This window comes from Rissa tridactyla, chromosome 5 (genome assembly GCF_028500815.1).
Source record: "Rissa tridactyla isolate bRisTri1 chromosome 5, bRisTri1.patW.cur.20221130, whole genome shotgun sequence".
Taxonomy (NCBI): Eukaryota; Metazoa; Chordata; class Aves; order Charadriiformes; family Laridae; genus Rissa; species Rissa tridactyla.
In genome coordinates this window covers 35,191,485-35,324,324 of record NC_071470.1, presented here as the reverse complement: position 1 = coordinate 35,324,324, position 132,840 = coordinate 35,191,485, and the positions used below count along the sequence as shown (strand labels likewise).

At 45.3% G+C, this 132,840-nt stretch overlaps 4 protein-coding genes across 7 annotated transcripts; 3 read left to right on the top strand and 1 right to left on the bottom strand.

Annotated features, from left to right (window-relative positions):
- Positions 1-24,883: 24,883 nt before the first annotated feature.
- Positions 24,884-31,720, top strand: CD8B (CD8 subunit beta). The gene is made up of 5 exons (XM_054203124.1): positions 24,884-25,503; positions 28,295-28,645; positions 30,486-30,581; positions 31,148-31,237; positions 31,355-31,720. Exons 1-5 carry the CDS (start codon positions 25,458-25,460, stop codon positions 31,393-31,395), a joined length of 624 nt encoding a protein of 207 aa, XP_054059099.1. The 5' UTR covers positions 24,884-25,457; the 3' UTR covers positions 31,396-31,720.
- Positions 31,721-46,260: 14,540 nt separating this feature from the next.
- Positions 46,261-53,482, top strand: CD8A (CD8 subunit alpha). The gene is made up of 6 exons (XM_054202208.1): positions 46,261-46,389; positions 46,946-47,314; positions 47,863-47,952; positions 48,508-48,624; positions 50,232-50,262; positions 52,592-53,482. The coding sequence occupies exons 1-6, from the start codon at positions 46,344-46,346 to the stop codon at positions 52,644-52,646; spliced, it is 708 nt and encodes a 235-aa protein (XP_054058183.1). The 5' UTR covers positions 46,261-46,343; the 3' UTR covers positions 52,647-53,482.
- A 7,430-nt stretch (positions 53,483-60,912) lies between these two features.
- On the bottom strand, positions 60,913-89,258 carry RMND5A (required for meiotic nuclear division 5 homolog A). Its single transcript, XM_054202207.1, has 9 exons — positions 89,052-89,258; positions 84,352-84,494; positions 77,100-77,234; positions 76,827-76,927; positions 71,464-71,630; positions 69,426-69,591; positions 66,632-66,734; positions 63,996-64,150; positions 60,913-62,624 (listed from the first exon to the last, which is right to left on the bottom strand). Exons 1-9 carry the CDS (start codon positions 89,191-89,193, stop codon positions 62,561-62,563), a joined length of 1,176 nt encoding a protein of 391 aa, XP_054058182.1. The 5' UTR covers positions 89,194-89,258; the 3' UTR covers positions 60,913-62,560.
- Positions 89,259-94,943: 5,685 nt separating this feature from the next.
- LOC128910711 (charged multivesicular body protein 3) lies at positions 94,944-132,130 on the top strand. 4 transcript variants are annotated; one of them, XM_054204295.1, is made up of 7 exons: positions 95,047-95,309; positions 97,520-97,659; positions 122,445-122,505; positions 126,819-126,998; positions 129,454-129,575; positions 130,504-130,618; positions 131,558-132,130. In XM_054204295.1, the coding sequence occupies exons 1-7, from the start codon at positions 95,084-95,086 to the stop codon at positions 131,689-131,691; spliced, it is 978 nt and encodes a 325-aa protein (XP_054060270.1). In that variant the 5' UTR covers positions 95,047-95,083; the 3' UTR covers positions 131,692-132,130. The 4 variants fall into 4 exon arrangements, with proteins under 4 accessions (XP_054060267.1, XP_054060270.1, XP_054060268.1 ...); XM_054204294.1 differs by lacking the exons at positions 95,047-95,309; positions 97,520-97,659 and adding exons at positions 116,860-116,977; positions 121,120-121,205; XM_054204293.1 differs by lacking the exons at positions 95,047-95,309; positions 97,520-97,659 and adding an exon at positions 116,846-116,977.
- The last annotated feature ends 710 nt before the right edge of the window (positions 132,131-132,840 follow it).

Genomic DNA, 132,840 nt, shown 5'->3' with positions numbered 1-132,840 from the left:
TACGTAGGGTTCTTTTTCTGGTCCCCTTTTCTAATCTCCCCTGGTCTTTGTCTCAGGTTGATAATGCCTCTGCTTTCTTCAGTGGCTCTTTTTCCTTGCTCAGGAGTTACATGCCTTTCTGTGTCTTTCCAAGGACTCTTTCACTTGCTTTCCTTAGCCCCTGCTCATCTTATGAGGGAATCTCAAGTCGCATTTTCTCGTTATTGTTGCTTTTCTCATTATTTACTTGGGAAGAGAGAGGATTCAATCATAACTTACTTACGCTAACTGTTGATGACAGTGGTGAGCTGTTATAAGCTGCTAACTGCAGCCTGCTTGTACTGTCCTGCAATGTAACTGGGGAGGTTTTCAAGTGCCCTTTCCTATATACATATATATATATGTATATACTCTTTGCTGTGAGAATAACGGCAATGTTGCAGCTTGTCTCCCATGTAAGACAAATAATGACTTTCTCTTCTCCCAGGACATTAGTTTAGCGAATCTTGGGGCATTGATATTTCTGCCACTCTGGCAAATAGGGCTCTACAAATATGGCCAGTGTCTCACAATTATTAGTAAGGAACCCTTTCTCCAATATGGTCACATACGCCTCCTCTCCTTCAGAAGTCAGTCTAAGAAAACTGGTCTAATAGACCTCCACCAGACAGAAAGGCCATGGTGCAGTACTCTGCTTGTACGCAGGGAACAGACTAATTGAAGGGAAATAAGCACGAGGTTACTTGCTTTTGAAATAAGAGTTGCTCTTTTGGAGGTCAGGAGAAGGAGAGTAACAGCTCCGAAAATATGGTAAAAGCATGACTTGGCAGAACAGGGAGATGTTTTTGGTATTTTCAGTGATAATTCCCAAATCTATACTTGAACTCCATACTCTCCTCGCCCAGCACTGGAAAGTGGTTGCACAAACTATGTAGAAAAACTCTAAACCAAGTTTCTTGGTATGAAACATGAAAGATAAGATTCCAAAAGCAGTGTTCTTGCCACATTTTGATTAAACAATGATAAATCTATGATGTAAATGCTGCAAATGAGACATAGCAGATTCTCATCTAGAAGAAGTGACTTATAGCTCTAATTTAGATGTGATATCCAATTTTCTGAGGTCATAAATAATTATTATTGTTCGTGTGTTTTGATTGCCTTGTTCCTACCCTTTCACTTTTGTACCAATAGTTACCTACATGCTAGACATTTTAAAATCCTAGGCACAGAGATTGATGACTTCACCCTTCTGTATATACGTCTTTTTTCACTTCTTAGTAACAAAGGAATCCACACTGTCTGTAATGAAAGCTAATTCTGCTCATCTGTTCCTCCCATTAAAACTCCCAAAGCATTACAATTCTGATTTGAGAACAAATTAAATCACAGATCTTTCTGTCACATCTGAGGAGATAGACTTGCAGATCTGACTGGAGACCCCTTGGAGTCAATGGTGTTTTATGCAGGTACAAGGGTTTCTCTCTGAAAGCCCAACAGCACTAAATTTGATCTGTCTCCTCTTTCAGTAAACCTATGTGCTGCTTGGCTTTGTGAAAGGGCTGCCCTATATGAAAAAGGCAAGTTAAAACTGTGTACACATAGCTGAGCACAAAAACAAGGTTAAAACTGTTGTTTAAAGCTGGACTTAAGTGAAGACTCCTGTATCTGGATCAAGTACTGAATTCTTCCGAGGCCTCTTTTTTCATCTACAGGTGGTGCAGAAGCGGGGACTCCGCCAGATTTATCCTGCCCATGATGTATCCCTGAAGCAGGCTGCTGCTGCCAGTTTCCCCTCCTTTCTCCTGAAGGTTACCATACCTGGGGCATCCTTGTGTCCCTGCATCTGCTGTTCTCATTCACAGGCAAATGGATCAGCTTAAACAACTCTCTGTAAGGGTCGCTGACTTTAGAGGGAGGCAAGGCCACCCTCCTGCTGTTGCAGGAATAACAAGAAATGCCTGAAAGCATCAGAGTTGCGTGTTCAATGAACACGTAATAGAGCCTAGATGCTCGCCTCTGAATGCAGCTGTGATGTTCAGTGTGCTGTGAAGAGTGGCATGAATGTGCTGTTCTGCAAAATACTGACAGTTTTTTATAGTTTTTTTCCTTTGTATGACTTTTTATACTTTGGTTTCACGACTGTCTGCAGTACGTGAAAAATCTGTAGTGAGATCCTAGTGCGAGATCTGTCTGAAAAAGGCCACAACCGAAACAGGACATATCTTTCTGCCTCCTGTGCAGTGAGCAAAAAGTTGTTTTCACGGTGGAAGGTTCTCATTTGAAATCTTGCCACAAAAGGGAGAACTGCTGAAGTCGCCTTGCATGCCCTGAACTCGGGCTGTGGTTTTAGCAAGGCGCACTGGGAACGCTAACACCTGGCAAGTTAACCCTGCAGTTGGCCTGTGACACATAGCCTCGTCATATCTAACCTGCTAACTTGCCCGAGCATATTTCTGTAAAGATTGAGAGGCATTCAGCTGAAATCAGTGTAAGTCACCTGAATGCAATGCCTTGAGCTGCATCTCAAATTTACTGTGTATCTCTGGAATCATATTACAGCATAAAGCTGTTGTTTGAGCTAGTTAGAGGACTATTACAGTTTAATTAAATTAAGGGGTTTTTTTCAGCATAGAGCTCTTGGCCAGCGCTGCCATCCAGCAACACGGAAGCTGAGTCTTAATGGCTGTGTTTATCAGCCAGAACACCAAGATGAAAGCGCCAGGGTGAGGACTGGGAGATTTGGATTCTCTTTGCAGCCTTTCCACAAGCGTCTTCTGTGATTTACAACCTGCCAGGAACGTGGTACCAGATGAGTTTTTCCAGTTGCGGCGTTTTTAACATTAACATGTTACAGTTTCTGGCTCTTCTTCACATCCACTGGTGGAAATGGCCCAAGGGAGGAGGTTACAGCCCTGTCAGATCTGCTCGTGTCGTTCCAGCTCTACCCATTTCCTATCCTGCTTGTATTTTCAGAGTGAGGTGGTGAGCAGGTAGGCACAGTATCTTTGTAACCCAGACCAGCTGAAGCTGTTCTTGACTATACCCTTAAACTGGTGACAAATGTACGTATCACAGAAATGGGTCACAAAAAAATGAATAACTAGGAAACCATAAATAGGTACAGTACCATAAATCTTTCTGTGGGAAAGCTTTGGGAAAAGAGCAGCAGTGTTCCTCATCTCCAAATAAGCTACTGTCGTTTGTTTCAAAGAGCTTGATTTACAGTTAAAAGCAACGAAGTGCTATTTCAGCCAGTTATTTCTAGCAGAACTTCAAGAAAATTCTGGTTTGATTTCAGAGAGCTACAGCAAACTGCTTGCCCAGCTTTGCTCCTGGATGCAGGGCAATCACTCCTGCTCCAGGGTGTAAGACTGGGGCATGGATATAAATCTCCATTTCTATAAACGCCTGACATTTCCACAAGTCCTGAACACCCTCAGGAGCCCACCTTGCACAATGGGCCGAGTACCACTTGTTTGACAATTGGGCTTTGTTGTAGGACTGGTATTCAACAACACCAGGCAAAAACACAGACCCGCAGGTCACAGACCTTTTCTTCTTGCATTGACAGACTCAGGTCCTCGCTATTCCACAGAATCACAGAATGACACGGGTTGGAAGGGACCTCTAGAGATCATCTAGCCCAACCCCCCTGCCAGAGCAGGGTCACCTAGAGCAGGTTGCACAGGAACGCATCCAGGTGGGTTTTGAATGTCTCCAGAGTTGGAGACTCCACCACCTCTCTGGGCAGCCTGTGCCAGTGCTCTGCCACCCTCAAAGTAAAGAAGTTCCTCCTCCTGTTTAGGTGGAACTTCCTATGCTCAAGTTTGTGCCCATTACCTCCTGTCCTGTCGCTGGGCACCACTGAAAAGATCCTGGCCCCATCCTCCTGACACCCACCCTTTAAGTATTTATAAGTGTTGATAAGGTCCCCCCTCAGCTGTCTTTTTTTCCAGACTGAAGAGACCCAAATCCCTCAGCCTTTCCGTGAGGTGGTTAATTTTTGCGTGCTATGATGGATGTCTTTTTTCCAGACTGAAGAGACGCAAATTCCTCAGTCTTTCTTCATGAGAGAGGTGTTCCAGTCCCCTAATCATCTTTGTAGCCCTTCGCTGCACCCTCTCCAGCAGTTAAGTCTTCTCTACTTAAGACGTGAAAGTTTGCAATAAAATCAGAATCTTAGTGGGGGGAATGTGAAAGAAGTGGTACATTGTTGTTTTTTTTTCTCTGAGAGCTGTGGGGAAAACTGAAAATCTCTGTGTGTGGGAGGGAGGGGAGATTTGAAAGAAACCTTTAAAATGAAGTAGGATTTCTTAGAATTAACAATGAAACTGTTCACGCCAATGTTCTGAGCACCAACCTAACAAACAGTTGAAATAAAGTTTTTTTTCCCAAAGCTAAGTGTTAGGCGTTTCCAATCCATCTGCAATATAATAAAATATAAATTTTGAATTCAAGCTCCATGGGCTGAACCACAGCTATCAATAATATCGTGCTGTATGAGAAATATCTTGCTCAGAGCTAAGCTTTTTTCCCTCAAAATGTTTCTTTTGGAACTGCATTGTATCAGTCTCTATTGATGCTATTTCTGAGCCAGAGTGGTGAAACCTTCCCTTTTGTAGTCAGCAGAAATTATGATTTCTAGTTCTTTTTACTCCTCCGTGTCAAGTACCGTGGTGTATAGACAGGTTCTCCTCGGAGCATTAATCAAAACTCTGGTCTGTATCCTTACATGAATTTGACGTCATGTGCAAATGAAGTCTGTGCCTTGAGAGCACGATGGGAGAAGCTGGAGGGGCTTTCTGCATCAGCTCAGTTCTTTCCTACCCTGCCTTCAGCCTTTCTCGAGTCCATCTCTTGTGCTTAAAAAAAAAATAATAAAAAAGTCACTCTGCCTTGCTCAGCTTCACCCTAGTAATGCTCCCTCTCTTGCTCTGCACTCCCCATAGCGCCGCAACACCAGGACACCGGTTGCAGCGCTGTGTGGTCAAATGAGTCACCCGGGCAAGGTAGTGTGTGACCACTGAAACGCGAGACTTCTCAGCAGCTTGCAAGATCTGGCTCTTTTGCCAGCTACTTAGGAGTCAATAGAAGTTTTGGCGCTGTAGGTTCATGCGAGTCCAGATCAAGACACTGTGCAGGGTGCGCTCAGCTCACACTAGTTTCTCTCAGACAGCCCCCGGGCTTGCCTTCGCCAGCAACACCTGCACCTGCCGCGAGGTTCCGGGGCCGAATAGCTCATGTCAGCGGTGCCCATAATGCAGAGGCCTCAGGGCACCTTGGTGAGGCACCTTCTGCACCTGTATGGCCGGCAGCCTGCGAATTTGAATGTGCATCAGCAGTTCTTCCACCTGTGGGCTCCTTCCCTGCCCCACGCTTTGGTACTCAAGGTGGAGGGGGATACCCAGGAAGCCATCGTGATGTCAAGACCGTGATAGCAGAGTTGCGTCCTACAAAGCAACATCAGACGTAAAGCCTACGCCTTTACGTTGAGATAAAGCGTGGGGTTTGGGACCCTCTGTCAATGGTCAGCACTTAGCGTTCCTGCCATTTGTGTCGGTTTAAGCGCTTACAGATCTGTGATATTTTTTCAAAACTCTCAGGATGAGCATCTCTTCCCTGCTAAGTTATTTCATGTCACTGTGCGGGGGATGTCTTGCTCTCACAGCCTAAAGCAAGCAGGTGCTGCGTACTCATTTCCTTAGAATTGCCCTCAAAACGAGAGGATTGCATGGAAAGGGCTTTGTTTTAAGAAAAACCCCTCTCAAACCTGAAGGAGAAGGTGATGCCGGCTGCTTCGCGGCCTGCCTTCTGGTTTGTTGACGTCTCTTTTTATTCTTCTTTTTTCTAGCTCAGCAAATGGAGAGGTCAGACCGCAGGCACCAGCCGTGCTGGTTGGGGGGTGCTGGGGTGCCGACCCCGGTGCTGCGCCTGCGGTGAAGGTGTTGTGCCGCCCAGCCCCAGCAGAGCCTGCAGGCTGCTGCTGAGCAGCTGCAAACCTGGGGGCAGGGGGGGGCTCGCCAGGGGCGTACAGGGGTACATGTGCCGCCGCACAGCTTGCCTTTCATCTTCCACACTCAGAAGAGCAAGAATCATAGAAGTATAGAATGGTTTGGGTTGGAAGGGACCTTAAAGATCATCTGGTTCCAACCCCCCCTGCCATGGGCAGGGACACCTCCCACTAGACCAGGTTGCTCAAAGCCCCATCCAGCCTGGCCTTGAACACTTCCAGGGATGGGGCATCCACAACCTCCCTGGGCAACCTGTTCCAGTGCCTCACCACCCTCACAGTAAAGAATTTCTTCCTAATAGCTAATCTAAATCTCACCTTTTTCAGTTTAAAACCATTGCTCCTCGTCCTATTGCTCCACTCCCTGGTAAAGAGCCCCTCCCCATCTTTCCTGTAGGTACTGGAAGGCTGCTGTAAGAAGCACCAGTTGGTGAAGAAAAGGAGGTTGAGACAACACCCACAAGATGGTGTCCGTCTCGATCTCCACTGCGCAGCCTTATCCGTTCTCCAGCGCTCATCTCATAGCTACGTCGTCTTCCGTTATGATTTTACTGCCCTGGCAACTAGCTGGGTTAAGATTATTGGTCAGGTTTATGAGCAAGCGTGAAGGAAGTGCGGACAGACATACCACTGCTGACGTGACGGTACTTTTGTCTTCGTTGGTGGGTGTGCTGTTGAGGCAAATAAGGCTGGGGTTTTTTTTTCTTTTTTTTAGCAATGTTTTATAGGGTGCTCTGATGCCATTTGCTTAGGTGAACATAAGCAGTTTTTGTAGCATTTGATTTGTAGCATTACCGCAACATTCACTAACAGAGCAAAGATAGTGGAATGGGACCCCCCCCCCCGAAAGGTGGATTTGTTGTGTTTATGCTTTAGAATGTGCTCATGTGGCATTTGACAAATACGAGAGACTTCAGAGGAGATCAGCAAATGGAAGCCTAAGCCAATGTTGTCCAAGCAGTCTTGAAATATGTTAACAAATAAGCACCTATATCCCCTTGTAGGCTCCTCAAAAAGTGGTTTGAGCACCAAAAAGTGGTTTATTTTTCAGAACAGCTGACTACCTGCCGCTTAGTAGGGCTAAAAATCAAAGATGGCCCAACAAACTGTCCAAAAAGAGATTTGGGTGCCTTGCGTTAACCCTCCAGGGTTGAGACTTCTGATGTTTAATCAATTTAAGGGTGGCTGTGGAAATGCTGCAGTCATTAAACTACCTGATGGCACTTAACTGTTTACTTCCTCAGGGAATCTGCAAAGGTCGGTGTCTACCCTCTCTCCCTCGGCAGCGCTTGCTGTGTAAGCTGTGGGGCCTCGTCTCTCCCCGCACTGAACGACACTTGGCTCTCCCAGGGAGGGGAGTCTCTCTCTGCTGCTTCCCTCTGTCCCCAGGAATGCCTCATCCTGCCTGGGTTTCTGAAAATATTTGTGTCGGTCCTGCACACACGGACAAAACACGCTTGTCTTGCAGAAAATACACTAAGTGCAGAGAATACTGCCATGCAAGCCTGTCGGTGTCCTTTGAATGCGTTTGGGGGGATAATACTGGAATAGTTTGCTGGAACTGCATGAAAAAACTAAACAAAGGGCTATATTAAAATACTAATTGCATATTGCCCACAACAGGAAGCTTTTACTGCTTATTTTCCTTTCTTACTGTGCTGGTATCAACCAGGTCCTTTGTCGCTAGACAAGCCTTTATCTGTTTGGGGGGTGGAAAGGGGGACATAGGTACGGTGCAGGTGGCTCCAGCCGTGACTGGTATCCCTGCGCTGTTGGTGACCGTGCGTGGACCACTGCAGCATCCACAGGCGTGCAGGGGACAGAGCCCATCTAGGCAGATGAGTTGGGAGGGCCAGGGCCCGTAAATCTGTGTCCAGCTGCACAAACAAGTTATCAGGAGACAAACTAGGGCAGGGGTGTGCTGCCCAAAGATGTACTCTTGTCCCAGGACCAGTATGAGTAGCCGTACATCAGTCTGATGGAGGGAGAAGTCACTCTGTGCACCCCCTGCGGTACAAGCCTTGGGAGAGCAGTTTCCATGAGCAGCCGACGTGCTGTGAATTCACACCATCGCTCACCTCGTGGAGCTGTGCTCTACAGCTGCGTCCTGCTCTCAGATCAGGTCGAATGGCATATCCACCATCACACGTGCAGGTATCACCGACTTCCCATTCCTCTCCGTGGAGTAAAGCCTTGCATTACTTCTGGGGATGCTGGGAAGAAAGGGAAATGTAGTTCAAAGTTTAAGGGGGATGTTTTTCCCCCATACCTTCTAGCCTGCACTATTCCAAGTAACCTGGTGTCTTTCTGTTCTCCTTCCAGGTGCTTGTGACTCTCGTCCACTGGTGAAACTGCTGCAAGCAGCTGGGGAACAAGGGCATTTGATTGCCCTGTGCTGTAGAAGGCCTAATTCTTGATTACATTGACTTGGGTTAGCTTTGCCAAACTCAACAGTCATGCTAATGATAGATCTCTCTCAAAATTGTTTCTATTGTGTTTTATTTTTGAAGAAAAAGAGTGAACCCATAAGAATTCCCTGCATTTCCCTCTGCGGGATGTAATTTCAGTCATTTCACCACTCCTCAGAGTAAACTAACTCCCTACTGAGTTATTCATGACCCCTTCTCAGCCAGGCTGATGTACATCTGATCGCTTCCTGAGGCTGCTGTGAGGAATAAATCAAGCATCTCCCTTCACGCTGAGTGCTGGCACAATGCAGAATTTCTCTGGGACTCTACAAAGCAGAAAAAAATCAACACAAGCCAGAATCTGTTCCGCGTCCCAGATGAGCTACCCAGCTTTTTAGCTCTCCTACTAGCTCTCCTCACTGTGCCTCTGAGCCCTGATGCTCTTCTTTATTCTGCCTCCTAAAACTCATTTCTTCCATCCTGCCCGTAGGTAATAAATCGTGATGAGCCAGGATATAGCGCGCTGCGCTACATCGTCCTCTGATTGTATTACTCTGTCCCTGGGGCTTTTTCGCTCTTCCCTTCTTACTGCTCTGCTATACCGGGTTGGGTCTACAGTCTATTTACAGATTGTAAATAGTTGGGGCTCGTATCCAGCTTCTCTGTGAATCGCCCGGTGTGCTCTGGGGTGGAGTAAAACGCTTGGGAGGGAAAGGAACTGGGGGGTGGGGGTAGCTTGCCCAGCCACTGAGCAGGACTGGTGATAGGAATAAAAGGTTTGTTCTCAACCGTAAAGGTGTCTTATGGAGGGGTCACAACCGGAGCACTGCAGCAGACAGTCCATCTGGTGCTGCACCGAGATTGAACCCTCCAGGGTATCAATCCACCTGCTACTACTTCTGCTTTCATGGGATTCCTTTGATACGCAGTGGCTTACAAAATGCACGAGGTTTGAAGGACATGGGCACCGAGAGGATCTAAGCCAGATGAATCCCTCCCTGTGAATGCGGAGGCACCTTGCAGGTGCTGGGTGAAGGAAGAGAGCTTTGCAAGGTCCTGCTCAAAGCAGGGAGCCCTGAAGGACGATCCTGAGTGACATTCGTGCTTAAGAAGCAAGAAAACTGGTGTTAAGGAAGGTGGAAAGCAGCTGGTGGAGGAAGGGGATAAAAGTTAGAGGTGGGAAAGAGGGAAGACAGAGGGAGAGAAAGAGTAGGAAAAGGGGAGCCATGGCCAAGCCTTGAGCCGGAAAGACAAAGGTCATGCAGGAAGAGTGACATTGGTCAAAATGCTGATGATGGGTTTGGGGAGGCAGCTCCGACAGAGAGCTCTGACAGACGGACAGAAATCTGCCAGCATCTGCCCGGCCCTGCCCGAGGAGGCGTGACATTAACTTCATCAACCCTGGCAGTCTTCAGGGCTTCAGAGGGAGAATAAAACAAAACAAACACACAAACAAAAAATATTCCAAGCTCTTTTGAATGTTGTCGTGAAAATACAATGGTGTCAACTTGTTTGGGGCTGGGAAATCAAAGTCTGAGCTTTTTGTGAGCAACTCACTCAAGTACAAGCCCAGCCAGGGGAAAGCTGAGGCTCAAATTCCTTCTCAATTTGATTGGAGCCAGTGTGGGATGTTCAGGGATGTTCAGGGTAGGTGTTAGGTCACTAGCCCAGGACTGGCTCTGCAGGTGACCCCATGCAGCTGCCATCCAAATCTCTCCATGTAGCACCTTTATTTCAGAGGACATGGAGACTCTCCGTGCCCTCCTGGAGCGAGGACCTGTTGTGTCCCCTGCACGTGGCTGCAAGACGTGTCCCAAAACTGGCAGGATCCCCTGCAGCATCAGGAAAGGCCCATCTCAGAAGCAAGCCAGGTACCCAAAAGAAATAATAGCGTATCCCTGCAGTCCCATGAGACATATCCAGAGATAAGCAGGTGGTCTGCATGGAGAGCAGGCTCCTTGGCTTAAATTTTGTGTTTGATACCTTCCTGTCCCTTGGAGGCTCTTTTTAGACTCTCCAGAGGACCCCAGCATTTCTGCTGTCACCACCAAGGCTTATTTTTACATCAGTTGTTCCACTTGAATCAAAATTCCACATCTTAGCCCCTAGTTTTTCAAAAATTAATGTGAATTACTGCCACCAGGACTAGACCAGCGGGGCCAGTGACCTGCCTGCGTGGATCTTTGCAGCCCAAAGCAGAGGCAGCCAGGCTGGGCTAGCTCTGAAAACCGCCTCTTCCACCTTCCCTCTGGGAACGGAGGAAAGCTGGAGCATTGCGGGTGGGTTGGGGGTCTCCACGGGCCACAGCTTGCGTGCTCTGCACAGGCAGACTTCCCTCCGCTCCGGAGCGCAGAGGACAGGGGTAAAACCACCAGGGAATACATACGATTGTGTTACCCTTTTGGCTCAAAAAAAGCGGGCAAGTTTGTGTAATATCTTTTATGGGATCTACCGAAATCACTGGAAAAGGAGAAAAAGCCTCTGGCTCAAGGTCCTGCCCTGAAGCTGCACCTGAAGTCTGTCGCAGCCGCAGCGATACTGCTGCCACCATGAAAACAGCCCTCCCTGGTTTGTGGTGATAAACAAATGACACTAAAAGCCGGGGGGGGGGGGAACTTCATAGTTTTGCAAACCTTCCAGACCTACGTGCAGGCGTGTGCTGGCTCCGCAAAGGGCAGCAGCTCATTCCAGCTCCGGAGGATGCTGCCGCCGCCTCATCCAGCAGCCACGCAGGGGTCTGCATTCAGCTAAAACCTGCCTGGAGATGTAGGAACCCCTTTCCCTGTGACTATTCCGTCATCCTGGGGCTAACCCCTGCTGTGCCACACTGTCCCGGTGCAAGTTTGGGACTGAAAAGGGGATAACGTGAATTTTCTGTGGTTCCCCTACAGGCTCCCAAAACAGGTTAGAGGGGTAAAGGCTTTGTATAAAAGCGTAATTATTCACAGGGAGATTAATTCTCATGAAACATGTAAGGTGTTAGGAAGTAAGAAACGTGCTTTAACCAAAATAACCGGGTGTTTTCTGTGAGTCTCTGTTATGGGTAAAATGAAGGGAGCAGCAGAGCGTAGAGGGGACGAGGCGCCAGCCCTTTCCCGGGCAGGTGGGAGGGCTGGGGGGACAGTCCAGCCTCCCCTGCCAAGGGTGAAGGGGGTGTTTTTGTGGTGCTTGGAGGGGGAAAACAGGGTTTCTGTGTTTTTAGACAGCAGTTTATTTATTGACATTTTCACGAGCTCAGTTATAACGTGTGCTCCTCAAAGAGAAGTGTCTTTATCAAACCCCATATATTGAAGTTTCACTTTTCTTTTAAAAAAGTATGCTATGGACATACGGTGGCTTTTCGTGCTTCCCAGCCCAGTGTTTGTGAAAAGCGGGGTTTTTAACTCCTTTCTCAAGCTAGCCCAGAGCTGCTTGTTAGGTGAAAGGCCAGTCCTTTAACCTTTTGATTTCAGCTTGGATTGCAAAAGGCTTTTTCTCTGCTTCTCCCCACCGCCCCCTTCACCCCCCTTCTCAGAGAGACCAGCACCTCCCAGATGAGATCAGACACGTGGACCGGAAACGAGGTGGTTAATCTAGTTTTTGAAATTGCCAACATTTTTAAGTTGTTTGAGACCCCCTATGTATATTTTAAGGCTCCTTCTGGATTGAGAGGCAGGGGGGTGGTGCGGGTTGGGAGAGGCAGAATGGAAGACGAGGAGCAGGTTTGTGCACCAGAGCAGAGCCCCGCTCTCCAGCCCAAGGCAGAAATCTTTGCGTTTCAGTGAATATGCTGCAGGTAAAAAGCAAGTGAGGGATTTTGGCCCATAAAAGGCAGGGGGCGGGGGGGGCAACACACGTCTTTGCTTTTTACCAGTGTAGCCAGAGTTACAAGCCTGGGTAGTGAGCAGCTGAGCAGGCGGCGATTGACTAGACAGTCCGTACTCTAACAGGCAAATTTTATTGAGTACACGCACAACTACGCAAAGCAAAGCGGTGACGTCCAGGCTCCGAAAACAAGATCTCACCAATCCGTTGGCCAGACATCCTGGGAGCCTTGGGAACCTGGAGATAGTTGCTGCAAAGTTCTATGTGGATTCAGCTCCTTTAAGTCCAAGGTGATTACCGGGTCTTTCATCCTGCTCATCTTTTATCATCTTTCCAAGTCTTTGAGGCTGGTAACACCTCTGCCATCTTCAGTGGGTGCTTTTCCATGCTCAGGCATTACATTTCCTTCTCTTTCCTTCCAAAGATACTGTCCTTGGCGTTCCTTATCACCTTCTCCTCTGCTTAAGGAGTCGTAAATCACACAAGAGCAGCTTCTGCTCATTAGCATTTGGGGACAGGAGGTTAAAAGACAGGTTACTTATGCTAAGTCTTGATTTTTTACTGTGAGGGTGATCAGATACTGGAACAGGTTTGCCCAGAGAGGTTGTGGAGTCTCCATCTGTGGAGATAGTCAAAACCCACTGGACACAGTCCTGGGCAATCTGCTCTAGGTGACCCTGCTTGAACAGGGGGGGATGGACTGGACCATCTCAGGAGGTCCCTTCCAACCTCAACCATTCTGTGATTCATGCCAACTGCAGGCTACTTGGCCTGCGCTCCCCTCCTGGATGGCCCTCCTATGGCAGAGGAGGCCATCCCTCACATCAAGGTCTGGTATGGCATGTGTCCCCACCGCTCAACGCCTACTGGGTTGCAGCCAACAGCGGAGCTAAAAGTTCTTCTTGGTGGCAAACACAGAGGCCAACCCAGTCTTGCCCTTGACTATGGTAGGAGGCTCTTGGCCAGCCCCAGTCCTTTCACCTGGTTGTCAATGCAGAGTTTCACCTGCCTCATCCAGTAACAAGTTGCTACCATGGCAAAGCACAAGCAGATTTGCATTAGCAGTATAACTACAACAGGGTGCAGGAGCGCGTTGAAGATGCCGGTGGCTGTGGGGGACCATCCAAAGAAAAGTTCCCACCAGCGGTGTTCTCCCGCCCTCTTAATTCGTTCCATTACTTGTTTTATAACATTGCCATCGTGATGTACAGTTATTAGGATCTTTCTGGCTTCTGCCTTAGCATTTTCTAACAGCTGCTGCAAATTTGCATGCTCTAACATTTCTTTCACAAGCGACAAATCCATACCGATGGGAGTCGGGGTTATACTACGATACAAGGTATAGTTTCTGATTAGCAACTGGCTAGTAAACACAGGAGGTTTATACACAAAATCACAGCCTCTAATAATAGCTACGTTGCAAGCACACATATTTGAGTCATTAAACACAGTCTGATTATAAACTTCATTAATTTGCACGTATTCACACATCGTTCTAAAGCACACGCACCCTTTCCCTACGTACACTAACACAGTTTTATTGCTGCTCTGGGGATTGATCTCAAAATGACACACCCCTTCTCTGGTGTCAAAGCAAACATCACTCGCCTTAAGGGCATCATCTTCGCATATGAATCCCAGCCCCCTTTCCAAAATGCAGGCTTCCAAATCTACCGATTGCCATTTCCCACGAGACACCCTCGCCCACATGCGGTGGTCCAGGGGGTAGACCACGGACCCGTTTGTGTTAACCCCCAGGGCCATGATGGGGTAGACCTTTTCGATGTGGGCCTCCGCCACGGTCAGGACGTGGGCGATGACTGCGTTGAGAACCTGGTCGTGAGTGAAGTTGACGAGCCTCCACCAGGCTTGGAGCTGCCGCTCCTTCTCTGTGGCCGCGTCCCACACGATCTTTCGGATCTCGGTGGGGAGGACGCCGTTGTCACCGTCTCTCAGGATACCTGCAACAACACTCTGCACCCACATCTGGGCCTGGATGCAACTAAGAGCAAGGGAGATGTTATTTTGTTCAATGCCCAGTGCTCGCAACAGCATCTGGTGGTCTTTCTCATTTATTTGTTCCCAGGTGGGTAACACCTCTGACACAAGCCACTGCCCCATCCCAAGGCTGGCCAGGGATGAATTCAGGGGGTTGAGGAGGCCCTGCATGCCCGAGGTGACAGCCTCCAACTTGTTAGCCAAGACCTCAACGTTCATGCTGTTGAGGACTCCCATCCCAGCGCCTCCTCCTCCCAGTGCTGTGGCCAGTAGGTCTCTCCTGGCCCGAGTCCCCTGGATGGTACGGCTGTGGAGCCATGCCAGCCAGCCGGTGTGGAGGGTGGATAGGAAGGGGGTACAGTGCGGTCTGATGGATGAAATATTAACAGTGGACAGGGACAACACCACCTTCTTTAGTGACCGGACAGGCCCGGTCAACAGCTCTTGGATGTGATTTTTCTTAACTACATAAGGACCTATTTTGGAAACAAAGGGGCGCAAGACAGCAACGATGGTAAACTCTTTTTTAAAGCCTTCAGGGCCTCCTATCCACCACTTTCCTCCAAGCTCAAGGGACATTTCTACACTCAGGTTTCCTCGACACCATACCTGGAGGTTTATGACCAGGTGCGGGCAGCGTCCATAATCCTGATTATACCATGAAGCCTCCGTGCCTAATTCAGATCTATTAATTGTTTTGCTCTCGCGGAGGCAGTTTACTGGCACAACCCACTTGCCTTTAGGGGCAGTGATAGTCACAGTGGTGCCATCAATTTGCATGGGGTCAGTTACACTTTCTTGAGAGTATTTAATTTCCAATTTTACTTGGTTGCCAACTTCAGCGTATTGGGCTGTATGCCAGGCCAAAAAGTGGCACTTCGAGATCTTAACAGCAGCAAAGGAGTGTGTCATGGTGCTAATCTTGAATTTAAAGGACAGCCCCACGCTGTTGTGGGCCCAGAGGCAAACCACAAAGACTGGCTGGACCAAAGTAAAATTGCACCAACAGTCCAATTTCTCCACGGCACAGTTTTTTTTAAGATTCTTCCTAGTTTTGACTTCAGTTACAGAGATTTGAGTTGCCCGCTGGTGAGTGGATCCATTAATTACCCTGCATCCTACCTTTATTTCTTGTCCCACCTTCCCCAGCAGCTGCGGGAGTCTGTTTGTGCTATCCCAGCTCCACTCATTTTCCAAGTACACCTCCGTCCCGTGCATAACTACCGTTGACAAATTTAAGCCTTTGTTAGAATTTAAACCCATGCTTCCCGTGTATTTAATGTGAGCTTGAGACCAGGGCCAATCAGTCTCAATTTTTGTGTACCTCCTAACCCTGTGCTGGGCTGTGGCCCATGTTTCAGGGTGCCTTTCTAAGTGGGAACGACTGACTTTTTGTCTGAGATGCTGATGGGTTGGTTGGGCATGTTGGGTGCTCAGCGCTATGCACATACCAGAAAGCAAAGCAAATCCTGCAACCAGAAATTTGAAAGCATTTTCCCCGCAGCACAAACAGGGCTGGTGACGCCACGAAGTTCGCCCTTCCCGTCGGTCACAATCGCCTTCCATTTTCCTTTATCTGCAAAACATAAGCAAGATGGGCTCTCCAGCCCCGTTAATTTCCCTTCCATGCTTTTAATTGTGAAGAATGGAGCCATTTTTCCTGCCTTTTCGCCCCCTTTCTGATTTCTACCTGGTACACAAAGGGGCTGGCCTTGTTCACAACTCTAACAGGCCCCATCCATTGTGATTCCAGTGCCTGTTTCTTCTCTCTAACCCCCCGATACATTACCAGGTCCCCCATGTTCCACTCCCCAGAGCGCAGCAGCATTCCCAGCTGCTTATCCATCTTGGGGATGTTGGTCTCCTGCACTGAGGCAAGCTGGTGGTACATAGCTAACACTGCCTTCAGCACGTCCTGGACCCACCTGTCCACCAGGACACGGGGCTGCAGTTTGTCTGGTGGCTCCCCTCTTTGCCACCAGTGTCCCAGCAGCTTCAGGTCTTTTCCAGGAGGCAGCTTTTTGGGAGAAGGCGCTTGAGATGCCATGGCTGCCCGTAACGCCAGCAGGACCAGTGGGAGTTTCTGATCCCAGTCTTTCTTTTGCTGTTTCACAAGCTTCCTCAATGCTGTCTTCAGTTGTTCGTTGGGCCCCTCTGCTGAGTCGGGCTTCTGGAAATGCCCTGTGATGTGAAGCTTTTGCTTAATGTCCAGGGCTTGGCACACCCCTTTCGTGACTTCTCCGATGAAGCGTTGGCCATGGGCTGAGTTGATCTCCTTTGGGATGCCCCACTGTGAGAAGACATACTCTACCAGGATCTTTGCAGTTGCGCTGGCCGTGTTGTTTCGAGCCGGAAACGCTTCCACCCACTTCGTGAAGTTATCACTGATCACCAGGCAATACCTGTTCCCCTGGGCTGTTTGGGGCAAGGGGCCGATAAACTCCAAATGCAACTTGCTCCATGGCCCAGAAATCCGCTGATAGCCCAGGAGGGCTTTGGCTGTTTTGACATCAGGATTGTTGGCTGCGCACATCAGGCAGTTGCTGACATACCTCTCCACGTCCTCTCTCATTTCGGGCCACCACCCAGCACCCTGCAGCTTCACCATGGTCTTGTCTGCCCCTAAATGCCCTTGCTCATGAGCCAGGGCCACCAGCTCCATCCGGAGGAGTTCAGGCACCACCCAGACCGGGAAGTCCACCCCCTCCCTTCGCGCCAGGACCAGCCCCGAGACATCCTTCCACACCTTGCACCCTTTATACTCCCTACCTTTCACTAGCTCCCAGATGCTGGGGTCTTGCGCCTGCAAGCCCAGCAGGTCCACGCTCTCACTGTTTCTGGGGCGAGCCACCAGCACAGGCCCGTTCTCTGAGGATTTGCTGGCCTTCCACATCAGCCCTTCCTTCGCACCTTGCTTGGCTTTGGTGTCCACCTCCTTGTTCCACTTGGCCTCCTCCGTTCCCTTCTTGTGGGCCTTGATCTTAATGATCTGGGCCGGGTGCGCCCTCTGCTCCGCCAACCTCACGAGGTGCAGCAGCTTTTTGGCGTAGGTGATGAGGTTGCCATCGGCAGACTGCATGTCCCTCTCCCTCCAGAGCGGCAGCCACTCCAGCGCCGCTCGCACCACCCAACCCGAGTCTGAAAATATGGCCAGCGGCTGGTCTGCTGGCGTGTTTTCTAGGGCGACCATCACGGCCACCAGCTCAGCAGCCTGGATGGAGTGCGGCAGGCACTTCCCCTTCACCACCTCCCCAGTGCCCTGGTTGATGGCGGCATAGCCCGTGTAGGTCATTGCTTTCTCGTGGTAGCTGGACCCGCCTACAAACCACACGACATAGCCGCTCTCCTTGGCCTCTGCCAGGCTGAGGCCGCTCTCAAACAGGGGCACCTGCCGCAGCATGGGCTCAGCTGGGGGACCCCCCAGCTCCTCCCTGTCCCTCTCTCCACTGATTACCACCTCGTAAGCACAGGGGGAGGGCCCCCCCACCTCCCTGGGGACCTTGTTGTCGTTCAATGCCAATGCCCAGTTGGCCATCCTGGGGCAGCGCGGGGGACCCTCCTCCCCCTTCCCCGACAAGAGGTACCTCGCCGGGGCACGGGAGGTCTTCAGCAGCACCGGGGCCGACCCCACCAAGTACTCCCAGTGCTGCAGGGCCCATGTCAAGGCTAAAACCTCCCTCTCGTAGTCAGTGAACTGCTGCTCAGCCGGCGTCAGGAGGCGTGAGGCATGGGCGATGGGGAGGAGGTGGCCACCATGCTGCTGGCCCAGGGTGGCCCGCAGCCCCCTCCCCGTGCTGGCAAGCTGCAGGACGTAGGGTCTGTCCCCCCGGGGACGTGCCAGCACAGGGGCTTGCGCCACACCCTCCTTTAAAGTTTTTACTGCCTCGTCCTGCTCTGGCCCCCATTCCCAGGGGGTGTCCTTCTTCAGGAGGTGGCAGAGAGGAGCAGCTTTCTCTGCGTAGCCCTCAATGAACTCCTGGGAGAACCTCAGGAGGGCCAGGAAGGACCTCAGGGTAGTAGTATCGGCTGGCGCTGACACCTTCTGTATTAGCTCAACCCTCTGCTTCTCCAGAGAGCACCCTTCCTCCCCCAGGGTCACCCCCATGTAAGAGACCTCCTTCCAGCACAGCTGGGCCTTCGTGGGGCTGACCCTGAAGCCTGTCTTCTGGACAACCTCCAATACCTCCGCCAGCACCTCAAGGTTCTCCTCTTTTGTCCGGGTGTGGATGAGGACATCACCAGCACAGGACAGCACGCTCTCCCGGTGGCTGAGCTTCTCCCACATCCTCATCACATGCATGTGGCAGATGGTGGGGGCATTGTGGAAGCCCGGAGGGACTCTGGCAAATGCAAATTGCCGCCCTCGAAGGGTGAAACCAAACTTCTGCCAGGACTCAGGGTGTAGGGGGATGGCGAAGGACGGGCTGGTCAGACTGAGCACCGAGAACCACTGGGATCCCCGGCAGAAGGCTGCCAGGATGTCTGGGTACTTGGCCACCGCAGAGGTCCGCAGTGGGATGACACGGTTCAAGGCACCAAAGTCAACTGTCAGCCTCCATGTTTTCCCATCAGCTTTCCGCAGGGGCCACACCGGGGCATTGCTGGTGCTCTGCTGCTCCACCAGCACCCCCTGCTCTAGCAAGGTTTTGACTGTGTCCCACAAGCCATCCTCAGCCTCATCTGGGTACTGGGGCTGTGGCTGAGGAGGGGGGTCTGGCCCTTTGACTGCCACAACGGCGTCAATCTGCCCGCAGTCCAGCTTGGTCTTTGCCCAGACCCGGGGGAACTGCTCTGTGACCCGTTTCACTCGGGGCTCCCACTCAGGGTGGACCAGGAGCTCAGGGGCTTTCACGGACATCACCCTGTGACTTGCTGGGATGACAGGCGCATCGCTTTGGGGGCAGTGTAGCAATGCTTGGTTTGCAAGGTCCACCACCACCCCCATCTTTGTCAGTGCAGAGATGGCTAAAATTCCCGGCTTTCCCTTTGTTTCCATTTTCCCAAATTTTTCAGACCCTTTGGCAGTCCCAATTTCAAAGGGTATGGGCCTTGTGAACGGCACTGGGGATTTTTGGCCGTTCGGCCCTGTCAATTCAATAATTTCACAGGTTTGGAAGACCCCAGCTTCGCCAGGGGCCATGTTCAGAATTGAATAAGAGGCACCGGTATCAATTAACATCACTTGTCCAAGCACCCCTCCTCCAATAGTTATATCAACTATCAGGCGCCCCCACAAATCGGTCTTAATTGGTGCCACAAAAAGGGGCGATGCGGGTGCCTGGCAGCCCTATTGCTGAGCCTTAGACCCCGGGTCAATCGGGTTGGAGCTGCTGTGCTTTTTGGCCTCGTGCAGCAGCAGTTTGTCTAAGAGCTCCCCGTCTGGCAAGCTGTCAATATCCTCCTGCTTCTCATATTTTATCAAGCGCTTCCTCATCTCAGCTGGCCAAAAGTTGGACTTCTGAAACCTCAGCCCCTGCTTGTTCTCCTTCCCTGGACCACCCTTGCCATCGGGATCTTTACGGTTGTCTCCTTGCATTTTTCTAACCCCTGCATTTTGGAAGGACATGGCCGAGGTTTTCCCTTTCTTCCCCCCCAGCATGTATCCCGGGAATGCCTGCTTTTGCAGCTCAAAATTCTGAGTCAGGATCTGCTCCAGCTCCGACAGCGGCTTTCTGGCCGCATCCCCCCCAGCAATCACCCGCAGTGGCGGGGTCAGCCCCACTACCAGTGGCTCCTTGAATTCAGGCCTGTCAAAATCAAGGGGAGAGTCCTTCGAGCCGGGCAGCCCAGTCATCTGATAGAGCATCTTCTTACGGTTAACGTAGGCATCCGGACGCTCCTCGGGGTTTTGCTTCTCCTGGTGGAAGAGCACTAAGGGGTTGACCTCTGGGAAGAACACCTTTAGCACAGCTGACTGGATGTCCCTGATGTCCTGGACATTGCCCATCTGCACGTCCCCCGGCAGTGCCGCGAAATCATCTGATTTCATGCACTTTCTCACCACATCTATCAGGTCACTCACCGAGTTGCCGCTCTGGCACCTGGGCAGCCACTGGGCCCTGGACAGCCAGTTGACGGCTGTCTCCTTTGTCAATGGCCCTAGCGTCTTCCCCAATGTTTTAAGCTGCTCGGGGCTAAACCAGAGCACAGGCCTATTGGTGTCTATGGCCTGGAGTGGACTGTGGCCAGTCGGCTCATCAGGGGGGCTTTTTTTAATTTTGGAAGCCTCCACCTCCCCTCCTTGCAGCTGGCACATCTCCTCCCGCAGAGGAGCGTAGGGGGATGGCCTGGTGGGGCCGTTGGCACCCCACACGTCATCCTCATAGTCATAGTGGGGCGGGTGCGGGTCCAGGGACTCCTCCCCTTCACCGTTCCCAAACCGGCTCCTCTTGCCTTGGATGGCAGCCACTATGCCCCTCGACACCCCCAGCTCCGCCTGCAGCTCCTGGATCTTGGCGTGGCATACCTTATGATCGGGGCCAGTGCTCCGGTCCCGCTGGACATCCTGCAGGACCGCCCGCACTGCGCTCTGGGCATCGTGGGTCTCCCCAATCAACTTCCCGACCTCCTTCTGCAGCTCCTCCGATTTCAGCTTCTCGTAGCCCAGCTTGTTCTCCAGCCGGGTGATCTCCACTGCGCTCCTCAGAGAGTCCCCGCACAAGCCCTGCACCTCTGCCTGCAAGTTGTCCACCTGCATTTTGAGCTCACCCTTGGCCTGCTCCAGCGTCTGCACATTCTCAAGAGCCTCCTTCAGCAATTTGGACAACTCCCTGCTCACCATCAACAAACCCTGCAAAGCTGCTCGCTTCTTGCACTTGTTTGTGGGTTTGGGCTTTTTGGTCTCCTCTGACCAGCTCTCCCACTGCTGGCACAGCTGCTGGTATGCCTCTGGGCCCTGGAAGGCCCCTGGGGACCAAACTGGGGGGAGACATTTCTGGAGCACAAACTGCTCCAGCTTCCAGTTGCTAACGATGTCGGCCATCATAGTGAAGGGAACGAGATAGGAGACGGCTCTGTCTCAGGGCAAAGCTACCATAACACCAGCACCACTGACCCACCCGCAGAGGAAGGCTGCAACCCTGCGACCTGCCCCTCCGAAAAGTCCCGGCGGGGGGATGCCGAACCTGGTGGCAAGGGAAGGGGAAGGTGGGGACGGGTGGCCGCGGCCGAGCGGGCAGCTGCCGCGACCCAATGGCTCCCGGGGAAGGGATGGGGAAGGGATGCGGGAACGGGCAAAGCGAAGCAGAGGTGTAGTAGGACCCCAATAATAAGATCTCACCAATCCTTGGCTGGATGTCCTGGCAGTCCCAGAGATCTGGAGGCAGTCGCTGCAGAGCCCAGGTGGATTCGGCAGCTTTAAGGTCAAGCTGGCTGCAGGGTCTCACCCCGGTGGCTTTTTATAGTCATGGCGGGTCGTTGTTTGGGGTTGATAACACCTCTGTTTACTTCCTTGGTGTCTTTTGCTCCTGCAGGTGCGGCATCCCTCCCCGCTTTCCCAAGGACACTTTCCTCGCCTTCCCTTATCCTCTTCGGCACTGATTAGGGAAGCTGAAATCACAAGGGAGCAGCTGCTCTGCCCCTTATCTATTTTGGGGGGGCCAGGATTAGTCACCGCTCGCTCATGCTAACTTCTGCTTGCACCAAGTGCCCTGAAGAGGGAGAGCTGGAGCCTGTCCCTGCAGGATCCATACCCTCAAATTCCCTCAATGGCCTCCTCACTTGCTGCACACCCCAGTAGCACCTGGGTTTTGGGGGGGAGATCACACAGGGGGCTCACATCTGGCACCTGTAACACACACACACGGCCTCCCAAAACCCCTGCCTCTGAGCAGAGATCTGCTTGCTGGGGGAGGCGAGATGGCAGGAAAGTTCACACAATTTGTAGTTTAGGTCCATTTTGCCTTCTGCACTTCAAAAGCAGCGTTTTTCTCCATGCCACAAGCCAGCCTGCCACATGCTGGCGTGTTCCTTGGGGGTACCGCGTGACATCTCAGGAGCCTCGACCATGCCATTGCATCAGTTGAAGTACAGCTGTAAATCTACACCTGCAAAGGCGGATGGATGCCCCACACACACACACAACCCCCCAGCCTTGTCCTACAAACCACATCTTAGCTTGGAGCAGTTTAGAAAGGAAAATGTGACCCACTTGCTTTTTTTCTTCTGCTATTACACTTAAGAAAAAGATAGCACTCATCTTAGTGAAAATGCTATTATTTTCATTGCTGCTTTTGCCCCTAACGAAATACTCCAGAAGCTGCACCTTCCCTGGAATGAAATCATTTAAAAAAATTAGAGGAGCAAAAAAGTTTACCGACAGCTGCTTGAGTTTCCATCCAGCAGACCCTTATTTCCAGGTACTGTGGTACTGGCCCTGTTGGACCAGGCTTGAGGCTGAGCAGCCCTCCCTGATCCTAAAAGTCAGCCCTTGTATCCCAGAAAGCACAGAGGGAATGGATTTTTTCTTATTTTTATGGCAACCATTCCTCCAGCCTGGCATTTACAGCCCAGCTGCAATTACCTGCCACGTTGGAGTTTAGGAGAGATGAAACCCCAGCCAGGTCCTGCTTCTTGTCTGCAGACCCCTTTCTTCTAACCCAATGCTTTGCTCCAACCCCCCAAAAGCAAGCACATGTAAGAAACCCATCCTAGGGAGAAAATTAAAAGTTGAAAATGTAACAAAGCTGGTGAAAACACAGGGAATTAGTGTCGGCGTGGTAAGGTACATGGGATGTGGGCTGAGAAAAAGAGGGGATATTTCCCCCTGGGATGGGCAAGGGGGAGACCTGCAGGGCAAGCACCAAGTTGAGGCAGGGAGGTTGCTGGTCTGGGGACCGGGGTGGTTGTCTTTCATTTCAGAAAAAGAATAAATTCCCCCTAGAAATTGTGCAGCCAAATAACACAAATGCACCAAAATCCAGTAATTCTCCCCCCATCTTGCCGCAGCCGTGAGACAAACACTCGTGACAAGGAGCCGTTGTACCCTAGCAAGGTCATAAACAGCTCTTGTTTGTGTTAACAGATAATTTCAACTTACATTTTTCTTTCCTCCCTCTTTTTCTTCCCAGGACAGCAGCTCCAAACAATGTGGGGATGGTATAAACAGCAGCTGCGCTCCTGCGTGTTTCCACGATGGTTTTATTTTTGTTGGCGATAGGCTGCCAGACAGAGGCATCCCACCTCCAACATGTTTTCTTGTAGGAGCAACACCCCGGCCTGAGAACAGCTTGGCAGCCAGTAAATAGATGGACTGCGCATAAACAACATCTTCCAAAAAAATCAAAAATTAACCTCTGCTCTAGCACACACACTATGCTTTTACATTGCAAATATTCCTTTTTCTTTCCATAGGAGACATCCTATAGGTAAAAGCACTGCAGGGAAGCATCTCTAAAGCTTGCAATAATGGCCCGGGGAATCCTCCCTAGACAAAATATCTACTTAGACAACCCAATGTATCTGCTTAGACAACCCAGTGTCACCGGCCTTGCAGCAGCCCACTGTAACATGCCCTATGTCCAAGGTTGTAATGGTGACAAAAGCCACCTCTGGGAGCACTTTGGTCTCGGCCACAAGACCAGAAGATGCTCCAGGTGACAGCAGCAGTGAGAAAAGGGAGATGAAGCCATTGCAGCAGCAAGGGACATCAGGCTCAGCTCACCAACTTCACCATGGGGATAAAGGGAAAATTCACTTGCAGCAGCATTTCTCATATTGAGCACATCCCCCTCCCCCAAAAAAAGAGGTGCCTACACCCAGTTCTGGAGAGGTCCCTATTTGGGAGCGAGGCGAAAGGCAAGCAGGAGGCAAGGAGGGGAGAAGCAAGGGTTGCTTCCCCCGGTGCTGGGGGCTCAGCTCCAGAAACTGGTCCTTAAAAGCACAGAAATGCGTTTGAAAGCACTGAAATTGCTTTCTCCTGCCAGGAAAGAGTTAAGGAGTGATTCAGCCCACCCTATGCTTTAGCAGCCTAGCCCTTGGTGGCAAGGCTTTTGGTGGTTAGCAACCTGCCTCCAGCAGGAAATGATTTTAAACCAAATCGGGGGGGGGGGGGGGGGGGGATGTGTTACAGCACCACGGAAAAATCTGGTGCAGTGTGGACCCAAAAACTGCACTGCACGAGATGCAAAATGATTTTTCCTATTCATCCACCAACTCAAACCCGGAGGAGGTTTCTCGGTGTCCCCATGTGAGAACCTCCCCCCTGCAGGAAATCTCCCCTCACCCCGGGCAGATGCTGGGACTTTGTAAGGACCATGAGTATCTGCACAAGTAGGGCATAAAAGAAAAACGAACCCCGCTTGGCAGCCAAGGGGGCAGTGAATAAGTAAAATTAATAAATAATTTATGGGGGTTTTTTTCCCAAACATGGAAATACTGAAGGCTGACGCCAGTTCACCCCTGTAATTTCACATCACTTGTTTCACTTTCCGAATCCTAAACCCCAAGTGCTTCAAATCTCACCCTCCCAAAGACATTTCAAAGCCACTCCGATATTTTATCTATCATTTAAATATTTCTACGTATGAGCCACACAGTGTCGCAGCTACCAAAGCAGCAAAGTGGGGAGCCCCAGCAGAATTTCCTTACTTTTGTGGTTTTTCAGACACTAAATTTGTTTGAGGTTTCTTGCTCTTGGCTTCAAAGTTTTCTGTGATGCCTCACACCTCTGCTTTATGGCAATCTAGTTTGACGTTCAGCATTTTCCAGGCCTGGAGAAAAACACCTCCTGGTAAAGATTCTACCGAAGAAAACAACCCCACAGCTCAAATTGCACCTTCTCCTTATTTTGAATGCATTTTGATCTCAACAGAGGAAAAACGAGCCAAAATTCATCCTTTTCTGCTTTTATTTTTAATGCCAAGCTCCTACATTTATCATTTTTCAATTCCACGGACCTAGATTAAAAGCAGGAGGAAAAGCTAGGTGATGAAATATGAAGAAATCATAATTAAAAATCAATGAGTTTTGGGGTTTTTTCTTCCTAAAGGGAATTTCAGGGGGTCCCACGGGTGCAGTGCTGGAGAACCGTGTGGGGCTGCCACGCACACCTGGTTTGGGGGCTCCGTGCAGAAGAAGCTGCCGGGCTGAGTCTCCAGGCACTGCCACAGCAGATGCTCTTTGACAGCCATCAGCAAGACGTCTGCGCCGAGACAGGGAAGAACCTCCTAGGGTGAAACCAGCCCTACCACCAAGAGGTGACTGTGCGTGGAAAGGGGGAGCTGGCACAAAACCCCTCCGTCGTTGACTCCACCACCATGGCCCGGCCGTGGCTCCATCTCTGCATCTGCCTCCAGATCCCAGGTAAGAGGCACATGTCTCTTAAGTGTTGAGGGCGCCTAAAATCATGCTGGAGCCTCTCCCCCACCCTGCTCCAGCATGTGGGATGCGTTGCACAACATGTGGATGATGGAAGTTTAAATATACAGGCGTAGTATAGATCTATGGGATATTATTACCTATCACCACAAAATTTTTGACAATACTTTAGCTTTTGGTCAGCTCTAAATTGGTTGGACCGTTAGACTAGGTGATCGTTGTAGGTTCCTTCCATTTCTATTCTATTCTATTCTATTCTAGTCTAGTCTAGTCTAGTCTAGTCTAGTCTAGTCTAGTCTAGTCTATTCTATTCTATTCTATTCTATTTATTGTGCAATATATAATGGTATATACACCACAGAGTTTGTTTTTACTGCACTCTCTTAGTGCAGACGGACTGTGGGAAGCTGCTGGTGGAGAAGTTAAAGTAGGAGCTATCTCCATTGCCTGTGTAACGCGAAGACGATAACATCCCATCAAATTTTCTTCTAAATCTATCACAGGACTGAATGTTTCCCAAGGGACACAGCTGGAATCAGTGTGTTATAAAACCATGCTGCTTATTGCAGACAGGTTGCAGGGGGTCTGGACCGAATAGATACAGTCGATGTCATGGCAAAGTGGTAGAATTACCCTTTACAGGACAGATTGTGCCATCATTTCTTAGGTGGAAACTGTTGAGAGCTTGAAACACCCATTAAATGTATATATTAGGGTGGTGGCTCAGGTTGGTCCCCCGAGACATTGCCCAGCCTGGGTCCACAGCTGCCCAGCACCCTCGCTAGAGGCTGGCAGGGCTGCTGGGTGTTTTGTTCGCATCATGTAATGGTCATCCAGCTGCGGCATAACACGGCTGATCTGGCAACAAATAGCCCGAGGCACTTTATCAACGCCTATATACAGGTAGTGATACCCTACAGCTCTATACAGTGGGGTCCCCACTGAGAAAACCCCAATAAATTAGAGTTTGAGCTGAACGTGCAAAAGAAACACTGACCGTTTCTGAGGTGCTGCAAGAGGGTCTGGCCAAGCACATGGAAACAAACCTGTCCCACCCTATTCCCTGTGGTTCCCTGCAAGAATATACACCAGGAATGGGAACAGGGTGGTTCTGGGGGGATGAAGGTGTGACACAGCTTTTCTGCTCTGGCTCCATGGCAGCTCACCCCACCGGAGCTTGACCTCTGGCTCAGAGCAGAGCTGAGCGTTTTCCAGGATCCCTTCTCATCTCTTCTGATCCATCTAATATCTCTCCTGATCCATCTAATATCTCTCCAACAGCTCAGCAAAAGGTTTTCATGGGGGGTTAAGTTTCCCATGCCCAGCAGAGCCAGATCTCAGGGCAGCCAAGGGGACCCTGAAGCCACCGTGCCTCACGGACGCACTTATTTCATCCCCCCCCCAAACACCTGGCGGGTGTTTGCCAGGGCAAAGTTTGGGAGGATTGCACTCCAAAACCTGAAAATGCTGTATTTTAGTATTAAGGAGACATTTATATTGTCGCAGCACCAGAGGATGCGGTGAAATGCTGCAGCTGCTGTGCAATGCCCGAATTTCGGCATTGCAATATTAGGGCTGAAGCATGTTCATGTCTGCAGCGTGCCAGCAGCAATGGGGTCATCGCTGTGGGATGAAGGAGGGCTCTGGACCTGTGTCAGTCAGCAGAACCCTCTCCTCTGCTTGTCCCCGTTGGGGACATGGGGGACATCGGGACCATGGGCCACAGGGATGACTTCAGGTGGTCTTGTGGTCATGCAAACCCATTCCCACACCACAGGGCTGTTTGCAGCAACTACTGTAAGCAGCTTTGGGATTTTGAAGGAATAGGGCCAATTTAACATAAAAAAGCCAAAAAACCCCATGTTTTTTTAAGCTTTTTGCACAGCTTTAAAACACGCCTGGGAAAGAGACAGGGGAAGCGAGAGCATCCTTATCTTCAGAAGGCTGTTTTTCACTTGGTCTCAGAGTATCTGACGCTTTGAAGGATTGTTTGCTGAACAGAAGGGATCACAAGTCACCTGTTATCCTTTTCACAAGGACACATCCTCGCTCGCACGGAGACACCGCTCACATCTGCCTGGGACAAACACCACTCAGATAATTTCCACAAAAGCGGCAAAGCCCAAACAGGGCAATGCGATAGCAAACCAAAGCTTTCAGCCCCACCGCTGTGCCTCACTCCCTCTCCTTTCCCAGGTCTTGAAATTCATACAAAAATAATGTCGTCTGAAAACTGATATGAAATTGACTCATTTTAAGATGCTTTTATGCTTTTTTGGTCTTTTTCTGCACCCGAGATGAAGTTTATTGGTGTTACATCTGTTAGAACAAAAATCTGGCAAAGGAGTTAAGATGCTCAAAAAAAATCTGTTGAAAGACGGGTGAAGACCCACCAAAAAAAATGAGAGAGAAAAGGAGGGAAGGAGAGGGGCTTCCACAGGAGAAGGTGGAGATGCCCTTCCCTGCACATAGCCCTTCAAAATCATCCCTCCATCCCTCTCCCTGCCACTGAGCCTCCTCCTTAAATGAGTGTTTAAGAGCAAACTTTACCTTTTTAACTAGGCTTGACCAGAAAATAGCTGGGGAACCCAAAAAGGCCTCTGAGGGAACATGGGCTGAGGTTCCTGATAAAGACGGTCCTGTTTCTCACTTATGTGATCCCCTCTTCTGTGACTACTTGATCTTATTAAGCCCTCAAAGAAAATCTGTACTTAGCATGGAAGAAAAATAATGCAAAGAAAATAATAGCTGTGTATTCCTGTCTCTTTTTTCTTAGGTTTCTGTACAAATCTACTTTTAGTGCAGACTCCAGAGAATATTTTAGCCCAAACTAACAGTAAAACAGAAATCCTCTGTAAGCTGAAGAAGGAGCATACTGGGGTGTACTGGTACCGCTGGAGCCAGGAGAGGCAAAATTTCGAGTTCTTGGTATTTTCCAGCTTGTTGGGCAAAGCCACGTATGGCACAAACATCAGCCAGGACAAGTTTAGTGTCCATGGGGGGAGTTCCCACAACTCCTACAGCCTGCACATCAGCAACCTCCATGCCTCGGACAATGGCACCTATTACTGCTCCGTCTCCCAGTCCTCCCAGCTCCTCCTGGGCAGCAGGACACGTCTCGGTGTGGGTAAGTGTCACCCCCAGTGTTCTAAAATGTGCCTCTGGCAGGCTGTGATGAGGTCCCTTGGGTAAGGGGTTGGTAGACACTTCCCAGTTTTGAGATGCAAGGTTGGGACTCTGGGGTTTTTCTGAAGAGACCTATGAGACCGGATAAGGCAAAAAATACAGAAAATAGCTAAATTTTAGGTCAGCTGTGTGTGATAGTCCTTTTGCCACCAGCAGTTGTTCTGCCGTGATCATGCTTTGAGCACTGCATCGGTCCTAGTGTTTTAGGGTTTCCATGGGAAGACCCTGATGTTGCCATGCGATGTGCTTTTCTCTTCCCCTGTGGTACTTCACATGAGAGGCTGGATATGTGCCCTGCTCAGCTCCCGGGTCCTTCCCTGCCCTAATTCTTCCTTACCCTTCCTCCAAGTGAGAAGAGCAGCGTCAAGGCTAAGAGGACATCACCCCTCGGGTCTCTGGGGAGGGTCTGACTGCAGGCTTCAAGCCCGTCCTTCACGTAAAGGATTGAAATGGGATTTGTTCCTCAAAGCTCACAACCCACTGTCACTGGGGAGCTCCAGCCAGAAACCAGAGCTGCCTGCGGGTGGCATTGGGGGAGTGATGCTTTACAGACCCTCGGTCGTACAGCAGCTCTTTTCAGCCCATTTTTCCCCTTGACCACAGAGCAGAAGGTGATGCAGAAAAACTAATGTGCTTGAAGTAGGATTCAGCCCTTTCTTTGCAGGCTTTTAGGGAGACAAATAACTTATTTAACCAAGATGCAGCTATGGCTGCTGGTTCTAAAGCAGCCCCGGTGTCCCAGCCTTTGTTTTGTTTTGGGTTTTTTGGCAAATATGCCCTGAACCTTGAGCTAGCTGAGAAATCCCTTTGGGATTCTTGCCGGCTCAAAGAAAAGTTGGTTTAAGATAAAGGAGAACTGGTTTTTATCAACTGGGCACATATCTATGTGCAAAGCAAAGCATGAAAAACAGGATTGAAATTCAGCATGATCAAGGACATGCCAATTTAAAACAAAACACCGGCAGGTGCCCTAGGAGGAGTCAGGCTTTGCTGGTTATTTTCTTTTTTTCCTTTTAGTACTCATGATAAAACAAATTGTCTTTAAGTGCCTTTTCTTTAAGTCTATCATAATGTAAGGGAGAAGTTGTCCAGATAAATCCCAGGCACCTGATGTCTCACTTTTCCTTGTAAAAGAACGGTGGTTTCCGTAGGAATTTCAATCCTGGATAGAAATGGAAAAAAACCAGCTTTGAATCACCCAAAATTTTGAATAAGTGGAGTTTGAGCAGTCAGATCTACAGTTATTAAGGACATTACTGGGATATTTTCCTGACCAACTTTACAGAGATGAGTGTGCTCCATTATAATTCAGATACACCATAATAAATCCTGCCCTAGTTTTACCAGAAAAAAAAGAAATTAAAAATCCAATTTTGAGCAAAGATTAGAGCAACCTGAATATAGGAGAGATCTGGGGATCCCTTAAAACTTCCCAGTGCTACTGAAATCTCCTGCTACCTCTGATTTCTTGCAATGCTGATGAGATGGTGCCTGGCAGTAAATGTAGCTTAAGGAAGATTCCCTTTTCTCTTCCTTAACCTTCTGCCCTTGTTTGCCTGATATATTGTTTTATTAATGCTTTTACAAGCTCTTGGTAACTTCTGTGGCCACCGAGAGGTTCAGGTCATGCTCCTGGCCCCTCCAGATGACCCAGATGAGGGGTTTCCCGGATGGGGCTAGTTTTTAAAAGCCAACATTTCCAGCCCTTCCTGCCTGCTGTTTGAGAGCTTTGCTGCACTCGGTGCCATATTGACTGTCCTCTTCCCCTCCTTATTCACCAGTTGATGTTTTGCCTCTGCCTCGGAAGACCACTCGGGCACCATTCTCCAAAAAACCCGTGCGGTGTGTAACGAAAAGAAAAGCTTACAGCAAGAAAGGTACGGCACCAGGTTGGCTCAGGCTGCTTTGCAAAAGGGGTTTGCTGAGGTCCTGGGGGTGCCCAGAGTTCAGCTGGTGTTTGTCCTGGGGTGGGGGCAACTGCAACGTGACCCTGCAGGGATGGGCATCCAGGTCTACCCAGACCCACCGCTCCGGATGGAGCTGATCTCTGCCTTTAGGAGCGGTTTCCTGGGATCTGCAAGGGTTTATGGGCCAGGATGTACTTCCTTTTAGCTCTGCCTAAGCTCTGGTGTCCCTTGTGTGTGCAGCCCCTGCAGGTGCAGCATCAGTCCTGGAGGCATGGTGAATTCCCGTGCCAGAGATAACACCACAAAAAAGGTCATTGTGGCTCATAGCTAAGTTCCCTGCAATGCCTTTCCTGTAATGCATCCCTCAAGGGATACTCCAGGGTGATGGTTATGTCCCCCACCCCTCTCAAGGACCTGCTTTGCTCTACTCCTCTCCCCACCGCACCCTTCATCCCCCAAAGCTGCCAGGGCAGGATGATGCCGAGTGCTGAGCTGGGAGTGAGCAGCTCCACAGCATGTCCCTTCCTGCTCTCCAGGTGCCTGCAGCCCCCTGGTCTGGGTCCCGCTGGCTGCCAGCATCCTGGTCCTCCTGCTGAGCCTGGTCCCCACTGCCCACCACTTCTACCGTAAGCATCCTACCAGCCTCAGGGGACAACGAGGGGTGTTGGGCCCTGGGACAGCCCGGGAGTGGGATGGGGAGCTGGGAGGAGGTCCTGGGGCTGACAGACACCATCTCTCCCCAGGTCTGCGGCGGAGGCTCTGGCTTCGCATCCACAGGCAGTAAATCCCACCAGCTCCCCCTACCTCGGGCAGGCACAGAGACGCTGCCAACCCTCCCCTGCAGGATGCTGAGCCTGAACGGGACCCCCGAAAGGATGTTACAGGGGACAGATGTGGGCTTGCACTGCAAGACAGAAGTTTCTTTCCTGTGATGGACCACAAATTTAATATTTTTTCGTTATACAATGGCTGGCAAAAGGACAGGGGCGGATCCTGCAGCATGCTGAGCACTTCTCAAAGGGCACTGAGCAGGGTCAACACTGCGTCCAGCTCTGCACCGGGGCTGCTGTACCAAAGGGATTCAGATGGGCTGTAAAGATGCTCTGAGAGTTTCTTGTCTCTCCTCTCTGTTCGTCCATGGGACAGCACATGGGTGCTTTTGGTTTGCTCCTGCTGATGCTGGTTGATAAGACTTTGGTAACGGACAGTCTGAGAGCAACCGGCAGACAGCAGGGGCAGGTCCCTGTGCAGCTTGTAGAGGCCCTGTGCAGGCATGGTTGTTAGAAATAGTGAATATACTGCTCAGCTTTTTCGCTCCGCAGACTGGTGTCTTGTGGCTGCACTCAGTGCAGGACATGGCTGCGTGGCGAGCAAGGAGCCATGGCCTCTGCCTAAGCAAGAGTTAAAACAGAAAAACAGCTCCCGGGGGGAGCAGGCCTGGGAGGGCATCTTCTCCCACAGGAGACTGTAAACAGCCAAAGTGGGAGAGGAAAGTCAGACAAAGCGACGTACCCAAGGCCAAACACCTGGTGCAGCCTGAAGGCCAACACCACCTCTGATAGCAGAGGCGGCCGGGGGCTGGCCTTGAGCCCAGCAACACGGCACAGACAGCCAGAATTGCCCTGAGCGATGCCCGTGTGTGCTGAGACCGGAGCAATACCAGGGTGTACTGAGGCCCAAGCGATGCCCATGTGTGCTGAGACTCACGCAATGCCCCTGTGTGCTGAGCCCTGAGGAACACCCGTGCGTGTTGAGCCCTGAGTGATACCTGTGTGTGCTGAGCCCCAAGAGATGCTGCATGCGCTGAGCCCTGAGTGATACCCACGTCTGCTGAGCCCTGAGAGATGTTGTGCGTGCTGAGCCCTGAGCAATACCTGTGTGTGCTGAGCCCTGAGTGATGCCCACAGGTGCTGAGCCCCGAGAGATGCTGTGTGTGCTGAGCCCTGAGCGATACCCATGTGCTGAGCCCTTAGAGATGCTGTGTGTGCTGAGCCCAGAGCGATACCTGTGTGTGCTGAGCCCTGAGTGATGCCCATGGGTGTTGAGCCCCAAGAGATGCTGTGTGTGCTGAGCACTGAGCAATACCCACATGTGGTGAGCCCTGAGTGATGTGTGTGCTGAGCCCTGAGAGATGCTGTGTGTGCTGAGCCCTGAGAGATGCTGCGGGTGCTGAGCCCTGAGTGATGCCCACATGTGCTGAGCCCTGAGAGATGCTGTGTGTGCTGAGCCCTGAGCGATACCCATGTGTGCTGAGCCCTGAGAGATGCTGTGTGTGTGCTGAGCCCTGAGAGATGCTGCGGGTGCTGAGGCCTGAGTGATGCCCATGGGTGCTGAGCCCTGAGCGATACCTCTGTGTGCTGAGCCCCGAGCGATGCCAGAGGCAGGGTAGGTCTCCCCGGGGATGTTAACATGGCTCAGCCTCTGCCCAGAGCTGCAAGGCTGATGTGGGGCTGGAAATTTGGTGTCTTGCTGAGCGCAGGCAGCGGGCGGCTTGCTCTCAGGTGCATCCCCGGCCACCCATCTCTGCTGAAACACTGGCACCAGTGCAAGGCTGATCACCTCCAGTGAGTGCAAGGGGAAGGTGGTCCAGACACCTCCTGTCCCCAGCATGGATGGGAAGGTCAGCAGCTGTTTTTGCTGCTGGGGGAGCAGCAGGGTTCTCCTGTGCTGCACATTGCATGTATCCTTACAGCTGCCCACCAGCCAAGGACTCATGTGGCTCCAGAGTCCGCAGGGCCAGGGCATACACAGACATGGGAAGAGCTTCTGCGGGTGTACAGCATCGCAGTCACACAGCAGCATCCCTCTGGCCTTACCCTCCCTCCCCTCCCAGCCCCAGGGAGCTGCCACTCTCCACTTAAATTTTTCCAGAGGGCTTGGTCTGAAACCTGGCTGTGGGTGCTCCGTGAGATGGATGTTTCCCCTGAATAATGCAGTGATAAGGCCGGCAGTGGTGCACGCTGAGCTGGCCTGCCTGGGCTGTGGTGCTCACCCAGACGCTCAGGCAACCCCAGACCCCATCCCACCAGGGATGCTGCAGGGAGGGGTCCCTGAGCATCTCTGCTTCCCACACTTCATACCAGCAGCATATTTTAGCCTCTGTGAAAGCTCAAATGAACTAAACGTGCTCTTTTTCTACCCTGCGAGCACTCACTGCGCGGAGCTTTGCCCCAGGAGCAGATGATTTTTATGATATGTATTCTTTACAGAACAGCTATAAGGAAACCCTTTTGAAACTTCCCATGGACAAAGGTTTATTATTTCAAAACTAGGGGGTTTCCCTCTGTCTGCAGCTGCGTTTGAAATCCCAGCTCCATTTCCCACGCTTGAGGCATCCTGACCTTATTGTCCATCCCTGCTTCACCTCTCCCACCTCTCGGCCAGCAGACGGCCTCCCATGGCCAGCGGATGGGGCTGGGACTGGGCAGCAAAAGGCAAGCTGTGACCACCCCATCCTCCTCTCCCACAGGAAGGTGAGGGGCCTCAGAGGTAACCCTGCCCGGTCCGGTCCTCCATCCCCACGCTAAGGCCATCCCCACGGTGTCCGACCCTCGCTGAAACCACCCAGAGACCTTGCCTTGATAGATGTCAGCCACCTGATTATCCCAACTCCAATAATACCCCTTCAAAGGATGGAGATTTAACCCTTGGGTCTCTGCCTGCCAGTGAATAACTGTAAGAGGCAAGAGAGAATTTTCTTAATTCTGAATTCCCCGATTTAGCTTCGTTGTTCCTTTTTAAATTAAAAAAAAAAACAAACACAAAAAAAAACCCACAAAAGAACCCCATCATCTGCGTGCAACAAAACCAGGAGAGTGCAGCAACAGTCAAGGATGCCACAAGTCCTGGTGAAACAAAGGTTTGGGCAGCTTAGCAATGGAAACAATGAAAAAACTGTAGTAATTCCTATAATCATCAACAGGTTAAGACTGTTAATCCCAGAGAGATTTTAGCAGCAGGTTTCACAACTGTGAGAGCCGGTAGCAAAAAAATCACCTCCCATTTCATAGACATTTTTCGCAGAGCATATATAAGAAAGAAACAGAACCACTGATGAAAAGATGGGTTTGTGTCTGAGAAAATTAGCCTGGTCCCCTGGTATCTGCAACTCCTTTGGTTTTCTTTCCTACCTCGTCACTGTGCTGAGAGCAGGAGGCAGGGATGCTGTGTTATGGTACATGGGGGGAAAAGGATGCTTCCATCACGAAAACTAATGGGAAGATATTTCTGTGCATCTCTGCTAATGGCATGGTGCCCGGATCCACAGGGAGAGATACGGGTAAGGACATGGCCCCTCACAATGTCACCCCTGCAGTGATGTCCTGGCAAATGAGAGTCCCTAATTTATTCCTCATTTTCTTCCAGGGATGGACCAGCCTTTTGCTGTCTCCCACTGTCACCCTCCTCCCCACAGCAGGGAACATCACAGAAGGGAAAATAATGGGGTTTTGTATATAAACCCGAATCCTCATGTGAATGGTTAATAAATGGTGTCACCTTCAATAATAAAAGCAGACACCCCCAAAAAAAAAGGGGGGGGAACAAAGACAAAAGGCTTTTGAATAGGACAAGGAGGGTTTTACAGGTCTATGGGTTTAAGTACAAAGCGTTACCTATGCTGCGCCCACCGCTGTGAATCATCGGGCACGGAATTGTAAAAGACGTCAAAAATTACGTGTTGCAATCATACATTATTTTCACAGTTTTATATTCTTTTTTATTCTATATTTATATTTATATTCCATCTCTATTCTATATCTGTTATATAGAACAGATATAGAACATATAGAATATAGAATATATAGGAAAAAAAGATTACAGTTACTCCTTCAATAAACAGCGCGTGCATATCCTGAAAGCATGAAAATATTCCAGGGACAGGGAGCAGAGCAGAAATACAGGTATTTCGGGCCTTGTTGTAAATAGTCTTCATGTTTTTGTAAAACTTCCGTAAATGGATTAAAGAAAAAAAAAAGCCAGTCTTTCCAGAACGTCTCAGGTGTTGATCTAATACTGGCAGTGCCCAATTTTTCATCATTTTAGTGTACCCAGCCATTTTTATGTGGAGGGCCCGTGACGTTATAACAAGCTAGTGACATGACATCCAAAGTTATACCTGATTTTAAAGCTCCTAAATCTATAAAAAATAATTTTGCAGCATCATAAACACAGCTGAGTAGGGCACGCTAATGGAGAAAGGATGAGTAACATCACTATTAAAGGATTAAACTTGAAATCCATGCAAAGGGAAAGGAGATACATATGTCCACGGGTGCTGTTTAAATTCCTCCTGACTTATCTTTGGCCAGAGTGCCTCTGTGCATGGTAGCTGCTTATTAAATATCTCCTCCTGGCAGGAAAAATGGATTCACAGCAGGAGTTCTAGGCATCCAGACCAGACTTGGTAAGTGGGAATTTCTAGATATCTTTTTCTGCCGCAGTATAAAGCCAGATACGTCCCAGAAGCTGCAAAATAAAAAAAATAAAAATAAAAAAAAATCGCAATTTTTACTTGCTCTTCCCGAACCCCCTTAGTGCACAGACACAGACCCCCACGCACACATCCGAGCAGGGACATGGGCAATTCTCTTCCCCATCTTTCAGAAGCCTCCAACGCATAAAGGGCCGCCGCTGCCCACAGCCCGCGCCACCTCACCTGGCTGCTGGGCTATTTCATGTATCAAACAATTTACAGAAAACTAAAATGTAGAAATATTGTGTCATATATATCGGCAGTTATTGATATTGACAATTTTATAACTATATATTTATATTTATATATATAAAATTTATATAAAATCTAACACGCAATATATAAAAAGAATATCTATTATATTTTATACATATTAGTTAAATTATAATTAGTTTTATAACTATATATTATATATATTATTAAATATAGTTATATATAATTATTTAATAATTATTATTATTTATTTTATATATTATTAAATATAATTATATTATGCCATATATTATATATATTACAGTTAAATATATAACCATATAATAGATATTCTTTTTATATATTGTGTGTTAGATTTTATATATAAAATATATATGTGTTATTATATATATTGACAGTTATATAGACTGACAGATAACTATAGAAAAAAAACACTACAGAACAAAAAACTACCTTCAGGCAGCATAAGTGCTTCTTGCCTGTATTTCCCTGGACTTCATTGAATTTCATTCAATAAACCAGATTAGTAATATATTAAATTTCTGGTTTATATGAACCAGAAATGGTTTCTTTAATATTATTGTCATTTTTTATTTAATATTGTTTCTGGTTATTAAATTAAATATTATTTGCTGAAATAACAAATATTTGTGTATGTCAATATATCTATATTTTGTGCACTCAGGGTGAGATCTGCAGCTTCTGTGGAATTACATACAAATATTTGTTATTCCAGCATTAGCTGGGACATATCTCAGACCAAATTAATACATATGTATAAGGTTCTCCACCGCCTTGCTATGGGAAAGATTACTTTGAGTTTATACACCAGTGGTTCTTTCACAGGAAACAAAACTCTCCCCGTGCTTGAAATATTTGCAACAGGACAGGAGGTTTAATATTCTTCCCCCAGATGGTCAGGTTTTCTGCTAAAGTTTGACTTTTCATTTAGCCTTTAAGCATATGGAGGGGAACTGCATCACGCTTTTAAGCGGAGGAATAACGTTATTACTATTTGCACTTTCTGATCTAGTTAATAAATTAAAACCAGATGTGGAACACTCCAAAAAATCCCAATGATGGCATCAGTGCTGAATTTTTTCTCTGCCAGATACAATATTCATGTGCTGTTGCAACAGGGATCTCACATAACCAACTTATTTAGTTCAATTAATGTAAAAATCCAAGAACCCCTAAGACGGGTCACTCACGGAAAGCTGCTGGCAGTCAAAATGAAAATTAAAAAAACCCAAATGGCAAAGCCCTCTACATCCTCTCTGAAAAGCTCCTTGAAGGGGTCGGGAGTCTCCTTGGCTTTTTTGGGGGTTGTGTAATGAGTAAGGGCTAAATTTCATCTTGCCCAAGCCAGACCGAGCCTCTGCATCATGCGGCAGAAAACCCAATCCTGCAGAAATCGTGGGTGTCTGCAGGTGAAGTTTTACAACATTGAGCTTTTCAAGAGCTTGAGTTTTGCCAGGGAACACCAAAAAATGCCTGATTTCCCCGTGTACAGCACGGGGAGCAATGGATGCCTCCAAAACAAAGCGATGAGCTGGTGCCAACCACTGGCACCCTGCCTGCTGTGGTCAGCCCCGTGCCCCATCTCACCCCACATCTCCTCCACCCTGCGAGCACGATGGAGCAAGCCTTACCTTGCCCAAGGCGCAAGCCACGTTGTTTTTTCTGCTCTTCTCCTCTGCTTGTGGTTAAAACGTCCAGCCAGGAGGCTGGGCACTGAAATATGGGGTGCAACCAACCTCCCTCCCGGCGAGGCTGGTCAGGGAGGAGGGCTGTGGCTTAGGAGACATCTCTGTCCCCAGAGCTACACGTGTGATCTTGCCCACCGCATTTCCTGTTGCTCCCTCCCAGCGCCGACAGCCAGGGCTGCAAGGCCGTGCAGGCAGCACAAAACCTGCGTACTGGGCAGCCGTCTGTGGGGACAGCCCGGGCACCCTCGGAGAAGCTGGGTGTGCGCTGCTCTTCCACATTGCAGCATTGCAGAAACCACAGCTGAGTCCCACCATAGCTGACATCTCTTCAGGTACCACCATGGCAGGAGATGCTGGGCTACTGGGGGCCCTGCAGCCGGCTTGCAGGCAGGGTCACAGGCCGTTGGAGGCCGTTCCTCAGCAAAGCTCAAGGTGGCTCAGGCAGAGGTGCTGGGCTCTGCTGACACCCAGCTACAGGGCTTCAAAACATTATGCCTTACCATCAGCACCCAATGCAAAATTCAAGTTGGGATAGTTCCTATCAGTCTCTCCAAAAACATTGAGACAAAGTATTCCTGGGGGCTGGGATTGTGCATTCCTGCCCTGAGCAACGAGCTCCAAATGACAGTGCTGTTATTAAAATATACGTCTCAAGTCATCTCAATACAGGAGGAAACGAGTCAGAGCACCAGTGGAACAGCCATGACTAAAATAAATGCCTTTCCTCAGGTTGTTTCATTTTAATCTGACTCACCCATCACTACCATAGTCAGGATAATTTTGATATAATTTAGAAACGGGGGTCACATCCCACTGCTCAGAGCCCAAGCTGACATCCCCAAGGAGATGCCAGGGGAAGGCAGCTGCTGCCGTGCAAATTCCCCTCATCCCCAAACCTGGGTCCCTCCTCACCTCGCCAAACCTGGGACACAAACTGAGCCAGCTGGCCAGGGACAAAAATCTTTCCTGGCCGTTATCCCTCTTACAAGAGGCATCCAGGGTGCCCTGGACTGTAAAATAGGGAAAGGAAAAACTCACCCGCCTTCTCCCCCCTCTCCCAGCACCAAAGGTGTCTTGCTCAAGGTCCCAGGTAACCACAGAATTGCTCCAATGCTCCGTGCTGGAGGGAAGAAGGGGTGTGACGCACCAAATAAAGCCATAGCATCCTCAGTGGTGTCATTTATGGGTGGGCATGCAATGGAGGAGCTGGTGATATAGCTCCTTCTCCCTTCCCTGTGCTGCTCTTGGCTGTGAAGCGAGCAAGGGAGGGTCCCAAAGGGCCGTGGAAAGAGTCCTGTCCCACCAGGAGTAGACAAGGGTGTGGACACAGGGCCTGCAGGACTGGATGCTGCTGCCCTGACGGGCTGGAGCCACGTGAAGCTCAAACCATCTCCAACCCGTCATCTTCCAGCTCCCACAACTGGAGACACAGGTTGGAAAGCCATAAGCAGTTCACGTGTATGTATATCCTATATCCTGAATGTATGTGTACACACACAGAAAACAGTTTCTATGCTGCGGCAACCACATGGAAGAGTTGGACCCTGCCCTTTTCTCTGTGGTGCAGAGGACAGAGATGTTGGGAGAGCTGTGGAGAACCTCAGGATCCGTTCTTGGGATAAGTGTCCTTGTTCAGGGCCAACAGCTAAGGAAGATTTAAGTGTTCTGCATTAAAGAATGAGATAATTGGAAACTTAATAGTGTTTCAGAGGAAATGGATGTGGAGTTTTGTAGCAAATGGCTTCCTTAAAATGACACATTGTAATGAGATCTCATAGTTAAGAATATAAAAATGACTGGTTCGGTTCAGAGCAAAGGTCCATCCAGACAACTATTCTGTCTCCAACACTGGCTACAGTAAGCAGATGGCTAAGGAATAATAAGGACAAGACAATCATATATGACACTTTCCCTTAATATCCAGACTATTTTTAACTAAAAATATTTCCTGAGTCTGTTGCTATCTATTGAGTAACCCACAATACACCTCTCTTCCAAGCATTTGTCCAGGCTCTGCATCCTCACTGTCCTTTGCCAGGGACATCGTGGCTGAAAGACCACTTCATTTGCTTTCAGCCTTACCAGCATCAGCTTCATCTGCTGCCCCTTACTTTCTGTATTGGAAAAGGCAGTGAATAATCAATCCCTCTCCACTCCCTCCCAGCCGCTCATGATCCTGGACACTTTTAGTGTATATCCGCTTAAATCATGTTTTCAGGTTAAGAGTCCCAGACCGCCCACACAAAACCCATCTCAGACCTGTGAACCTCCATTTTGCCCTTCTCTGAAGCTTTTCTGGTCCCACTACTTCTTTTTTAAGTTCCATCTTTGAGATGAGTGGGTGAGACCAGCACACAGCATTCAAGGTTTTATACAGTGCATTGGACCATGAATTGACCAGGGGTTGGACCTTTGGACCATACGATGACAGAGCTGTGTTCTCTGTTTTATATCCCATTTCTTTTCTGCCTGCAGCCATCTGATTTGCTTTTCTGGCTGGGCGCTGAGTTGGTATTTTTATGGTAGTGCCTGTCTTAGCCCAAATTTTCACCCCTGAATGGTGGTATTTGGCTCCTTATTTTATAGCAAAGCCAGGTCTGGTTCCTTGCATGCATCACCTCACATTCACCTACTCCAAATTTCACCTGTCCCTGTGTTGACCAGTCTCTGAAAGATCCTTCTGCAGTTCTGTATTTACAATACAGAAATGCAAATAAATTAATGTGCATAAAAATAAAGTTTGCAGGATGTGTTTTAAACATTAATTGGTTTATGGCTACTGGGTCCAACACACTCACAAACAGGGCGGGAGGCAGTACCTCTAGGAGAACAGGTATGGAAAGAGCAATCACACTTCTCTTCACGGTAATGGTGGGGATCAGGCTGTTAAAAGTGAAACTCTTAACACCAAATTTAGTTTGTTTTGTTGATGACAGGAGAGCATTAAACCAGCTGCTGCTTTTTGACGCAGCCATCTCCCCTCCCCTCTGCCTCTTTTAAGCAAGGTATCATGGCTTAGGGTTGCATCTTACAGGTCAAATTCTACAGCGAGTGTTGGCTTTTTTTCAAGTAAATGCAAAATTCGGATGAAATAACAAGTTGTGCAAGCCAGCCAACGCTATTAATAGGACCATAAAATGGATGAAGCAAGTAATGTCAAGCAAGCGTTTCCATATGGCCAGCACTGTCAGCAAGAGAGGTGGACAACCAGAAATGGGAACACTTCCTGGATTCCACTAGCTGTAACCAACTACGAAACTTAAAGTTCTTTCTCAAAGATGTTAAGAGTAAAGATGCACAGCAATACCCTGCTCTGGGAAAGTCCTCTTGCACCACAAAGATGGGCCCAGAAGCTCCCTGAGGTATCTCCACCAGGCTTTCCTGCCCAAGGTCTTCAGGGAAGAAGGTCAGTGTGCAGGAAGGAAGGAGACCAGACGTGACAAGTCTCTGGATTGATGGAGACAGGAGAAGTCAGCTCCCAGGACTGTGGGGATAACACCAAGGCTATGGGACCATGGAAAGGGGCTGAACTAGGATGCCAATCACTAAACAGTACCTCACACCCAACAGAAATTTGATTGTGGGAATTGGAAGTGAGATAATGAGCCTAGTTCAACAATTAAAGACTATTGGAACCGCTGTTCAGACAAAAAAAAGTTATACACTGGAGCTATACAGATAATTTTCTTAAGGGAACTCTATATTCAGTGTTAGAAAATAGGAAGATTTTCTGTAGTTCTGGACTGAATCTCTGTGGTATTTCGGAGGTTGGAGCTGCAGAAAACCAACCTGTCCACTGTCAACTCCAGCTGTAGCTCTGGTGGAGTAAATTGTCACCAGTCCCCAAAAGATGCCATCACGGATTGCTAATTTACCAAATGCCTGTACAAACGAGCTCTGCGGCACCAAGGTGCGGGAAGCCTGTGCAAGGAAAACTCATAACACATTCATGTCTTCTTTTGTCAAACTTTCAGCTGAGGTGCCAGCAAGCATGGAGATTATGGAGATTTTCAACCCAGTTGGTTGAAAGGTTAAAGGTCTACACCACGGAGAGGTGAGAGCGCAGGAGTGTTTGTGGTTTGCATACTGTATTTTAAGGCATGTGATGTTTACCCAGAAGAGAGGGCAGTATTGGCCACTGAATTGGAAACACACAGCTACAGTGGAAAGATAGTGTGTGAGCATCTGGTGAGTGACAGTTGCACTTGACATTCTACAAACCCCTTTAGTGCTGCAGCTTTGCAAAGAAAAGAGGGGCAGCAAGTTGCTCATAAACCACAGCTTCATTTTGCACCGGAAAAGTTGCATGCTAGAGTCTCAACATTTATTTTTTTCCTCTGTTTGAAACAAAAGTTTGTGATTTGTGACTAAAATTTGAAATCTTCATTAAAACTTTCCATTCCTTCTTACGAAAGAGATCCTTCAAAGGTTAACAACAGGAAGAATCATCAACGCTGAAGCCAAAACAATCCGGTGTCACTGCCCGAGTTACCATCACTGATCGCTTGCAGGGATCAAGCAGCACCTGCTCATCATCAGCGATGCTGCATCATTGACCTGCAATGGCAAGTCCTTCTGAAGCACCACGAGGAGATACCATGGGCAGCAGAACAAGGGACCTGATAGGGCACGGTCATCTTGATGCTCCTTTTGGTCTACCAACCATCACAGTGTAATTCCCATATCCTGAGACGTGCTCCTGCTGCCAGTCATGCAATACTCTGAGACATCCATGTGATGTCTGATGTTACTGACACTGAGAACCTGAAGGGTTTCTTACCACTATGAAAAAGTGACTGAGATCCTTCCACACAATGATTAAGAAATCAATCATATCTGAAACTCAGCTCTGATGCCCCAAGCTCCCTCTCATTTCCCATGTCTTCTTTGTTAAATGGATGTAAGCAAGCACAGAGAAAATTAATCCTAAACTCACCTCCTGCCAAGTCCCATTCAAAAAAGACAGACCCTTGTGAGTCTGTCTCTTCCCCGTGTGATTGTGTCTCTTCTCTCCTTGCTCCTGTCTTCTTCCGTCTAATTGTTTGACATTAATTAAATACACACCTAGGCTGGCTTCATCATATAATGATAAACCTCAGTCATGAGTAACTGAGGTTGGAGTTCACCAGCAATCAGAGCCCTGCAACCTTAGCTAGGAGTAAAATGAAACTTATTGGTAGGTTTGGGAGAAAAAAGGAATGACCTTCTATGGTCTAACCAACATGTCTGGTCTCCTGACATCTCTTATGAGATGATCTGCAGAAGTTACTGGTTGTCTGAGTTTTTTCTTCCTTAGTCATACTGTAACTGTGGCACTACAACAGAAGTTACTAATAAAACATGTTATTAATGCTAGTGTTTCACTGATTTGACTCAGGTCCTCAGTCTAATAATGACAAGTCTATTGCAAAATATCATCTAGAGGACAAACTGCCAAACCAGAGCATGCTAAAATCAAAGAAATTCCTTAATTAATCTGATTAACCACATACTCCTCCCAGTTTTGGAGCAGGTCATCAGTACAAAACTTACATATACTGATCCAAATTATTTATACAAGTGTTGATTTTAAATTAGAGCTTTTCCAGGAGGTCCTGTTTGGGCCTGGAGGTATTCGTAATCAAATAATTGCCATTGCAACTGTTTTAGTTGTTCTTATTTGTCACTACGTGAAATAGAAACAGCTTTGTGCTAAGCAATACCTAAACACAGAAGCCAGAAAAAAAATTATCCCTGTCCAAGCTAATTTATTATTTAGGAGACATGAGATGGGGGCACAGGAAAGGGGAGGTTTTATCTCATCACACAGAGACGTCTCCATCGGAGCTACACTTCCCTGGTTCCCTCTCTGGCCAACATAGTGTGTCCACGCTGAAAAGAGATGCATAGGAGCCTGGTTAAGGCTATAGCTCCCCGCTGACAATAAGCTTTTGTCTTGCCTTAAAGGCTATATTCATTAGCAGTTTCTTACAGGCAGCAGAAAGGAATAGCTCCCCCTGAAGCCGTCTCCTGTGACTCCCCAAGGTCGCCCTTGCCCAGCACAACAGGCAAGCGTCAGAAGAGACAGGGGCTGGTGGGATCTTTCATGTAGTGGCGAGTCACAAAGCGCTTCAGCAAACGAGAGCACGAAGAGAAAAGGGAGACCTCTGAATGGTGACGCAGGGTACGAAACCAGCTCATTCTGTGAGCCATGAGGACCAAGATCAAGGACACCTCCACACCCAGGAGAGGCATCTCTGGGCTCCAGTTTGGTACCCCGGACTGATTAATAATAAAATTTACTGTTAATCAGAGACAAGAGAGAAGTAAGAAAGGCAACAGCCCTTCCCAGGTGATCCTTTAATCGTATAGGCCCTCCCAGCACATCCACGACCACATCTCTGAGGACATTCACCATGTGCTATACTTAAGTGTCCACGTTCTACAGCAGAGTGAGAACCTAATCCTGACAAACATTTGATCCATCCTCATTTGCCAACACGTTCACTTCTATTTGAACCGTACTGAAAAATGGGGATCAGGAATTTTCCAACTTCGGCCTTGGGAGGGTCGTGCTTTTGAAATTTCATTTTCTGTCACTGATTTGTAATGGTGATGGAATTGAGGGGCACTCACACAACAATCCCAATGGATGGCAGGAACCGGCTCACTTCAGCCTCTCAGAAAACATGAGACTCAACTGTAGCCATCTGCAAGGCAGGCCTGTAGTTTCAGTTCCTTGTTTACATTCCTTCACCAGCCCATGAAAACAGGCGCTTCCCAAGAGCAGCTTATCCCATTATAAAGGGAGGATGAATTCTACTTAGGATATGGAGAATAAACTGCCCACTGAAACCACAAGGAGCCTACGCAAGTAGCATCACTTGATGTCTCATCTGGAGATGTCTGGAGTGCTAAGAGGTGACTTGTAGCTCAAGTTTGACATTCACATTTGCTTGACAGGATTTTGAGATCCAGATCCTTGTAATGTTATTTAACTGATGAAACCTAATTTCTCTCTATTTTGCCAAAACCTGCTCTATTTCAGATAGACATCACAAGTCTCTCAGCCTCGTGAAGGTATGAATTTCACAGATCTCAGCAGGCCTATTTCAGGTAGACATCACAAGTTTTACAGCCTCATGAAAGTATGAATTTCACACATCTCGGTAGGCCTAACAGCAGCTTTCCTCACTCACCAATGCGCCTTGGCGCCCAATGAAATAAACCCAGTTCCCGAAGCATTTTCCATAACTCATCTCTAAGTAGCAGCCACAATAGCAGCGGCATCAAAGCCAGCTGCGCCTGGTTTCTGACATGCCTAGGAAAAGGGGGCTTTCTTTGCAAAGGAGAAATAGAAAAACATCTCGCACAGAAAAATAACCAGCAGGAAAGCCAGGAAGTGACAACCAAAGAAATAAATAATACAGTAGCCCAGCACCTCGCCGCCTGGTGAAACTGTTGCTATTGTATGTGCAAGGCTCCAGGAAGCATCACCCATATCCGTGTGCAAGTGGTCACCTGGAGGCAGCAGCAAGGGCCCTCTCCATTGAAGCTTGCAAGGGGTTTTTTGGCAGGGCGGAAGCCCCTGTGGTTAGAGAAGAAAACCGCAAGGTGTTTAAAAAAAAAAAAAAAAAAAAAAGCATATCCCTGGGGCATGAGGCTTTTTTGGTGGGTTTCAAATCACAGACCACGTGCCTTGCACAAAGTGGCTTTTGCAGAGCAATTGCAAAGAAGAATTGCAAAGAGAACAATCGAACACCTGAAGAACTCAGCTGCGTGTCAGCAATGCATGCGCTCGGAGATCAAACATACGCATGGATATATGCCATGGAACACCCCTGTCTTGCTTGCCGAGTAATAAAATACGCTGTGCCCTGCCATCTGCACAAGACCCCTCGAGCGCGCACAAGTGAAGGCAGCAGAGGCCCTGCCAAGAAACGCAACCTGGTCTCTGCAGCCAAAGCACGGGGCTTGTCCGTGACTTCTGCAGAGCTGGAGCTGCTGTGAACCCCCAGACGGCTGGGAGACATCAGGCTGCGGTGGCTGATCCTACCTCAGGCACAAGCATCATCACTATGCATCTCTACGGACATCATCGAGGCAAAATCCTTGAGGCACCGTTAAGAACCAATAACGATAAATGAACCCAAATTCTGGATTAGAACTGAATTTCTTCAGAAATCTTGGGTTTTTTCCTTTCATTTTGCCGCCAATGCCAAACACCATCTCTTTACCCAAGAGGGTCCTGATGACATCACATCCTCTCCAAAGAGCGACGCAGCCTCCCAAGTCAAGAGAGAAAGACCGTCTCGGCTCCGCTGCACCGTCCCCACAGACAGCCACCCCCAGGAGAAGATGGCCAGGTCTCCTGCGCTGCTCCTCATCCTCACTCTGGGGCTCTGTGAGTATGGACAAAGGGTTGTGCACCACCTTCCCCAGGAGGGGCAAGTAAACCCCTTCCACTGAATCCAAGAAATTGGGCTAAATAGTTAAAGGGAAAATAAAAATCAAATCAAAAAGGCCAACTTTGAGGTTTGCTCAGTAATTGTGGTGGCCTTGCCTCAGCCAGCGTAGGGCAGCCGGAGGGGTGGCTGCAGCATCATGTGCACCAGGAAGGGAGCACGGTCACAGAAGTGGTTCTGGAGGGGAGGGGGAAGGGGAAAAAAGGGGATTTAGCAGTCAGTGTTTTTGGGGAGTTACTGCAGACAAGCTGGGAAGGGGTACCATCCCCGAGAAGGCAGCTGAAAGGCAGCACCTGCCTTCAAAGCCCAAGTGGCTGATTACTGAGCACCCTCCACGCACAATCCCAGCAAGGACTACATTAAAACCGTCAAGTCATCCAGACAGCCCAGTTATCCCTTTCCATTTGACCTCACACCCAGTGGGCAAGGAACAAGGTTTGCCCGGAGGGGACGTGGCTCTTCCCAAGTGTTTACCACAAGGATTTCTCTCCCCAGGCTGCCCTGGGGTCCGGGGCCAGAGGCACAAGATGACGGCCAGGTTTCGTGACAGAAGCATCACACACCCCCGGATGGGACAGCGGCTGGAGCTGGAATGTCTGACCATCAAGGAGGACAGTGGCGCATTCTGGATCCGCCAGGACAAGGGCGGGAACCTTCACTTCATCGTCTTCATTTCTTCCTTGTCCCGGAGCACTTTTGATGGGAACGAGAAGAAATCCACACGCTTCGAGGCGAGGAAAGACGGCAGCTCCTACCAGTTGATAGTGAAGTCTTTCATGCGGGAGGACGAGGGGAACTATTTCTGCGTCGTGAACAGCAACCAAGTGCTCTACTTCAGCAGCGGCCAGCCTGCCTTCTTCCCAGGTCAGCAACACCTCCACCCAACCTTGCTCAGCTCTGCCAAAATGCCCACCTGCATGGACAGCACCTCCTGTCCATGCCTTTTGTAATCGGTCGTCTCTCCCACAAACCCTATTTTCCCTGCTTGCTTCCCCAAGGCATCTTGTGACCAACCCACCGGTCCTCCTGCCAGAAGCTTCCTGCTTGCCATCTCTTCTCATGGTATCGCTCCTGCCCGAAGGCAAAGATGATCGGGCAGACCCAGCATCACCTGCCCATCCCCACTTCTCCATCCCATTCATGGCTCTGAAGGGATAAGACTAAAGCAAAGTTCTCCCTCATCCCTCCCTCCTTCAGAAATAAGGAGCCTGCAGCTCCTTATTGGGTCTTGGGAGACCCTCCTTGGGGGAGTCACCATCCAAAACGGGCTCTATGAAAGGGGCTCTGGACCTGATCCCTACACTGGCCAGAGAAGCAGCCATGCCCTGGCAGGGGTGGGAGAGAAGAAAGGCAGGAGAGCACTATTTTATTGTGTTTCCCTGTATGCTGTATTCATCCATTTTCACTTACAGTCCTCACCACAGCGGCACCCACTGCACCGGCACCCACCACCCAGCATGGCATCACCGAAAAGGATCCCTGCCCAATGACCCCGGATCCAGGTAGCCCAGCTGCAGGGAGGGAGCGGGGAAGAGCTGGGCTTTGGTCCACTGATACTAAGGGGGATCCTGCAGGAATTTTGGGATAGGGGGAGAGGGAAAAATACTTAGAGCTTTATCAGAGTTGGACACGTGGGTACATGCAGCTGGGAGGGTTAAACTCCAACATCTCATCCCTCATAGGAAAGGCTAAGGATGACTTAAAAAGCACGAGGATGCCTCATGACTGGGTACATTGGGAAGACGTGGAGGAAGGGCAGAGCCTTGGGGGCTGGTGCTGGTTTTAGCCTTGGCAGGGGAGACAAGAAAATTTTTGGCTACACGTCCTCCCTCAAGTCCTCAGGAAAATGCTGACAGCAGCAGCACTAACGAATGCTTATCGCTGGGGATGACACCAGGGCTTGTGGACACCCCTGGTACCCATCTCTGCCTTTGCAGGCCAGGGGAAGCCCTCTGCTTCATTGCCAGCCTCACTGAATGCCAGGCAGGTCCCTTGGCTCCACCACAGCTGGCCGTAACACCAGTCACGAGTATCCTTCCTCTTCTCTATTCCTGCAGAGACCAGCAAGAAGAAAGAGATGAATTTCTTCTGTGAAATCTTCATCTGGGTTCCCTTGGCAGCTGCCTGCCTCCTGCTCCTCCTCGCCCTGGCAGTCACCATCACCCTGTGCCAAAGTAAGACTCACCCATAACCCCCCGTAGATATTCCTCTAGCCTGAAACTGCAGCCCTGTCCTTCAGGGGAATGGATCTCCCAGCTACCCCCTTTATGTAGGCACCAGATAACCAGGACACAGTCAATGCAAGAGAAGGACCACTGTTAAAAATCCATGTCTGCATTTTCCTCATCAGTAGGCTTAGGCTGAGAAATAATTTTCAACTTCTACACTACAAGGAAGAAAAATAAATTATAAATAGAGAAAGCTTTATCAAACTGTATTGGCTCTAACAATGGCTCTAAGGTGGCTCTAACCATCCTTAAATCGGTGTATCAGAGGGTAAAAATACCAGAACTTGAAACACTTTGACAAAATAGGGTAAACATGCTCCAGCATGGGGCTTGCAAATTCAAATGCTGTGACAGCTTGAGCTGTAAGCAAACGAGCAACTTAATTGCACAGGTTCAGAAACTGCTACGGCTAAAGCAGTAAGGCAAAATCCCTGGGTAGGCAAAAGTCCTCTGGTGAAATTTCATGTTTGAAATGCCTTTAAATTACCCTGAGCAAGCAGTGAGTGCAAATGTATTTAAATCAATTTAACGCTCACTGAAATCAGTTTAACTTCCCGATATCCCCAGAAGTTACATTAAACTGCCTCAGCTCATCTGCCTGGAACACCAGAGTGTTTTGCTGCTGAATTAACCTGACTAGATCCTGACTGACCCCACAGCCCGGAGCTGATGTGGGATGAATTTACCAGCTGACCCAGTTTAAAAAAAAAAAAAAAAAAAAAGTACAATTTTGCAGCATCCTTCAGCCCTGAAAAATACTGATCAGCATGGTCTGCAGCGATAGGAAGGAACGCATGGAAAAACACAGATGAGCCACAGCCAAAAATCATTCTTCTTGAGGGAAATAGCTGGCGACGCAGCCGAGCACCCAGAGTTGGTCCAAATTTCCCTCTGAAGTCACCAGGAGCCTTCCCTGTGCGCTAGGATTCCCCAGTGACCTGCAACATCGCTAACCTACAAATGCCACCCGATGATTTATTTCTGCCTTTTAATGCTGATGTGATTTACCAGCGAAAAGCCATTAGCTGCAATTAATTTCTGCAGCAGGCAGCCCCGAGCCCTCAAGGACAGATTTTTACCTTGTGCTAAAATTAATGGCTGGACATTGTTATTTTGCCGTATACGTTCCAAAGCGACGACGTCGATGCTAAAATGGGGAAGAGCATCGTTCAACTTGGTTGCATGCTGTGTGGCATCATTGCCACTCGCCTGTTGTAGAAATTAATTGCTGCCGATGGATTTTCAGTAACGTGCCAAAGTCGCTGGAGACAGCAAAAAAAAAAAAAAAAAAATATAAAAATTCACCATCGGCATTCCCAGGCTGACCCTGCTACTGTTACTCCCATGAAAATCTAATTCATGAAAATATTTCAGTGGACTGCTGGGGGAACGTGAGCTGCTGCACCGCTCACTTGCACGGCTTTCCTCAAAAATAAGCTCCGTTTATCCGTCGTTAGTCTCACAGCGACCGCCAGCCCTACCTTGCTGCAGTGCTTCCTTACCGAGCTGGGACTTGGCATCTTTGAACTAAAACGTTTTCTTTTTTATTTTAGAAACCAGAAGACGAAGGTGCAGATGTAAAAGGTTAGTGAGTGACAGGTGTTGACACTTAGACTCAGCGGCACCTCACCCTCAAGCAAGCGATAAAGCAGGCAGGTGCCAAAAAGCCACCTAAATATTCTCCATCCAATACACAGTGGATGCGAGGGGACTGCGCAATGAATTAAGGGCAAAAAAGAGATAAGATTATCTTCTCCTGCGGGGTTTGCTTTTGGGTTTTTTAAAACAATTTAAATCACTGACAAGGTAGTAGCTACTTAACAGAAAGACAAGGGGTGTTTGTGGCAGCCTAAAAACTTTGTGCATCACCCCACGTTCATAACTTTTATCACATTTTAGTGCTCACAACGCTCTGCTTGGCGGTGACCGTATTTCACCCCTTCCCCTCCCCAAACTGTTCATTTGATTCCATCACCAGATCTTCAGGTTGCGCCCATGGATTAGACGCCAGTCATTGCATCTCAAATCCCCCTCTGCGCCATTTTTGGACCAACACCAGCATGGCTTTATGCCCCTATTTCCCCAACAGGCACGAAGTGAGAGTAGCCGAGTGGCTGACGCAGCCTTCAAATGACTTTCCTGGGAAACAGCAATGCAGAGAGGCACAGCTTTAGAGTTAACCTATTTTCTAGGGCAGACAGGAACATTTTTTTTAATGCTCTTCCCTCCCGCCTCCCCAACCCACCCATCAACCTGAGGCACCAGGAAAACGCTAATTGGAGTAAAAATTGCAATTTGCCGGTTTGAAAGAAGAAATCCTTTTGCCTGCAAGTAACACACGTTCTGCTTCTGCAAACGGAGCTGCCAGCGGCCAGTTCCTTCCCTTCGCCTGCCCCGCAGGGAACCACGGCTGCGGCTTTGCAAGCCTTGTGCTGGGAGCGCAGGCCAGGAAAGGGCTCCAGCACAGAATTCCCCGCTCCAGCTCCGGCCAGGTGGCAAGAAAGTTTGGAACAGTATCGCCACAGCTCTACGGCCTGATGCTTCGCACATCGAGCGCTTTTTAAATCAGATAAATTACCGTTCCTTGTCACACGTCCATGGGTTTCATAGTAAAAAAAGTTAATAGTTTTTTAGTTGCCCAAATTAACATGACCACTCAGAAAGAACCTCTCTCCTCCTACATTAACAGAAAATGGATCCCTACAATTTTTTTATTTTTTTTTAAAGGCAGAACACATCAGAAATCAGTGCCTGAATAATAAATAACGATGATGAAGGGAAGAGGCACCAAGTGGCAATGCTGTCTGCCCTTGGGGTGCAATCTTCCCCTGCGCCTGTGGGAATACAGCTGCCCCTACAGACCCACATTTTCTTTTGCCTGTCCGAAAAAGGGAAGAGCCTGGCAATTTTTTTTTTTTTTTTTTTTTTTTTTTTTTTTTTTTTTTTTTTTTTTTACAATGGATTTTTATTATATCTCCTGATCCTTGCCTGGCTTTCCAACGGCTAAACGATAATGAAGAGCTCTCCCAGCCTTGTTCGGGATTCTTATCTCAATCCCTGTTGCCAGCCCTGGGCAAAGATGTTTCATCCCTGAGGAGAAAAACACGCTGCAGAGCTCTTCAATTTTGCACCGATGGAGCAGTCAGGTTACAAAGGACAGCCTTCCTTCGGCAGCCTTATGGTTTAAGCAACTGTAACATATTTAAGCTTGTATGTAGAGAGGAAATTCCTGCTGCTCTGAGCAGTTCCCAGTTGTTGAAATGAAGCTCTTTGGAAGTTAACAGTGCAATTCACCCAATTAAAAAGCGCCTCAGGATCTGGCCTGGGATTCGCGCTGGCAGCTGAAGGATTCATTTTCCACCACAAATTAATCTTCAGTGAAAAGGGGTACCAAATCTCCAACTCATTAAACCAGCATAAAACTATCAGTTGCTGGAGACCACTAATTTCCATCATTTTGGGAACACGCTGGTAGCCTAGAAAGCCTCCTTTCAAACTTCTCTGCAGGAAACTGGTTTGCAACAAGAAAAAAAAGAATCCTTATGAACTGATAACAGCTTCCCCGACTCCAAAAAAGACCCGAGCTTTTCTTCCCATTTCAGCTCCCAGCGTTTCTGAGTGTGGAGAAAGGCTTGATGAGGACAGAAGTGTGCAGAAGGCAGACGCAAATTTTAAAAAAAAAAAAAAAAAAAAAAAAAAAAAAAAAAACAAAAAACAAAAAAAACCAAACACTTTCTTTTAATTAGTGTAACAATTGATTAGCAGTGTCTCTTAAGAAAGGGGATTTAGGAACACTTTACAGCCTGCTCTTCGAGGTCCCTGGCTGCAGACCAAGGCTAAACAAGCTGATCAGTAGCCATACTTTAATTGTTGCTTTTACGTGAAAGTAAGTCTAAACCTTTTCTCTCTCTAGACCTGCGAACGGGAAGCCCAACACGAAACCCATCACGCCAAGCCGACACGTATGAGCATCTGCACCTTCTGGATCATCTTCTGGGAGCTGTCACTGCATAAGTCCATCACCTACATTATCTATACTGCTACTAGTTCTCACACGCTCTACCTGGACACATTTGAAGAGATGGAGCAGACACACGGACAGCAAGCAGGCGCTTCTTCTGTGAGCTGCACGCTAAAGCACAACTCCTCCCAAAACCTCAGATTTTTCAAATTAATTCCCAAGGGCAAACACCACTTCTGTTCCAAATGGCAGAGCTCCGTGGTTCAGGCAAAAGAAACAGGTCAATCCGGATGCTGACATGTATCAAGCCGATGAGAAATAAGGATGTTAGCCAGATCTTTCCTCAGGAGTGTGTAATTCTTTCTAAAATGCAGCTAAAAGTTGAATTTGCTACAGGATTACTTCGAAATAAAAACCCTCACTTAACAGACCCTCTTTTCCCGGTGCCACGTATCTGCTAGGAGTTTTACTGTTTCATCGAATATAGCACAAAGCTGCACTGAGAAGGTAAATACGGATTAAAGGGCCTTGTTTTGAGAGTTTTTACAGCCCTGGGGGCTAAGGTTTACTGTTTCCCTCTTGCTATCCTTTCCTTGTTCTGCTGCTAGCCCCACTTCTACCGATTTCAGCAGTTTTGCCTGAGCAAGGAAGGTTCTGGAAGAAATAGTTGAGTAGTGGGGGGGGGGGGGGGGGAAGGTCTTTGTCACTTCCTTTGGTTAAGCAGGACTTTTAGCCTTCCTTCTTGGGACATGTTCATCAACTACAGTGAGTTCTGTTTTTTTCTGCTCTGTATGTGATGTAAATATTTCCTTACTCCACTTGCACATCAAGAACTGAGAAAAAAATTAAAAAGTGTTTTTAGTTGGACTCGCTAATGTTTAGTTCTTTATTCAGCTCCTAGCCTCAAAACCGCTAAAATCCTTTGTGAAAATAATAAATGAGGGTCTGAGGAAGACTTGGATAAGGGAAAAGGCAGTGATTTACACACCAGCCTGAGCTTTAAGATGCCAGAGTTCAGCTTTCAGCTTACTACTGCCTAAAATGATCTAAAATTCTTTTCCCAGACTTGCAAGATGGGCCCGTAACACTCCCCCATCCCAGGGGGGTGAGAAGGTGGATGAGATAAAGACTCTGAAGGTATTCCAGTATTCTTGCCAAGGGGCTGATAAAAACCTGGGGAAAAAAAGAATGAAAGAAACCTTTTGCTAGTCTCCTCCTCTCCAAACAAACTGAGGAAATTCAGAGAAAAACAAAGTTCTCTCAAACTTAGTTTTTTGTAATTCTTAATTTAAAAAATAAAAATAAGGACAAGAGAAGCGTACCTAAACAATAGCAGGCAAATACCGAATGACAACTACATGTATCTACACACACTATAAAGAAAAAAATTAACAGAAAAGCCTTAACATTGAAACATCTATGAATTCAGACCTTAATAAGGGTGGCCTCGTTCAAACCCCAGGTGCTAAGCTGGGTGAAGCGAGGGTCTCGCTGCACCTGCGGTGCCAGACTCTGCCCTGTCACCAACATGCAGCTGCGTTTTGACACGAGCACGAAGCAGATCCTACTCACCAACCTGTTTTGAGGCAGACTAGGTCACATTTTTAGCCCCATTTTAACATGTTATGGTTACCTAAATCAGTTTGATCTCATCCTACAGTCAGCTCTAACCACGAGGATGAAAAGCTCAAGCCTTTTCTCTCTCTCCTGCGAGCATCAATTTTATTATTAGCTTGTCCCGGAGTCAACTTGTTGACTTAGTATGAGCTAAAAGTTTTCACTTATAAAGCCTTAACTCATAAAGCACTTCTGCAAAACAGTTTACAAGAGGTAGGAACATCAGTACCCCACTGGTAGCATTCTCTTACAGCTCTTCTCTCGCTGTTCTCAATCATTTTATCCTGCGTTTTCACATTACACCTAGGGCTTTGGTCTATGTTGTGCCACGTTCCCGTAACCCGGGCTATCAGGCAGTGCTCCTCCTGATCTGGTACTAACTCCCAAACCTAAATCCTCCTCCAAGAGATTGTCTCCACACTTCCAGTGACCTTCCAGCTCTTTTAAATGGCTTTGTAGAATGAAGGTGAATGATCTGACTGCATGCATCTGGTGGTGTTTCCCCACAAAAGGCCCCCTACTATACCTGGGACGCGTTTCCTTGAAAATGCAGTTTCTCTAGCACAGTAGTTGAACGTGGCATAACTGAATGTATAGTGCTAAACATTGAACAGAAAACTTAACAGAAGCATTTTTCTGTATTTTGCTCCCTATAAGCTATGCTATTCTTTCAAATGAAATTATTATTTCAGGATCCACAGGTTAAACACTTATTGCTAGTTCTACCGCTATGAGAGTCAATCCTGTAGTGTAAAACAGGATATGGGTACTTAAAAATCAAAAGCATTTCAATAAGGTGAACATATGTACAACAAATTCCTCACTACAGGAACCGCATGGAATCCTAATGCAGGATAAGCAGAGCAAACCCATACCCTAAGCAATGTAAAATACATATATTTGGGCATTACTAACTACTGACATTACTAATAGCACTGCTCCCCTGTGCGGTGCCACACTGAGACACCCCCCCGGGTCCTGCAGCAAGATCAACAGAGCCAAAGCCCTCCTGACACCACCAACAACTGGAAGCAGGGTATGTTTGGGGTTTGGTTTTTTCTAGTAGTCGTTTGCACAGGAAATAAACATCTAGAAAAAAAAAAAAATTACAACACTGACAGTTGCAATTACCATCCTCAATACAGCACCAAATGCACTGCACAGTGGGGGCTGCCGATTTTTGACCTCTAGTTCAGAATCACAGAACATCATTGATCTCTTTTAACCCCAGCGCCAAACTGGGGAGGCACCGGGAAGCCTCCTGTCTCCCTCGACGCACTCTTCACCCTGAACCTCTAACCTGCGCTCTGCCGGCCACAGCTCATGCAGTGCCCCAAGAGCACGCTCTGCTCAGCACAATCCTCAGGACCCAGCATCCGAGTGCCACAATCCCAGATAAATACCAACCACCACACAACTGCCTGCAGCAACTAGTATCTACTGGCTCAAGCTCCGTTTCCACAGCCAGATGCCTTAAAAGAAACCAAAGAGGAAATTTCATCCTTGAAGATAATCGGAGACTTCGTTCAGAAATTCAGGAACCTAGCAAGTTTCCAGCAGTTTCAACACTCTGAAGAAAGGACTTTGATCGCAATATTGCTGTCGATAGCATACTCCCTCTTTAGAGGGTATATTTCACATGAAAGAAAGCCCAGTTAACAGACAGATTACAAATTCTCCTGCCCGCCAATTTCTGGGCAATGTCATCACAGCTGTAAGCTGTGAGGGCATGGCTTTTTACTGGGTATAATCAAGCTATTAAAAATACATGACCGTTCACTGAACTCTATTAGCAGCTTTCAGCTTCTTACTTGCTATCAGTCAGGCATCATCTTCAATTCTTTATCTTCATTCCTGTCCTTGCATCTCTTTAAAACATAGATCTTGGTGGTCTCATTTTGGTTCTTAGATCTGTAGGTGACCAAAGGGACGTATCACCCAAACTGCATATCAAGCTTGACTGCAAACTGCATGTGAAGTATCAGTAGAAATATTATCCCTCTGTACCTCTGTGACAGATATCATGAGTTAGTAAAAACCTATTAAGGAATTTATTTTAAAAGCATATACAACTCTCCACCTGTGGACTTTCTGTGAGATACTACACGTGCATGTCCAGGGACCGTTGTCCATCTCTGGATACCCAGGAGTAAAACTTGTTCGTCTGACTCTTCTTAGGTGGGCTTTTCTATTTGTGAACCACTGTGATTTAAATGTTTTCAAAATACATCAGGCACACTGGACCAAAGTGCTGTGATTCAGCATTTGCTACACAGGCAGCAAAATCATGAGAAGTTTGCTTCAAACCACCAGCCTGACTCCACCAAGGAACCCTCCAGCAGAGGCGGTGATGCCGCACAGCTCTCCAAAGCAAGACTGAGCTTCCTTCCACGCAGTCCTGCAATCGATTCATCTTCCAGTTCGGGTCAGCTGTAGCCACCACCGCATCTTGGATTCAAACCTATAGCTCAAGAAGGCCTGTTAAGTTTTCCATCTACACATACAGCTGAGGAACGATATTGTTTATAATCAGCTTAATAAGACCAGTATTTTCTTCACAAGACAAACGTGTACCTTTGCATCCCAATAATAAGTTACCAATAGAAGGCAAAACCCAAACCACACCTTTTGCACCAAAACCTTAATAACCAAGATGCAAATATCAGCGCAGCAGTGAGAAGGGAAGGAGCTGACAGCAACTCCAGCCCTGCTGTAGAGGTGAATGGTTGACGCGGCATCAAGCTAGAAGGCACGTAGACGCCTCCAGCAAATCAAGCAAGTTTGCTCAAACTGGATGAGTTTCTGGATGCAGAGCAGCAATGACTGGGCAAGAAGCCTGGAGGACCAGCTGAGCTGGAGTCTAGAGAAGCAGCTCAAGGGTGCTTGTTTCTCCATGCAGGAAGCTGTTGTTGGACAGGCCCTACAGATCTGACAGCTTTTTGCTAACAGCGCGCATAGAAGGTTCTAGGCTATATGGTGAGGGGACTCCACTGGGTGCAGAGGCAAAGGCTGGAAGGTGTTAGGGGTTAACAGGAGGCAAACAAGAGTCTGAGATATAGAACTGACTTTCCAAGAGAAGTGGAAGGAATAGATTTGCTCAGAGGTTGAGGGTTACCTAATTGCAGAGTTGCTCAAAACTAATAGTAAAGTAGCCCAAAACTCTCAGATGCTGATGGGCTAAAGGCAAACAACCTAGGGGTTAACGCTTAATGGTGGAAAGAGCAACAGCTGATTTACAATTTAAGCATAACTTCAGCTAATAAAGAAAAAAGGGTACAAGATGGTCAGTGAAAGAGCCCTATGAAGCTGAGGGAGGCATCAGATGTCCTCCACACCATACAGCATCCAGAATTTGCTGCCTTTGTTAGACACCTGCTTCTCCCCCATGCAGCGCTTCACTTACTCTGAAATATTTTCTGAGTGGTAAAGGATTTTGATGAGTTAAACTCCAGACAAATAATACAGCCAAGATGACCCCAGAAGAGCCAGTAATTGGTCACTTAGTCACTTTGTCTGTACTTGACAGACGACATGTCACAGTGAAGGCACCTGAGCCCAACCCAGACTCCTCAGACTAATGCTGTGATGCATGTTGTGCAAGTGCTTGGAAGCCACCCCACAGAAACCATACCCTTGCCGCTGTTTCTGCGGCATTCAAGACAGAAGAGCACAATAAGGTGAGGAAAGAGTTACAGAAATCCTGGGGAGAACAGTAAGCAGTGAAACATGACCTTCTTGTAACTAGGTTTCTTCCTTCTGATTCATCTGAAGTCAAATCTATTTGACATGCAGGGTCAGCATGACCTATCCATCACTGGGTTCCATCCTGAGCTGTGCTGAATAAATTGGTAAGTACAATTTTTGTCATGGGAGAACTATCACATCTGCTTGTGCTCCACATGCCTGGAAGCCTCCCGTGTAATTCGGAAACCTTGGAAAATACTGTCATTTACCCTCACTTCTGAGGGGAGAAGAAATTGTCAGTCAAAGTAACTGTGTTTGTATAATTAGTTCCTCCCCTCACAGGCAAATCTCTCATGGATCATGCTCAAGACTTGAACTGAGGCACTATTTGCATCTTCCCCATCCCTTTGTTTCTTTAGCCAAAGCAGAGGAAAACCCACAGCGATAGCTTGACACTTAGTAAGAAAGAAGACACCAATAGCAGTGTCACTCAGTCTGTAAATAAACACGAGGTAGAGGAAATGCAGGAGAAAAGGGGATATCCATTTCAAAGGCTGAATTCAGGTAAGCTTTGCTCACTCCAGTCCACGCCACGGCAACCACCAGCTTCAGGACAGAGTCTTTGTTCCAGTCTGCATTGGAACTGTGCTGTTCAGCTACGTTTGAAATAACCCTCTAGAAAGTGTAAAAAATTCTTAGTTATAAAGTGGAGTAGGTCCTGGGCAATACAACCAGGGATTTTGCATTTGAATACACAGATACGATTTTCCTGTAAAAAATACTACAAGTCAGTGTGATGTGAAAACACCAGTTACTGCACATAAACCCAGCAGGATTCAATAAGAGCTTATAGTAGGCTGTAAGCAACTCCAGTTTCCGTATTTCCTTAGAGAACTCCTAATTTAATGCAAGCATGAAGTCATAAAGGAATGTTAAGTCACTCTTCTCTCACATATATACACTTTTGTAAACCAATCTTCCTTTATATATATTAGGGCTTGAATTAAATCAGAATAGTAATGTAACACTACGTTACAGCTTTACTCACTAACAGTTGGGATGGATTAAGGACCATGAATTTCCTCCCCCTCCCCTCTGAGATAAATCAACCTGCGCAGTGACAAGTACAGAAAGAAAAACAGTCTCTTGCAGCAGGCAAACAAACCTTGCTAGGAAAATCAAACCCAAACTTACTGCGTTGAGCTTGACAAGTTGGCTCTGAGTAGTCATAACTAACTTCAAACTCAAATTTTAGCAGCAGCCATCCTGTAAAATGTTAGGAAGAAAGTATGAAAGCAACAGGATAGAGACACGTCTAACTTAACAGGGATCAAAAGCTCTAACTCATTATTTGTAACACACAGCTTTCAGTGCAGCTTCTACACACATTAATTGACCTGACTTACCGACAGAAGACTGAAATCAATACAGTATTTCAGCAGAGAAACACTGATTTTTAGCAGGGAAGATCTGTTTTTCAGCCATGTATACTTGCTATGCACAGTGCTGAAGTCACTGCAGGAAAAAGACCTTCCTCAATTTGAGAAAAAATAATTCACAGAGCAGCTGATCATCAAGAGTACTAATGGGGGGTTAGGACATGAACTTTGCCTTAATGACAGTCATAGTATTACAAAAATGATCGATACCTTTTGAGATCAAAAAGGCTATCATTTTCTACCATCTGTTTTTAAGGTCTGATTATGTTTTATACCACCAGTCAGACTTGAAACCCCACAAGAACATATCACAACAGACTTCCAATTTAGAAAAAAAAAAAAAAGAGTTAATGTAACATGTCTATTAATAGACATAGAAATAACACCACTAACAAGCCACTGTTATGGAAATCATATTTATAACCATCCATTACTTTTGGAGCACCTATAAGCTAAACCTTTTATATAAGCATAGCCAAAAAATTCTTGGCTTAAGGCCCATCTACGTTATAAGCTGGAACACTTGTTGCCACAGAGTTGCTGTTCTGACACATTTTGCAAAGAAAGGGGGGAAGCAGCAGCTGCAAGCCCAATGCAGTATGCAGAAGTGACACAGTGATCTCGATACAGATATAAATGTGCTGAGTCTCTTCACTCTCATCATGCAGCAGTCTCATTAAAAGGCTCTTGCTGCACAAAGGGACTGGTTAAAGGCTTCACAATCTGGTCCAAAAGCATAATAGAGACAGACCTCAGATCATGCTGTAGCTTTAAAATCAGAACCTTTTTTCTATGGATATTCCCCAACCCTGCTGGAGAAAGTGTACGCGTATCAGCTGCTAACTATAAGTATGAAAACCTCAGAGTATTAATCACTTTTCCCCATGCAAGCACTTTCTCTAGTTACCAGAAGCGTATCAAGCATTAGCAGGAGATAACTTGCGTCACCTCAAAGGGCAAACTGGACAGCTTTAACAACCAAAATGCAGACATATTTCACAAACGCCCATCACAATACCCCATTACTGTAAGCAAATAAGCACTCTATAATAAACTGCTAGCATCATCTGCTGGTGGAACTTCCAAACTGCAAGCAATTATTTTTAAAGTAAACATACAGACAGGTAAGAAAAGAATTGCAATTATCTGGTGAAAACAGCCGTGGAGCTATAACATGCACTGTTTAAAAGGGAAAACAGGACCACTCTGTATTAAAAACATTCTAATACGTACGTTGAGTTGGTATTCTGCTGCCATTTAATAACTGTGCCATTTTTGTCCTCTAAGCAATTGCATCAGAGGCACTATAACACTAACCAGCGTTCATACCAATGCCAAAATACCAGCAGTGTAACAGAGAAAGACATGCAGACCTTACACTTCAGGGTGATTTGGGGTGGGTTTTTTTTTTTGTTATTATTACTTTTAAATAGTCCATACGCCATTTCATTTAAATCCAAAGCATTAAGCAATTCCTCTGCAAAGAAAATATTAAAAGCAGTTTCAGTAAGACTAGGAAACCTACATGGAAAATAATATCCTCACCCGTTTATTATTGATTTTACCACTTGGTAACGCGGTTGTTTTGAACTCAGTGTGAATACAGTTTAAGTTTTGCAGAAAATCACACACCTGTATTTTTTCACACGTATCAAACACATTTAAAATTTAAAATTTGTGTGCCTTGACTTGCTCCTCTTAATGTCTCTTTAGGGATGTCCACTGTCACTGATCCAATAGAGTCCAACTCAGTCTCTCAAGTCAGGTGACGTACAAATTCAAAAGGTGTAGATTTCTCAAAGACGGTCTTCTCTGTAGTGCATTGTGCTAGTGCATTCAACCAGTGTGTCAGTATTCAACCATATAAGCTTGGGTTGTTGTTTTTTTTTTTAAACTACACAATACAGAAATATAATTTTACATGTAGCTTTGCATGCCTTATGGCTGCTTGCCCTACTATAGGACAGTGCAATAAATACAAATATATGCACACTAGAAAAGATTTAACTGCCATGATCTACATCTCATTTATGAGTACAAATTTACCTAGTCAACAATATGACAAATTTAGCAGAAAAAGTGGCAATGGCAGTAATAGTCTACTACAAAAACAAGGCTAGAAGCGAAGTGTTCTCAAGCTACAGAAAATTTGCTACCTCCTAATATATGATGTAGGGCCCAGTTCCGCCAAGTGCAGAGTCGTGATCAGTAGATTGCATCAGAACATGCTTTTCCCCATTTAACAATGAATACTTCTACAATTTATTTGGTTTTGATAACTGTTTATAAATAGCACACTATAATGACTATTAAACTATACAGCAACATGACATTTATAGCCTAATCCTGAATACAAAGTTCAAAGAACATGACTACAAAGGCCAGAGAGCAAATGTCATCGACTAAAAGCATTTCCACTTCAGAATTTATTGAATGTTCTCTTACACAAACACTTCTCGATCGTGAAATCAAAGGAACAGGATTTCCTATTCCCTCTCTGCTCCAGTAGTAATTTAGTCACGCATCACCCTTATAAATTAGTGATGGATTTTAACAGGTAGCCCCTTGGGGCTATATATTTTATATACTTTATATATATGCACATTTACTTTGAATTCTATGTAAAAATTGAAAAAATGTTTGAAAGAAAAACTCAGAATATATCACAGCTTTTTCAGCGAAAAAAATACAAATTAGTTTTATAACCACTATTCAAATTATCAAACTTTTTTTCTGAAGTATTTACCTTTAATTATGTACACATTACAGGAAATAAAACTTTTTCCACAAACATTCTCTAAGGTGATAGTTATCAATAGAATGATAGAATAATAGCGGGAATAATATGAAACCAATGGGGGTGATAAATTTCTGCTTTTAAAAAGTAAAAAGTCACCGTATAATTAAGTACAAAAACCTGCATTGAATGACAACTGCTGGTGTAGTAACTTGATCAGGTATGGAGACCAAGAGTATAGTAAAGCCCTATGGTAATATTATTTCTGTAGCATTTCCACTTGGTATGTATATACTAAATGTTGGCAAAGTTTCTGTAGCATTAGCTTATCAAACATAGGAGTCCTCAGTCTGCTGCATAAAATGGAACAAGTGTGTTTTAATTCTCCTGAAATGCACCTGAAATCCAGAGTGTCACTTACAAACTGCATAATGAAACTTTTCTTCAGAAAAATATCTGTTTGGCATCTCCAGGGCTCTGTTCCATCGGACAATAGGGGCATTTTAATCTGAGGACAAAGACAACGCGTTAGAATTGTGGCAATGTGCAACAACCGAGCATTAAGCTTCTTCATCAGTTACAAAAGGTATTAAGTTTGCAGTGATAGCTCTTTCTCTTCCCCCCCCCCATGCAGCATGAAACAGGTGTACTCTTAAGCCATAATACTTAACTTGGCTCCATTAAAAGTCCTTTAGCTGAGAGAGACCTTATCACGCTTTTTCTTCTAATTATATTTTTTCTCACCTTTCGCCCACACATCCCTGAATTATTAAATACCAAGAAATTACTCTTCGTGATTAATCTATTATTTCTACTTCTGGATTAGTTTGCTGCATTTCAGCCATTTTAAATAGGCTGGTAGCTTTCCTTTTGACTTCGTCAGCACCCAGTGCGTTTTACTCTCTGGTTCCCAAAACGCTGTGATTTTACAACGCCCTGAGATCAGCTCCTGCAGGCTCCGGCTAAAGAGGTCAGCTTGGCCTTCCTGCTGAGGTCTCTCCACTGATACAATTCCACCTGGTTACAATATTTCTTCTAGCATTGATTCATTTTTCCCCATCTCTAAATTTGGGCCTTTCATTCCCCCCCCCCGCCCCGAGTTAATATTGTCAGAGCTGTGCTGTCACCAAAGCTGATCAATGAAAGCATCAGGAATGAGTGACTGGGGACAGGAATAGCATAGCAGTAAGTTTACTAGCTTAAAATGGCTAAGTCACCCATGAAGGCATACCTTCAGGATTTTCGAGCAGGGCAAAGAATGCAAACATCACTTGACATTTTCATTCATCGCTTATTTTCACACTGGATTTCGCAAAACCACTTATGGCTTTAAATTAAGCCGACAGCCTCCACGGATGCTGCATATATTCAATCCAAATTACCACTGGTTCTTCCCCAAGAAAATCTGTATAGCTCTCTCCCTCCCATTTCCTCCATCCCAAAAGCCTGTAGGCACACCACTGATATCTAAGGAGGAGTATTTCCATAGCAATAACTCAACTGCCTGACCAACTACCAAGCCATATTTCCCCAGAGGTTTACTTTTATTTTTTAAGGGATGTTTCATGCATTGCTAACCTTGCTCCCAACGAAAAACTGTGTGTGTAAAGCCTCCATTTTGAATTTAAGACAACACAATGGTACTTACAACTTGGAAAATTATTCCGTTCATTGCATTCTTTTGTGTAACCTCACTTTCTACAACATCAGAGGGTTTGTTATGCTCTTCTCCAGTGCACCAACCTGGTTTATCTGGTTTCTAAGTCATTCTTTAAGATTAACAAGCTTCCACCAATTATGTTCTCCCAAAACACGCTATTCTATTCTTAAGATTTGTCTTTGTCTATATGTTGGCTTGAAATAGAAGTGTGGTACTTACTTGCTGCCATTAAACATTTTATTCAAAGCATCTCTTGATATAATATGACCACAGACTAACTTCATAGGTGGATTATTATCTGTTGTTTGCTGACGAAGAATGGGACAGGCAAATATTGAGTGATACCAGCACTTTTTACCAAGGTCCACTTCAATCTGTGAAAGGAATTAACAAAACAATTTATCTTGGGAAACTACATTTCCAGCAATTATCCCTTTTAGGTCATGGCCCTTACTTAATGGATTTCACAATTCAACTGTGAAGGCAGCAAAAGCCATTGTGTGGATGCCTGACAATTTCCCAGCCAAAAATACTTAATTGTGATCTTAAAATGGTGATTTACATTGCTTCTTCCCATCCCCAACAAAGCAGAGCATTCTGCCAAAGGACAAGTGCATATTTTAGTGTAGATCTATGCTCTGGCAGGAAAACTGAGCTGACCACCCAGCAAGACTTTCTGTATTTCCTAGCACCACTGATTTCCAAAGCTGTTTAGATAATAGATCTCATCTGTGTTTGACAACAGACACACACAGAGAAGAGAAAGCCCCTTGGATTGATTATGTTAATGTTCTACAGCTTCTTGAAAGACTCTACCTACACCCACGTGTCCTGTCAATAATGAAGTGTATCAGAATCATTTATTTTGACTACCAACACCAAAGACACTCATACAGCACAACTCTTGCTATCAGGACCAGATGATTTCAGAAAGGGATACCCCACAGAGAAGAATGGGTGTATGACTTCAGGAATCAATTGAGAACTGCAAAAATCACAGCTTCTCTACCTGAAGCTCCTGTCTCTGACCAGTCCTTAGTTCTGACAGGTTTAACCTTCAACAAAAGCTGACAATATAACCTTTTCACGCTACTTAATGTCTGTCTTTGCACAATGAAAATAAAGCTTCCCATCCCCATACTGCCTTAGCAGTACACACTTAGAGACCCTTAGGTTTAGAAAATGCAAGGAGACATATATGTTATTATTAAGTGATCTGCATCTGACAGCAATCTTTTCCCAAATAATCCCTAGCTAATTATTCCTGTCTGGACGGCAGGGCACGAATCTGTCACACTCAGAGGTTACACTCTCAGTGTTACAGAAAACATAGCTGGGAGAAACTCAACACACATACTTACACTATAAATGAAGCTCTTCCAGCTACAAAGAGGCTAACTCAGTTCACGCCCAGATTGCACTAAATAGGTTTTCTTTCCAAATCAGGAGCAGGCCACTAGAGAGCTGCGCACTCCTGGTAAGGTAAGAGCTATAATGGGAAACTGGGGTTTCATAAAGGAACTTCAATTCAACAGATAGAAATGAGCTGTGCTGGAAGCATAACGCACTGGATCCCAATTCCGTTCCTGTGTCCCCAGATGTAGCGCTAATTCTTTTACCTCTTATCTGCCTGATAAAGAGTCAGTGCAAAGCAACCCATGGACAGAGCTCAAGCCTAGCTAGAGGAAGTTGATGTTTCTCGTTGGGATGCATTTCCTTTCCAGGTACATAAACATCTCCTATGTTCAGCGTAAGGCTAAGTAGAAGGTGAAAGCACCTGTTTTGTTAAGGAGATTTGTTCAAAGACCTTTTCAATTCAAAAAGGCATAACAAGTGAAGGAGGGAGCAACATACAAAACTGAGAGATAGAAACCTGACAGATAAACATAACGGAGACGGTAACAAGAAACAACCTTGTCAGTCACACTAATTGATAGGTTATTGAGAAACTGCAACCAAACCTGACTTTAACAGATAAGAATGCAAACCTGAGGGTCTCAGAGGACGGGGGGTCAGTAGAACTATACAAACTGCAGGAGGAATGTGTACAGGAAGGGAATTGAGGAGCAATGTCCAGAAAGGGGTACAAAAGGGGGCAGAAGGGCCATGCCAGTATTTGAGTGTCCATGAACATGCATTTAGCAGTGCCTGTTGTGATAGGACATGGGGTAATGGTCTTAAACTAAAAAGGGGTAGATTTAGATTAGATAGAAGGAAGACATTTTGTACGAAGAGGGTGGTGAGACACTGGAACAGGTTGCCCAGAGAGGCTGTAGATGCCCCATCCCTGGAAACATTCAAGGTCAGGCTGGACGGGGCTCTGAGCAACCTGATCTAGTTGAGGGTGTCCCCGCTCATTGCAGGGGGGTTGGACTAGATGACCTTTAAAGGTCCATTCCACCACAAGCTATTCTATGATTCTATCAGAGTGGTGCATGTGTGCTTTCACCAGTGAATTTCAATCTTTACCAGACAAAGAGGAGGAAGGGATCTTGGCTGCCTATACTTAATGTTTTATGCAAGTCCTGTATGTGGGTGCTGTTGAAGGCAGCGCCTTGTCTGCGGCAGCCTGTGTAGCCAGTCGTATCAGTGTCCTTTGTGTGTGTGCGTGGGTGGGCATCTGCGATTCATGCTCAGCTTCGCTACTGGCTGAACCTACAAACAGGAAAGCAGCAGATACGTCCATTGGCCTGGGACAGACACCCCCAGGTCTCTGTAGAGTAGAAAGCCCCAAGCCCCAGACCTGCTGGAGGCGGCGACCGTGTATAACATCCCTAAACATTCAGCACAAGACAAAAGTGAAAACAGCATTTGCCATTAGAAATCTGCCCTGGGATAGCTCAGCATCAACTCACCGGTAGTTCATCCTTCTGGTTCCAAACACCTGTGCACTGCCTTTGTTCAATAACTGCCTTGATATTAATTAGAGCTGGTAATGCTACACAACCTGCTGAAAAACTGCAGAAAAAGGAAAAGTTAACACAAGGTGCCTGTTAGAAAACCAGCATTTTTTTGTATTTCTACTTTAAAGGTTACCTGAAACACAGGAGTGTTGTAATACCTCATTCAGTTCTGGTCAGTACTTCTAAGCTGCCTTCAAGTATAACAAGCAAGAGTTTTGGGGCAGGTCATCAGCTACCCTGCATCTTAGGCTAGGGCCCTCATGTACTACATTCTGGACTGAAAACAACAGTTAGTCCCTGCTCTGAGTCTTATAATGAATTGATTTTCCATACCACCAACTTTGATTTTGAGCTGTACAGGAGGAAGCCATACTGTTAGCTTGGATAGGTAGTTGCTCTCTTAACTGTGGAAGAGTACATGCAGCCTAAGAGTTTCCGCATAACTCACATGCACACACAACCCATAATCCTTTAATTATAGGTAATTACCACATAAAGAAACAGGTCTTCCACCTTAAATCCGGAAAACAAATGTAGGAAAAACAAAGGAAGGCAAGCAAAGGAAAGATATTACAGCCTGTAACAAGAATGGCAGTGTACAACTGAACAAAGTCAGCGTTCCAACAGTTGAGTCTGCTCTGGGAGTTACCCATTACCAGAACTTACCACATTATTTTGAAATATTTCACCATGTTACAAAAGAAAGCATGACACTAAGTTTCCACAGATTAACAGATGTTTCTCATGGATTTAAGTCTAATGACAGTACTATAGGCCTGGAAATCAGCAGCAACAGAAACATGATTTGACCTTGGTATCAGCCTGCTCTGTTTCTTTGGCTCTGTTTCTTACTATTTGTGCAAGTTTTATTGCCTACAGAAGTCGCGGTCTTCCTCTCCACTGCGCCCCTCCAGATACCTGGTTTTATGTTTCTGCAGCAACATTCTGGCTAGTTTACTTGGGACAGATGTGCCTGAACCTCATGGATCTATTGCCTAAGCTAAAAACCAAAACAAAATAAAAAAAAAAAAACAAACCACCACACGCACACCAAACCAAACATATCCCTCACCTCTGACTAGCCACTTTAATCATTACACTTTGCTTTTTGGTTATTTCGGCACTAAGCATAACTTGTGTTAACTCTGTGGAAAGTTTACACAAACAGTATTTGTAGAAATAAAAACTATTACTGCTTTTTTAAGAGCATAACAACTCAAGTAAATTCAAATGGTGTCCTGTAGTCTTTCAAGACCCTGAACCATGACCTCCTTAGTACAACAAGAGTCTTCCCACTGATTCCACACAGGAATAGTGTACAGACCACGAGGCCTCTACAGGATTAGATATATACTGAAGAAACTGATCAGCCTTAAAAAAAAGCGACCACTATCCATGTTCTAGAAAGCAATGTATTTTATAGCAGGGATTTAACTTCAAGGTAGTTTAATTTCTACAGGATTTGCAGTGCTCAAAGGTCACGGCAGTTTAGAACGGTCTTGTTTATAACAAGAGTATCAATACCACCTATACAGTAAATGCATTTCAGTGCAGTTGATTTCACACCAGGCACAGAGCAAGCGTCCAACCAATCCAAACATCAATAACGGGGATTTTCCACTTCACCAAAAATCTCTTGGCCATTTGCGCTGAAAACAGCATTACAGTGTCAGTGCATGAGCAATTAAAATGTAAAGGACTGCTGTTAACTTGACCGAAGCAGGTAAAAGATGAAAAATCAAAAGCCAGAGATAGAAGTTTTAGATAGATATAAAACCCTCAAACTGAAACTCGTAACGTTTATTGTAGAAGACAATTAATCTGAAATTGCTCCCTTTGTTGCTTCTGTTGCATTTTGTGACAGAGGTGCAAGCAGGAGAAATAGAAGGCTTGACAATTTTATGAGCTCTAAACTAAGCACAGAAGTCTAATAATAGTAATATGCAAACAGTAAAAAAAAAAGAAGCCAAAACAAAAGAAGAGGTAGTGAAGCTTTTGCGAAGTACCAAATCTACCCCAGAAAGATACATATAATTTACTTTCTATTTAATGTCTGAAATGAAAATGAGAACATCAGGCAAGTATATCAGGGGAATTAACATCTAAAGGCTACATAGCAGCTAATCTGTTTTATCTTCAGAGAAACTAGAGGGAGATTAGATTGTATTTTCTTCACATTTCCAACAGCCTCCTACAGATTTGCATTTTGTCCGATTAGCTACTGATCTTGAAAGTGCCTCTTTCTTCTTTGCAAATGAGGTCCAGCAAACAGTTTGGAAAATTTAGCACTTGAAATCACAACATAACTCTTATCATTCTTCTAAGGAGAAGACAGGTAGAGTAACATGTGGATTAAAAACCAAGATGATCAAATGCTGACACAATCATGGCCACAGTTTTGGGGGGGTTTTTTTTGCAATTAAAGAGCAGGGACAGTTTTCACACATTTGCTGTGGGAATAACTGGCTGATTGCCACCCTCATCTTTTGCACTGATGTCTAAACTACAGAAGCCAAATTCCATCCATGCATGCTTCCTCTTGAGCTGCAAAGGTGCAGGGTAAAGCACAGCACACTGCAACCTCTGATTTCTGAGCTTTGCAAATCTTGTTAGAGTCAATCGTAACTACACTCTTTATTTAATACAAGTCAAATCAGACTCAAAAGCCATTTCTTTCATCCTCAGCAAGAAACAGAAACCAAAACATTATGTACCTGGTCTTAAAAGCAAGTGCAAACGAACATACCTAACACTGAGAGGTGATTCAACTGAGAGACCCAGAAGAGCACAGGCATCTCTTGTAAAGATGTCACAGATGTCCGCCCACTGGTTTGCATCTAATAGATGAACGTACGGAGAGTTCTCTATACCTTGCCGCAGATACACCAGGCTGCCCATCAAAACCTGAATATCTGTGAGGCACCAGGAACAGTTACTTATTTTATATAAGAAAATAAAAGCTAGCGTCTACAGTTTTAGCTTTTACATGGAAAACAGGCTGACACACCAAATCAATATTACACATCCTCACCTCTACAAAATACAGTTACAGCCACCACAGAACAGACGTCTACAGCTACGAGAGCCCCAGTCCACTATAGGCAGACTCATTGTCTGCCCCTCTACAAGCACAACATGCTGCCTATTAATTTGTTTCAAACAGGTTTACTTTTTTGTAAGCTTTCTGACACACACAGTGTGCTAAAAATTAGGTGTTACTTGATTCAGTTTGCAATGGCTCACCTAACTCACATATTGAGCAACTGACATCATCTACCTGGACTTGTGCAAATCATTTGACACTATCCTGCATGACATTCTTGTCTCTAAATTGGGGAGACACGGATTTCACTGATGGACCACTCGGTGGATAAGGAATTGGCTGGATGGCTGCAATCAAAGACTTGTGGTCAATGGCTCTATGTCCAAGTGGCAACCCGTGATGAGTGGTGCTCCTCAGGGGTCAGTATTAGAACCAGTGCTGTTTAACATCTTTGATGGTGACATGGACAGTGGGAATGAGTGCACCCTCAGCAAGTTTGCCAAGCTGTGTTGTGTAGTCAACATGCTAGAGGGACAGGAGGCCATCCAGAGGGACCTGGAGAGGTTTGAGAAGTGGGCCCATGCAAACCTCATGAAGTTCAACCAGGCCAAGTGCAAGGTCCTGCACGTGGGTTGGGGCAATCCCGGGCACAAATACAGGCCAGGCTGAGAATGGCTTGAGAGCAGCCCTGAGGAGAAGGACTTGGGGGTGCTGGTTGATGAGAAGCTGAACACAAGTCAGCAACGTGCGCTCGCAGCCCAGAAAGTCAACCGCATCCTAGGTTGCATCAAAAGAAGCAGGTCAAGGGTGATTTTGCTCCTCTAGTCTACTCTCATGAGACCCCGCCTGGAGTACTGCATCCAGCTCTGCTGCCTCCAACGTAAGAACAACATGGACTTGTTGGAGCGAGCCTAGAGAAGGGCCACCAAGATGATCAGAGGGCTGGAGCACCTCTCCTATGAAGACAGGTTGAGACAGTTGGGGCTGTTCAGCCTGGAGAAAAGAAGGCTCTGGGGAGACCTTATAGTGGCCTTCCAGTACCTAATGCGGGCTTACAGGAAAGATGGGGGAGGGACTCTTTATCAGGGAGTGGAGCAATAGGACAAGGGGTACCAGCTTCAAACTGAAGGAGGGGAGATTTAGCTTAGGTATTAGGAAGAAATTCTTTACCATGGGGGTGGTGAGACACTGGAACAGGTTGCCCAGGGAATCTGTGGAGGCCCCATCCCTGGAAGTGTTCAAGGCCAGGTTGGATGGGGCTTTGAGCAATCTGGTCCCAGGGCAGGGGGGGTTGGAACTAGATGATCTTTAAGGTCCCTTCCAAGTCTAACCATTCTATGATTCCAGGTTTTTCAAAAGTTTCGTTTCTCTTTGTATTACCCCACGCAGCAGAAAATAGCAGATGACTATTCCAAGAACATTTCTGTGCAATTTTAACACTTTATCCTGGCAGTAGGCCTATTCTAGATGTCATCTACGTATTATTTAGAACGAAAACCCTCAAATTTAAGCAAATGTGCAGGCATATTAAAATATAATTTTGTTCTCTCTGTCAAAAAAAAAAAAAAGGGAGTCAATTCAAATTGTAAGGATTCATGTTATACATGTTGAATACGAAAATAAGAAGCCTCTAACAAAATCAATATAATGGAGTAAGACACATTTGGAACATGATTTATATTTTACTATGAGGTGCCAAATCCAAGTGCTTTAAATCCCCTTAATGTGACCAAAAACTTACCTTTCTGATGATTTAGGGCAAATGGCTGGAAGTTTTTCGCATACTGAAGTGCTTCTCTTTGATTTGCCGTTCCACCCATCAATAAACTAATGAAATATAACCTGTGCAGTTTAAATTCCAACGAACTATTCTGTGCCATAAGCATTTCTCTGTTGGATACCGCCCACCTAGAGAAACGAGGAGGTACAATGGGACATGACACAAGAGTTATTAAGTATCAGCCTACACCATGTGAAATTATTACAATTATCAACCACCTATTTCAAGGAGAATATGACTATTCCCTGAACTTCTATGAGTCTATACAGAGCACAGAAAATGGCAAGACCCTTTACAAGTAACGGAGCTACCAACGGCGCACAATACATGAACGATGGCACTTGTGCTGCTGCTGTATGGGTTAACCTCTGCAAAAATTCAACATGCGCTGGCTGGAAGGTAAGACTGAATTAGGCACAATATAAGGTAGAAATATCTAGAATCTACTGTATTTGGATTAATACTACTCTGAATTGTAATGATTACAGATAGTCTTCAGCTGCATTTTGAAGAAGTTTGACCAAGCCTTTCAAGAACATATTTTCCAACTTGCTTATTTGCCAAACATTTCCTCTAAGCCACTATGTTCATACGCATGTGTATGTTGCCCTGGAAAAGGCAAGCGCGTCCATGGGGGCCTTGAAGATAGAACTATCAAGATATTACAATGAGGGGTAAGGGGAAGGGAAATCAGTTTAAATAGCATACTTTACCCTGCTTAAACTTTGCTTTCTGTGTTATTTTCAACTTGGGCAATAAAAATATTTCTCACTTTCTGATTCTCATCACCATGACAACACTGATGTTTGGCTCCCAAATAACATGGAAGAATTCTTAAACGTGCACCAAGTAAAATGAGCTGGAATTTTCAAGGCATTTCATAAAGTTATTTTACAATTTAGATTTTATTCATCCCTCCCCTTTTTTTATTTTGGTTTTGGTGGGTTTTTTTCCTTAATTCAATTTAGTCAGGCCTAAATCAATCCAATCTTTCCCTTAAGAACTTCAAGTTTCAATGTTCTTCAGTACATCTGTTTCTCATTAGTGTTAATTAGTTATACTATTTTCACTGTGGGGGCCCCATTAAGCAAAGAGCTTTTCACTTTTCAGCAAGGAACTGAGGTAGGTCCCTGTTCCTTAAAAAGAAGGGGTATGTAAGGCTTCTGTTCTTTTCAACCAACACTAAAATAAGGAAATTAAGCTTTCTTACAGTACTAGTAAAGCCTTCAATGCAAGTTAGCCTTCTGCATTAAGATGTAGCATTAATGAGCAAGTATCTACTTTCAATGTGTTGTGATAAAAGCGTCAGGAGTCTGACTTTACTGGCAAGGCTTTGTAACGACAGCAGTAACCTTTCAGTGGGAAACAGTGAAAAATATAGCCTTTGACTAAGAACAGGGCCCACTGTCCCTAATTCCAAGCAGTTTCAAATGAGCAGCCTCAGAAGACTGTCAAAACCGTAATCCCCACCAGGAGGCAAGGGCACACTAACCATGGGCTGTTTGTTGGGTAGTTTGGTTGGTTTGGTCATTTTGTTGTGGGTTTTTCATTGGTTTTTTGGTTGGTTGGGGGTTTTTGTTTGGTTTTGTTGTTGTTTTGGTTTGTTTGGGTTTTTTTTTTTTTTTAAATGACCAGTGTTCACAGTCTGAACCAGGTACAATGGCAATAAAGCTCACTCCCAACCAAGAAAACAAAAGCCTGAAGTTAACAACTGTAGACCAATAAGCAGCTCAAAGACAAAAAATTATTATCAATAAACAATAAGACTAGTCCACAGACCCATTAATGAGATATTAATTTGCATTGCATCAAAAGAGCCTCCATCCTCTCCCTGCCAATATTCACAACCACATGATGCGGTACTTCATCTTGCTGAAATCGAGTCTATTTTTCCAGATTAGCTTTTAGGTAGGCTTTCTATTTTTAGCTCTTTGACTGGCAGCACAGATTTGTATCAGAAGAAAGCAGCCACAGGAGCAAGGCCTGAGGTGTTTGGTCTAGGATGCGCTGTTCCTATTTCTAATGGAAAGACAAAAAAAACAACAAGCAAAGTTTAAAACATTCAACCCACTGTCCAAAATCGCCAGTAATCACAACACCTGTCTTCCTACCTCCTCTCAAAGTGATACTTTTCAGAGTGTTTTCACTTCTGAGACTCAAATCCATCTGAATTTAAAGTTTACAGTATACTATTCAAACACAGGTACACAGAGCTCTATTCTAGCTCCCACATAGGATTTAGTTAAAATGAATTTCATAAAGCCTAGCAAAGATTAAATTAAGTTTAAACCATACCCCAAAGGTCCAGGCAAATACCAGGACTTGTGCACCTTGCTGCTTTATAGACAGAAGAGAAGACAGTATCTCTTACCCAGGAGATTATAGTGAAAAGCTTTGAACCTGCAAGTCAGTCCCTACCAGACCTTCACATGGAGATCCACCTGGGCTCAGATGGGCCAGAATCTGCCCAGATGGATTTCGCTCCCCCATCACCAAATTACAATGAAAAATGGTCACTGGAAATTAATAGGATCCCGCAGAGGTACAGAGATTACATGGCTCTGGATTCAGGCCAGACTGGGCATCTACAAAGTCAAGTGGCACACCCCACAAAAAAATAAAAGTGTTATGGCCAGTTATACTAAATTTAATTCTGAAGTAGTAGTATTTTTTAGTGTTGCAATTTGTATTAGTAAGAAAATCTGAAAAACAAAATACAGTTAGGGTTTTGTGCTGGTTTGTTGTGGTGTTTTTGTTAATCAGATATGAATACTAACTTCCCTCTATCACCACAGCAGGGCTTTGAAAGTCTTTTCGCAAAGTCATTAATCTGACAACTCCCTTTCGATAGCAGTGACCAGGAGCCACCCATGTTTGCTTCGTTTCCAACACCGAGTTAAGCCAAGCACCAACTGCAGAGCACTGGCAGAGCCAGAGAGACGGGTTATTGTTTTCATCCCAACCTTCCACAATTTTGCTTGGGTAAACCCTGCTATACTCCTCCTCCTGGTTCATGATACTGTAATTCATTATCCTTGTGTAACACCTGCTTTCTGCTTCAACACCACTGTCAGCAGCCCAACACTAGAATGGGCCGGTTTGGGACTGCTTTTGTGCCCCTCTGAAGCTGTATTTACTGATGCCAATTTTAGCCATTTATTAGCTTTTTGTCCAAAAAGCACAATGCCACCCCTCAAAGCTCCTCTCACATAGAGGCCAATCCTTCAGGAGCGGTTTCTACCCCTACTCCTGAACACCCACATCTCCTGGGAAATAATACGGAAAATACATTCACTAGCATCAGAAGTTCTGTGGAATAGACGGGCATTTAAGGCATTGGTTACCTCCTAAACTGTATAGTTCTGCCACATTTTGACTGTCCTCACTAACAACCATGGTTTTTACATAAGCATCACTATAAATAAGGACTCTCTGTGCCCAGCAGCAGGAAAAGAGAAGCAGATAGCTTTTGCGCTGAAGAGTTTAAACAGAACAAACATTATAAACAGAAGCGAGACAGGGTGGGGGAGGGAGACCAGCATACAAACTGTGCTGACAATACACCCTATTCTCTGTCCATTCAGCTGTCTTGGGAATAAGCATTCCTTTGAAGAAGGACCATGCCTTCTCCTTCATTTGAAAAACATTTAACACATTACAGGAACTACAAGATACAACTGAGTATCAATGAGTACAGCGGAAGGCTTAGCTAACTGGAGCCAAAATGAATTTAGTGACTTCAAGTGAATGGATGTAACAACTTATTGCTCTGCACAGAGCATCCTTTGCAACAGCTACGTTATGTATTTCTTGTAGTTCAAACAGTAGTGTAGCTGACAGTAAATCCTTTTTCAGTTGTAACATAAGGCATTTCAGTGTTCCTTCCCTTCAATTTGCCAATTCCATAGCAATAAACCACCCGAGCTTTCCACCTGTGTAAACAGACTCAAAGATCATCTATTTAGGTCAACTTTGCATGGCCCAAAGGCATAATCCAGGATTTAGCTGATGAACACCATGGTTTGAATAGCAGAGTATCCCTGCACTTAGTTTAGATGCCAATGACTTCTGAATTGACATACACGTGTTGGATCATGTTAAAAGGGAAGAGAAAACTTTGTTGATATGAAAATGTATTCAACTGAATAAAGCAAAAAAGGTATTTTAAATGTATGAATTATGCTCTGGAATTAAACAGAAAGTTTGAATTTGTTGTGTTTCATTGTTTCTACTTTTAAAAGGTCACTTTAAAGGTATTCTATTTTTTTTTCTTTTGAGACCAATCTAGGCTTAATCAAAGCTCTTGCAACCTAAAAGAAAAAACCAAAACAACCAAAAAACCCAGAAACATAGGCTGAGGGTTTGTTTGGGGTTTTCTTGTTTTTAACATAAAAGCTCTTCTGAAATGGTACAGCACAGTTACCTACCCACTACTGGAAACCAAAACAGTAGCCCACAAGACATTTCATTACATTTCCCTCTTCACTGTCACTTTTAGCATCAGCTTACATGCCTAATGGCTGTAAAGTCTAATAAGGTCCAAAAAATATCCTGGTCTAGGGTCGGTTGCTAGACCTCAGACATTCCCAGATTTGGTTTTCCTCTGAGCGTTCAGCATTACCCACTGACTTCTATGAAAAGAATTGTTTTATTCAAAAGAAATCTCATTAACAGATCTCAGTCAGTTCAGGCTCCCAGCTCAAGTACCACAGAGGTGTTTCCTGTGAAGGAAAGGGACACACCTCACATCCAGCATTATTAATCGGCACCTACGCAGCAGCAGCAGCCTGCAAAGTCCACACCTAACCTTTCACTCGCTCTTCCCACCCTGTGGTCCCTTTTCTGGAAAGAGAAAGTGACTTGAAGAAAAGTGAGAACTTTGATCCCTCTGCTCACCCCAAAGGCTTGGTGAAGCTGAAAGACCTGGTGGTACCCAACACCTTTATTAAGTCCTGGTATTCTTCAGAATTGGATCTTTTAAAATAAGGTTCACTAACTATTCATTATAAGGCTAACTACCATCATAGCAGACAACTGTTTCTCCAAGTGATGTTTCTTCCCCAAACCTTAAATCAGCATCAGAAATTATTCAAGTTAATCCTTAACATAAGAAAGAGACCCTTAGGTAAGCACTGCCCACGGAAAGGGACACAGAGGGGAAGCAGAAGGCAGGGCTTCACTCAGTAATTAGACCTCTCAAAGGACAAATGGAGACACACCAAAATTTACTAAAGACAATATTTAAAGTGAAAAACTAAGGATTTGTTAAAAGCACTAAAAAAAAAAAAAGGGGGGGGAGGGAAAAAAAACCTGAGTAGACTCACTCTAACGCAGGTCTCAGAACTCTAACTTTTAATGCTTCCAATATTCGATTCAACTCCACAAAAGGTTCTTTTTGGCTTTGATCTATTGACAGACCAGATTCCTGAAAAAACAAAGGCAGTTTTCAGTTGAAGCATAAGAAAACATGGGATTAAACTGCTGTTGTTCCTAACAATTTAAATATTCACCTGGAACATTAACATTCAAATAAGTACACTAACACAAAGCATAATTTTCCATGGTTGATAACATTCAACATCAACACTTATCATTACCTGACAAAGTTCCTCGGCTACATCCAACATCCCCTGCCGGAAGAAGTGCTCCACCATCACCTCGTTGAGGATTCGCTGGCTGTCAGTCTGCCAGCACCCATCTATCCCCACGCTGCTGATGTCGGAGTCAAAATTCTGAAACGTACAAATTAACAGTTAATAGAACGGAACAAATCACCATTTTCCTTTAATTACGCAGGGCACCTATGTCTCCACCCTTATGCTTTCTGCCTATTACTCAGTTGGCCCTCAATTACCTCCTGTTCAAAGTGAAATATATCTGTCAGCTGCTTCGTTATTTCCTGCGTGCAAAAGAAGAAATCCTTTGGCTTGCTTGCTTGAAGTCTGAATATTATCCACTATAAGGAATTACACAAACAAATTACAAGTCTAGCTAACAAATTACAAATCTAGTGAACTAATAAAGGGGTTTCCAGACCATGATGCATTTTTGAAGGAAGTATCTGCAGAAAAGGCTTTTTCCATATGTGAAAACTGAAAATGCATCAAGAACGGAAAACAAAATCGCCTACACAAAATCAAAATAGTGTTATCAATGCATCACTGTCGCTATAGCGCACCAAATTAGAAGTTAAAGCTTTAACTCAAGATTTTTTTTTTTTTTTTTTTTTTTTTTTTTTTTTTTTTTTTTTTTTACGTAGCTGGAAGGGTAGACAATGTTGAAAAAAGAAAATGTCACTTCCCACTCCCAGACGACAATGAAATTCAAATCTCTGAGGACCTCAACATACCAGCAACAGGATGAGCTTTGAAGATGTGAGAGATCTTTTACAGATCTAACCCCGATGATCCTACTGCTGTGTATTTTTAGGCCAGTGGCCTATGGACATATTCCAGGCATAAGTAAAAATATTGTCACAGTGACTCTTTAGTAACACTTGGCACTGTGCCTCTTGGCAGCAGGAGAGCAACACTTATTCTAACCCAAGATATAAAACAGGATTTTAACTGCTAACATGTTTTATGGTCGGGGCAGGCAAATTAATTTGAATAAAAATCCTCACCCATTGCCTAAAACAAAACTCTTGCAAAAGAAACCCGGTCTAGAAGTCAGTGCATTGCTTGCTGCCTGACCTGACAGCCTAGTACCTACAGCACTCTTCCAGGAATGAATGTCAGAAATCAGAAGTTTGGTGAAAACAGCAGTGCTTCAGCTGCAGCTCTGTCATGACCGACAGTCCTGCACAATATGGGAACACCTACCTAGCATAAACTCACACTTCTGTCAAAGCAGGCAGAGCAAACACCACAAAGTTGGTACGAGCTATCTGCCAACCACGAATTATCAGTTCCCCATCAGCCAGCACAATGCCGGAGCGGCAGGTTAGCCAATACCCGACCTGCTGTAAGGTCTGCCAGCGCAAAGCTGGATAACCAACTTCAGAACAAACCCGAGTAAGCGAGGTTGGTTTATGTTAGATTGGCACTTTGCATACCAGGGAACACAACATCGCTGACCTTCAGTACCAGCCCCAAGAGTCATACGTTGTTTTGTCAAAACACACACCAGGCAACAGACATTTGCAGAGCAACACTGCCAAAAGCATTCGTGAGTCTACTATTGACCTGTTGCAGAAGTTAAATTGAGTTGGAAGGAGATTCGTAAATAAAAAATAAATAAAAAAAGTAGAGAACATCATGGCAGCTTCAAACCTTCAGACCAAGGGCTCACTTTTGCCTTGCACAAGTCTCCCATTCACAGTTATGCCTCACTGCTTTTTCCTCAGGAGCTATTAAATATCTAACTGCAATTCAGTTGTCAGTCTCAAAGACTGAAACTGTTGTTGCCTTTATAGGCTGGCTAGAGAGGACCGGAGTAGCGTGTAGCGATTAGCTACAGTAAAGGCAAATGCATGGTGGAACCTCCCATACAGAGGGGATCAGCCCTTCAGAGACAGCCTTACCAACAGTGAGCATGTCCACCTCTTGAGTGGCAAGGGGGAAGCTAAAGGGGGCACAGGAGCATAAATCTGTAAAGCTTCTCATTCTTCCTGCAAGCACTCTGCTCAGCTTCGCAATCCATCTTCCTTTTATTTGACACTTATGAGTTTCCTTCATCAGCCACCTCCACATCTCCTCTGATGCTGCTCTGTGTCATTGTGAGAAAGGGGCATCCTTCTCATCCCCGCACGAGTGGCTTCAAAACCACTGCTCCCTTCAGGTCTCTTAGCAGACTTTCAGGAAAACATTAACCTTAGGCTAGCAAATTGTCTCATCTTTCAGAGATGGTGGAGCAAGATGAGCATTTAAATTATTGCCATTGATTAAGTCTCACATTTAACAACATTTTCACTCAACCTGCAAGCTCCTTGTCATGCTGCTCATCTTTAATCTGTATCTTGAAAAAACTTAAGCATCTTGAAGACTAAATAACACTGTTCTTATTTGTGCCAATCCATTGAAGCCTTTAAGGTTCTCCACCATTGCCAATTCTGGTAGCACTGTCCAAACACCACCAGCAGGTAACATAAATCCGTCAAGAATGCATTACAGAAATACTAGAGGCAACAGCAAGAACACACAAGCTCGCTTTTGCTACTTAGGTTTCAGGGGAGGCGGGGGGGAATCATCAGTAATAGACTATATTATTTTTCATGCAATTTCAAGTCCTACTGAATGTATAAACCCATAAGAAGAAACTGTATTCTTACGGGCAGCTACCAACCATTAGAGCTGAACTTCTGCCTTAAACATCATCACATCCTTCTCACTGCTTGGAGAGCCACCTACCTCAGTTCCCTCACAAAATCCTGATTTTGTTCTGAAACAACAAACCTATGAGCCTTGAGAACCTTTTCAAAACCCCATCATAAATTAGACTATTTAAATCCCATAAAAGATGGTAACAGTAAGTCATATTAACCTAGATGTGCTGTAGATTCAAGTCACATCATAAAACGTGAGGACCCCAATTTTTTTTTCTCCCCCTCACCCATTCTCCAATCAACTCAGTCTTGACCAAGTTCTTACTGAAATAACTTTATTTTTTTAAAACTATTGCTGAGGTCTCTGTTATAGGATTATAGGATGTAGGATTCCACAGCTTCGCCTCCAGGTCCTGAGGAGCTTCAAGAACTGACTACGTGTATTACAGTGAGGGACTGTCACATGTCAGAACAAATTACTGCTTGCCTTTGGCTTACACATTTCCTAACTGTCACGCACACATGATATGCTGGTGACTACACATCTCTCAGTTTTGTTTTCTAAATGCTAGCAGTATGCTAACTGATAGCATGTGGGCTTTAACAAGATGTCAAAAGTTGAAATAAATTCCATAAGTTAAACTCCAGAAAGGTTATTTTGTGCTTTTCAGGTTTTAAGCTTAGAAGAGCGTCAGTTAATATTCCCTAGAAACAAGCCTTTTTTTAAGAGCCTAACTAGTAAGCCTAAGACTAAAATGTAGAATATTATGTGCTAAATATATAAATGATACAATGTAAAGTACATTACTGGTAATTGCTAAAATGTGAGAAGAATTTCAAGATGCACACACATATAATATGGACCATTTTAACCAACATACAACCTTCCATGTTATTGGTAACAACACAATATGAAGAAGGATGATGATTAAGGACAGTTCTATTCCTCAGTTTCTCCATTGAGATTACTTTGTGCGTGCATTCCTTCTTCTAAATTCTGACCCAAAATACAAATAAAATACATTTGTTTGCCTCGTCTGTTCAGTTTGTTGGTTCAACAGATAAAGCTCGACTTGCAAAGACTCTGTAGCTATCTAGCCATATTCTTCACAGCAACAGAATTAAAGGGTGTTCAGTAGAGGGTTTTAAGTTTTTTGTATACAAGTTTTTACAAGCGACAAACACTAACTTTAGTAAAAGTTTGCTTTCCCAAAACAAAGAATGGATTAAACTGTTGACCCTTTAAAAACAGGCTTAAAATTCAGGGGGGAAAAATAAAAAATAAATGGAAGGCGCTACCATCTATTCCACTTACTTTCCTGAATGAAGGCATTTAGCCACTACTCAAGACAGATTGCTGCTAGAGGGAAAACATTTACTAGCCACAACAAACATGCTTTGAGATGAATTCAAATCATTCCAGAAGAGTGACTGATTTACAGGGAGACTGATGAGTGAGGTACCTGATAACAACTTGCTGAACAGTGACGTGACTAGTTCTGGAAGCAGAGCAAATGCTAGTACAATAAAGAAAAAACTGGATGCAAACATTTCCTTTCAAAGGAGAAAATGCTCTGGAAGAAAGGGTAACCCTTCATGGACCAGAAGCATGTAATCCATGTAGAATTACAATGCAAAAAGCTCTAGCTTATTAGGTAAACTTTCCAGGAGCTGCTAACTAAAAAGCAACACACAAAGTTCCAGCATTTCAGATTTCAACATGCTTCATATTTGATGCCAAATTTGAACTTAATTTTTCAAATGTTTAGGAGCTTCTGCTCTCAGAGTGAACTCTGCAGGCAGACAAATCTAGGTCCCATCCAAGTTCATAAGCAATGACAAAACTAACTTAAAAAACGACCAGAATAAACTTTACGTATAGGTATAAACCTGTCTCAACCCTGGAAAAAAGAAATTTACCCTGAAATTTGCCATAAGCAGATAATACAACAAGCTATTTCAAAATCAAAGCTTGTTAAGTAGGAAGTTTGTTGATTCTACATGTAACAACAGCTGTCATTTGGATGCGTCACATAAAATTGGTACCAGCATTAGCATGTTTCCCAATCTCAAATAAGACAATAAAATAATGAGTTACATTTATCTGAGCCTGAGCATATAGAGCTAGGAAGACCATAAGCAGTGTTCCAGAGGTGTCAATCTGTCTATAAAATAAATTAGGAAAAATGCTAGAATGAGGATTTATATGTGTCAGAAATAAAACTCAAATCTCGTGAACCAAGGCAAGGGCTGTGCTTCTTTAAATTCTAACAAGCATTTTATTTAGGAAGCAGTAGTATTTTGCCCAGAATGTGCCGAGAATCAATTCATTACATCAATTACGCTTAATTACTTCTATTGGTTTAAGCTTAAGTATATTATGGGGAAGAAATGGGGGAAGGGCAGTTTCAATAGGTTATGGGACTCGGATGCCAACGAAGACTTTGCTGGTAGGTTTCAAGCATATTTTCCAGCAGGACAGGGAAATTGCATTAAGTACCTACTGAAGATTTCCTTCAAATATCACCATCCAGGGTAACATTAAGTTCCACCTGGATTTAAACATTACACATATTCATCTGACACACAGGCCAAGACTTCAGGGTACGTTTTAAAGTAGTTCCCTTAAGATGTTACAATCAGGGAAAACTAATAAAATTCATACTACTTGCATTAAAAAAAGCGAAACAAAGTTCATATTTAAGGAGACAATCCTAACTGATGCTCTGAACTTCATAAAAATATGTCCTTAGTCACAAGCAGAACTGGGGGCTCATGCGGTTCCCACTGTTTTGATATAAACACCATAGACGCTAAGCAAAATTGAAAATCCAGAGGAACAAGCACACTGAATACAGCAAGTTCAGCTCACTTTTGAGCACCTCACTGAAACAACCTTTCTGACACTCAACAGGCACAGAGCAGATTATTGGTATCCTTTCTACTATTTTACAAAACCACACACGTGAAATTTAAAAAATGCTTTTATTTCCAGCTATTCTTCTTCAAATAAAAATACTAAATAAACTTAAAACAGCACTGGAAAAACTATGGACAGGAGAACTGAAACAGCTATTTGGGCATTAGACTCAAGCCTAAACTTTATTAGGCTTGCAAGTGTTGCTTTCTTTGGTTTCTAAGAAATACTGTCACCGATTTCCATTGAATATTCACACCTTCTATATATGATCTAGGGCTGCTCTACCTCAGAGTATTTAAATGAAAGAGGTCTAGACAAACCTGAAAGCTTACTCGTACAAAGTCCACTTCTAAAGTAGAACACGAAAGTTTCAAACTTAGGACAAGATTACATAGATTTCTTTCAGGCTTCAAGCCAGTAATAAGGATAGAATTTTACTCTAGTTAATTGGTTTAGATACAGCAGCAAGGATTAGAGACAGATGCGTCCTTAAGCTTTGGATAACAGTGATGCTTGGATTAAAGCTATTAGTACAAACTTTGAGCTCTCCATGATGGTCAGTCAGAGATATAAGCAAAAATACAACAGTTGCACAGACATTCTGCCCAATAACACAGCATTATGTACTTTGTCTCTTCATCGCACTACTATTAAATTACGCTTTAACAGATTACTGTTACTAACAAAGTTTAAATGCAATTCCCAAAGGATGAATGAGCATTCTGTAATGCTGCTAATGTCTTTGTCCAGATGAAAAGACTCATTTACTAGAATCTTCCTTAGTAAAATTATAAGGTCCACCTCAAACCAAATGTTCAGGCCCTATCAACGTAAGTATGTTCTGATATGAAACTATCACATAAGAACGCCCAAAAAAGTACAAGACTCCTTGTACACAGAACTACTTTATACAGAAGAACACAGAGAAAAGCATGGCCTGAAAGTATACATACAGCACCACTTACTACAAAAACAGAGTTTTAGTATAATTTTAAAGAATTGTTAATATCTACCTACAAAAGTATATTGAGATCCCAGTTATTCTTGAACCTAGAATTCATACAAGACTGTCCCGTATGCAAAACTTCAAAGATAAGCTGCCCTACCTTATTATTTGTTATGGCATAGACACAGATACTATGAGAAGTTGAATCTACTCTTCTCACATTAAGAACATCGTATGTTATAAAATTGAGCCCTAAGAACTGACAACACACCTAAAATACGTACAAAGTGTCTTTCTTAAAAATTTCTCTCAGTTTTTAAGCTGCCTTCTAGAACAGAATGCCACTTTTGCGTTATTCGCTACTGACAATTAAATAGAAATGCAACATATATAAAAAACCCACTATTTCTTATTGAGTCTGATATTGAAGCAAACATCTTGCTAAACTGACACAACACACACTATTACTAAGTCTAGTAATATTTATAAAGCATGTTCTCTCAGAAATTAAGAGATTTGAGCTGCTCAAGGAGGAGTACTCTGTACACAAGTTCTGAAAGCAAGTACTGTACACCCTACTGTCCTGCTTCTGCCCCAAGCCTATGCTTCTGTAGTTGACAGGAAGATTTAATTAAAATTAATTGTAGTATAAATCCAAATTTTGTAGAGTACACATGACAGAAGATATGCGACCATACAATGAAACCGCAATGTAAATACCTTATCAATGGCTTTTCCAACTCGGGATACACTGCTGTGAATGTCTTTATGATCGGATGCCAGTTTTTGAACTGTGTCTTTTATTCTTTTACAACATTGTGTCATAACAAGTGAAATTGTCCCCGACAAGTCTCCATCTTGATCTAGACAAAAGAAAGGAAAATTACTAACTTTGTTACAAATCATATCTCTTAATATGCAACAACATATAATGACAACAAATGGTATTAAAAGAAAGAAATGCAATTAGAGAGTATGTGTAAAGAAAGATCAATTTAAATGAAGGAAGATGTACAGGACACGGCTCATCCGTGGAATTAGGAATCCAGTTGGCTGCACAATAACATTGAACAAGTGCAACAGTATAAAAAATTAAAGTTCTCATGTGTCTCAGCCACAGTAGATTAATAAACACATCTCAGAGATGCCCCAATCCAGAAATCTCACAGGATATCATAGGAAGCTACTGAACAGGATCAGTTTTCTTTTAGACTGTTTCCTGAAGATATGTCAGAACATCATGTTTAACTTCAACAAGGCGCAAGCAAAACTTGGATTTATTAGGGCCCAATTTACACTTGCCCTGCAAGCTAGTCACCTATATCAGATTCTGTTTGCATTTGAGCAGTGGGAAACCTTTGCTTCCTGACTTGTGGAAACGGCTCCAAATAGTTCAGCCAACCAGTCTCCAGTTCTCCTCAATGGATGAGAAACAGCCCATAAAGGACCTGACTGTGAACATCAGATCCACTCTTTCTTGTTGTACAAAGAAACTAAAAACAGTGACATTTTTAAAATTATGTCCAACCAGCAGGTGCAATGCTGTGTGACCCATTCTGTGGACAAAATAATAAATATGAAAGTTTTACAAGCCCCTGACCACATCACTGCACTTAACAGTTTACACTCTTCATGTCTCAACTCCACTCAGTAGCTTTAGTCAGAAAATATTTAAATTTTTTGTGCTTTACTCCAGTACTTTCTTCCAGATTTTGATTTCAAAATACAAGGAGAAGCTCTTTTTTTTTTTTTTTCAGTCTTACCTCTGAAGGTCTCTCCTTCCTCAAAGTTCATTCCACATGAAGAATTTTCCCTTTAGGGACACAGACTTAGCAGCCTTCAATGGCACAGGAAAGCTAATTTAAGTGGGAGAGCAGCCCAGAAATGCTTCCCTAACACTCCGGATCCAAACCCTTCATGTGAAAAAATAAAATCCCCAAAATATCTCTTCAGAAGAAAGATTTAAAAAGGAACCACGTCATAAAGTTTGTTCCTTTCTCATTTTGTATTATTTTAAAATGCCTTTGGTTTCAGCAGCACATTAGAGTCCAGTTTCTGGTATTTCATGGAGAGCAAAATGCAGGCGCATCGAACTGCTGCTGCAGGACCGGCAACATGAGAACAGGAACAAAGCGTAACTCTTACAACGTCCCCTTAGCAATATGCCTCAGAGAGCGCACAGAAAATCCAGAAAAAAAAGCTGTAATCATAGGGGGTAGGTAATAATTTACCAGCCACTTATTCTAGATACCTTCCTTTATGCACCCGAACTCTCTCCAACCTTCTGTTGTTATACACTAAAACTACCTCATTTCTAGAAAAGTAAATAGCTCCTGTTCAGCCCCAACTGAGGAAGCTTTAATAGCATTTTTGCAACAGACATAGGCTTTTAAGAAAATAAAAAAAAGCTTTAACTTTTTTTCCTCCCTCCAGTCCCATGAAACTAACGATCACCTCCCAGGCAAACAGCTAATAGGGCTCAGTATTTTTTCTAGTGAATGAGCGAGGAGTACTAGGATTCAAATAGTCTCTGCAGCGCATGTTCACGAACTTGACTCTATGCATCCTGAACTAAAAAAAAAAAAATTCACTCAACTATTACATAAAGTTCGCCTTCTAAAATTATTTCAAGAATAATCATTATTTTTCCGCTACTATTTAATTTTTATGATCTACATTTAAAAATCCCATGAAGGATCTTAAATAACTGTCTCATGACTTTTGCCAAGACAAAATGATCAGTCAGAGATTACGCAACAAGCAAAATGGAAATACTCATTCCCCAATAAATGGAAAGGTTAAAATACACTCCCTTAATAGCCATTTTTTGCAAGAAAAGCCATTAAGCTAAAATCCGAACAACTTACATGCGTAACAGCTTTTACCCCAAGCAAGTAAGTGAATTACTGGCCCCTAACACTCACTGTAGCAGAAACCAACTACAGTAACAATGAAAATGTCTACGCAGGAAAAGACAGAGCCATAAGAGAAAAGATTTCCCCTCTGTACCCATTTCTTTCAGCTTTAATTAAACTATGAGCTACTTCTAATAAATCAGCAGAAGAAAGCCTGCAGACAGTCCTCCCAGTAATTCAGTGTTCACAGAACACTACAGACTGACAGCTTCTTTCTGTATTGTGTACATACAGGACAATTTAAAAACATAAAATACATTAGCAAGCAGACACTAGGCACAGAGTAGAGTCCAAAGCCAAGTTTACTCAGCCAGACACATTTATACCATCCAAGAATATGCAATCCTGCCTTGGCTATTCCAGGAAGCGAGATATATTAGGGGAAGAGAGAAGAAAAACAAACTTCATCTTCCTATTCACAGGCCTTAGCATAGGGTTGCTCTGTACGTAGGCTGTAATATGAAAACAGAAGTTTTAAGAGACTGTATGAGTAGGGAAAAAGAAAACCAGTTTAGAGGTTGAAGCAGCTTCTAACAGTTTCTTTTTCTCCACCCACTTCCTTTTTATATCCACTGCCTATTTAAAGCCTTTTCATATATCTTTGCTCTCCAATCTTGTCCTACAGCATTACTTTCTTCTTCAGCAGCGAGGGTCTTCCCCTTTTTCCTTCAAAATTATATACACAAGCACATGTCTGCAGTTCATATGCCTGAATTGCAGAGCTCCACATTAAGATTTCTGGCTGCTTCTACTTCCATCATTTTTCAAAAATATTCAGCATACAGTATCTAAAAGCTGCAAATACCTGTTCTTATTAGAAAGTTATAAATACCATGTTAAAGAAAAAAAATAAGAGTTTCGCCACCTATAAAGCCAGCTTACACTCGGATCCCAAAACTGAACAGAGTCCCCAGATGTTTGAGAGTGCACCAAGTACTTACTAAAAGAAAGGTGAATTTGGGATGCACTCTGCTGGGACAGCATCACCACTTATTTGGTAAGTGCTGAAAACACGTCTAGAGGGTTTCACAGGACAGTCTCAAAAACTCTTAATCCAAGTCTGGACAGAAAACCTAACAAGGACCCTGAAGGAACCACACACTAGAACCTTTTAATATTATCATGGAGTAAAAGCTCTGGACCTGCAACAGGATTCTCAGAGACTAATCTTTACAGCCCCACAGAGTCCTACGAAAATCAATACAGGCATAAGGGTCATGCCACACAGCTTTCCATGCAAGGTCAGCATCTCAGTTCGTGAAGATACATATTTTATCAACTGTCTTTAATGCACAAGCCCAAGCTGTTTCGAAGAGCACAAAATACATTTATTGAAACACAGTTCAAAACAATGCCAAAAAAGACCAAACATTATTTCATCCCAAATGTATGCTTCAGAACCAGAGTTCCATGTTTGCTCTCTATGGAAATTGCTGTGTACACACAGCAGCTCTAATACACTTGTGTTTATGTTCCTGGAATTATACGCACTTGTAAGCGAGCTTTGCACCTGTATTTGTACAAGGCTGCAACAAACACATTTTTCTCTGAACCAAGCAAAACCAGATTCTGCAAAACAGTGAAACAGCACACTTAGTTTGTTTTCAAGTTTGGGCTCAGGAGCCTGCGAGTTCACATTTTTAATCCTTCAGCCATCACTCGCTTCCTGCATGGCCTTGGGTAAATCACTTCAGCTGTCTCACCATCCCCTCCCACTCCATCAATAAACACTGCATTACCTCCATCTCAGGGATTTCGTAAGGTTTAAGTGTCTCATGTTTATAGAACGCTTTGGCCATCTAGCCCGCCTGCGCAAGGGCGCAACATCAGCTGTAAAACACAAACAAGACTTGGGAAGCCGTGTTTACTTCCTGCTCAAGAGTGGCTTTGCCCAAACACTTCCAAACCTAGCCACATCAAAAGAAAACAACTTAGTGACTTAGGAGAGGGGAAAAAAGGAAAAGAAGTAAGAGGGGGGGGAAAAAAAAGAGAACAGGGCAGCTCTGCTGCTTATTTCCCCGGGGGTGGACTAACCCCATTGCAACCCCGCACAAAGGTGCGGGAGGTATGGACACACCGACCAGGAACCAACGCTCCTCTTCAGCAGCGCACCCAAGGCAGGCAAGGCCAAGGAGGGCCCATACCTGTTCCTACCTTTAACTTTTCCCTGCCGCAAACGCACACAAAGCTCCGACTCCAGGGGCTGGGGGGGTGAGGGGAGGGGGGTAGATCTCCAGCTCAGACCTCCCCCAGCAGACCTTCCCCGGGGCCAGCCGTAAGCGGGTCGGGAAACCCCCAGGAGCGGGGAGCTCTGCTCAGCCCCGAGGCTGGAGGAGGGGGGAGTTCTCCCTGGAGGCGTCCCACAGCCCACGAAGGCCCAAAGTTTTGGGCCTTTTAACCCCGGAGGAAGGAGCCGGGCCCCGTCTCCCCGGGGAAAGGGTAGTGGGTGGAGGACGTGGGGTAGGGGGAAAAAGGGCAGGGGGGGAGGAGGGTGTCTCCACGTACTCTCTGTCTGGAGGATCTCCCGGCGCAGCCCGCCCGCGTACTGGATGAGCTCTTCCAGGCTGCGCTCGCAGAGCTGCCCGTAGCCCGAGAACTTCTGCAGCACCTTCTCCAGCTCCCGCTCCACCGTCACGCACTGGTCCATAGCGGCCGGCGCCGGGCCGCGCTCCTCCGCCGCCACCGCCGCCGCCGCCGCCACCGGGCCCCCCTCTCCACCCGGGCCCCCCTCGCCGCCCGCCCCACCCTCACCGCCCTCCGCCAGCACCGTCCCGCCGGCGCGGCCCAGCCCGGCACGGCCCGGAGCGCCGCTCGGTCCCAACTTCCCCGTCTCCTCAGGCTGCCGCACTTGTGCGCAGGCAGCACGGTGGACAGGCGGGGACCTCAGCGGCGCTGAGTACTGGCAGCGCCACGGACACCTTGGCCGAGGACCTGCACGCAGGCCACGAGGGGAGGGGCAGCGATTATTGCTCAGGCAGCGCGGCGGGTAGCCCTCGCCTGCCGGCGGGACGAGGCCGGGGTCGGGGGGATCGGGGTTACTTCTGCCGGTGCCTCGCCGTCCGAGGGTGGCCTCCGAGGTTCCGGGCGGTGCTGGGCTTTAGGCTTTTCGGTTAGGGGGCCCGTGGGGCGGGGGGTGGGGAGATCAGCCTGGGGAGAGGGGGATCCTTGAGGTGTTACGGCTCAGGCAGGAAGGTAGGCAACTAAAGGAGGGGGTCCTGAGGGGGGGGCGCTGTTGCCATGGCGACGCGGAGGCCGGTGAGGGCGCCCGGGGAGGCAGCGGGGCTGGGCCTGGCGGCTCCCGCTGGCTCCCGCGGCCGCGCAGGAGGCCTCGGAGGGTCGGACGGCTCTTCTCGCTCTCAGGGCCGGGCTGCGCGACCCCTTGGGCCGGCGTCTGTCGGCGCGTAGCAGCTGGGAGGCGGCAGGCCGAAGCCTGCGCTAGGGCCGAGGTGGGTGGGTGTAGTGTCAGTGCTGAGGTAAACCCCCGGGCGGCGGGGAAGCGCGGCGAGGGGGCTCAGCGCAGTAGTGTGGCACCAGGGGCAGAAGGGGGTTCGCTTCCAGTCAGGCTGTGGGGAACGCATCTCACAGCCGCCCCATACATCTCACAAGTACATACCGGCTTTTAACAGTCAGAGCTGCATTAAGAAGCCTGGCGTGCCGGAAACAGAACATTTAGTCTGTCATTAGGTTGTCGCCATGGTCAGTAAACTTCCTCTTGAGTTTTATGTTGACTTACAGACTGAAGTCATGCATCTCACTGTAAAGTGTCTTGTAAAAACGTGCTTGAAATAAATGCCTCAGATTGAATGCCACTTGCTTAACACACTCATTCCAGCTTCAGTATTTGGAAGCAGTAGCACAAGCCAGATATGACTCTGTTTTCTGTAGCGCAGTACAACTAAAGCTCCTAAGAGACTTGGGCAAAGTTGACTGCAGAACCAGCATTTGGTCTGAGTCTGGGACAATGTTGCTTCATCTGTGCCCACGCTGCTGGAACAGGACAAGCAAGTAAAGAAATCTGTATTCTCAGAAGAATATGTGACTTGTGTAGATGCTTACAGATCACTGTCATTCTCTCAGATTTAGGCTCCGATTTCTGCTTTTATTTGTATTCTTGCTCTTTACGTAATCATAGATGATATTTAAAGACACTCAAATATCTTCTTATTTCTTATGTCATTACCACACTGGTTTAATTTGTTATTTACCACTGTGATCTCCTTTATCATCTCTTAGCACATTCAAGCAAGGTCTCCTGATTTATTTTTTTTTTTTTGTCATTAAACAGAGTCTATCTTCTCCAAGGCGCAATAAATAGTTTTTTCACTGTTACAAAAAAAAAAACCAAAAATGCAAAAGCAATTGCCTAGGAAAATAGTGTCTTATATTTCAAGCTTTAATTAATGTATTCTGCTCCTGTAAGTTGCTTTGGCCTCGACTGATGTACATTTCTGTGCTGTTGACCACTGCATGTTCGTAGGCAAGGAAAATTGCCACAGGAGAGGAAGGGGTGACTATCAGATAGAACTGGTAAAACTCTAGACTGCATAAAGCCCTGAGCAACCTGCTCTGGTGTCGCAGCTGACCCTGCGCTGAGGAGGAGGTTGGACTTCAGAATCTCCTGAGCTCCTGTCCAACCTGAATTACTGTCTGAATCACTACTGGATCACGTCAGGATTGCCTCACCCAAATAGCCAGTGCTTTAGCTGAGGTGTCAAATACTGGCTGTTGTATTGCAGAGTAACACCTACATATTAAATCTACTTCTGTTTGGCCACTTGTAGATAGTAGGAAACATCCGATTTAGAAAATCCTCTACATACAACAAAATAATGTCTGGGATGCTGTCATCTTGCTTCGAGACTCTCGTACAGTCTTGTTGGTTTATTTAATAAATATCAGGTAATGACAAGTAGTCACAGTTTCATACCACACATAAAAATGTGTCGAGATGCACCTATATTGCTTTAAAAGTACATCAAGAGACTCTTTGTTAGTGAACTCCAAGCAACTGTATTTACAGAGTTGGCTGACTCTTAGGAAAACTGGGTTTCAGATAGTTTAAATAGTAGTTTGCTGAAATTTATCTTGATGTATGGCAATATTAAAACTGTCCGCGGGTATGATAATAAGGGATTGAATTAAGATTTTTCAATCCTCTTTTTTACAGCCTTCAGAATGGCAAAACTTTTCTTAATGTTCCCCGTAGAAGTCTGGAAAGTGGATTATTGTCCTTATTCCCAGGCTGCACAGTCAGCAACTGCTCCTAGGAGAGGATGAGGGAGGAGAGGGAATCCTTGCCATTTATCAACGGGCAGCGGCGACTGCAGATTTGGCTGTCTGACAAGAAAAGATGGCTGTCCCGGTTCTCAAGATTTGGTCCTGTTCTCTTATAAATCATAGTAAAATATTTTTTGCTGCCAAAATTGTGTAAAAGCAGATCCCTGCTTGAGGTTTTTGTTTAAAGGTGGAATTTGTGATCTTCATTCTCTTCACATTTGTAATATTTGCTCTATGAGCACAGGACTGACTGTCTGATGACTGTTTAATGTTGTTAATTAGGTAGAGGTCTTTAAAAATGTCGACGTGTGTCATCTTTGTCTTCAGCCCAAATATATTTTAATTGACGGTTAAGATATGTAAATTTTCCACATAATTAAAACTCCCTGAAAAATTCTTTGAATTTGAAAAATTCTTTTTTGAGAAAAATTCTTTTGCCTTCATCAAAGGCACTCTGAGTTGCAACTGGAAACCAGCAAATGATGTCTGTATCTAAAAAATATAACGTTTTCTGCTAGGGGCAGCTTAGTAAGTCAGGGATGTAAAGGTAGGGAGGAAAGAGAGGACCAGAGGGCCCGGGGGAGGAACCGAATTGCTTTAGGTCAACTCATGACCTGCAGTTCTTGGTCGTACCCATCCCTTCTCTTCACGTGCAGCTCCGCCCCTGTCCCGTCTCGTTCCCTGGGTGCCTCTGCGTTGGAAGCTGCTTTGCTTTTAGTTGTTGTGGGGTTTTTCGAGTAGTGGTTTGAAACATTGTTTTTTTCTTGAAACAACTCCAGGGTTTTGAGTTTTGGCAGATGATTAGCTTTGTCTCTGCAGGGAACTCGTCATCAGTTACCACTGGGGAATGCTAGGAATTGATTTAACTCAGCCCATGAGCATTAGGAAATGACATATTGGTGACAGCCTCCCCAGCAGTTGGTGTTGCAAATAGTTTAGCTGTGAGCGTAGAAGCGTAATTGTTGCTAGGTGCTTTCCTGCCGGAGGAGGCGAGGGCATCCCCAAATGAGTTACAGGGGAGAAACATGGGGATCGGGTGGAGCGGGGTCTGTGGCGCCCATTAAAAACAAACCAACCAACAAAAAAGAACCCCAAGGATATGTTTTCTAACTAAAGGTAAATATACGAGGTTCCTCTTCAAACACCTAACTCCCATCTCTTCCTCTCACCCATCGCTTCACATACACTCCAGCTGCTCACTTGAAATAAAAGGTAAAGATGTCAGGCAACTTCTTGTACGTGTGACAAACGAAATGGGCCTTCACCAACCTTTTGAAAAAGAACTGTGATCCTGGGGTGTGTTTTCGGGGCTCGGGGGAAACCTGCCGCTGGCCCTCGTGACAGGTGACATTAAGTGTGTGTTTTATTGAGAGCCCCTTGGCTCTGCCAGCTGCAGTAACAAAGCCACTCTCGTTTTTGGCCAAGGGGAAAGGATTCATCTTATTGATGATACTTTGCCACTTCTCATTAGGGAGATGGGCCCTAGCTCTGTTGGAGGGGGAGTTTTCCGAACTGGAAAGCCGAGGAGAGAGCAGCAGCTCCTGGTCTCCCGCAGGCCCCTTCGCCGCACTGTGGCCCTGGTACGTTCTGTCCCAGCTGGGCATCCCACCCGAGGCTCGCTGCAAACCCAGCTGAGCTGCTGGGATCCCTTCGTATTTAATCCAGCTGCATCAGCACAGCTGGGTTTTGCAGGCCACCTCTCATCTTTACCACATAAAAATTCTGAAAGATAAAGGTTTATACGGCTCCCAGTGTGAGGCACGACGTTTACCAGCCCGTAAGGGCTTCGTTGGTGAGCAGCTACTTCTGCAATCCCTCTGCTTGTCCCTTTTCAAGAAATGAAACGAGCCCATTGCCGAAGAAAAGTGTCATGATTGTTCCTCTTGAAGGGGCCGTGGCAGCTGCGTGACAAAACGTGCTTGGACCTGGGTTGTGGGTTTTTTTCCCTTTTTAAATCATATCAGCATGCTGAGAACCCTGTAAATGTGTTTTAAAGGCTGTGAGGAGCACAGCCATTTAAATACTTTCTACAGGTCAATCTTAATGTGTCTTTTTGAAATTCGATAGTACAGAATTCCTTCAGCGTGTACACTCTGGGGGGTTGTGAAGTGTTTTTAAAATTAAGCTGTGCTATTTTTGCGCACATCTGTATGAGTTGGCAATTTTCATGCAAATTATGGATTCTTAAAATAACTAAACATACAGAAGACATGTTGAAGTTTCCTTCAGAGGAGAGCCTTCGTCTCAAAGACGAAGCTTGGGGGTTTAGTATGTTTTTTGCAGCAGATTACAATCGCGTCTTTACAGCCTAATGCTTCTTGTATAGCCTGGGGTGATTAGTTGTGGATCCGCTGAAATGAGGATCCCCGATGGATCCCCAAACGCTTCCCATGGGAAGAACAGCCCCAATTTCACCCTTTGTCAGAAGTCTCGGTGCCGCTGGCTGGTTGGTTGCCTTTTACCCTCAGTTTAGCACGACGAGCTCCAGGTGCTCAAGTGCCAACCCAAAACTGCAGAGTCCCGGGGATTTCACTTTATTGTTGGCGTTAGCGGGAGGGAAGGGCTGGGAGCAGCGCTGGTGGCTGGGAATGGGGAGCGGAGGGATCATCCCTACACCCAGCGCAGCGCGTCCATGGAGCCTGTCAGTGCTGCCCAAACACCGCCACTGCGTTCCCCATGGGTAAACATTTTTCTTCTCAGGAAAAGACGTTGATCGGGGGTTCGGTTCGCCCTGGTAACTCATACCCGAGGTATAAATGTATATATATATATATATATATTTTTAGATATATAAATTTTATTTTTTTTCCCCGGCAAGTGCAGGGTCCAAAGTTGATCCCGGGGGCAGGGACCCCCCCCCGGGGCAGGGACCAGGGACCCCCTCCCCAGCCCGGTGATGCGGGGTCGGGACGAGGTGCTGAATCACCGCCGGCTGGGGGGGTTGTTGGGGGGGGGGGAGGAGGCGGTGCCGGTCGGCGGGGCAGCGCCGGGCCCCCCCTCCGTTCTTCCTCCCCGTCTCCGTTCTCCCGGCCCCGCCCGCCCACGTCACTTGTTATGTCTCCGCCGGCGGCCGCCGCGGCTCCGCCGGGGCGGGGACAGCGGCGGGAGGGAGGAGGCGGGGGGGCCGCGGCCCCGCGGCGCTGACAGTCCCCCCCCCCCCCCCGGTTCCCTTCCCTTCCCGCTGGCCGCCCCGCCCCGCGGCAGCCCGGCCTCCGGCGCGGCTCTCCCCGGCCCCTCGGCGGGCAGCCCCCGGCGGGAAGATGTGGGTGAAGCTGTGCTGTTTGCTGCTCTACTTCCTGGCGCTCTTCGTCCTGGCCAGGGTGTTCGAGGCCGTGGCGTGGTACGAGAGCGGCTTCCTCGCCACGCAGCTGGTGGACCCGGTGGCCCTGAGCTTCAGGAAGCTGCGGACCATCCTGGAGTGCCGGGGGCTGGGGCACTCGGGGCTGCCCGAGAAGAAGGATGTGCGGGAGCTGGTGGAGAAGTCAGGTACGCCGAGCATCCCCGGCGACCCTCCCGGTGGGGAGGGAGGTCGGTCCCCCGCCACCCCCGCGCGGGGAGGTGGATCCCCGGTGACCCCTGCGTGGGCTCCCGCCGCCCTTGGGATGGAGACCCGGGGCGCCGCTTCCCACGCTGGCGGGCCAGCGCCTTCGCGGGGTGAATTTGGGGAGCGAGCCGGTGTCCCCCGCCAAGGACCCAGACGCCGGAGCGGTTAAATGGAGGAAGGCAGGGGGGAAGCTCGGGGATGGTGACGTGAAAAACCTCCGCGGCGTTTTCAGCCCGAAGAGGCTGCGCGGAGGGAAGGCCTCGGTTAGACGGGTCACCCAGAAATGGCTCTTCCCGGTGGGTTCCGCCGGGCTGCTGCGGGCCCCCGGGGTCAGGGTGGCGAGGCGGCGGCCGCACGGGCGAGGGCGAACGTCGTCGGCCGCCAAAAAGGAGGAGGAAGGAATCCAAATACATGAGCAGTGGGTTAGTGTGTACAGCTGCGGCCAGCTTTTCCCGTGTATTCCTCTCCCTACCCATTTGCTGGTTTTCTTACAGTTACTGCGATCTGGATGGGCGCAGAGGGAAGCAGTGATTTAATAACTGAGGGAAGCAGTGATTTTGTAGCTGAGGAGCAGGAGGGATCAGTACCGAGGGGCACGGTGGTTTTATACGGGAGGAGCCAGAAGTAGATCCTACATACCAAAAACAGCTTGGAAAAAGGGAGGGAGGCGTTTCAGAAGTAGGGAAGACCAGGTGAAAGGGGTAGAATATTTTTTTTTTGGCGGGGGGGAGCGATGAACAGCGAAGAGCAGTGGAGATGTAAGGAATGGTGGAAGTGTGTTGACAGTAAGGATGGTGGCCTGGGGCGGTTGGAGGGAGCTGGCCCCAGGGACTGGGAGATGGGGCTGATGTAATAGCTGTGGTGCTCGCCAAGCAGGAAAATATGAGTGGCTGCATGTAAATCGGTGATCAAAGGGCTGCTGAGAGAGAAATCCCAGCCATCGGGATGGGCAGTGTGGGCTTCAAATGCCTGGACAGAAAAAGAGGAGGATTTGGATGAATATAGTGAGTGTCATAACCTTAAAAATGCTAACTCTTTTAAATAATTGATATTAATGCTGGGCATTTAAATCTAATTTGCTTTTATTGTTCATTGTTTATTTATGTTGTTTATTCGCTTTGCTGCTCCAACAGTAAAAAGCATTAGGCGATTTCAGTTTTGTTTCCAATCACTTTCACTCCTTGGCTGTCAGGTACTTTCATGATGTCATGATGTTTGGGTTGCAAATGCTGCAGGGAAGTGTTTTAACTCCAAACAAACTGTATTAACCAACTTCTTCAAATGTCATAGAAACACTTCTTATACCAGAAGGTGTTTTTCCTGGGTTTTTTTGTCCTTTTTTTTCCCGCCCCCCCTGAATTCTTTGAATACTTTTGGGAAGGGTTTCAGCTGTTAAGCTTTTTTTATTTTATATTTTAAAGGAAACAGCCTTTTTGGACAAGACTTAATTTCTTCAAGCTTAATAAATTAGTTACTAGAATGCTAGTTGTCGTTACTAGCGTTTGTAATGATTGTGAAACAACACCTGAGAAGGAAATGAGGTTACAAAGGAAACATTATCAGATGATTTTACTGTGAGCTCCTTACGTCACTAGGATTGGAGTTCACGGGAAGTTTTTCCAACTTTGCCAACAGAAGCCAACAGCTAATTTATTCTGCCTGAGATTTTTACTTGCAATGGGACAGTCAATGTGGCTTTTTGTTACAAAATTATTGATTGAAATTCTGTAAGTCTGTTTGAATTATCAGTGTTAAAAAGCTGGTTGCTGCAAAATTACCCTCCTGTGAAAATGAAAGCAAAGGCACATGAATTAAAATTGCTCTTAGCCACAGAATATTGTTATTTTCAGAGAGTGAGGCTTAGAAGATATTCATTTATTCTTTTGTGCGCTCGGTTGCGTGCGTGGTACATCTGTGTAACCAGGAGCATAGCGTTCCTCTCTTCTGTGGCCTGACAGCTGAAGTCAAATTGTTCATAGTCGTGTCACTATAGATAAAATTATAATAACTTTTTAGATTAGCTACCTTCGTACTGAAAAGGTTCTCTGAGCAACCATGTAAAATTTAGTTAGTGAAACTGTTACTAGAATTTATGAAGCGATCTTTCTCAGTTGCTGCTGTAATTGAATTTCTCCAATTGTCTCTTTTTCAGGCGACCTTATGGAAGGAGAGCTTTATTCTGCTCTCAAGGAGGAAGAGGCCTCTGAATCGGTTTCCAGTACAAACTTTAGTGGTGAAATGCACTTCTATGAGCTTGTAGAAGACACAAAAGATGGGATCTGGCTGGTACAGGTATAGAAATTTGATCATATATTTTTATGTATTTATCACATCCAAAATGCGTTTCAAAGGAGGAGTTTGTGAGAGTAGTTAACTAGTAGTAAAAGTGTGTGACAGAGATGTTTACAAAAATAAACTACATCAGGGAGATCATAAGGAATAAATCTGTTCCAACAAAAAAAAAAAAAAAGAAGAAATTCTGGAAGTGAGAGTTCCTATACAGACAGGAGTAAAAAAACCCACCTGTTATTCTGTGGATTGTTTTTTGAAAACCAGGTACTTTAGAACCAGAAAATAAGCAAAGCAGCACACACTTAAGTACACAAACTATGCAGGTACTTGACCCTGGTATGGTAAGACCTCGTGTAATATGTGAAGTAGGTGCATTAAGTGCGGATGCTCCCAGCTGGCACAGGAGAGGTGCCTCTGGCGTTGCTTTTCCTTTTGGTTGTGTTACATGCTCAGACCCAACCAGTTTAAGTTTCTGTTGATCTGAGGGGCTTAGAGCACTTTTAAAAGCTCTATTGCCTCTTCACAAAGGCAAGAGCTCAGTGTGCAACTTCCCAGCGTGCTACTCAGGCTGCTTCTACAACATATTCCAGTAGCTTAAAGTTAACCTTCCCCCTAAACTTTGGGGGTCCACCGATTTTAGAGCGTGCTTCCCCAGGGCTGCATGAGAATAAGAGAAAGTTTAGGAAAGGAAAGACTTTTCCAAATAGGATTCGAAATAATTTATCATCACTCTTGAGAACATAAATAATCTAGACCAAAATGTAAAAATGCTTTTCTGCATGAACTTCTTTATTGAGAAGAGGTTTGGTTTTTTTTAGGCATAAGTTCTCTGCTAACAGCCACATCAGGCGATCAAAATTCTCCACCAGACAATTAATTGTTCAGCTGACAGCTCTGCTGTCTGGTTTGTCTGGTCTCCTCACTTCATGTTTTCTAGTTAAAGAGTTTATCAAGATGTAATGACTTGTTACTAGAACTGCACCGTCACCACATCAGATCTCACCCTAAAACAGACAATGAGAGGACAGATTACGTTTGCCACTGAAATGGCATTTGTGTTTAGGGGAAGATGTATGTGGAGTTTGTTGAATGTAAGTTTCAGGTTCAAATCATACAGAAGGGGATTCTTCAAGCGGAGAGAGAGAGCATTGAAAGGAAGTTTACACATCTCCGAGCTAGTTGACAAATGTGAGCATGAAAACGCTATGAAAAACTTTCCCTCCTCCCCTTGCAGCTCAAAAGAGTAAAATATGGTAGTTCTCTGTTGTCTCTTGCTTGCAGAATTTTAACTGTAATACATTTGCAGCTAGCTTCGTAATAGCAGATCAGATGGGCTGCGTTTTGATATCTCTAGTGTGATTAATGTTGTCATCATTCTGGGAATATTTGCACAGCTTTTCAGTTCATCACAATAGCTGTGGGAAAAAAAATCAGTGGAATTCACTGAATAATTTACTTGCTGAATGCTATTTGTCTGTTTCTCTCTAATAAAAAACACTAGATAAGTCACATTTATTTTTTTCAGTCTTGCCTTTTGAGTTTTCATCACTTTGAGTTTTGATTTGCTCCCTTCCTCATGATAACTCCTGCCTGGATAACTCCTGCGCTGGATTCTTCATCTCCTTTCACAGGTTTTTCCCATGTTCTTTTCTTAGACCTCATCCCTCCAAAGCTGCTTTTTATCATCGCATCCCTCTTCTAATTCTTGATTACTCTCCCTTGCCCATTCTCCTTTACCGTTGGGCATCCTGTGGAAACTTTACAGCTAATTAATCAGCTCAATGCTTAGGCAGGGGAGAGCAGGAGAGTGAGGATGCCTCGTGGATGGGTTTGGTGACCGCAGACAAGGTCGGAGCATTGCCCTGCTCTGTTGTTGCTACTGGCTGTGAAGCAGGAATGATCTCCAGGTTCTCTCAGGATCTTGACTGTGAATCCCTGTTTCACAGTGGCTGCCGGAAAACAGCAGAGGGAGAGGAACGCTTCTGGCTCAGCTGGTACAGCGGCTGTTGGTTGAGTCGGTTTTGAAGGCTTTATGATGACGTATGGGAGGATGGGGACTCTGAAGATGATTTTTATTTTCCAGTGCATGTAAATGAAATTTCTGGGGTGGCACAGACTGATAATGTGATAGCCATCACCGTCTGCAGAGAAATCAAGGGAAAAAGAGGAAACAATTATTATTTCTTCATATGTTTGACACAAATTCAGATGTGAATTTATCATTTAGAACCAGCAAAATGAATTCCTTGAAGAAAGTCAAAGTCCATACACAAGGAAACAGTGTTTTGTGGCTTTGTTTCTTTATTTTCTGGAAATCCACATGCCAAGCATCCAGGTTCAGTGGTAATTTGTTTACCAGTGTAACTGTTCACAGGTGCCCTCTGCTCCTTCGTGGAGCTTCCGTAAAGCCAGAGACAGCAGCATGTTCTCTCTCCTATTAGCTCGTGATCTCATCACCTTTCCCTTTATGCCTTTCTTCTTGCTTGCCAGCTGCTGTTTTGCACTTCTTTGGCTGGCAAGGAGGATGTGTGGTACTTTCTAGAGCTGCTTCTCTTGTTAGTAGAGGAGTAACACATAATGTTCTTTTCCAAACTCTGCTATTGCTCATGCTCTCTGGTTAGTCTCTAGAAGCCTGTCACATCCAACAATATTGTAGTCGTTATGATTTTTTAAAAACATACAGTAAATGATCTATAGATAAAAATCCTCTTTGAATGAAGTTAAAATCTACATTAATGTGTATTTTTATTTTAAAAGTCCCTACTGTAACACGGTGGTAGAGAGAAGTAAAGGGAACTTTCTTCTTGGCATTGAAGCAGGAGGACAAACATTCTGACTGTGTCTGGTAGAAATGCAAAGGACATTATTATGGATATAAAATGTTGCAGTCTATTCTGCATCTCAGCTTCTTGTTCAAGTGGTGTAATCACAGAGCAAGGGATGTGTCTACAGGATTTTGGTGGATTTTTCTTCCTCCTTTTTCCTCCTCCTTTTTCCTCCTCCTTTTTCCTCCTCCTTTTTCCTCCTCCTTTTTCCTCCTCCTTTTTCCTCCTCCTTTTTCCTCCTCCTTTTTCCTCCTCCTTTTTCCTCCTCCTTTTTCCTCCTCCTTTTTCCTCCTCCTTTTTCCTCCTCCTTTTTCCTCCTCCTTTTTCCTCCTCCTTTTTCCTCCTCCTTTTTCCTCCTCCTTTTTCCTCCTCCTTTTTCCTCCTCCTTTTTCCTCCTCCTTTTTCCTCCTCCTTTTTCCTCCTCCTTTTTCCTCCTCCTTTTTCCTCCTCCTTTTTCCTCCTCCCACATAGAATCGTAGAAGCATAGGGTTGGAAGGGACCTCTGGAGATCATCTAGTCCAACCCCCCTGCCAGAGCAGGGTCACCTAGAGCAGGTTGCACAGGAACGCGTCCAGGTGGGTTTTGAATGTCTCCAGAGTTGGAGACTCCACCACCTCCCTGGGCAGCCTGTTCCAGTGCTCTGCCACCCTCAAAGTAAAGAAGTTCCTCCTGTTTAGGTGGAACTTCCTATGCTCAAGTCTGTGCCTGTTACCTCTCATCCTGTCGCTGGGCACCACTGATAAGATTCTGGCCCCATCCTCCTGACAGCCACCCTTTAAGTATTTATAAGTGTTGATAAGGTCCCCCCTCAGCTGTCTTTTTTTCCAGACTGAAGAGACCCAAATCCCTCAGCCTTTCCGTGAGGTGGTTAATTTTTGCGTGCTATGATGGATGTAGTCTTCTGTCTTTGCCTATTTTGATCTAATTTCTCACGGTCTCTTTCTCAGAAAAGAAAAGCAAAAAATCTCCTGACATCTTTAATCCATATGGATGGATTCTGCACCAGTTGTGAGTTCTTAGGAAATAGCAACTGTGCGGAAATTCAGTTTTGTCAGCACAATGCCGAATAATAAACAGAGAGTGAGATGTCTCAGAATTAATAAAAGTACAGACAGTCATGTAGAAACTTATTGACGTTATCTGGAATAAATAGGCTTTTTTCCATGCTTCTAATAAATAACCCACCAGTCCATTTATAATTAATTGTATTTCTAAATGAGAATTGCCCAAATATTTTTACTTCTATTTTATCTATGGGAGGCTATTTTGCAACATAGCTGTATAGAGAGTTCTATGAAAAGCACATAAGAAGCTTAACTAATAGATCAGGGGTTTTGAATCTTTGTATCTTTGTGGATTCCTAAAAATCTTGCAGCAAGTGCATGGACTCTTTACACTAGTTTCAGGCTTCCTTTGCTCGTTTACCCTTTGCAGGCACTGTGGGGAAGTTCCTGGACCTCAAGGGGTCTGGATATCTCAAACTGGAAACTGCCAAACCAGACTTACAGTTCTCACAGACATACTACCTTACCAGTTCATTAAATAAGTTAGAAATCAGTTTTGCCTTTGACAAAATCACAGGTTTTTTTCCCAATTCAAATGTCAATACTCCTTCATGTGGAGACAGACTTGCTGAGGCTGGATGAGGACTGACCGTTCCCCAGAGAACCACCTGTACGTGTGTGTGTGTGCGCAGCGGGAAATGGTGTCTCTTATTTAAAAGGTTTTGTTCTTCTGATGGTGTAAAGCCTGTCACAGTGCCCTAGTGCCCACGCTTGATGAGCGCTCGGTGGTGGTATCTTTGTGGCTAAGCTGTAAAACCAAGTTTTGACTATTTGTGCATATTCAAAACTGTGTGCTCTTGGTATGAGCAGGTGTGCCTGACACCTGGTATCCTGGCTAAATTCCAGCTTAGATAATGCCTGAGCTTCCCTTTACGCTTTCATTTGGATACAGTTTTCTCTTCCTTTCATGGCACATGCTCCTAACCCGTAAAGGCTGAGAGATGCTGCCAATGTGAATATTTTTCCATTGTGAAAAAAATATATAAAAAACACATGTGCTTCGCTTAGCTCGGAGCTTCTGCTGTATTGTGATGATCTCACAATTTTGCCTTTCTGCTTTGATTTCTTTTTTTAGTGTTGCTCCCATCTCTGGCACAATGTATCAAACACAAATGGAATGACTCTTAATCAAACTAGCAAGGAACAAGGGCTGTCAAACGTGCAACGTAGACGCTTCATTGGGATGTTTTTCCCTTTAGTGTTACTGAGGTTACTTTAGGTTCCTGAGGCTGTTAGAAGCAGTAATAACTAGTTATAAGGACTGCTTTTAAAATGCCCTCTTTAAAAAAGCCATCAAGGGTGTTCAGGTTTTGTGGGGAGTGATCCTTGCATATACTGCAGTCTGCAAAGTACTCGGGTTGCTGCAAGTTGCTGGAGTGGAGGCAACTTGCAAAGAGTGTTGTTTTCGATCCAGATGGTATACCTGGTGTTGTGCACAGTACACTGTAGGGATTATTCCCCATTAAAAAAATACTGGTTAATCCTATTTTAGTACCTTTGCTGCCAGGATATGTATAAGCTCTTTCCTCCATCATGCATCAAATGGTTAATACGTTCCTTTCCTCTGTATGCCTTAACTAAAGGAGAAAGCAGAGAAAATAATTGAAGGAGATAGAATTGGTTAAAATATTGAGAGTTGAAATACCATGAAGTGTTGATTGTTCTGCATTTGTCCATCTCTGACTCATTCTCATGCCTTGTGATATTTGAACATTTTTAGTTTTGAGTGAGCTTAAAAACTAAGACTAAATCTTGTTGCAGTGCCCTGTTTCAAAATCGCTACATACCTGTCTGAAAGGGATTGAACAATACCTGGTTTAAATGAACAGAAAATAGAAGAATGCTCAAATAAGGCTACTACGATGTTGTGCTTAAGTACTGCTGGAGTACCGGAGCAGGAATTTGTCTTTGCATATCTCATTGCTACAGCAAACTCTTTAACAGCAGCAGTGTTTCCTTGAGCCACTTCAGTTTTTGTCCCATCTTTTCTGGTATTTCAAGTATGTATGTTTCATAAATCAATTTTAAAAAATGCTTAATGTTAACTGAGAAATTAAGGAGGAGCTGCATCCATGACAGTTATGAAGTAGATATTGCGATATCTAGGCATTTTTGGTTTGGATTAAGCCAGAGAGGCAAAGTGTCTTGCTGACATTGTCCTATTTTTCCAAGTGTTTACATCTTTCTGTCCACGGGATATTTGTTCTTAAAGCCTGCTTCCTTAATGTCACGACTATGACTATTTTAACTTATAGATCAAACCTATTCTATTAATTACATTCTGAATTGGCCTCTTTTGTGACAGTTCTGTCAAATTCAAAGTCAGGAGAGCTCTTCCAGTGCAAAAGCTACCTATGCAAATGCCTGTTGAAATCATCAGGATTTTGATGATATCAGTATTATGCGTCCCCAGGTGGATTCTCACCCTAGTGGCAGAGACTGTAGGTTGTTTGGTTGGACTCGATGATCTCAAAGGTCCTTTCCAACCATGAAGATTCTATGATTCTATTTTAACTTTGTTTTCTGTGGTAGCTGGAAGCTGCTGTTTTAGGTGTTTATGGAAACTAAACAAGAAAACTCAATCAGAAGATGTAGAAATAAAGGAGATCTCCAAACCCCTGTCTTTCCATTTTTACTTTGCACATCTTGGTGGCATAACTTACCTGCAGTATTTCACAGTCGTTGGTTGAGACTCTCAGGACCTTTTGGGATATGGTGTGGTCCTCCTAAATTCACAGATGGAGTACGAGGAAACTTGTGTCTAAGACTTCAGAGGAAGTTTGTGGAAGTTTGCTCAGTGAGGACCTGGCCTTCCCTCTGGCATCTTCTTCCACCGAAGAAGCTAGTAATTCATAGAGAGCAATGGTAATTCAGACCCTGCAGTTGGAGCCAGTCCTCTTGGCCTGGGTTAGGTGTAGGTGAGGGAGCAGATCTATTCTGTGATGTGGAATTGTTAAATGGCAGGGTTACTTTGATCCTATTGGATTTTCTTAGCCCATTAAGATCATTAATGGATTAATTGGGCTATCTTCATTGTCACTCTGACATATGATATGATGCAGATTGTGAAGATAGCTAATAATAATAAGAGCTTCAAGGGTTTGTGTTCCTCTAAATGTGGTGTTTGTTTCCCAGTTGTTCTAGCTGATCTCATAAAAGATAACCTGCTTTGATGAGCTTTGTCTTTATTTCTTTGAAATGAGATAGAGCATATGACTGAAAGGGACCTTCTCAATGAGCGAGTTCAGCTCTCTGCCAGACTGTGGAATATATGTTTATAAAATATCTTGCCGTCTCTCTTAAATCGTAAGTTGTCTGAGTGTAATACTCCTATTGACTGTTCTCTTCTTGGAAACATGTATCTGACTTCTGGCCTAAGTGTATTCATGGCTAATTTGTTCCTATTGCGCCTAAATTGACATCGCCCTTTACTTTCCCCGACTCCTGATGTCTACCCCACTCCTCCCAGTACATGAGATCAATCAACCAGTTTGTTTTGTCAGGCGTAATATATCCTGGGCTTTGCTTATTTCGCAGCCAGTTAATATTGATGCCTCATAGTTCCTTTTGGATCAACTAACAGACCCAAGCTTTTCCTCCCATTGCTGTTTCTAACTGATGAACTCCCCGAGCGCCATGTTCATTATTGAATTCAGTTTCATTTCTGACACTCTGCATTACAAGATTTGTGCAGCTCGTCCTGTATAGCGCTATAATCCTCTTTTGTACATAGATGTGCTTCCCAGTTTTATGTCATCTGCAAATGGCTTTGGGAGAATTCAGGTTTCTTCAGGAAGGGCATTAATAGGAATATATGCTGAACTGAGCTCTAAGGTAAATCTGTTAAGAAGTCTGTTATCACTTTTCTGGCATTTGGATGTTTTCTTGTCTTAGCCAATTTCTTACTCACTTTAAAACTTTTTTTTTTTTAACTCACTATAAAAACTTATCTCCAGTTCTTCTGAAAATTTTCCATGTGGCACAGTACTAGATATCCTATCAAAGTACAGAACGGGTAATACATTCCCTTTTCTTGAAACTCAGTTCTTTTCCTATAGGAAAAGATGGATTTTTAACTCTCAACCTAATTAGGAATTAAACATCTTTAGTAATTCCATGCTGGAAAGGGGTGGAAAATTCAACCGTCTCTGCACCTTTAACATTTGTTCTGCAGTTTTGCATACTGTTGAGATCAAACTGGTGGGATATTTTTATTTCATTCGCTCGTAAATATAATTCCTAACTTGTTATTCTCCTGTCAAAATGTAAATTACTCTCAAAGGATTTTTATTAAGAAATCTTTGCAGGTTCATGTGTAATTTTTTGTGCTTGTATTACAGTTCTGGGATGGAGATTACCTGCTTACTCTGATTTAAATGCATTAAGTTATTTGAGTTTTGTTTCCATCTTCAGGTGATACAGTCTGTTCCCATAAACTCGCTAACCTGTCCACGGCCAGCCAGCTCCTCTTCATTGAAAACTGAGTCAGAGCATTCATTTTGTTTTAAAAAGAAAATTACCTTACATTTCTATCCTGTCTTCGTTGTATGGTGATCCTGCTGCTTTTCCCTCTGTTCTATTCTTATTCATATAACTGAAAAACCTTTTGGTGCAGCTTGTAATATTCTTTGTATGATCTAACTTGAATTGCTCGTTTTTCCTTACATTTTTTTGATTTCCCGCTTATCTATCTTTGCTAGCTCTTTGTTTCGACCTTTTTTCATTCCTTGTAGAGTCTCAAACTATTTCTAACATCATCTAGGAAGAAGAGCAGGACTTGACAATTTTTTTCCCCCTCCTTGCTTGAAATAGAAAATCCTGAGAGCTTTAACACCTTGGACTTAAAAGAATTTCCAGGCCTCTCCGGCATTCAAATTCCTGGCCTCCTCAGTCACAGGTTTTTAAGCTAAATTTCGTAGCTTATCAAAATTCACGCTGCTTAAATAAAATCTGTTACAAGTGTTTGCAAGTTGTCCTTCATTTAAACCAAATTACGGGGTGGTTGCTTAACCTGCAGTATTTTCTCAGGCTCCCCTGTTCACAGAGATGACGACTACTTTCCAAAACGCAAACCCTTGCCTCTGTGTGCTAAATTCCCAATGTTGTAAGTGGGTGTTGTCTGCAAGGAGCAGCCGCAATGGACTTGTTTATTTGGGAGTTTTTTTGCCATAATGACATAAAAAAGCATGAGCCCAAGAAATGTTACAAAGCTTCAGTGTGCAAACCATAGAACTGCTAGTTCTGTTGTTGTCTGCAGCGTAAATAACTTTCTCCAAGTTGAAAGACTTTTTCATAGGAAGGGAATTATAGCTGGTGTTAAAAACTCTGCCAGTACAAACGGTCAGATGACAGTAAATCATACCGGTGACTGTGTTTGCAACAACTCTCCTTCTCTTGACACTTAAAGTGAATATTGCAGTATCAGACAGAAGAAACAGCTGAGCAGGATGGGTTCTCCTGGACGTAACATTAGCATATTCTCATCAGCTGTGCTAGGCTTTCTCAGAACAGGCACACAGAATTGTGGAAGCAACTGATCGCTGAATAGCTGTGCCAAAGACTAATCCAGTTCCCAACGTTTTATACTTACTAATAAAACGTAGTGATTCCTTTCTATGTTGGATGCGTTTATCATACCGTAGTAGCTCTGAGGATATACGGGCGTTAAGGTGTCTTTAGGAATGTGGTCTCTTTTAGTTGAAGTACATGAAAGGAAGTTTAAAACATTCAAAGTAATTGCTTCGGTTACATTGGGAGATGCGAAGAAGCCTCAATAATACGACAGATTTCCCCAGGTGGTTGTCTCGGTGCTTGAAGGTTACGTTTAGCTAATCAAAAAGGCTTTTCTATGCGACGTGTGTGTTTTGAGAATAACTTGAGGGATTCTTATCTAGATGTTCACCTCTGGTTTTGTTTAAACATGTTGGCCTCAGTGGAATGGGAGTGTTATCTGTAACTTCAGTTTGACTTTGTTTCCCTATGTAGAACGTTCTGTTTAGTGAATTCCCTGCTTCTAAGTTTCTGGGAGGATGCTACTTGCCACAAAGCAGATAATATTTTTGAGTCGCAAAGGACAGACACGCTTTCCAGCTCTGCATCTCAGCCTGTGCCCAGAGAACTGTTAATCATGGTGACAACCTAACTTCCAGAGGAAAGCTGACATTTCAGGTTATTAAGTCAGAAAATTATTGGGAGGAGTTTAATGGTGGGTAAACAAATACCTAACAAATGGAAGTTTCAAAACTTAATCTAAAAATGTATTTTAAGTGATTGCCAGTCCGCCTGAAAAAGGGTGTGGGGTATTTCTAAAGTAGAAACTGCCACGGCTGATGGAATAATGCGTGATCAGTCGTGTCATTCAAAATTACCTGTCAGCTGCAGGCAGGCAGGTTTCCCTTTTTCCTTTTTTTTTCCCCCTTTTTTACTTTTTCTTCCCTGTACAGTTACAAATCAGAGGATGCATGCCTATTCTTTGTCATTCGTGTTTGCAGAAGCTTACGTTTAGGTAACCTGAAGTACTACTTTAATATACTAGGTTAGAACAAATTAGACCTTGGGATATATCACAGTGAATTATGATCCTGAAATGGCAGATGGGACATTGGAGTTGGTGGAACAGTCACGTAAAGTTACAGAGTGAGTCACTGGCAAAGCTGGAAGGAGTCAAGATTTTTAGGCATTATCCGAGAGTTTAATCACTACTTTCCACCGCTTAGAAATGGTTGATGACAGTCTAATCTGGTACCAGGTGCATACGTTCCAACTCATTTTACTTTCTCTGAGACATTTTTTTTGGTATGTTGTAACTTTTCATGGAGCATTGTAATAAAATAATGGTCTTTTTTTACTGTGAAGAAGAAGAACCTGCTGCACCTGCTTCCTTTCTCCCCTTCTATGAACTGGTTAATGATAGTTTTTGTATTTTCCCAAGGTTTTTGTTAACTACCAGTGATTTTAGTCTCTTAACAGGTACTTAAAATGATGATAAATTTTTGTCTTTCTGCAGAAACAGTATTTCTGTCTTAGAGCTTCACTCTTTAAAGACATGTAGTGTGATTACTATTGTATATACCTACTCTGTGTTCTAAGAGAGGGGGAAGACAGTATCAAGGATGACTAGATCTCTGTTTTCATGAAACTTGCTCTTTATTTCAGGAAGCAAACTTACTAAATTATTATTTCCTTTTGGCAATAGGTCATAGCAAACGACAGAAGCCCACTGGTGGGTAAAGTCCACTGGGAGAAAATGGTGAAGAAAGTTTCAAGATTCGGCATACGTACTGGCACTTTTAACTGTTCCAGTGACCCCAGGTATATTCTTAAAGGATTATCTAAATCCCAAGAATATCTTAAGGCTCAGCTGTGCTCTGGCAGCAGGGCTTGCTGTGTTGTAAAAGTAGCTGTGACAGAATGTGGCTTTATTAATGGTTTTTATCTCTACTGAAGTCTGTTCAGAATTCTCCATTACATTATTTATCAGCACCATAAACACAGATCTGCAGCTTCCTAAAGCATCATGTGTGAAATACATGATTAGACTACGTGGAGTGTAATACAGCAATGGAAGGAAATAAATAGAAGACTTTGGCCTTAGAGTCCAGGCATTCGGGGACAAGAACTGTGGTTGCTTAGAACAAAGGCGAATATATATGTAGCCCATGTAAAAGAAGTATAGCAGTTGTAGAGGTGTTATATTGCCATCTGGAAAGGAGAAACACAGGTTAGCATGAACCTTGCAGTGCCTGCTTCTCAGGATTACTGACAAATCCTGTTTCCTGACAAATGTCTGTATGTTTATATATAAACTCGCACACACCCTTTGACAACATACAGTGCGCTATGCAAGATTCACTGTTGTTTGCATATGATTTCGAACAAGGAAGAAGAGCAAAGCCAAAGAGGCTGTTAATAATTCTGTGCTGCTGTAAAAATAATCCTTTTTTAACGTTTTGTTGGAAGCGTTTGCTTCACGTGATGGGAAACTTGGTCTAGAATTCCAGTGGTGGGTATGGATATGCACGTCTTACACAGCTTAAGTCGTAAATGTTTACAGAAATCTCAAAGTTAATCATAAGAGAAAATTATTTGACTTTGCAGTGCTTATGCAAAATTATCTTGTATAATCAAAATGCTGGTATTTGAACATCTTAAAAATTTGGCAGTGTTTCTCTTTGCATAGCTCCTGACTAGTCTTAATGTTGTAATCAAATATTATGTTTTAAATGAATGTATTTTTCCCTAATGCAAGAAACGTTTTGTTGAGTAAACCCTCATGAATAGTTTTCATCAGGTTGCAGCTGAAATTCAGAAGAACACTGCGTGCTACAGTAGTCAGGGTATCTTTATTAGTAGGGTAATACCTTATGGCTAGACTAGATCTAAATATGTTACATTCAGATTGCTGAGATGGGGAGTTGTAATTGTCTAAATGTTTGTTGACCTAAACCAGAGAGGACGTAGGTAAGATGGCTAGTGAATGAGGCTGGTGGCCTCTATTTCATCTGCAGGGTTCTCAGAGACAGTTCGCATGCCTGTTGGCTCTGTAACGTTTTGAATCTTGAAACTTGCCAGACATTTGCTAAAAGGAAGGCTAGATAAATTGGGTGGCGTAATGATGCTGATACAAAAGATGCATGAGAGAAGGGGTCTTCTGAGTCACCACACTCATCTCATAGTTACTGGGATCTGGACCATGACTCAGGGTTCAGCCTTGAAGAGCCTCTTCTTTTAGGTATGGATTTGGAGTTCGTCCCATCTCAGCACTCTGCCTGCCAGGCAGCAGGGGTAGTCGTTTAGCCCACAATGATCTGGCAGCATGTTTCTGCTTCCTCCTCCACCAGATTTGTGGCAAGCTTTCTCACCACAAGCCTGTCTGCATCCTTCCAAAATGGCCCCAGTAGGAAGTGGACACTTGTCAGCTTCGTTAAAGTAACTGCAAACAGACCAATGTCTTGTTAACTTCACCTCACTGCTGCTTGGCAAAACTAGGATGGAAGGAAGCACTGGGAAAGTTACCTGCAGGGTCAGGAAAGCTGTGGGACATTGAGTTACATCGTAATGGTTCTCTTCTTGGCTGGAAGGCCATGGAAAACCAGCTTCTATTACTAATGCTTTATAGTGAAGAGTCAGCTTGCGTATTTTTAAAATACAGTTACGAAGCATGAATAACTCCAATATATTACCTTGTTTACTATAATGACCCATGAAAATTAACACTGTTCCTCTTCCTGTCTTACGAATACATCTCTCTATATGTCTGTAAAGGAGATTAATGAATGTATTGTAAGAATAAATACACTTTGCCAGAGAATATTGGGTGCCTGTATTTCCTGTTATTATATGTAAAGATTCCCAGGTTGCTCAGCATGTCTTGTTTTTGGGCTTATAACAGAAATTTAATGAGTGCAGCTCCAGGGGTATGAAACTCTGTAATCTAACTTGCCATTTTCTTTATAGGTACTGCAGGCGGAGGGGCTGGCTGAAATCCACCCTCATTATGTCGGTTCCACAAACCAGTACCTCTAAGGGAAAAGTGATGCTTAAGGAATACAGCGGGCGCAAAATCGAAGTGGAGCACATTTTCAAATGGATCACAGCCCATGCTGCTTCTCGGATCAAAACCATCTACAACTCTGAACATTTAAAAGAAGAATGGAACAAAAGTGACCAGTACCATGTGAAAATATACCTGTTTGCCAACCTCGACCAGCCGCCGGCATTCTTCTCTGCACTGAGTGTAAAGTTTACTGGAAGAGTAGAGTTTATTTTTGTGAACATGGAAAACTGGGACAATAAAAGTTACATGGCAGAAATTGGTGTCTACAAGACACCATCGTACATACTTAGGACTCCCGAGGGGATTTACAGGTATGGAAATAACACTGGTGAATTTATATCACTACGTGCCATGGATTCCTTTTTGCGCTCATTACAACCAGAAGTTAATGATTTATTTGTCTTAAGCTTAGTTTTGGTTAATCTGATGGCTTGGATGGACCTGTTCATTACACAAGGCGCTACTATAAAGCGTTTTGTGGTTCTTATAAGCACTTTAGGGACGTATAATTCATTATTAATTATTTCCTGGCTACCCGTCTTAGGTTTTTTGCAACTACCTTACTTAGACAGCTTTTATGAGTACAGTTTAAAACTCTTCAGGTACTCTAACACAACTACTTTGGCTTCTTGGGTAAGAGCCGACTGGATGTTCTACTCTTCACATCCAGCCCTCTTCCTCAGCACGTACCTTGGTCATGGTTTACTAATTGATTACTTTGAGAAGAAAAGAAGACGCAATAACAACGCCGATGAAGTAAATGCTAATAATCTGGAGTGGCTGTCAAGCCTCTGGGACTGGTACACCAGCTACTTGTTTCATCCTATTGCCTCTTTTCAACACTTTCCTTTTGACTCTGATTGGGATGAAGACCCGGATTTGTTCTTGGAGCGGCTGGCCTTCCCCGATCTCTGGCTTCACCCTCTGATACCAACCGATTACATAAAAAACTTACCGATGTGGAGGTTTAAATGCCTTGGTGTCCATTCTGATGAGGAAATGCTGGAAACCTTTCAAGACAGCGAAAGTGACTCTGACAGTGAAAACAAAGAGGTCTTCAGTAGTGAAAAAGAAGTCTCGGAGGACGATGATCTGAACACGTTTCATAGCCGCAGTGAAGGAGAGCCTCGGTGCAGTACTGAGACCTGTTCATGTGCCAATAAATATTGTCATCCTGAGCCATATGAACGGAAAGCGCGATCCTACGGCTCGTACAGCACCGCGGGTGACATGGAGCCGGATTGGTCAGCCTGGCCCTCCGACATGTTGCACTGTACAGAATGTGTTGTGTGTCTAGAAAATTTTGCAAATGGTTGTCTGCTTATGGGCCTGCCCTGCGGCCACGTATTCCACCAGAATTGCATCGTGATGTGGCTGGCCGGCGGGCGACACTGCTGCCCTGTCTGCAGGTGGGCTTCATACAAAAAAAAGCAGCCATACACACATCCGCAGCCTTTGTCGAGTGATGCCCCATCTTAGCTGTGTGCTGATGTCCTTTGTAAGCTTTCAGGATATTACTGCTTGCCTTTTAAATGTTAGTCACTTAAAAGATTATGTGGTTTGAAGTTTTAGTTTAAATGTTAGTGCAGTGAACTAAAATATACATGATGCTAACGTTAACGACAGAATCATTTGGTTGCCTTGTATGTTGAACTGAACGCATACTTATCGTACAATAGCTTCTTCTTTTTAACATCTGGAAACTTGATGCTGTTTTTGTAAGCACAAAAATCAAGCCTACAACAGAAGCATATTCCAGCAAACGTTTACAAGTTAGGATGTGGGTGAAATTGAAATTCTAATCGGAGACAGTTGCTTAATTTAAGTGTTTCTTATTTTAGAGTCTGTTCAGCACATCTTTGTTGAATAATGTACGTTGTAAGACAGTACCATTTAAAAAGAAATCAGTGAAATAAATTATTTTAAAAGGAGATTTGTAATGTTAATTGTTTTGATAAATATTTTGTGTGTATGGTCACGGATGTCTTGCTGGTCTGATTTATCTGTGAAGACAATAAAAATATAACACAACTTTTGTGACTAATAAATCATCTCCTAGTGACGCAGGAATTCATTGCTCCAGTGCGAACTACTGGCCGCGTGGAAGGTGATGGTGTTTCACTGGGAACTTCTTCCTTCCTAAGTCCGCTGCGTTGAGGTGTGTCTTTGCTTCACCAGTGGTTTTCCAATTGATTACAAACTGCTTTATCAGGCAGAGCCCCTCTTTGACCAGCTGTCTCTCCAGCACCCTCATCTCCAGACATCTAGAAAGACTTTAGGGTAGCCCCTCTACAGCCTCAAAGTAAACCATCGTGCAGTAGCAGAATATTGTCATGCAGTCACAAAAGTGGCTTGTAAAGGTAAAAATTGCCAGATTCTGACTGCTGGTATTTTGAAGTGATTTCTGATTTCTTGGAGAAAAGTAATAGTTGATTGATGCCACAAAAAATGGAGTCTATTGTTTTCTTTATATTTCAATATGAAACCGTTGTTTTGATTGTACCTTTCAGAAATGATCTGGCTGAAAAGAGGAAAAAACAACAAAAAAAGAGCATGAGATCATGTAAGTAGAAGAAAAGGCTAAACTAGATAGGTATGTTCAATTGTTTTACGTGCCACAGTAGAAGCAACAGTCCCATTGTTTTATTTCTCTCCTAGTTCTTGCCCATGTGGTATAAAAGGAAGATAATTAAATGAAGATGATAATAGGAAATGTAAACACGGGTCCCTCTTGCAGTTATGATCCATCTCTCTGAGCCTTTACTGAGAGTTAGGAGGCCGACGCTCACAAAGCAAAGCTTTCTGGCATTGTTTTATCTGTCCAGGGTACCTGGGCACTACCTTTTCTAATAACAAATTATTCATGCCTCCAGTCACCAGGCGTCTTCCCAAGAGGATATTCTCTTAACTATCAGAAGAGCTGTTTTTAATCGTGAGTACTTTTTCCTCTCGTTTCCTTTTTCCTATTGCAGTACTGAACCAGGGAGGTAGAAGGGGCATAATACCACCAATTCTCCTGTGGTCCAGAAAGTAATTTTTATTCCAGTTGAGGCTTGTCAGTATATGCCCTTTATCTGTCATTACAGCTGCGGCAGAGCAGTGGAGAGGCATAATGAGGGCAAAGAGCATTTCTGCTTCCAGTTTGTGCGGCAGCGTGACATTTAGCCTATGTGCTTAGCATAAGCAGCCACGATTGAAATCCATGTTGTTTCAGGACTGTCTTGAAATCTGCACCGAACTGAGGCCTTGCCATCTCAAAAGGGGAAACAGAGGAGAACTCTCATGAATATAAATAAGTCTGTAGTTGATGTACTGAAGTACACAAGCGAAGCACCGTATCAGAGTCCAGCGTATCCTTTCACTGGGACCTCAGCATTTTGCCCAACACTGCAAGCAGTAAGTTCAAGCAACCTGTGTCCTTGGGGCACAGCGTGCTTCTGGAGCATGGCTCTGCTGCTGAAAGCTGACCTCTTCATACGAAGCCTGGGCCCAAGCAGCTCCTGTGCATGGGTGCAGCCTTATTAGCAAGCCATTGTGCACACCTGTTTCGGCTGAAGGCTTGCTTTAATGACCTCAGTTGCTCTACTAGTCCAATTCTTTTGATGAATGATACAAACTGCTGTTTAATTAGCAGGAGAGCCACAGAGGGCACATCCATATGAGCAGGTAATTATGACCAGTAGATAGCTGTGAGTGAGGGTTCGGTCCCCTCGTGTCTGTTAGCCTGGGTTGCATAAATTGTTGTGATCCAGTTCATGGCGATGCATCTGTTTCAAAATCTACAGCAGCTGCTGTAGTGTATTGGTAGTCCCAGCAGGAAAGGAAAAGCAGTTGGACGTATTTATTTTATTAAATGCTTGTGTCGGTAGCAGCAGAAGCATCCAAGTAGGATTGTTTTCTACGGAGCGCAGATTCTCAGACGGCCCTTACCCAATGCGTTGACAGTTTAAAATCTGGAGAACAGAGCAAAGACTGTGCCTGTAACAAGGTCAGCAGTTTCGCTGCTCGTTTGTTTTGCCTCGCTGGGCTGGGCTGGGTTGTGTTGTGCTAGTATTTGTGAAGTGTCTTAAGTTAACAGAGATGCTAAACATTCTTGAAGTACAGTGTTTTATTCTCTGCATGCCTGAAAGCTGACGGCCAACTGTAAACAGAAAATGTCAGATGATCTGAGGTTACTTATGTCAGTAGGTTTAATTAAGGCAATTGGTCTTCTGTCCTGCTACTAGGAGAGGGCAGATTTAGATCATCTCTGAAGGTCTTTGCCAGTCTCAGCAATTACTGTTTTGTTACGCTGGCTTTCCCATGGCTGGTACCCAGTCCAAAATGAGAGCAAATTTAGATCTGGTTTTGTTCTGCACTAGCTCTTGGAAGGAAAAAAGACAAAGGTGAACTGTATATTTTTGTAACTGTTATTAAAATGTCTTTCTCTGGGAATTAAATAATGAGGGTAAGTATAATTGTACAGAATTAGATTAAGCTAGTAGTACCTTCTTCTTCCTAAGCTTTGGCACTCTTTCTGTGCCTCAGTGATTGTTTCCAGTCCTCTGTGTCTCAGCTTGCGCATCGGGGCACAAGGGAATGGAGGGACTTGCTGGAGCTGCCTCCGCAGCACCCAGCAGGGTGGCTCCATTAATTTTGGCCAGGTTACATGCCCTTTGCTGCAGAGAGGACTGCAGAGGATGGAGATGAGCCAGGCCTTGCCGGTGGGGCATCTCCAACAGAGCCCTGTCAGCTTAAGATGAAGGAGGCAATGTCTTATGTGCCAGCAGCTGCTTCTCTTTCTCTTTGGGTCTCCTGCGGGTCTTCCCTGGGCTGCAAGGGAAAGATAATTTACTGTAGTTTGAGTCACCGTTTGCACGACTAGATTTTATACATCCTCTTCACTGTGCTTTCCTGCAACCTGTATGGCAGACTGAGGGCAGGTGGTGATGTAACCCGCTCGGGTCTGCTTTTTATTGCTCTTAACTCCTGCTGGAGGTGGTGCCTGGCCACTATCAGCACCGGGCCCAAATCCTGTTAACTCCTCTGTGCCCCCTTTCTGCTGGCTGCCCGCCTCACACGCAGTGGCGGGGGGGCGGCGTGGAGCCATGTGAAGGGCTGCGCGGGGTCGTGTGTGAGGCAGCGCATGGCCATGCAAGAGGCCGTGGGGGGGGCTGTGTGAGGGTCTGCGTGGGGCCATGCGAAGGTTTGTGTGGGACCGTGTGAGGGGCTGTGTGGGACCGTGTGAGGGGCTGTGTGGAGCCATGCGAAGCAGCGTGGGGCCACGTGAGGTGGAGTATGGCCATGCAAGAGGCTGCGTGAGGTGTCGTGTGGTGGGCTGTGCGGGGCCATGAAGGGCTGCATGGGGCCATGCGAGGGGCTGCGAAGGGCTGCGTGAAGCAGTGTGGGGCCGTGCGAGGCGGTGTGTGACTGTGAGGAGCTGCATAGGGTTGTGGGGGGCTGTGAGAGGCAGCGAGGGGCTGTGTGGAGCCATGCAAGGGGCTGTGTGAGGCTATACGAAGCCCTGCGTGGCCCTGAAGGGCTGCGTGGAGCCGTGAGCGGCAGTGAGGGGCTGCCTGGAGCCATGCAAGGGGCTGCGTGGGGCCGTACGAAGCCCTCAAGAGCTGCCTTGGGCGGTGGGAAGCGCCCGGGCCTGGATGACGGTTGGTCCCGCGCGGGGCTGGGCTGCTCAGGCATCACCCGCCCCCCCGGCACGGGCGGCGCGGAGCCGTGCGCGTGCGTGGAAAGGGGAGGGCGGGGCGCTCCTCACCGCGCACGCGCCGCCTGCCCCCGGCAACGGGCGGGGTCGGGAACCCGGAAGGGCCGGGCGGCGCGAGGCGGCCGCCGCCATGGGCCTCTTCGGGAAGACCCCCGAGAAGCCGCCCAAGGAGCTGGTGAGGCCCCGGCGGCGGCGTCGCCTCAGGCGGGGGCCGGGAGGTGGCGGGGGCCGGGAGGTGGCGGGGGCGTGCGGCTCGGGGTGGCGGCCTGGGTACATGGCGTTGCCGTGGCGCGGGGCGGGGGCTGCGGAGAGGCCGGGCCCGGCCTGGGCGAGGCGCCGCGGCGCCGGGGGCCCCGCCTGACAGCAGCGGACCCAGGGCTGAGGGGGAGGCGGCAGGCCTGCAGCCCCGCGGCCGGCGGGAGGAGGGTTTGGAGCGGCGGAGTGCCCCGGTGAGCTCTCTAGCCGTGTGTCGCTGCGGCGGCCGGGCCTCAGGAGCGGTCGAGGAGCCCTGGTACTCTGTCCCCAAAGAGGCTGGGGCACCTGCGCTCGGTTACCTCGCTTCTTCTAAAATACAGCAGCTTCTTGAGGTGTTCGGTGTGCTGTCAGAGCTGTCCTGCGCCCTGGGGGTGTGCAGAGACCTGGTGGGGGGAAGGGTTTCTCAGGGCCGCAGGTGCAGTAGCCAAAGGAGTGATGCATCCTGGGTGGCGTGGTTTGGGGAGGCTTAGTCAGCGGCTCCTGGATTGTTAGCTTGCTGTTAGCTGTCTTCCATAGTTTCTAGCTCTCCGGCTTCATTAGGAGCTTCTAGGTCCTGTTGCAGAGAGTCTTAATAATATGAATAGCTGAAATATTTGGACTAAAGAAAGATATAGACATGCTGGAATGTGTCCAGAGAAGGGCCGCAAGGATGACCAGAGGGCTGGAGCACCTCACCTGTGAAGACGGACTGAGAAAGTTGAGGTTGTTCAGCCTGGAGAAAAGAAGGCTCTGAGGAGACCTTATAGTGGCCTTCCAGTAACTTAACAGGGCCTACAAAAAAGCTGGTGAGGGACTTTTTAGGATGTTGGGTAATGGTAGGACTAGAGATCAAAACTAGAGATGGGTTGATTCAGACTGGACGTTAGGAAGAAGTTCCTCACCATGAGGGTGGTGAGACACTGGGACAGGTTGCCCAGAGAGGTGGTGGAAGCCCCATCCCTGGAAGTTTTTAAGGCCAGGCTGGATGGGGCTCTGAGCAACCTGATCTAGTGGGAGGTGTCCCTGCCCATGGCAGGGGGTTTGGAACTAGATGATCTTTAAGGTCCCTTCCAACCCTGACAATTCTATGATTCTAAGGGGTTTTTCTGAGGCTACAGGCAAGCTGCGTGAGCCTGGCTTCTGCCCACAGATTTCTAATGTCACAGTGAAATGAAATAAGATACTGATTTCGCTGTGGCCTTTCATAAATCACTGTTAATGTGTTAATTAAAAAATGGGCTGTTTGATAGGAGGAAAGAATCAAATACATTAGAGGTACTAAAAAAAACAGCAGGGAGAAGGTGGCAGACAGTGAAGTTGAAAGCTTAGGAGAGCTGCAATGCCACAGATATATTCCCTGCTGTTTTGTAGCAGCCGAGTTCCAGGGGAGCAAATTATAGCTGTTGCTTGTTGGGTGGTAGCATTAGATGAGGAATATACCTTTGACAGTATACTTTCCGTTCCTCCTCTACCTGTTTCAGAGCACTATGCAGACTGCTTATAGTTTTCCTGCGTTCATGAGCAGTGTTGGAAGATAACACAGGAAGAACTGGGGTTTGTAGGCTGCTGCTTTCAGTAGTCGGGATAAAGCAGCAGACAGCTGTTTAACCCACATGATGTAGTTATGCTGCACTGGTAAGTCCTTGTTGTTTCATGTCCAATGACCACTCTTTCCCCTTCCACAACTGACAAATTTGCTGTGTTTTCCAGTAACACAGCATGTCTGTGGGTCATCTTGGAGCTGTTTGCAGAAAAGTCTGCAATGATGCTAGAAAACAGGCATCTCTGACCTGTAAGAAGTGATTTGGGTCATCTTGCCATCATGAGCACGCTCTTGGGTTGCAGGCTGGCACGAGGACTTCACAGGCCATAACAGAGATATTGAGAAACCCATTAGTAGTAAGACATTTCTTTCTTCCCCTATCTGTCTGTGCAGCTTTAGAAGGAAGTAGTAGTTTTTTCTGCTTACTAGATGATGGGGGGAAAAGCACTGCTTACCTCATGTCTGCCAGCAGCTGTACACAAGATACTGTCCCTGAGTAGGGCTAGAGAGAGCACTGAGCACCACAGGAGGTGGCTGATAATGGGAAGAGGTTGAGATTTTTGTGATGGCAGTGAGTCACCCTGGATTTGTTTATGTGCTTGCTGTTGATGGGACAGAACTTATTGGCTGAATGATACAAGGCAAAGATCTTCAGTCCTTGCAAGGAGCTAGTGATGCATTTCAGTCTGTTTAAAGCTGGGGGTCTACTATACGTTTAATGACACATCTCGATTGTTTGAGATAAAAAGGTGGTTTTCCTCCAGTGTAGTCTGAATGGTTTATTTCAACTTAGTGTTTTGCTGGCTGACTTTCCAGTGTGATGAGGTGCTGTGAGAACTGTGTTTTTGTTTATGTCAGAACTGGAAGCAGAATAGCTTCATCAGAATGAAGTTGTGCTTGGGGTAATTAGCCTTGCTTAGTTAGCCAAAGTACTTCAATTCCCAGCATTGCTACCTCTATGCTGCCTTGTGCTGTGGTTCATAGTCCTATCCCTGGTGTCCTGTGTGAGATGGGCGATACAACTTTGCTGCTCAAAAAATTGACGTGTCTGATGTAACTGGAAGTATGCAGTTGTCTAGATCAGAGTCAATGAGTCCTCCTCTTATACACAAAACTGGTGATGAGTGTTGGGAAGACCAGGGAATGCAGAGGCACCCAGCTCTGCCTCTATGAGGGCAGTTGTGTGAAGCAGCTTATTCATCATAGAATCGTCATAGAATGGTTTGGGTTGGAAGGGACCTTAAAGATCATGTAGTTCAGCCCCCCTGCCATGGGCAGGGACACGTCCCACTAGATCAGGTTGCTCAAAGCCCCATCCAGCTTGGCCTTGAACACTTCCAGGGATGGGGCATCCACAACTTACCTGGGCTACCTGTTCCAGTGTCTCACTAACCTCAGAGTAAAGAATTTCTTCCCAAGATCTAGTCTAAATCTACCGTCTTTCAGTTTAAAACTGTTAACCTTCATCCTATCACTACATTCCCTGATAGAGTCCCTCCCCATCTCTCCTGTAGGCCCCCTTTAGGTACTGGAAGGGGCTATTAAGGTCTCCACAGAGCCTTCTCTTCTCCAGGATGAACAACTCCAACTCTCTCAGCCTGTGTTCATAGGAGAGGTGCTCTAGCCCTCTGATCATCTTGGTGACCCTCCTCTGGACTTGATCCTCCTTATGTTGGGGGCCCCAGAGCTGGACGCAGTACTTCTGGGCGGTGTTAGGGATGAGCTATCAAAGAGTTTTCTGCTGTCAGAGACAGCAGGGATTGATGACAACATACAGCCATCTGTGATTTAATGGTGTCTTTGTGCCGAACTGTGCATCACAGAGGCGGGAATCTGTGAATCCTGCTGTAGTTCACTTCACAGTTGCTGATTGTGCTTGTATGTGAAGGCTTAATACATGTTTGTTTGTTCTAGAATACAAGTTGTAGAACAAATATTTGGGAGATGTTACATTTGAGACATGAGAGTTGACCACCTAGAGTTCAATCACGTTTTACCTCAGTCTCTTTCCCCGCTTCTCTCCCTCTAGTGTAAGCATATTCAAAAGAGGGACCTTCTTAGCCTCTTATCAGGGTGAGGAATGAATCTACATGACACTTTCTGCTCTGTTCTGGAGGACAAGAGGGGAGGCTGCAGTCAGTCCTGCAAGGGCTCCTCCCCCCATAATAAAACAGGGTTCAGTTAAAGGTGCAGGAGCTTTCTGAAACCCCTTCAAAACTTCTCAACACCCATAATGTGTACTCACAGAGCTCTGCAGGGCTTTTGGATTTGGGGCTTTTTTGCAGCAGATTTTGTGCTTGGGCAGAATGGATGATGGTTGTTGTTTGTAGTTAAAACATGGTATTGCTCATTGCAACTGAGCATTTCTTTTGAGATTGGTTAAGTCTAAGAATATGTCTTGCTCTGCTGGGCTTGTGCACTGAAGAGTGCTCTTTTTACAGTTCTGTTATGAAGCTTATTCAGGAAGACAAAGGTTTTTTTATTTGAATTTAAAAAATCGCATAAAAATCAGGGAGATTTTCATATGAAATTTCATACAGCCAACTAGACTTCTTGAGTGGCCTGTGTGCTGGCATGTACAGTGTGCAAGTGGATCCACGAACTAGAGGTCATTTTAATACTTAAGGTGAGTTTTTTTAGGTACTGTGCAAAATCTGTGCTGCTAATAATAAAAGTAGCATCAGAGCTCCACAAGCATTTGGTGCTCTGTTCGTATGCTATTATCTCACGATTCTTTAATCTGATGTTGTGCAGACCCTTTCTGCTTCTCTCTTTACCACAAGTGCTTCCAGTTCTTGGATGGATATCTGGCTGTTGCTGCCTGTCTGATGTCTCTGGTTCCCCAGAGAGGTGGTGGGGGCAAAAGGTGCTTGCCACCTCCTTCAGCACCCTGTGTTGGGGGAGCCAGGAGTGCTGGAACAGAGACATCTTGGCAAGCCCCAGGAGGGAAGCTGCAGAGGGAGTGGCTGTGTTTGAACCCCACCAAATACAGGGGAAGGGAATCTGGAAGGCAGAGCTGCTGTGTAGAGGGACCTGAGCAAGCAGGAGGAACGGGCCGGCAGGAACCTCATAATGTTGAGCAACGCAGGGTTGTGCATATGGGTCAGCCATCCCTGAATGTCGGGATGTGCAGCCTGAGGCTGGATGGGCAGCAGCTCTGCAGGAAGGGACCTGGGCTTCCTGTGGACAATAAACGTGAGTTAGCAGTGCGCCTTTGTAGCAATGAGGGCAAACTGGCCTGCATTAGCAAGCTGTAATCATCATGTTGAGGCAGATGGTTGTTCAGTTACTCTGCTACATTTGATGTTAGTGAGGCCACATCTGCACAACAGTGTCCTGGTTTGGGCTCCCAATTCAAGAAAGGTGTCAACAAACTGGGGAGAGTGCAGCAGAGGACCACCAAGATGGGGGAGGACCGGTGCCCATGACACAGTAGGTCCTGCTTTGAGTAGGAGGTTGGCTTGGAGACTTCCTGGGGTTCCTTCTGACTGAAATGAGTAGTGGCATTCTTGGTGCTGTCATCCTGTGCCAAGTCCTACCTTATGCTGAAATCCCCTGCGGCAAGTTTCCTCTGCGCTGTGACGTGGGAAATGAGCTAGGCAGTGACCGTGTCTGATTCACAAGTCACATTCTTCTTAACTCCTTATCGGAATGTTAAGAGGAGGGCAATAATTTGTGGTCCCTCTGCAGTGTTGTTTTTTTTTTTTTTTCATTTGAATAATGAAATATTTAAACATCTCTTGTAACTTAAAGCTTGTGCATTTTGAAGTGCTTCTTTAGATATTGAATGGTTAAGTTACAAGAAAGTATAAAAGCATAGTTTTAAAGTTGGAATTTCAAGTAACTCTTACTTTTTCTTTTTAAGGTCAATGAATGGTCCTTGAAGATAAGGAAAGAAATGAGAGTGATTGATAGACAGATCAGAGGTTTGTATTTATGTGTCATTTCTTGTTTTTCCTTTCTCTGTCTGCCTTTCAAGTTGGTTTTTTTGTTTGTTTTAATTGGGGGAGGCTGTGAAATCTTATAACCTGGTGCACTCTATCGCATCCGGAATAAAGGAAGATGAATGTGATCCTGGGACCAGACTTAGTCTGTGTTACAAAATGATGTCACTGTAAAGTTGTCCAAGTAAAATTTTCAAGAGAACCTGAATATTGTATGCTTCCAGTAGGACATAATGCTCTTAAATCCCATTTGATAAGAAGAATTAGACTATTTATCCAGAATTTCACCCACATCGTTTTAATGAATAGAATATCGGTGTGGTAAGTAATTCCACATGTAGAAGGTTCTGCAGGTATGTACTGGCATGAAGCACACATGCTAAACAAAAGTAGCTTGCTGTCAGCTTGAGAAAATTGCAAACAGTGGGGGGGGGGGGGGGGAGAAAGACTTTTCGCAGTAGGAGTTTTGCTATTAAATTGTGGGCATTCCACTTTTGAAGAAGTCTTGAAAAGCAGGGGAGTTGCTTGTTATTACATTGCTGCTAGCTCAGTTTCTTGCTCTCTCTTCTGCCCGCCTTCCCAGAATCTGAAAATAGGTTTGGGGCTAGATTCTATTTTCCCCTTTTTTTGTCTTACCTTGCCCTCAGGATTGGCCCGTGGGATGTGCTGGTGTTTTGCGTCAGCATCTGGTTATTAGGCACATGACTGTTTTGAGTGACTCAGGGAGTACGTTCTCCCTTCTCCCTTTCCCTGCCCCGTGCTTCTGGAGTAAGCTGGCGGGGTTCATATATTCTACCACTTGTAGATTTGTTTGAGTTGATCGGAGGGAGATGCTTGCGCAGTACAAAGTCTGTCTTTGTCCTCATCTGTGAAATGAGGACAGGGTTTATGCCTCTTCCAGGAAAAACGCTGTACAGTGGTGTTCATTATGTCTGTGAAATGATTTGCATTCTCCAAGGCACTTTGTGTGGCTGTATCAGGCACTGAGCAACTGAAATGTGGCTGATATTACTAGCAAAGTATGTTTTAGAGGCTGCATCTTGCATGGGAGTAAACTGCCCATGTTTGCTATTGATGGTTACTTGAAATTTTGGTTTTCTCTCAACTTTATGCATACCCTAATAGTTCTACTGGCCTATATAGATATTTGGTTATGTGGTAGTCTGATATTTTGATGTCGATGTAAATCTAATTATTGTAGCAGTTCTAAACATCTCTGTATTTGTATTTCAGTGTTATATTCGAGGAAATACATGTCAGAGCTTAGACTAGCCACCAACCATCTGCTATTATGATAATTTTGATAAAGTACAGAGTATCTTTTTGATGCCTGTATTGTGCTAGTATTTCACATCTTACCAAGTGTCAGCTGTGGAAGTACACAGCTCTGCTGGACACTTACCAGGCTAGCAAGCTGCTGCTGAAAGGTGACAGCTGGGTGCCGCTAAGGGTGTTTTTGGGTTTTGTTGGGTTGTTGGGTTTTTTGTTTGTTTGTTTTGGTTTTTTTGCTGTTTGTTTTTTTTTTTTTCCAAAATTACCCACTGTAGTTGGATTTTGCCATGCTTTATTATTTAAATTGAGATTTACACAGGACATCGCTGTAATCTTTGAGCAAAGATGCTGAGCTGGGACCTGTCTTACTTTCCCCGGGGAAACTGTGCTAGATGTGTTTTGATAAGGCAACACTCAGATCCACCTGGGACTGACTCAGTGGGCTTGGATCACTCAGACATTTGGCTTGCCCAGTCAGTGCAGTTACTAATATAGCAACACGCTGTTTCAAACCATCTGTTGTTGGAGTCTTGCTTCAGTAGTGATTTCTATTTGGTGTAGGTTGCTTTTGAGGTTTTGGAAGGTTCAAAGAAATGAAAGGTATCCTTGTGACTTCATAATTGAATTTTTTGAGTTAATATAGTTGGAGTAATACAGTAACTTTGTGTTTTACTGAGCTTGTGAGCCCCTCTCATCGGTGCTTTGGACTGCCTTGTGCCTCTGTTATGCTTGGTAATGCTGCAGAAGGACTGGTGTAGTGACTTGGCTCGCTAGGCGTGTGTAGCTGGCATTGACCTTCAAAGGCGGAGTTGACTGTTCTTGCATATTTGTGCCTCTAATCTCATATTCAGCAGTTCGTCATGCAAGTGAAAGCATTCACTTGAGTACAAGGCCACCCTACACTAGTTTGGATGTAGTAGCACATCAGTTACTAGTAGAAGCGGGTGCATTCAAAGTGAATGTCATAATTCTTCAGTACTGCTGGAGTACTCCTGGTGCTTTCTGTTTTCTACTGTACCACTTCAGTTGTTTCTTACCTGTTCTGATATGCTGGGACTCAGCTCACTCCCGTGTCTGACATACAAGTGTTTTCAAGCTTGTGACATTTCTGCACATAATAGTGGGGAAGCAGCAAGGAGTATTTTTCTGATTATGATTCTACAGATTCCTGCCAGTCCTTCAAGATAAAGAGGCCATTGAATGATGTTGAGAGAATGACTCATCTTGAGTACAGGGTTCATTAACTCCCACGTGAGCAGCTGCGTCGAAATCTTCAGGTCGGCCTGTGCCAAAAAGTGTGTATTGATGCCTTTGTTTTTATAAAAGGGCATCTTTAGATTCTTGCCTATGTGTAACTTCTGTCTGGTATAAATCAAGAAGACTTGAACAAAACCAAATTTGAACAAAGCCACTGCTAGAAATAATTGTTCTCGTGGTTCAGCTCCTTGCAGGAAAGTGTGCCTAACCCTTACTATCTAAATTCTTTATTTACTTTAGGAAAGGGCTTTTTTACAAACCGACTTAGAGCCACATTTCATCAGTGGCTAATTTATTGCTGAGTCTGGAAAAGGAAGGGGGTTGATACAGCCCCTGCTTGTTCCTGTGTTTCTTACTCTGAGCTTTTTGAGGTACCTGGTTCTGCTGTACACAGCCAGCATTGTCTGACGAGGCTGATGTGTGAACAGTCACGTCAGATTTGCTAGAGAAACCTATGTTACTTGAAGAAGCCTGTTTAATGTATAATATTTCAAATCCAACTATTTGGTGCTCATTGTATACAGGCTTGGTTCAGTACTCCTGCTCCAGTATGCTCTTATAAAAAGCTGTTGAATGAAGCTGAATACCAGGAGAGTTTGAACAGGCTGTTTTAAGTTAAAACTAATGATTTACCAGCATACTAGTTTTTACTGATAAATTTTCCATAACTTTGGCACCAGCTTATAATTTGAATGTGCCGGTTTGTATGAACGCCTAATGCGTGTGTCTTTAAGTATGAGCAATATAAACTCAAGACCTTAAGTATGAGTATAGACTTGGCTGGGTATCCAGTTGAGGCTTAATGAGTTGTACCTGACGAGGAGAAAAATTAAGTCTGTCTGCAAGGATGAAGGCTTTTTTTGATAGTAATTAACAAACCTCTGGTTCAAAGTAACTCTTAAAATTGTGGATGCACCCTTACAAATTCACTATATAAATGGTTATGCTTTTTTTTTTCTCTTAAAAAGGCAGTGCATATCTAAAACTTTCTAGCCTCTGTGAGATCAGCTTTCTACAATCTTTCTGAATGTATTTTTTCCAGAAAAACACATTTCAGGGATTTAGAAACAGTGAGGACAAATTTGCCTACAACAGCCCTCAAATTGTCTTGAAAGTGGGCATTGTGAGTTAAGCTTTGAATGTAGTCTGACTGGTAGGTATTTTTGCTAGTAAATGCCCGTCTGTCTTCTGAGACTACTAGTCTTAAACTCCTTGTGACAACTTTGCTCCTTCCTGGTGAAGTGGGACTATCTGGTGATGAACACAGAAGAGGTAATCTTATAAGCAGCAAATCAGTACAGTATTCTTAAACTTTGTGTGTATATATTATATATATGCGTATGTTTTTATGCATATATATTTATATCAGGCCAGTTTAATAGTCAGGAAGTTACTCTGAAGTTGTAAGTCAAGTAGTGATCTCAGAGTGCTTTGTTCTTGCTGGACCTTTTCTGCTTCTTAAGAATTCATCTTAGTCAGCTCAGCTTCATGCGGTGATACTCCTGGACAGTCCTTTACAGTACTCTTAACCGCAAAGAAAATTACAGAGCTGGATGTTTAGTACTGAGAATTTTTCTATTAATATTCAGTTGAATTAATCAGCTAACATGTAAATGAGTCTAGAATAAGGCCTTTGAGTAACAGAGGGGATCTGAAATCAAGCAGAAAAGATTCTTTGCATTGAAGATACACCCCAATAAATTACTGATTTCTCTTCCAAATCCTGAGCAGTTTGTTGCTATTTGCTGTGTTTTTCTGTACTCCAGATATTCAGAGAGAAGAGGAGAAGGTGAAGCGGTCAATAAAGGATGCTGCCAAAAAGGGTCAGAAAGATGTGTGTGTGATCTTGGCGAAGGAACTGATCCGCTCTCGAAAGGCTGTAAGCAAACTCTATGCATCCAAAGCTCACATGAACTCTGTTCTCATGGGGATGAAGAACCAGCTTGGTAAGAACTTCTCCTGAGCCCGAATACTTCTAGCTTTAGAGGTGAGGTCTGAGTTTCCGTTTTCAGAACCAAGGTCAAATGCAGGAAGAGCTTGAATTTGGAAACAGGCCTACTCTTGTAAAAGGCAGCTGATCCCAGTGAGCTTCAGGACCCTGGGAAATTCCCCCTGTAGCTGGCCTGGAGGTGTGAGGCTGCTGCAGTTCCACGTCCCCACATCCAGCCAGGCTGAGCACCTATTCCCAGTAGGCACACACACCCACAGCAGTGCCTTCACCAGCTCCCATGTAAACACACGCAGCTTTCACACAAACATGAATGGCACTGATAGCTCAGTCCTGGTCTTCCTCTTCAGCCGATCAGGACTCAGGCCTACCAGTAGCATACATATATATATATATATGCACAATATATGTGTTGTTCCAGTACCCATTCTCAGACACTCAGTCTAAGCTGGCCAGCCATCTGGCAACTGGACCCAGGTCTCCTCCTCTGCCTGAGCTGCTGGTACCTGGACCTGTAGGCCCCTGAGGTTTGTGTGTTCCCTGGTCCACCTTGATCCCTGCCTTTCTCCACCTTTAGTCCTTCCCCTAAACATCCCATGAAAAGTTTCTCATGTTCAGTCACATTCCTGCAATTCCCTTAAAAGATCCCATAGTAAAATTTTCTCTGTTCAAGAAATGCTCTTTTCCCCTGCATCCCATACCGAGTACTATATCCCTGTAGGCAATAACCTCCTTCAGTCTGCAGGATGTTCTGGAGATGGTTTCTGCACTGCCCTGTCTGGATGGGTTTCCCACCCTGGGCTCTGGAGTAGTCAGGGAGCTCCCAGTTAGCTTCCTGGGGTTCCTACCCCTCGTTGTTCCCTGGATCCTCACTGGGTCTCTGTGTTTCCTTTGATTAGCTGCACAACAGATAATCTAACACCTCTCCTTGGAGCCTGAGGGTTGCAGTGATACAAGAATCACGTGCTTTGAAACAGAACTCTCTTCCAGTAACTGGGGGCATGTTTTTAGTCTGTCTTCCTAAAGAGTTTGAATGTGCCTAGTATCCCCGTATCCCTGTGGAGCCTGTTGTTGATTTTGTCAGGATCAGTAACATGAGGTTTATTTTCCTCAGTAGAATTCCCTTCATCTTGTAAATGATTGTTTCTCTAGCAAGAGTCTTAGGACACTTACTAAGCCCTAAATGGAGATGGGGGGCAGTGTTTGATTTCCTTGATTTGGATGAATTGATTTGCCCTGGTGGCTTAATACCTGTCTCTCTCTAAACCCTACTTAGTCCTTTTGTGCTTCTCCAATACCAGCATATTTCCTTCATTCCTTATCCGCACCAGAAATCTGTTGTAATAGACTTCCTGCAGTATTTTCCACACCTTAGAGCATTCCAGCCTGTAACAAGAGTGGAGCTGAAAGCATTAAAGATGGGGAAAGACTTGGGGGAGGTTAACGTGCTACTGAAATATCCAAGTATTCCCCCCCATTCCAGCATTATCCAAGCTAGTTGCTAGTAGATTTTAACACCAGATGAGTGATAAATCAGGAGTTACCATGTGAACCTTAAGCGTAGTCTTACGAAAGGTCAAATGTGGCTCCCCACATACCTCATTCAGGAAACAGAAGCAGGGGCTGTCCTTGCAGCTTGAGGTGTCCCTTAAAAGGAAAACTTCCTTATTACGGCTACCAGCATCTTCGTCTTACTGGGAATGTACTTACCCAAGAAATGGGAAGCAATCTAGAATTCAGTCTAAGATTTGTATTAACTTGCTTCATGTTGAGGAAATGACCACTAAAGGCAATATTTCTGTTAGTTTGTTAGTGTTACAAGTGTAATGTTCTTAAATAAATTATTAAAATGATAAATAATATATGCTGTACCTTCATTTTGCTTCATTAAGGAGTGACTATTTTATATACAAGCAGGTATTGTTAAATTCAGTTTAAACTACACTTATTTACAGCTTCTCTGCTTTAGTATTAATTTTCTAGCTTACTGAAACTATTGCCTTAGAACTTCTGCCAGAGTTATCTTCTGCTACCCAGTGTCAGGCAGGAGGTCCCTAGTTTGGTTGGCAGTCAGGCATGGAGCTGGACCGTAGCTCCACTGGTGACACCCTCAGCAGGACCTCTGGCTGCTGAGGGGCACAGGCGGGAGCTCCTTAGGGATCTCTCTGTATGAACTGGGGTGCAAGTGGGTTGAAATCTCCCAGCAGGCAATCTGAATTGCTCTAGGTGATCATGCAGGACCAGGATCTGCTAGAAACTTATCTTTTCCGATGTGGGTAGGAGTTGAGCTTTTCCAGGAAGGTAGACAAGAATGAAGAAGAGGGATGTCCATTTCTTTTTTTAATTAAATTGCCTACATGTAAACCAACTTCTGTCACTGTAGGGAGAATATAATTGCTCTGCTTTCAGTGGAGAACGAATCATTCCATGTTTTCTATGCCTCTCCTTCACAGCTGTCCTGAGAGTAGCTGGTTCATTGCAGAAGAGCACGGAAGTCATGAAAGCTATGCAAAATCTAGTAAAAATCCCTGAAATCCAAGCAACGATGAGGGAGTTGTCCAAAGAGATGATGAAGGTAAGATCTATAACATACATAGACTTGAGTGAAGAAGAGGCGGTTGTTCAGCATGCTGGAGTGCTGTGCGACTGCTTAGGATGGCCCCTTTGTCAGAGGGTTTGTGTGAGCTCTGACAAACACAAATTAAAGTACCACGTTAATAGCTCCGGGAGAGACTGAATGTCCTGTTTCCAGGGGTGAAAATGTTCATTATGAAAGAACCCACCACAGCCTGTTGTGGAGTGGGAAGCTGAAAGTCCCATCTTAGGCAAGGTGGCTGTTCTGATACTGGGTTTAAAACATCGAGCATAGTGTCTCCATCTGATGAAAGTGCTCTGATTTTAAAGTATACTACTTCCCTATCATGGTTATTTTCTTTTCAACTACCAAAGTTGTTTTGCTTCCTGCCACCCCGCCCCCTTACCACTCTAGACTGTTTATGTCAAATCAGCTAATTTCTTAATAACTTTACCATTGTGCACCGGAACAATTTGGCCATACCTAGATTGCAGGCCCTGCGAAGGAATGTTTTCAAATGCAGCTGAAAAAACCAGAAGCTATGTCAAACACTAATTTTACAGCATGTTATACAATTTACGCTTCGTGACTGAAGCATGTGAAATACGGCTGCAAACTTGGAGCAAACTGGGGTGTCAGTGTTTAGACATGCAACAACAAGGAATAATAGCTTGAGGGTTTAAAAGTGAAAACGTGTATTTAATCCTCAGTTTTCTTACTGCTTTTCCTGTGCAGCAGTTGTGCAGATACGTGCTTGAACTGTAGGCAGGTGTGTTGGCCAACCCTCATGCAACAGGATAGCCTTGGTCCGGAAAGCCCCGTCCTTCAGTGCCTGGATTGGCGTAACCTGATCTTGAAAGTAGGAAGCGTGTCCTCTTGCTCTGCCGTTTCCAAGGGCGTCACACTCTGCCTTTCTGTTTTCTGCTAGGCTGGTATTATAGAGGAAATGCTGGAGGACACCTTTGAAAGCCTGGAGGATCAGGAGGAAATGGAAGAGGAAGCAGAGATGGAAATTGACAAAATCCTTTTCGAAATTACAGCTGGTGAGTTTGTGTGTGTTTGCTGAGAGTGGAGCCTTGCCCCGCTTTGTTCAATAGGACACAGCAATTTATATCTTCATCTATTCTGACTCCACTGCGCTCTTCCAGTGGTGTCTTTGCCTCTGCTAATAGGCAGAGTGCTCTGACAAACTGGTTTCTCAGGGAATACTGGCTGAGAAAGCCGGTGTGGTTCGGTAAAGCATAAGTAATAATTCATCAGCTGACATCTGTTCAGTGCTCTAATTGAGGCTTTAACAGATCAGTGTTTGTCTGCACACTGGATCCTCTTAACAAGGTGAAATTTATGTGATTGATGAGATATACCATTACTAATGAAGCCAGGAAATAAACTCAGCTGCACGGCCTTGAGTCTTAGGCTCTGTTGTGATTCCTGGCTGTAAAAGGCTGTTTGTCTTTTGAGTTGGGGGAAGGCGGGAACCCCCACAAAACAAACAAAAAAAACCAAACCCAACCCAGACCCCCCAACTTCTGCCTTACAGCTCGTGAAGTAACGATCTGCTGTTTCAGTTACTTGACTCAGATAATGCTTACGATGCTCCTTACCTGAATTTCTTGTGACGGGGTGTGACAAACCAAAGTACCGGAGCTGTGTCCAGCTGAAAGCACGGTTCCCCAGCTCGTGCCCTGCTGTGACCTTGTCCCAAGCCACCAGCTTGTTGCCCTCTCTTGTTTCTGGCATTCTGCTTTGCTTTTTTCCATCCCGTTTCCTGGCTGGAAGCAGCTCCCTTCCTGCCGGGCGGGGGGAGCTGACAGGTCAGTACTGCTGCCTTAGCCAACAGCCTGGCACTGACAGAGTCCAACAGTTCTTGTGCGCGACCTTTACCAGAAGTGACATGTTTAATTATTTTAGATGCACCCGAAAGCTGCTAATTATTAAATGAAGACCTAGTGCACACTAATGAGCCTATTTGTTGTTTGCAGGGGCCTTGGGTAAAGCACCTAGTAAAGTCACAGATGCTCTTCCAGAACCTGAACCCATGGGAGCGGCCGCTGCTGTTGACGAGGAGGAAGACATCGAAGCCATGCAGTCGCGACTAGCTACGCTGCGTAGCTAAGGATCCAATGAATGTGTACAGTTTGCCTTTTTTTTTTTTTTTTTTTGCAATGGGATCTTCTGTCCTACCTTCAAAATGCAAAAGTTAATATGTGAGAATACTTTATGTAATATATATATTGTTTTCTTCCTGGGGAGTGTATTCTCCAAGAAACTACTGTAATATACTACTTCTTGGGGAGTGCAGTCTGTAGAGATTATCTTACCTTTTTGTGTTTGGCCTGTCTCCCCCCATGAGAGGCTGTGGTGAAATGGCAACGGTGGTGTAAGATGTTACATATTTTCAGATATAGAGTCCTGAAACACATTTTTAGCTTCACGTACCATCTTTCCCTCAAAGGCACTTTTGCTTAATCTGCTACCAAAAAAACCTTCAGTGGTGTAAGATCTCTTGTTTTTCTGACTCACTACAGATTTTATTAAAGCTGCTTTTAACAGTTGCTCCTGTGCATCAGTTTAGTTTGCATCACTTCAAACTCTTTTCACAAACAATATCCACCTCTAACAGCTCCCTCCTGGTTTTAGAACACCTTTTTTTTTTTCTTTTCTTTAGCATATTTAGGCCCTTTACAGCATAGTTAAAGAAGAGCTTTCACTCAGGGCAGCTGTTAAATAGCTGTTTTCTTCCAGCTCTGTCCAGGCAGAGCCTTATTTAGCACAGGCAGGCTCAGGCTGCCCTGCCTGCTGTGTGCCATTCCTTCAGGGACAGGAGTCCTGCCACAGGCAAGAGCTGCTCTTCAGGTGTAGTGACACAGGCAGGAGCCCTGAGAAGGGTGGGTTTTACAGGCAAACAGTCACCAGCCAGTATTTTGTTAGTCATTTGCTGAATCATTCCAGGTACTATCACTTCACTATCTCTCAAGCACTGGAACGCCATCTGGTGCTTAAGTGGCATGTTTTTAGCTTCAAGGGACTCCAAAAGACAAGGAGAGGTGTGTCTCCTCTCAAGAAGAACTTCAGGCAGAACTTAAATGTCAGGGCTCACAAAAGGCAGTTTGGAAAGGAAGTGTCCACTGTGAATGTGCCAGTGCCTCAGGAGCCTCACAGGCACAGGAAAGAGCTGCTCATTTTAAGGAAGCCTTACCAAAAGAAAACAAAGTCTAAATAACTGTATTCCAAGAGCAAGGCTGGAAGAGCAGATAATGCACAT

Coding starts and splice junctions, on each gene's coding strand:
- LOC128910711 (XM_054204292.1), top strand. CDS start 95,084: ATGTGGGTGAAGCTGTGCTGTTTGCTGCTCTACTTCCTGGCGCTCTTC. Junction 95,310..97,519: donor GGAGCTGGTGGAGAAGTCAG/GTACGCCGAGCA, acceptor TCTCTTTTTCAG/GCGACCTTATGGAAGGAGAG. Junction 108,860..111,004: donor AACTGTTCCAGTGACCCCAG/GTATATTCTTAA, acceptor TTTTCTTTATAG/GTACTGCAGGCGGAGGGGCT.
- RMND5A (XM_054202207.1), bottom strand. CDS start 89,193: ATGGACCAGTGCGTGACGGTGGAGCGGGAGCTGGAGAAGGTGCTGCAG. Junction 76,928..77,099: donor TAGCCGAGGAACTTTGTCAG/GTAATGATAAGT, acceptor TTGTTTTTTCAG/GAATCTGGTCTGTCAATAGA. Junction 71,631..76,826: donor GTTCTGAGACCTGCGTTAGA/GTGAGTCTACTC, acceptor TCGTTTCTCTAG/GTGGGCGGTATCCAACAGAG.
- CD8A (XM_054202208.1), top strand. CDS start 46,344: ATGGCCAGGTCTCCTGCGCTGCTCCTCATCCTCACTCTGGGGCTCT. Junction 48,625..50,231: donor CACCATCACCCTGTGCCAAA/GTAAGACTCACC, acceptor TTTTTATTTTAG/AAACCAGAAGACGAAGGTGC. Junction 50,263..52,591: donor CGAAGGTGCAGATGTAAAAG/GTTAGTGAGTGA, acceptor TTCTCTCTCTAG/ACCTGCGAACGGGAAGCCCA.
- CD8B (XM_054203124.1), top strand. CDS start 25,458: ATGGCCCGGCCGTGGCTCCATCTCTGCATCTGCCTCCAGATCCCAG. Junction 28,646..30,485: donor CAGGACACGTCTCGGTGTGG/GTAAGTGTCACC, acceptor CTTATTCACCAG/TTGATGTTTTGCCTCTGCCT. Junction 31,238..31,354: donor CACTGCCCACCACTTCTACC/GTAAGCATCCTA, acceptor ATCTCTCCCCAG/GTCTGCGGCGGAGGCTCTGG.